Consider the following 123,553-nt stretch of genomic DNA (forward strand, 5'->3'; position numbering starts at 1 on the left):
TCATCTTGCAAATAAAACTCCCTGGGGTAGAAATACTCACTCTGACCTGAGTGGCTGTTAAACTGTGCTTTGCTTCAGAGTGGAGGACAGGAGCTCCTTTCTCTGACAGGTTCACAGTGTGCAGCTGCCTGTGAGCCTGGCTCGTCAGTGCCTGCCTAGGATCCAGGAGGCTGGCAGTGGAGGGGCTGGGACCTGGCTGGGAAAGGAGGGTAGTTGGGGCTGGGCTTGTCCCCAGGTCGGGGTTCAGGGTGGGATCCCGACCACCCCAGCAGACCACAGAGTGGGAAAGACTGGAGGAATCTGGCCTGAGGGCCCCTCTGTGGCTCCTGCCTTCTGGGCCGAGAGCAGTGGATGAGCTGTCAGCCTGCAGCACCTAGGATGAGTCTGTTGAGCAGTGTGGCCGCTCTACGGTGAGATGCACCAGGAGTGTAACAGACAGACAACACTTCCAAGATCAGCATGAAAGAGTGCAAAATAGCTCAATAATTTATGTGTCGATCAGGTGTTGATATGACAGTATTTTTGTTATGTTGGGTTACATAAAATATATTTTTCAAGTTAATTTAACCGATTTATGTTTGCCTCTGTTTATCTTTTTAAGATGAGGCTGATAGAAACTTTCAGTGAGGTGCTTTGGATTCTCTATCTAGACCCACGCCCTTGGAGGAACGGGCTGCCCTGGCCAATCAGTCCAGATTGTGTACTTGGAGCTAGGTTGATTCCAGTGGTGACTTGGACGCTTTGTGCACACAGGACAGGTTTACTGCTCCTTATACAAAACTGAAGGCATCCGCGGGGGCGGCCCAGGAAGAACCCTACAGGATGTGACCTGGGGGTGCCATCCTGGCCCTAACACCCATGACCCACCACAGCCTGGACCCCTGCAGCAGAAAATAAGTGAACACTGGGCTCCCCCACCCCATCCTATAATAGTGAACACTGGGCTGCCACATCCTGTAGTAGAGGATATGGGGGGCACTGGGCTTTCACCCCATTCTCTAAGAGGATATGGGGGGCACTGGGCTTTTACCCCGTTCTCTAAGAGGATATGGGGGCACTGGGCTTTTACCCTGTTCTCTAAGAGGATATGGGGGGCACTAGGCTTTCACCCCATTCTCTAAGAGGATATGGGGGGGCACTGGGCTTTCACCCCGTTCTCTAAGAGGATATGGGGGACACTAGGCTTTCACCCCATTCTCTAAGAGGATATGGGGGGGCACTGGGCTTTTACCCCGTTCTCTAAGAGGATATGGGGGACACTAGGCTTTCACCCCATTCTCTAAGAGGATATGGGGGGGGCACTGGGCTTTTACCCCGTTCTCTACGAGGATATGGGGGACACTAGGCTTTCACCCCATTCTCTAATATGGGGGGGCACTGGGCTTTTACCCCATTCTCTAATAGGATATGGGGGGCACTGGGCTTTCACCCTTCCCTGAAGTGCATATGAGGAGACATTCGCTGGATTCAGTGGACCTTCCTTACCTCCTGCATCCCAGTGGCTCTATTCCTGGAGGGTTTTTTTCAACTTGATAAATAATTCACATTTGCCCATACAACAAAATTACACCGTGGCTGTGTTATGGGATGGCATACCTGGGTCCTGTGGATCTCCTCGTGCTCCGTTGAGCTCCTTTCTGTGGTAACAGCTCCCGGGTCAACGTGCAAGTCAATTCCAATATGTCTGCCTTTCTTCTCCATCCAGCCCCTTGTCCCCATTCCTCATCCATCTTTCCTCCCCATCATTTGCCTCATTTTGCTTCCTCATCCATTTTTCACCTCCCACCACCTTTGCCCACCAGGGAACCTCTGTGGAGGCATCCCAAATCCACTAACAACCGTTTTGTTCTTGTGGAAGAACATACAGGATGCTTTCCTTTCTGTTCCTTTCCCGGGTTCTCAGCTCATGGGTCCCAAGGAGGACCCCTGTGTCCTGTGTATTCGACTCCCATCTCCAGCGTGTTGCAGTGAAGTTTCTGTCACTGTGTGTGAAGGCAGCTGCAGGTTCCCAGTATTCTCCAGGGACCTCATTTTATGTCATGTCCAATCTTTCCCTGTCACATGCTCCCACTGATATGTGTGCCCAGGGAGGAGGGGCACTGGGTCTTGGTGAGTGCTGAAGACCCCACAGACCCTCGCTGTTGGCATGCTCTTCCCCCGGAGACCTACACATCCACCCCGTTTTCTTTCAGGACTTAGCACCTCCCACCTCCAGCCTCCCTTTCTTGCATCCCACTCCTCAGATGCCTTCCTATCCCCCCTTTCTGCTCTTGGCCAAGCCCATTTTCCTGGAGAAAGCTGGTCATGCCCAGCTGCGCAGGCACGAGAACAAATGTGGTGGGTGCCCAGGCCTGCATCCATGGCCGCACCAGGGTAACACGTAGGGCAGCCCCTACCCGTCATTTCGGGCTTCATGGGCCACTGCTGACCACAGCTGGCTGTCCACCTGGGACGTGGCACTGGCTTTCCCCACCAGGGCCTCCTTTTACCTTGTTAACCCCCAGCAGGTCCCTTGGACCATGGCTCACCCTCTCAGAAGATGGTCAACTGGCTTCCCCGCTGAGCGCAGCCACACACTGTGTGTTGGTCATGGGTCACCATGAAGCAGCTCTGTTTGCACCTCCACTGACTGCACTGTCAGCACTGTGGACACAGCAGCGTCCTGCCCTCCGGAGCTTAAGCCCTAGTGGAGAAGCCAGATGCTACCCAGACAACCACAGTATTCACATGCAAACTTACACCATGACAAGTGCTACCCACCCACAGCCTGTTGCAGCAGGTGCCTGGTCACAGAGCCCAGGGGAGGCTTCCCAGGGAAGGCTCTGGCTGAGTTCTGCAGGGAGCCGGAGCTGGATGGGGCAAGAGGGAACAGCCAGTGCCCAGGGGGAGGCTGGTCTCCCAGTTCCTTTTCCTGCAGAACAGGGAGCGTGGTCCTTCATTCATGTCCATCCAGTGCGTCTTTCCCTTGCACTCCACTGAAGGCAGGGCTGGTGGCTTGGACTTCAGGATGGCGAGGAAACATGTGTGGAAGTGGGAGATGGCTTACGGGGCCTCTCTCTGGTTTTTGAGTCTTCAGGCAGTGTTGAAGCCCAAACCACACAGCGTCTGCTAGGCTGAGTGCAGGGTTGTTGTGCACTGCAGTGTCTGACCCTCCCCGTCTGTCACTGGCCAGCTTGATGTGTGGAGCCACAGAGAGGCTGCCCCGAAATAACTCACATTCCAGGGCAGGGTGGAATGTTTGCCTCCCTGTGCGGGTCTGCGTCTTGCTTTGTGCTGGGCTGCAACCCTGTGCATAATGAAATGAATATGAGCAGACTGTGCCCCCGTCTCCCACTGAGCTCCCTGGAGGGGTGATGGGTCTGCAGGATAAGAACAGGTAGATTTTTGCTGGCACTGTCTGGTTTTAACTGTTTTTCCCTGAGAAAAAAACTTCAATTCACGTGCTTCACGATTATGGGGCTAGTGATCAAGGGGTTTGTTCCTACGTGTATCTCAGAAGAGGTGGCAAATTCACCTTAGAAACTTTTATTTTAACATGTTTAATTTTTTTTATCTTACTGCTCTTGCGGTTTTCATGTTTGTTTAAATTGGAAATGCCAGTGGTTTGAGGAAAAACATGTTAAGCCTGGAAGCAGAACTTCAGCAGATGCGGCTCTTTTCCTGTCTGTCTTTAGTGAGGCTTTGAGCTGCCTCGCACAAGCAGGTCAGTGATCCGGTCCTCGCCCAGGTTAACGAGGGTCCTTGTGTGTTGCATGTGAGTTCCCCTCTCCGGTGTTGCTGGAGGGGATTTGCTGAATAGTGTCATTCTTAAGCGTTATATGAATTATTTAGTAATGCACAGTGTTTCTTAGTAACCGTGTGCAACTAATACTGTATGAATTCATGAGTATTTCTGGAACCAGGAGACTTTTTAAGATCATATATTCATTCATTCAACAAATCTTTATTGGGTGTCCGTTGTGTGCTGGGCACCATTCTAGGGGCTAATATTCCAGTGGGAGAGAGAGATGCTAAACATGAAACTATAAACTGGATATCAGCATAAGTGATTCACAGGGTATGTTACTGGGAAGCCTCCATGAGAGGCCGGGTGGTCGGGGAAGCTTCCACGAGAGGCCGGGTGGTCGGGGAAGCCTCCATGAGAGGCCGGGTGGTCGGGGAAGCTCGATGAGAGGCCGGGTGGTCGGGGAAGCCTCCATGAGAGGCCGGGTGGTCGGGGAAGCTCGATGAGAGGCCGGGTGGTCGGGGAAGCCTCCATGAGAGGCCGGGTGGTCGGGGAAGCCTCCATTAGAGGCAGCGAGCAGACACACGCAGGAGGGAGGGGTCGGGCCAGGCAGAGATCGGGGAGTGTGTGTGGGGCAGAGGGAACCGTGGGTGAAGTTCTGTGCCTGAGGTGTGACTGGCATGTGGGGAGGCCTGTGGCTGGCGGAGAGGCATTGGGGCCTGGCCCAGCCTCTCACACTCACACACACCTCCTGCTCTAACTACCGTCCCTGGGTTATGGATGCAGTGACATTCAAGACACTGCAGAGTCCACACCCTGGGGCCCTGGTTCTGTTTGTCCCCAGAGAAAAACAGCCTGGCCCTGAAACACTCCTTTTTCTTCCTCGGCTGATGCTGGCGAGCACACCTGCAGTGTCTGTGAGGGTGCTGCCGTCTGTCACTGAGGGCCAGGCCAGGGCAGGTGCCACATGTGCAATGTGAGGGCTCAACACACAGCCATTTCCAAGGCTGTGCTGACTCCATGAGAGTTTGGAGGTCTCTGAGCTCAGGCATCCTGTGGATGGCCACAGCGTCCTAGGATGGACCAGTGCTGCAAGAGCCGGTCTGCCAGAATGTTTATGCAAACTCAGAAAGACGTTTTTGCTCTTTTTCATGAAATTAAAAATTTTAAAAGATCTAGTCCACACGTATTCAAGAAAAGTATAACTAACAATTCCTCGGTATAGGACAAACAGACTTTCCATTCCTGATGGCTCAAGAAGGGGGCGTTTGATACCCCCACTTCCTTCTCCAGATGCTGCAATGTTTACCCCCTTTGTAGAAAGTCAATCTCTTCCTGTCTTTCTCTGTCTGCCCCTCTCCCCACTTACCTCCCCCTCCTCCTCTCGCCTCCTCTCCCATGATACCCCCTCCCTCCCCCACACTCTCTCCCCCTCCCTGCTCCTCCCCCCTCCCCCCATCCCCTTCTCGCCTCCCCTTTCTGATTGGCTGTGTCCCCTTCACATTGAGCCGCTGTCCCCACCACTCTGTGGATGCTGCTCTGAGGTCACCAGTGATCTATCTGTTGCTAAATCTAATGATCAGTTCTCAGTTCCCATCTTGATGGACCAATAGCATTTAGCCAAGATTTGTCATTTTCCCCCTTTTAAAACACTTTCTTCCTTGGACCTGGGACATGAAACCTTTCTTCCTAACCTCCCTGGCTGCTCCTTTGCAACAGCCTTTGTTGGTTCATCCATATTTTGGACTTTTGCAACCAAAAGTTTTTATCTAGAAATCTGTCATAATAACACATTATTTTTTATAATCAGTTATAATTCACGATTGAGTGGTTATAATACTGCTATTATTTTGTATTGTGGCAGAGTATATGCAATAATTACAATTCTAACCATTTGTTGAGTGTACCTTCTAGTGGCATTTAAATACATTCACAATTTGTATAACTATCGTCACTATCTATACTCAACACTTTCCCTATCCCAGACATCAACTCTGTACCCGGGTGAGAACTCCCCATTTCTCTCTTCCCCAGGCTGTGGTAATGTCTACGTTTTCTCCTTATGAATCTGCCTGTTCCAGTTCCCTTATAGAAGTGGGATCATACAGTATTGGTCCTTTCATGTCTGCATGGACACTTGGTTTGTTTCTGTCTTTTGGCAGTAGTGATTAATGCCATGAACGTTGGTGAACAGATATCTGTTCAAGTCCCTACTTTCAGTTCTTTTGGATCTGCCAACTAGGAGTGGAATGGCTGTAAATAGAATTGCTTTCTTAATTTCCTTTTCATATTGTTCATTGCTGTTGTATAGAAATACAAATACCGATTTTCACATGTTAATCTTGTACCCTGTAACTTTGTTGAATTTTTGTATTAGCTCTAGGAGTTTTTTGTATATTCTTTGGAATTTTCTCTATATAGGAACATGTTACCTGTGAATAGAGAGTTTTACCTCATCCTTTCCAATTTGAAAGTCTTTCATTTATTTTTTGTTGGTTGTCTGTTGCTGTCACTGGAACTTGCAGCAGAGTGTTGAGTGGGCATGGCAGCAGTGGACACCCTTGTCTTCTTCGTGATCTTGGGGAAAATGTTCAGTCTTCCGCCGTTGAGTATGATGTTAGCTGTGGGTTTTTCATAAATACTTTGTATCACTTGAGGAATTTTCTCCCATCCTTGTTTTCCAAGAACTTTTTTCTGAAAGGGTATTGCATTTTCAGAAGCCCTTTCTGCATCAATTGAGATGATCGTGTGGGTTTTCTCCCTTCGTTCTGCTACTGCAGTGCATGACATTGACTGATTTTCTTATATTGAACCACCCCTGTGTTCTTGGGATAAATCCCACTTGGTCATGGTGAATAGTCCTTTTAACATACTATTCCCTGACTTTTTTTTGAGGTTTTTTGCATCTGTAGTCATAAGGGATATTGGCATGTAGTTTTCTTTACTCGCAATGTCTTCATCTGGCCTTGGTATCTGAGAAGGGCTGGCCTCCTACCATACGTTAGGAAGTGTTCCCTCCGTTCCAGTTTTTAAGCAGAGTTTGTGAAAGAGATCTGTCTACTCTTGTGACTTCTAAGCATGGCCACATTTCCTGGCCCAGTCCTGGTTCCTCCTCCCCTCTGTCCACACGCTTAGTTCCACCTGTCTAGACACACCTGTGTGGTAGATGGTTCTAGAACCACATCTCCAACCCAACCGCTACTCCAAGCACCAAACTCATACAGCAGTCAGTCCACTCAGTATGTTCAATAGGCATCTCAATCTTAATATGGCATTTCCCCCCAGACATGCTTCTCCAGTCTGTCCCATCTCAGTCAGTGGAAACACCTTCCACCTGCTGGTCAGGCCCCAAATCCTTGAATTGCTGTGTTGGTGCTGACTCTTGACTGCAGACAGCAGAATCCGCTATAGCTGATTTAAGCAGTGAAAGGTATGTGTGAAGCTATTGCGTAGATCATAGCATCTATGAGAGAGTCAGGGAACCAGAACAGTGAGAAGCAACCACAACCCTGGAGAAATGCCCAGCCACGCTGTAGGACTGTGTTTGGGAAACCCCCCTCCCCATCCCCTGCTGCTCAGCACCAACAGTGCCAGGGACAGGACCTAGAAGAACCAAACACCTCAACACCCATCTGCTGTGTCCAGCCCGATTCCTGTGTTCCTTCCACATCTCATGTGGTGCATCTCCTGGCAAAACCGGGCACATCTGCACACCAGCTGCAAGGGATCCCGGAGCGTGGCGTTATGGCCTCCAGCTTCTGCACACTGGAGGGCACACCGGCGGCGGGGGGCGGTGGCAGGGTCACTAATTCAGTATCTGCCTCTGTGCTCTTTGGGTTCTCTCTCCACAGCCAGCTTTTCAGTAGTCCTCAGGGATGGGGCTGGAGGTTCTAGGAAGCAGAGCAAGTAAGCAGGACAGGGAACAGTGAGCACACAGGTGTAGATGGAGAATCAAGGCGGGGCACAGCCAGGGATTCCAGGGAGGAGTAGACAGAAACTCAAGGGAGGGAGGCCTCGATGGGGATCCCAGGGAGGCTGCCTGCTGCATAGGAGAGAGGCTCCCAGCTGTGTCCCTGACCTTCATCCACTCTGTAACCTGTGACAAAACGGAGCATTATCTGTAAATGAGCACATCTGTGCCGCAGTTTTTGGGATGGTGCCAGGGTAGGGGTGAGAGACAAGTTGAGGGGACAAGTTGAGGTGGGGGTCCCTGTGAGGCCCTCCTGGACGGAGTGGACCTTATGAGACCCTCCCTAGCTGAATTCCCAGCAGGAAGCCGGTGCCCAGAGCACCCTGGACTAACGGGCGGGAGAGGGACTTTGTTTTGGGAGGCTCTTTGTAGATCAAGCCATTAAAATTGCACCTTTGGGGAAAGCGTGTTCCAGAGCACCAGACACCCCGAGGCACCCTGAGTGGGGGGGTGTGACGGAATTTGGGGCCCTCGCTGAAGCCCTTCATTATCCAGGCCAGGCGCGGGGTGGCACGCAGGTCCCACAGCGGCCCCTGGACGGAGGAGAGGGCCTGGGCCGTCCACACCTGCAGAAATCTGGAGCTGGTCTGCCCAGACCAGGGGAAATCGGGGTCCCGTCCGGGTACACTGGCAAAACTCGGGTCAGATCTTCTGCCCTGGAGCATTCAGATTTGTGCCTTTACATTATGGAAACCAGGAGCCCGTCCGGGTGCAGCGCGGCATCCACAAAATGGCAGGTCCCTGAGCTCCGGGCTCCCAGAGAACAAAAGCAGAAGCCACCGCCGCCGGCGCTCGGGGAGGAGCCGCCCAGGTGGGCGCGTCCGGGGCCAGGCGGGAGCTGCGCAGCCGGGTCCAGAGGAGACGCCCCGCCCAGGCCGGACCCTCGGAGCCTCCTCGGGGAGACCCCGGCCCCGCCCCTCTCTCGCCCGGATCGGGCGGGGCCCCGGGAACGCTCGCAGCAAAGGCTGCCTCGGCCCAGTGCACAGCGGAGCCTGGCAGAGTTCGGGGAAAGCGGCGGAGTTCGGGAGACTCGGGGCCAGCATGGGTCTCAGCACAGCAGACGGCGGGGGCGGCCCGGGCGCCCGGGTAAGAGGGGTCCCGGCGTAGGGGCGGGTGGGGGCGCGGGGGCGGGGGCGGGTGGGGGCGCCGGGGCGGGGGCGGGTGGGGGCGCGGGGGCGGGGGCGGGGTGGGGGCGCCGGGGCGGGGGCGGGTGGGGGCGCGGGGGCGGGGGCGGGTGGGGGCGCCGGGGCGGGGGCGGGTGGGGGCGCCGGGGCGGGGGCGGGTGGGGGCGCCGGGGCGGGGGCGGGGTGGGGGCGCCGGGGCGGGGGCGGGTGGGGGCGCCGGGGCGGGGGCGGGGTGGGGGCGCCGGGGCGGGGGCGGGTGGGGGCGCCGGGGCGGGGGCGGGGTGGGGGCGCGGGGGTGGGGGCGGGGTGGGGGCGCCGGGGTGGGGGCGGGTGGGGGCGCCGGGGGAGGGGCGGGGTGGGGGCGCCGGGGGTGGGGGCGCCGGGGTGGGGGCGGGTGGGGGCGCGGGGGTGGGGGCGGGTGGGGGCGCGGGGGTGGGGGCGGGGTGGGGGCGCCGGGGGAGGGGCGGGGTGGGGGCGGGGTGGGGGCGCCGGGGGTGGGGGCGGGTGGGGGCGCGGGGGTGGGGGCGGGTGGGGGCGCGGGGGTGGGGGCGGGCGGGGGTGGGGGCGGGTGGGGGCGCGGGGGTGGGGGCGGGTGGGGGCGCGGGGGTGGGGGCGGGTGGGGGCGCGGGGGTGGGGGCGGGGTGGGGGCGCCGGGGGAGGGGCGGGTGGGGGCGCCGGGGGAGGGGCGGGGTGGGGGCGCCGGGGGAGGGGCGGGGTGGGTGCGGGGTGGGGGCGCCGGGGGAGGGGCGGGGTGAAGGCGCGAGCATCAAGGCGGGAGGGCGTGGGGACTGGGGTGGGTGGGTGGGGACGCGGGTACCCAGACGTGCTGGGGGTCCTGGCGTGGGTCGTGGGACCTGCCGGCGGCTGCTGCGGGAACGGGAGGGAGCTTCTTCAGGCACCCTTTTCCTTGTAACTTCGTGAATACTCGGGAGAAGAAATGACGCTTTCTGGACAGATTTGCCCTCTCGGTGCCTGAAGGGGAGCCAGGAGAGGGGAGTCTGTGAAATCTCATCGCCAAAACTGAGAGTTGCTATGTTACTCTTTAGCTCAAACCGGTGGGACAGAACAGTGATCTGTGGTGGCCCGGAACAAAGAGAATTTTTACCTAAAAATACCAGGATTGACTTTTGTGTTGAAATGCTAGTTGATTTAAGTAAGAAACATTTGCTAGTAAAACAAGACAGTTATTTCAGCTTTGGGGAAAGAGTGATAAAGCTGTTTTCAGGTTTTTCATGTGAGTTGCAAAAAGTATATTGGGTTTGCCTTTCCCTGTTTCGTGTGTAACTAAAGAGTGGTTGAGGTGAGGTAATTACACTGTACTCCTGTTACCCAACAGCACTTTTGCCTAAAAAGTTTAGTTGGTAAGTCTAGGTGTCTAATTAAGAATTGAAACATATAATTAAAGAATTAAGTTAAATGTCATTGAAACGGTGCATAATTGATACTTTTGGCTGAGCCTTAGGCAGCTGGGTGGGTCCTGAATCAAGATTCCTGGGAAGGTAGGTTTCTCAGCTTCCCGAAGAGATTTACTGTAAATCTTCATGTAATGTGGACAAAGGTGAGTTTTAGCTTTCAATTTCCCTGAGCCTGCCTCGAATTCACAAAATTCCAGGCTCTCTGGGTCAGGAGGAACTTCAGAGATCTTGAGGAGGCCACCGTTTCCGAGATTCTGTGATACATTCAGCATTTCCATTCCCTATGGGATCACAACCCACTGGGCAGCAGTGCTTGGTGACCCCCACGGAGAAGTGGGTTCATACTCCTGCTTCTGAGGCGATACCAGGTTTTTATTTCACTGTGCGGCATCCGGTGTGCAAATGCAGGTGTGGCCTGGGCTGGGATCACACAGGCTTGACCCCGCAGGCAGCCGGTAGGCCAGGGTGTCAGGTCCCCTGTGTTAGCCAGAGGCTTCTCATCTTTTATCCTGGTAGAGGGGCGCTGCTGGCTTTTCTAGGGGGTGGGTCTAGTCTGAAATCGCCTTTGTGGGATCTGTGGCACTGGCTAGCTCTCAAGCTGGCCGGTGGTCTCACAGGAATTCTTCATTACTTGTGAAGTATCCCAGAAATGCTGGGCTGAGGAAGTAATTTGCCCCAAGGCTCCCTGACACCTGTGTTCACAGGTTGTATCATCCAACCAAACACAGGAGGCCCCAGATCCCCAGATGTCAGAGATTTTTGTGGGAAATCATTTGAGTCCAGCTCAGACACCACTGCCTCCCTCCTTCCAAACAGAGTGAGTTTGTCCTCTCTTTGCGTTTGAACAAAAGTCAGGCCATCTAGAGCCTCCTAACCCTCACCTCAGACCTCCAAGGTGGGGCTACTCATTCTATAGATAGTGGAAATTGAGGCTTCAACACCTACCCAGTACCTCACTGCCAAGTAGCAGCAAAGCTTGGTTTGAGCCAAACTCAAGGCCCTGGTTCTCCTTCTCCCCTTAAGGGCCCTGAAATTTTGGTGCCTCTCCTGGCTGACATAGCATCAGTGCTTCTGTGCTCTGGGGCAGCAGTTCTGTTCCCCACCTGGGTCCCCCCACACCTGGCAGGGCAGGTGCTCCCTGTGGACAGGCCAGTGCTGTTGGGTCCAGCCAAGACCTCAGGTGCCACGTGTGTGGTGAGGGGCTCCCTTCTTCCACCATGCTGTTGAAGACAGAACCTCAGACTTTGTCTGACCCGAGACCCCAACGTGCTTCTGAGCAGGGGGAGAGTGAAGAGGGGTAGGCTGGGGTGAATGGGTGGCGGGGCTGGAGGGGGTTGAGAGGTGGCAGGTTCCATCCTGAAGGTGTTGGTCCTGGGCCTTGGAATCTGGGCAGGGGGAGAGTGAAGAGGGGTAGGCTGGGGTGAGTGGGTGGCAGGTGGAGGGGGTTGAGAGGTACCAGGTTCCATCCTGAAGGTGTTGGTCCTGGGCCTGGGAATCTGGGCAGGGGGAGAGTGAAGAGGAGTAGGCTGGGATGACTGGGCGGCAGGTGGAGGGGGTTGAGAGGTACCAGGTTCCATCCTGAAGGTGTTGGTCCTGGGCCTGGGAATCTGGGCAGGGGGAGAGTGAAGAGGGGTAGGCTGGGGTGAGTGGGTGGCAGGTGGAGGGGGTTGAGAAGTGGCAGGTTCCATCCTGAAGGTGTTGGTCCTGGGCCTGGGAATCTGGGCAGGGGGAGAGTGAAGAGGAGTAGGCTGGGATGACTGGGTGGCAGGTGGAGGGGGTTGAGAGGTGGCAGGTTCCATCCTGAAGGTGTTGGTCCTGGGCCTGGGAATCTGGGCAGGGGGAGAGTAAAGAGGAGTAGGCTGGGATGACTGGGTGGCAGGTGGAGGGGGTTGAGAGGTGGCAGGTTCCATCCTGAAGGTGTTGGTCCTGGGCCTGGGAATCTGGGCAGGGGGAGAGTGAAGAGGAGTAGGCTGGGATGACTGGGTGGCAGGTGGAGGGGGTTGAGAGGTGGCAGGTTCCATCCTGAAGGTGTTGGTTCTGGGCCTGGGAATCTGGGCAGGGGGAGAGTGAAGAGGAGTAGGCTGGGATGACTGGGTGGCAGGTGGAGGGGGTTGAGAGGTACCAGGTTCCATCCTGAAGGTGTTGGTCCTGGGCCTGGGAATCTGGGCAGGGGGAGAGTGAAGAGGAGTAGGCTGGGATGAGTGGGTGGCGGGGCTGGAGGGGGTTGAGAAGTGGCAGGTTCCATCCTGAAGGTGTTGGTGCTGGGCCTGGGAATCTGGACTCTGGTAAGCAGAAAGCACCCAACATTTCCCTTTACCTTATGGGGGGCTCTCGGGGAGGTGTCTGTGAAGTGGGTAACAGGCTCCAGACCCCGACCTTTTGTCCAAAGAACAGGCCTGGGGTCTTGGAAACCAGCACATCCACCCTCCATGAGCTGTTGTCCTTTAGGTCAGTAGCTCAGCCTGTCTGAGCTTCAGTCTGTTCATTGTTTGCAGGAATCATCTGTGTCCCACCTACCTCTCCGAGTACCCTAGAGTCAAACTTGAAAGGAGATGTACACAAGCTCTTAACAAGGAAACACAGTTGCACTCTTCACTTATGTTACTGTCCTTTAACAGAACGTTCCTAAATTGAAAGCTGCCTATGTCGTCGTGATATCTGGGACACTTTCCTGGGCCGCAGTTCACACCTGGGCCCAGGTTCTCAAAGACAAAGCTTTTGAATTCTTTTAGATTGATCTTACAAAATTTCCCCTGACAGAAAATCACATTGTGCAAAAGAGATACTTTGTGGTGAATTTGAATGTCTTTTACATGTTAAAACTGCTTACGTTTCTGAGGCTGACACAGCCTGGACGTGGGTTCTGCACTGGAGTCGCTACAGTGAGCCAGGTAACAAGAATACGCCTCCCCTGGAGAAGCTGAGCCTGCCCACATCCACCCTGTGCCCCTCAACTCTGGTACGCCTCACCTAGAGAGGGCTTTCCGGGTCACCCTGCCTTCATCGTCAGCCCAAGGCCCCTCCGGCCCTGGGGAGGGTCTGCATACGATGGTCGGAGCCGACTTCACCATGCCCTGTCTCTTGCCAGATCCCGTTTCCCCAGGCAGCACTGCCAGTTGCTTCATTCCCCGGCTTCTGTAGTGCTCAGCAATCTGTCTTTCCTCTCTGGTAAAGCCCAGATTCCCTCCTTTCCCAGCCTTATTCTAAGACAAATTTGCCTTTGGTGGCTACGCAGATGGGCAGAGCCTGCCCTGTGGGACTCTCCTTCTGGGCTTGCCACCTGAACATCATTCCTGAGACTGTCAAGAATAAAAATGATCCTCCCCTCCAGTGTCTAGTGGAGGGAATGACCCACCTCTAGTGTCCAATGGAGGGGACCACCCACCCTTCTAGTGTCTAGTAGAGGGGACCACCCACTCCTCTGGTGTCTACTGGAGGGGGATGACCCACCTCTTTAGTGTCCATTGGAGGAGACCACCCACCTCTTCAGTGTCTGCTCGTGGTGATGACCCCACTCCTCAAGGTCTAGTACAGGAGATATGGTTTGGTGGAAACTTGCCTGAGGTTCTCACTTGCCTTCAGGTAGTGACATACTTCCCTTCCCTGCATTCACTGGGACATCAGGGGATTGGAGTGAGTTTCTGAAGCTCTTGAGCCCTAACTCTTGGTATAATAGACTGAGACAGAGGAGATTTGGTGTGGGTGGTGGTGTTACAGTGGTTTGGGATTCAGGCTGTGTACACACTGGTCCAGGTCAACTTCTGGTTTTCGCAGTGGGAGGGAGGGGAAGGCCCTGGTCCTCACCTTAATCACCTTTAGTCTTGAGTGATAATAGCTTTGCAGTGTGTGGAGCACAGGAACTGCTCAATAAATGTTAGCTATCATTCTATGATTCCGAAATGAGAGAGATGGAGATTTTTCTAGAAGTAAGGAGAAAAGAATGATTTCCAATTTTTTGTCAAATTTCTTAGGGAAAAATATTCAATGAAATTATTTTCAAGTTGTTTATACTCAAAGATATCACCAAGAAATAGGAATTACAACTATAATATATAGTATTTTAGCAAAACAATCATGTAATATTTTAAAGAAGTGTTTTGTAGAAGTGCCCAAATTATTAGGCAGTGAACCCCTCTGAGTTCAAGGGTTCCTGAGTTTTCTTTATGGATTGTTGAGAAAGATTAAAGAAGACCTCATTGGAACAAGCATTTAGTCAGCCTGTAGGACCACATGGGGACAGGAGTGAATATTCATGTGTGTGGAGGCTTTAGCATTCCATGACAGCAACCCAGAGAATCACAGTGACCACTTATGCCTCCAAGACAAAGATACCCTCTCCCCAAAAGACAGCATTGAAAAAGAAAAGCATAGGGAAGGGGGTTGTTTGGGAAAGATTACAGCTAGGGTGGGAGCAATAAATACAAGGAAAGCAGCAGTTCCAACAAATGAGAAAAAAAATTAGCACAATTTCCACAAGGTACTAGGACTAACTTTCTGAAAAGAATTTAGCAAAGTGAAATTTACATAACGTAAAATCAACCATTTTAAGGTAAACAGTTCAGTGGCGGTCAGTACATTCACAATGTTAGGCAACCACTACCTCTTTCTAGCTCCAGACCATTTTCCTCATTCCAAAGTCAAAACTCCTTACCTGTCATTCAGGCTCCAGATCATTTTCATCATTCCAAAGTCAAAACTCCTTACCTGTCATTCAGGCTCCAGATCATTTTCATCATTCCAAAGTAAAAACCCCTTACCTGTCATTCAGGCTCCAGATCATTTTCCTCATTCCAAAGTAAAAACCCCTTACCTGTCATTCAGGCTCCAGATCATTTTCATCATTCCAAAGTCAAAACCCCTTACCTGTCATTCAGGCTCCAGACCATTTTCCTCATTCCAAAGTCAAAACCCCTTACCTGTCATTCAGGCTCCAGATCATTTTCCTCATTCCAAAGTAAAAACCCCTTACCTGTCATTCAGGCTCCAGATCATTTTCCTCATTCCAAAGTAAAAACCCCTTACCTGTCATTCAGGCTCCAGATCATTTTCATCATTCCAAAGTAAAAACCCCTTACCTGTCATTCAGGCTCCAGATCATTTTCCTCATTCCAAAGTCGAAACCCCTTACCTGTCATTCAGGCTCCAGATCATTTTCCTCATTCCAAAGTCGAAACCCCTTACCTGTCATTCAGGCTCCAGATCATTTTCATCATTCCAAAGTCAAAACCCCTTACCTGTCATTCAGGCTCCAGATCATTTTCATCATTCCAAAGTCAAAACCCCTTACCTGTCATTCAGGCTCCAGATCATTTTCATCATTCCAAAGTCAAAACCCCTTACCTGTCATTCAGGCTCCAGATCATTTTCATCATTCCAAAGTCAAAACCCCTTACCTGTCATTCAGGCTGCAGATCATTTTCATCATTCCAAAGTAAAAACCCCTTACCTGTCATTCAGGCTCCAGATCATTTTCATCATTCCAAAGTCAAAACCCCTTACCTGTCAAGCTGTTTGTCCACGTTCCGTCCTCCCCAGCCCCAGGCAACTCATCCGCTTTCTGTCTCTATGGATTTATCTACTCCGGACATTTCTTATCAACAGAATCGCACAGTATGTAGGCTTGTGTGTCTGATTTCTTTCACTTAGCATGACGTTTGTGAACTTCATCTGTTGCAGCATGTGTCAGTATTTCATATCCTTTCACGGCTGTATAACTCCACTGTGTGGATAGACCACAGCTTGTCCATTCATCTGTTGATGGACATTTGGACGTTTTCTTTTGGCTTTTGTGGATAGTGCTGCTGTGAACATGTGTTTACAAGTTCTGTGTGTGTATATATATTTGCATTTCTCTTGCAGATATACCTCAGAGTGGAATTTCAAGATTCTGTGTAACTTTTTGACAAACCACCAGACTCACTCCACAGCAGCTGCACCATTTCCATTCCCACCAGCAAGTGCACAGGTGCAATTTCCCCACATCCCCACCAACACTTGTTCTTTTATATTTTTTACATTATTATTATAGCCATCCTGGTAGGTCTGAACCATTATCTCAGTGTAGTTTTAATTTTCATTGTATCTATCTATCTTTTGACCCATTATCTATTATTATTCAGTTTATCTATATTTTCTTTTGTTGCTCATGCTTTCAGTGACATATTTAAGAATCCATTGCCACATGCAAAGGCATGAAGGTTTACCCCAATGTTTTCTTCTAAGAATTTTATGGTTTCAGGTCTTGTGTTTAGGTTGCTGATCCATTTCTAGTTAACTTTTGTATGTGGTGTGGGGTAGGGGTCTAACTTCATTCTTCTGTATGTGGCTGTTCAGTTGTGTCAGCACTATTCGTTGAATGAATTATTTTTTCCCCATTTTCAACCAGGGTCTTTGAACCCTGGGTTTGTTTCCAGACCTCAATTCTATACCCTCAATGTCAATTCTTCTTTTGTCAGTACCACATTGTTTACTGTAGCTTTTTTTTTTTTTTTTTTTTTGAGTTGGAGTCTCACTCTGTCGCCAGGCTGGAGTGCAGTGGCACGATCTTGGCTCACTGCAACTTCTGCCTCCCAGGTTCGAGTGATTCTCCTGGCTCAGCCTCCCAAGTAGCTGGGACTACAGGCATGTGCCACCATGCCTGGCTAATTGTGTGTGTGTGTCTGTGTCTGTGTGTGTAGTTTCAGTAGAGAAGGGGTTTCACCGTGTTAGCCAGGATGGTCTCGATCTCCTGACCCTCATGATCCACCCGCCTTGGCCTCCCAAAATTCTGGGATTACAGGCATGAGCCACCCCACCCGGCCGATTACTGTAGCTTTGTAATAAGTTTTGAAATCAGGATGTCTGAGTATTCCAACTTGATTCTTCCTTTTTTTTTTTTTTTCAAAAAAAATTTTTTGGGGACCGGGTGTGGTGTCTCATGCTTGTAATCCGAGCACTTTGGGAGGCTGAGGCAGGCAGATCATGAGGTCAGGAGTTTGAGACCAGCCTGGCCAACATAGTGAAACCCCATCTCTACTAAAAATACAAAAAATTAGCTGGGTATGGTGCTGTGCACCTGTAATCCCAGCTACTCGGGAGGCTGAGGCAGGAGAATTGCATGAATCTGGGAGGCAGAGGTTGCAGTGAGCCGAGATCGCTTCGTTGCACTGTAGCCCAGGCGACAGTGCGAGAGTCTGTCTCCAAAAAAAAAAAAAAAAAATTATATACATATATATACGTATATATATAAAATATATATATTATATATATAAAATATATATAATATATATACGTATATATATAATATATATTATGTATATATATAATATATATTATGTATATATTATATATATATTATATATATTATATATATATATAATATACATAATATATATATATTTTGCGATTTTGGGGCCCTTATAATTCTATACGAATTTGAGGATCATCTTTTTCATTTCTGCATGAAAGACCATTGCAGTTTTGATAGGGATTGCACTGAATTTGTAGATCACTTTAGGTAGTGTGGACATCTTACATGTTAAGCCTCCCAATTTATGAACACACGATGTCTTCCATTTACTTGTGTTTTCTTTAATTTCTTCAGCAATATTTTGTAGTTTTCAGCAAGCAAGTCTTTTACCTTTACATTTAAATTTATTCCTAGGTGTTTAATTCTTTTAGATGCTATTGTGAATGGAATCGTTTTCTTAATTTCCTTTTCAAAGTATTCATTGCTGGTGTATAGAAACAACTAATTTTTGTGTGGTGTTCTTGTACCCTGCAACTTGGCAGAATTTATTTATTAGCCATCTGGCTTTTTGTGGATGTTTTATATTGAGGATTATGTCATCTGAACACAGAAATGGTTTTCCTTCTTCCTTTCCAATTTGGATGCCTTTTATTTCTTTTTCTTGTTTGATTACTCAGACTAAAACTTGCAGGGCAATGTTGAATAGAGGTGTAGAAAGCAGGCATCCCTGTTTGGTTCTTGATCTTGGGGAAAACTTTGAGTTTTTCACCATTGGGTATATTAGCTGTGTGTTTTTCATAAATACCTTTTATCATATGGAGGAAGTTTCTTTGTATTCTTGGTTTTCTGGGTCTGTTATCATGAAAGGGTGTTGGAGTTTGTCAGATGCCTGTTCTGTGTCACTTGAGATGATTGTGTGAGCTTTTTCCTTTGTTCTGTTAATGTGGTGTATTACATTGATTGGTTTTCTTACGTTGAAGAACACTTGCATTCCAGGAATAATTACCACTTGTTCACAGTGAATAATCCTTTTAACATGCTGTTAGATTTGGTTTACTAGTGTTTTGTGGAAGATTTAGAACGAATTTTTTGACTCTGCTCTTAAATCTCATTATGTTGTATGAAAATATATCTTAAGAATGTAAATTTTGAAATAAGAAATGACCTCTTTGAGAAACAAGTTTGTGCCAGAGGCCAAAATATAAAATTACTAGAAAGTCTGCAGAAGTTAGTAAAACTAATGCATAAGACTTCAAAATGTAGGTAACTGGAAAAAAGTCTGTAGGGGAAAGACTGTTGTGAGGTTAATCCATATAAAGCCCTGGAAAAAAGTCTATAGGGGAGAGACTGTTGTGAGGTTAATCCATATGAAACCTGGAAAAAAGTCTGTAGGGAGAGACTGTTGTGAGGTTAATCCATATAAAACCCTGGAGAAAGTCTGTAGGAGAGAGACTGTTGTGAGGTTAATCCATATAAAGCCCTGGAGAGAGACTGTTGTGAGGTTAATCCATATAAAGCCCTGGAGAAAGTCTGTAGGGAGAGATTGTTGTGAGGTTAATCCATATAAAGCCCTGGAAAAAGTAGTAGGGAAAGACTGTTGTGAGATTAATCCATATAAAACCCTCTAGTAGTGCCTGACATATACTAGAACTCACATCAGTTTCTGTCATTTTATTATTGTTATGAGTATAATTAAGCTTTTTTTTTAGGATTTGATTATATTTTGTAAATGGAAATACCACTACTAAAACCAGAGTGCTATAAACAGAATGATGTCTTTTGTTTCCAAAGTTGACCTACTAGAGCAATGTGAAAATAATAATAAAAGCAAGATATTTTGGTGGCAAAGTTATCTCAGCGCTGTGGGCGAGTATTCTCAGGGCAAATGGGTTAAAAGTGTGTGGCACCTGCCCCGTCTCTCTTGCCCGTGCTCCCGCCTATAAGACATGGGCTCCCCTTTGCCTTCCTCCATGAGTCAAAGCTCCTTGAGGCCCCTCCAGAAGCAGAGGCTGCCATGCTTCCTGTACAGCCTGCAGAATGCTGAGCCAATTAAACATCTTTTCTTTATAAATTACCTAGTCTCAAGTATCTCTTTATAGCAGTGTGAGAACAGACTAATACAGACAGCACCAACACTAACACTAGCACTAACACTCCACCAATGGCTTGGGCCCCCTTGGAACTCCTAGGGTGCTCACGGATTTGGGGCCCTGCCTCGGCTGACATCTGTGTGACACGTGGCTTTTTTCTGCTGAGGCTGATGCTGGCTGTGTCTAACCCTCGGGTCTTGGAGCAGGTGGTTATGGTGAGCAAATCTGGTAGAGGCTTCTCGCTAGCACATCTAGCTGAGGCTCCAGGTGAAGCATCAGGAAGTTTGCACCCCTCCATTGCAGAGTTACCACTCTGTTCCCTCCCTGGGCCCGATCCTTCCCTGGCCCAGGACAGGAGCCTTGCCCTGGGATGGCTGCAGCGTTGTCTGTCTTCAACCTTGTGAACTTGCAGCCAGTGCATGGGGTGGGGACAGACAACACCTGCTGTGTGTGAAGTCAGATGTCCCCGCCCAGGGCCCATTGCTCCCACCAGGTGCATCCTGTGAAGTTCAGTGCTGTGTGAGTGGGTTTTCCCAGGTGCTTTATTCTCATTTTCCCTTTCCCATCTTGTTCATGGGCTGACACATTTTTCAGAGCTCATTTTTTTTTTTTCTGCTTGGATTCAAACACTGAGCAATTGAGGAGGGAGTATAGCGACCCCCACCCTGGGAGAAGAGGGGATTCAACCCAGCAATGATCAGAGAGTGCACCACACGCAGCGGTTTCCCCAGTTTTCCCTGCATTTGTCTTTACACAGGTGTGTACATTGTCCCACCCTCAACTCTGGATATACTGCCATTTCCTTTGCAGAATTCCTGCCAGATCCTTTTCTATTCCTTCTTAAAAATTGATATGTAATAATTGTACGTATTTTTGGGTACATGCGATATTTTGATACGTATATACAAAGTGCTATGATCAGATCAGGGTAGTCGGGATATTCATCACCTCAAACATTTTTCTTTTGTCTTGGGAACATAATGATTCTCTTCTAGCTATATACAGTTGTCTATACAACAGATTATTAACTGTAATTTGCCTACTGTGTTGTAGACTACTAGAACTTATTCCTTCTATCTGATTGTATTTTTGTACCTCTTAACTACTTTCCTGTCCTCCTTTCCTTTCCCAGCCTCTGGTAACCACTAGTCTACTCTCTACCTCCATGAGATCCATTTTTTAGCTCCCATGTATGAGTGAGAACTTAACGAAGTTTGCGTTTCTGTGCCTGGCTTATTTCACCAAACCACAGCCTAGTCCCAGCACCGATTCCTAAACAACCTCAGCCCAATCCCAGCACTGATTCCTAAACAACCTCAGCCCAGTCCCAGCGCTGATTCACTCACAGATGTGCATGTGCCAGTAACTTAATTGCCAGAAAAAAACTCAACACTCTTAAGACAACAAAATCCAGCTCTTAACATGCAGTGTCCACCATATCCAGCATATAATAAACATTTCTAAAATAGGGATCCTTCAAGGAAGAAAATTATTATAAAGGGGTATAAATGTTCCAATATTAACTAAGTTGACAACCAGTAACCCAATTTAAAGTGGTATTAAAATAATTTTCTTCATCGCAACAGATAATAAAGCTGATTTTTTTTTTACACAATTTTGAAAAGAGGAAGACGGCTGTATTAATCACCGTACAGTATACAAGGTAATTATGATAATCATTTTTCTGGTGAACAAGGCCCCATGGCGGCCCTGCCTGGCCTCAGGCAGAGTCTCTGATAAGTTGTTTGACATCCTTTGAGCTGCATTTCGACCACCATTGCTGCTCAACTCATATTAAAAGGTGAAAGACGCTTTAGGAAAGCACAAGAATCATGCGTGATTTAAATCATATCTGTGGTTTTTCACTAACACCATAAATTACAACCTTCCTGCTGTAAGACTTAAAATCAAATCAGAACAAGGTGCCAGCTCCCTCCATGGTGGAGAAACACTGCACAGTGGGTGAGGGCTGTTCTGGTTCTGTTGTTCCCGTCCTGAAGGTGGAGAAACACTGCACAGTGGGTGAGGGTTGTTCTGGTTCTGGTGTTGCATCTTGAAGGTGGAGAAACACTGCACAGTGGGTGAGGGCTGTTCTGTTTCTCGTGTTCCCATCCTGAAGGTGGAGAAACACTCCACAGTGGGTGAGGGCTGTTCTGGGTTCTGGTGTTCCTGTCCTGAAGGTGGAGGAACACTCCACAGTGGGTGAGGGCTGTTCTGGGTTCTGGTGTTCCTGTCCTGAAGGTGGAGAAACACTCCACAGTGGGTGAGGGCTGTTCTGGGTTCTGGTGTTCCTGTCCTGAAGGTGGAGAAACACTGCACAGTGGATGAGGGCTGTTCTGGTTCTCGTGTTCCCATCCTGAAGGTGGAGAAACACTCCACAGTGGGTGAGGGCTGTTCTGGTTCTCGTGTTCCCATCCTGAAGGTGGAGAAACACTGCACAGTGGATGAGGGCTGTTCTGGTTCTCGTGTTCCCATCCTGAAGGTGGAGAAACACTCCACAGTGGGTGAGGGCTGTTCTGGGTTCTGGTGTTCCTGTCCTGAAGGTGGAGGAACAGTGCACAGTGGGTGAGGGCTGTTTTGGGTTCTCATGCTCCTGTCTTGAAGACTTCTCCATGAGGCTGATTCCCGTCACGGCTGTGGATTCACAGCTGTGGCTGGGGGCCCTGCTCAGAAGCTGCTTTGGAAGGGTGTTAGGTGAAATTTCAAATCCAGTCATGCAAATACACAGCATAGCTCCACTTACCGCTTTTGTACCTACTCCTATTTATATTGTTAAATGGAATCTGAAGGTATTCGAAAGAAACCATATTGATGATTTATGTGGAATCTGCTGTCAGATCTACAATTTAGAAAAATTAGTTTCAACCATCTTGTCAATGGTATCATCCAGAATTAGTTATTTCTCTTTGGAAACAGGCATGGCAGTGGTTTGGGGAGGCCAGGTGTGCTGTTTAAAACAGGATCCTAGACAGAACTGGCAAAGCAGCTGGCCCCAGACAAAAGGGAATTCGCTTTTCGTTTGAAGTTGGTTTGTTCTGGTTTCATTCAGCCGTGCTGCTAGCAGCAAAGCCAGCAGACTCTTGGAGGAAGAAGAATGCATTTTTCCCTTTGAGACGTGAGAAGCGTACATCTAGTTAAGCCGACACATGTTGAGGATTTTTTTTTTCTACCTAATGGTTTTCAAGACGACATAAGCAGGAAAGAATGGTTGTTATCAACTGCTCTCCTGCAGAACTGTAACATACGGCAGCTATAGAAGCTGGGGGGGCCCAAGAGCCGAGCACGTACCTGCCGCCTCTCTGTCCTGCTCTGTCGTGGGACCAGGTATTGATGGAAGCCAGCAATTTCCCTAATTGGACGCAATGGTAGAAAAGTTAGATTTGGTATAATTAAGACTATAGGAAATTTTCTTTTAGATTGGTTTAATCTTTTCTGCCTAGCCATGGTTTGGAATGAACAAACCCTTCTTCCAGCTAAGGTCATATTTAGCATAAAGAACCCAGCTCAGGACTGATTGTGGTTAACATCAGTCTTGCACACTTTTTGTTGAGGGCCTTCACCACTGTAAAAATTCTGAGGACCCTTGTTTTGAGTGTGAAAGAACTGGGCATAGTATATTGTGGTTCTCCTCCTAGTTATTTTCAGTTCCTTGAGGAAAGCACGAGTACTGCTGCTCCAGGAAAGGCGTCTGGGCAGGTTGGGGTCCGTCTCCGGGGGCCTGACAGCTCCCCCATCCAGCCCTTTGTTTTGCAGAAGAAGGTTCCAGTCCTCGGATTAAAATTTTACTGTTTAGATTTCATGATAGAAATTACCTTAGGCCTAAACAGAGTTATATTAAAATACTTGCATATTTATTTATTTCAAGGAATTTTGTTGTTAGTTTGGCAGAAAAATCTGCCAACAATACTTGGTGGCCGATTTAATGAACATGTAGAACTGCACTTTGTAATTGTCCACAGCATGCTCACATTTCAAAACCTGAAACAAATTTAAGTTAGAGGTTTTTGTCAGGACCCCACTCTGCAAGCTCCATGCATCGCTGAATTCACGAGTGGCTCCCCCTGCAGCAGGGTGAGGGCTGAGAGCAGATGTAGGCGTGGACGTAAGAGCCGGAGCCCAGGGTGGCTGCACAGGCAGGGACAGGAGGAGTGTAGCTGCGTTACTGAGTTCTGTGTGCACGTGTGTGCCCACAGGGATACCGAGGTGCCGCGTGCAGCTTCTGTGTGTATGTGCACGTTTGTGTCCACAGGGATATTGAGGTGCCGTGTGCAGCTCCTGGGTGTGTGTGTGTGCTCGTTTGTGTCCACAGGGATACCGAGGTGCCATGTGCAGCTCCTGTGTGTGTGTGTGCACGTTTGTACCCACAGGGATATTGAGGTGCCACGTGCAGCTTCTGTGTGTGTATGTGCACGTGTGTGTGGTGAGAGATGAGGTGCAGGGCACAGTTCTCGTGTATGTACGTGTGTGTGTACGCGCATAGGTGTGTAGGTACTGTATGTGTGCCCACGTGTGGAGACTCATATGCAGGATGCAGTTCTTATCCGATTCTTTTCCCGCCAAGGCCTGCTCAGTGCAGACGTGGGAAGAGGCTGGAATGTGCAGCTTCAGGGGCCGCCCCAGCGGGACTTGCGGATGTAGAAACACCTCTCTCAGGCTTTAGGGTTTGGCATAATGGCTCATTATTAATGCTCAGCCAACTGTAAAGCCGCTCCAGGTCCCGCCCATCTCTGTCTGCTGGAGGAGGGTGCCAGCCCTGCTGAGGCGGCCACACGTACCCATCAGGCACAGCCCCTGGGGCTCACTGGACAGGGCCTACTTGATGTTTGCTGTCAGGGACCCTGGCCCCCAGAGACCCCATGCTTGGCCCCTCTGGGGTCCACTGCTCTCCTCTGCTCTGGGCCCCATCCTGGGCACCCAGGCCCTGGCTCCACCCTGTCCTGCCATTGTAAGTTGCCTGACGTTGCCCCTGAGGCCTCCAACAAGCCTGGACAACCCTGGCCTTCCTAGGAGGAAGGAGGGGCTGCCAGGCCTGAAGGCTCACCTGGGAGAGTCTTGGGTGCTCCCTTACCCATCTGCTCCCACAGCAAGACTTTCTTACCCTCAGGCCCTGCTCAGATGCCCCTTCTTCCGGGAAGCTGGCCTAGACTCCGGACACTGCTGAGGGCTCACCCTGGTATCCCACCTGCCCATCCCCGCCCTGGGTCTGGCCTCACCCTGGACTGTGAGTCCCTGGAGGACAGGGGTTGCCCTGGGCCTGGGCTTGGTAGGCATGTGTCAGTGAGGAGGGGAACTGAGCCAAGGCTTTCTCTGCACTTGCCCTGGTGTGGCCAGGAGCTCTGGCTGGACCTCTGTGGGGCTCATCAGAGAGCAAATAGCATCACCACCTGGCCCAGTAGCTCCCAATCCAGTGATCCGGGCGGGGCTGGGGCACCAGCTTGGGTCCAGGTGTGCCAGGTATGTATACCTGGGCTTCAGGGATATAGGAATTAGAGTGTGGTGGAGTGGAGCAGCACCTTTCTGGCACAGTAGCCACACAGGCTCAGGGAATTAGGAGAGAAGAGACCTCGAAACAGAGACTACCAGCTTGACCCCAGACTCTGGAGCACTCAGCCATCCCCTGCCACCAGGGCCTGCATCTCCAATGGGCTTCCCTTGTGGATTGGGTTGGTTATGGGAATCAGAAAACCATTTCAGGAGAGTAAGACATTTGCTGGGTGAAGCTTTTCACCAGGACCTGGGAATCTTTCTAAATCTATTCAGGTGATAAAGTCAGTGCGTTAGGAACCAGGGACGATGTGGCTTTTGGTGATTGCTGAACTCTTTAAAGAATGTAGAACAGAAACCCAGAGAGGCAAGGCACGCTCCCTTCCTTCCCCCTTGCCATCCTTCCTTCCTAGCACCCTGTTGTACCAACTTTGGGCCAATGGAACTTTTAGCCTTAGAAGCATCTTCAGCGTCTCCAGCGGAGAGGGTCAAGAATCCAAAATACACAGAAGCCTGAGTGGAAAGCAGGGCTGGTGTAGACAGACCGGGTGCAGATGGCTGGGTGTAGACAGACCGACCTGCACACCAGGCCCTGTTTGGGACGAGGCTTCCTAGACAGGTGTTGATTCAATGGTGGTTTCTGACTCTGCACAGATAGGAAACCAGAGATGGGCACGGGTACCTGGGCCAGACGCCAGGAGCCATCACTGGGTCCTGATGGGCCTGAGCAGCTGTGACCAGGTGGCAGCCCAGAGCGAGCCTCCTGGGGGTGTGGGTTTCACACCCGACCTCAGTCACCACACTGCTGTGCTGAGAAAGTGGCCATTGATGGGAACTGGGGCAGAGCAGGGGCAGTGTGGGTGCCCCCGCTGTCCCCAGGGCCCTGCTTGAAGGAGGCACGGGTGTCTGCTGCCCACAGATGTCCTGCTTTTTGTGGGGAGATCAGGAGGTCAGGAGTTTGAGACCAGCCTGGCCAACATGGTGAAACCCCATCTCTACTGAAAATAGCAAAATTAGCCAGGCGCGGTTAGTGGTGGTACACACCTGTAGTCCCAGCTACTCGGAAGGCTGAGAGAGGAGAATCACTTGAACCCGGGAGGCGGAGGTTGCAGTGAGCCTAGGTCACACCACTGCACTCCAGCCTGGGTGACAGAGCAAGACTCTGTCTCCAAAAAAAAAATCCGGCAATTTTTTGCTGAGGCAAAGGCCACAGCAGTGAATTAAAAGTACCTCCCATGCCCCCTCCAGGTGCCACACCCTGGGCTACAGCATTGTGGGTATCACCATGTGTTGGTGCCAGAGGGACACGGTAACCCACAGGTGACACAGAAGCTGGGCTGGGCTGGGCTGTGTCCCCTGTGGGCGTGGAGCTGCCAGCCAGGGAATGCAGATAGGCTGAGAAACAAGCATCTTAACTTTACAATGTTACCCTCGTTTCAATAAAATTTTTAAGTTAATTGGGAAAATAAATCCTTCATTGAAGAGTGAAGCTTTAAAATGGGTTTTTGGACACCGTCTTCCATTCCTGCTCTACCGCCACTGCCCCATTGGCTAAGTGATTGCACAGAGTTCAGGGCAAAGCTCAGCGAAGTGCCAAGGGACTGGCGGGCACCGGAACTGTAGCAGCTGCTCTGCAGCACACATGCACACATCCACACAATCTGCAACACACGTGCACACACCGGTTGCTCTGCAACACACATGCACACACCCACACAATCTGCAACACACGTGCACACACTCACACGTTCTGCAACTCACGTGCACACACCCACACAATCTGCAACACATGTGCACACACCGGTCGCTCTGCAACACACGTGCACACATCCACAGGAGTCAGGAGCAATCGAAAGCTGCTATGAATAAACCTGGTTCATGGCTCACTTGGCTTACTCAGCGCCTCAACCTACCCAACGCTCGGTCTGCAGGCAGCTTCCCTGGGGCAGCTCTGGCCTGGCCCAGGCCCTGAGTGGCCCCAGTGGGAGCCATCCTGAGGAGGGGGTGCAGGTGGGACCCACTGAGTGGAGCATGGGGTCTGCCCCAGTCACCATGGAATCAGGCAGAGGTAGGGCCAGGGCTTGACAGCGCAGTGCACCAGCCGTCTCCTTCCTCATATCTGGCAGTTCAGATGATGGCCCTGGAGAAGGTGGCCCTGGACAGAGCTCTGGGCTGCTGACCACATCTGGACTTGAGGGTGGGGGAGGAATGGGCCCAGATTTGGGAATCAGAGAAGTAGGAGGACGCCTCTCCCGGGGATGGCCCAGTGTCGGCATTTCAGCTCCTGAAGAACACATCTCTCCCGGGCATGGTCCAGTGTCGGCATTTCATCTCCTGCGGAACAGGCCTCTCCCGGGGATGGCCCAGTGTCGGCATTTCAGCCCCTGCGGAACAGGCCTCTCCCGGGGATGGCCCAGTGTCAGCATTTCAGCCCCTGCGGAACAGGCCTCTCCCGGGGATGGCCCAGTGTCGGCATTTCAGCCCCTGCGGAACAGGCCTCTCCCGGGGATGGCCCAGTGTCGGCATTTCAGCCCCTGCGGAACAGGCCTCTCCCGGGGATGGCCCAGTGTCGGCATTTCAGCTCCTGCAGAACAGGCCATTCAAGACGCCTCTCCTAGATCATGTTCCTCTTCTTTCCTGCCCATTTCTCCTGTGTCAATTGAGCCTTTGCCCCAAATCCCAAGGCACAGCCATCCTGGTGCCCGATGTGGGTGATTCTGTCCCTGGCCTGAGGCGGGCCCACTCATTCTCATGGACTGTGTGTTTGCTGTGTGGCTCAGGTGTGATTTGAGTTTTTGGAAATTAGATGGCATAGCATTTCTGCATGAACTCAGACTGTATTTAGATCATTCCTGTCAACAAGTGAGTGGCCCTGTCGGGTGGGTGAGAACAAGCCAGTGTGTGCAGGGAAGGGAGCTGACCCGTGGGGTGGTCAGGCCGGCAGGAGGCTCTACTGTGGGACACAGGACTCAGGAGCCCAGCCCTGACCTTCCCTGAGTCACGTGGTTTCCAGAAGCTGAGCTCTGCTGTAGGTACCTCCAGTCACAGGCCCAGCTGACAAGACAGACCCTTCTCCCACTGCAGGCCAGAGGAGTCTGTGTTTTATTTTCAATTTCCTTAGAAAATTATCTGTGTGATTAGCTATTCAGAGGTGTTTCTGATGTAACTGTTGTGCCATTATAAAAACTGACTTCACAATTTTTAGCTTCTTTGGCTTTCACTGCCTTGCAGTTCTTTTCTACACACATGAGCCTTGTGGTATTTCCTCAGGGATTGTTACTCTAAAAACAGCATTACAAATTTTTAAACAAGAATCATTGCCTCTTCATAAAAGCATGTTGCACCAAAATGCCAAGTGGAAATCAGTGGCCAATGATCCTGTTTTTAGGGTGCCAAATGGGCACAATTCAGCAACCTTGAGGAGGGCACCCTAAGGTTTTCACCATCAGTACTGTTTAAATGAAAACAAAATCATCGACACAATTAAAATGTATTTGCTGTGGATGAGCTTGTTTTCTGAGAACAAAGTGGTGCGTGGGCCAGCTCTGTCCTCCCCACAAGTGGTTGTCCCCTCCTCCCTGTACAAACCCAGGAGAGCCGGGAGGGGTAGCTCCCGCGGGACTCACAGCCCCACACCAAAGACCCTATGCTGTTCAGGTGCAGGGGATGAAACTTACCCAAATCTAGGCTTGGTTGTGCCTCAGTGTGAGTGTGATAGGAATGGCAGCCCACATTTTTAGAGGTGGTATATAGAGCCCCTGCCCCAGGACAGGGCCACAGGTCTGCCTAATGCACCTGCTCCTCTGCTGTGTGACAGCACAAGGAGAACCACCAGGAGCTCGCCCTGCACCATGGATTCGCCTGCACCTTTTGTCTTTCTCAGTTAACTCACATCATGCCAGACACAGGACAAGGGACTTCCGTGTGGATCCTTCAGTGCCAGCCTTGGACTGTGGTGTGCACCTGTCTTGAGTTATGTCCCTAAAGTTTCTGAATTCTCTCTTTCATTTCAGGATCTGGAATCTCTTGATGCCTATATCCAGAGGACGCTCTCTGCCTTGTACCCACCGTTTGAAGCCACGGCAGCCACGGTGCTCTGGCAGCTGTTCAGCGTGGCTGAGAGGTGCCACGGTGGGGACGGGCTGCACTGCCTCACCAGCTTCCTCCTCCCAGCCAAGAGGGCCCTGCAGCACCTGCAGCAGGAAGCCTGTGTGAGTACCTCCCCTGTAGCTCTGAGACTGTGGCCAACCTGGAGGAACCTGCCCTTTCCCTGGGCAGGGCAGGAATTGGGCCCATCAGGGCACTGGCTCAGTTCTTTCCTCTGGCTTCTGGCTCCTCCCACCCTCATCCCAAATGAAGGGTCAAACAAGGTTGCATGTCCTAGCAACAAGGGTTTCTCAGGCTTCCCAGGAGTGTGGAGCCCTCTTTGTCCCCCACCCCCAATAAACTTGCACTGCACTCTTCGAAGGAAGGAGATAAGTCATTCTCCAGAGGAGGCACCTCAGAACTAAGTTACTACAGCAGTCACAATGCAGGCCCACCTGGAAGGGACTGTACTGAGCACTTCAGAGCTAAGTTACTGCAGCAGTAACAGTGAAGGCCCACCTGGAAGGGATAGTAGTGAGAACCTCAGAGCTAAGTCAGTGCAGCAGTCACGATGCAGGCCCACCTGGAAAGGATTGTAGTGAGCACCTCAGAGCTAGCTCACTGGAGAAGTCACTGTGCAGGCCCACCTGGAAAGGATTGTAATGAGCACCTCGGAGCTAGGTCACTGGAGCAGTCACTGTGCAGGCCTACCTGGAAGGGATTGTAGTGAGCACGTCAGAGCTAAGTCACTGCAGCAGTCACTGTGCAGGCCCACCTGGAAGGGATTGTAGTGAGCACCTCAGAGCTAAGTCACTGTGCAGGCCCACCTGGAAGGGATTGTGGTCTCAGTGCCAGACCAGCAAAGTAAGGCAGATACCACACTAATGCCAGACACACGAAGTTTTTGGTTTCTCAGCACATATACAAGTTATGTTTATGCTATAGTCTAAGTGTGCAATAGCTTTAGGTCTAAAAACAGCATACATACCTTAATTTTAAAATATTGATTAAAAATGCTAATGATTATCTGAGCCTTCGGTGAGTCATAATCTCTTTATTGGTGGAAGGTTTTACCTTAATGTTGATGGCTGCTGACTGATCATGGAAGTGGTTGCGGAAGGTTGGGGTGGCTGTGGCAGCTTCTTAAAATGAGACCACAATGAAGTTTTCCACATTGACTCTTCCTTTTATGAACGATTACTCCAACAGGCAATACCGTTTGACAGCATTTTACCCACCATACAACTTCTTTCAGAATTGGAGTCGATCCTCTCACACCCTTCTGTTTATCAACTAAGTTTATGGAATACTCTAAATCCTTTGTTGTCATTTCAACAGTGTTCACAGCATCTTCATCAGGAGCAGATTCCATCTTTTGGTTTTTGGGGTTTTTTTTGAGATGGAGTCTTGCTCTGTCACCCAGGCTGGAGTACAGTGGTGCAATCTCAGCTCACTGCCACCTCCGCCACCCAGGTTCAAGCAATTCCTCTGCCTCAGCCTCCTGAGTAGCTGGGATTACAGGCACCCACCACCACGCCTGGCTGATTTTTGTGTTTTTAGTAGAGGCAGGTTTCACCGTGTTGGCCAGGCTGGTCTTAAACTCCTGACCTCAGGTGATCCACCCGCCCCAGCCTCCCAACAGATTCCATCTTAATAAACCATGTTCTTCGCTCATCCATAAGAAGCAATTCCTCATTCATTCAAGTTTTATCCTGAGATTGCAGCAGTTCAGTTACATCTTCAGGCTCCACTTCTAATCCTAGTTCTCTTGCTATTTTCCCCACGTCTGCAGTTCCTTCCTCCATGGAAGGCTTGAACCCCTCAATGTCATCCATGAGGGTTGGAATCAACCTCTTCTTAACTCCCCTTCATGTTGCTATTTTGACCTCCTCTCATGAATCTTAAATGTTCATAATAGCATCCAGAATGGTGAATCCTTTCCAGAGGTTTACAATGTGCTTTGCCCAGATCCATCAGAGGAATCACTCTCTATGGCAGCTATAGTCTTACAAAATGTATTTCTTAAATAATAAGACTTGAAAGTCAAAATTAGTCTTGAGCCATAGGCTGCAGAATGGATGTTGTGTTACCACAGATGGAAACATTTATCTGCTTGTGCATCTTCATCAGAGCTCTTGGGTGACCACATGTACTGTCGGTGAGCAGTAATATTTTGAAAGGAGTCTTTTTTTGAATAGTGGGTCTCAACAGTGGGCTTAAAATATCGAGTAAACCATGCCATAAACAGACGTGCTGTCATCCAGCCTTTGTTGTTCTATTTATAGAGCAAGGCCAAGTAGACTGAGCATGATTCTTAGGGGCCCTGGGAGGTTCAGAATGGTCCATAAGCATCAGCTTCAACTGAAAGTCCCCAGCTGCACCAGCTCCTAACAAGAGAGTCAGCCTGTCCTTTGAAGCTTTGAAGGCAGGCATTGACTTTGCCTTTCTAGCTAGGAAAGTCCTAGACAGCATCTTCTTTCAATAGAAGGCTGTTTTGTCTACATTGAAAATCTGTAGTTAAGCACAGCCACCTTCATCAATGGTCTTAGCCAGATCTTCTGGATTACTTTCTGCAGCTTCTCCATCAGCACCTGCTGCTTCACCTTGCATTTTTATGTTAAGGAGATGGCTTCTTTCCTTAAACCTCATGAACTCACCTCTGTTAGCTTCAAGCTTTTCTTCTGCAGCTTCCTCACCTCTCTCAGCCTTCATAGAACTGAAGAGAGTTAGGGGCTTCATCTGGGTTAGGCTTTGGCTTAAGGGAATGTTGTATCTAGGGTTTTCTCTTCTATCCAGACCACTAAGACTTTCTCCATGTCAGCAATAAGGCTGTTTCTCTTTCATATCATTTGTGTGTTCCTTAGAGTGGACTTTTAATTTCCTTCAGTAGCTTTTCCTTAGTGTTTACAGCTTAGCCAACTTCTAGGTGCAGGAGGCCTAGCTTTTGGCCTGGCTGGGGCATTCAGCATGCCTTTCTTACAAAGCTTAATCATTTTTAGCTTTTGATTTAACGTGAGAGATGTCCAACTCTTCCTTTGACTTGAACGCTTAGATGCCATTGCAGGGTTGTTACTTAGCCTAATTTCAATATTATTGTGTCTTAGGGAATAGGGAAGTCCAAGGAAAGGGAGAGAGATGGAGGAATGGCCAAGTCAGTGGTGCAAACTTCGGAACACACACAATGTTTATTGATTAAGTTTGCCGTCTTATATTGTCATGGTTCATGGCACACAAAAACAATTACAATAGTAACACCAAAGGACTCTGATTACAGATCATCATAACAGATATGATAATAATGGAGTTTGAAATATTGTGAGAATTACCAAAATGTGACACAGAGACATGGGGTTGCCACAAATCTTCAGTACATGAAAAATACATTATCTGCAGAGCTCAATCAGCTGGAACACAGTAAAACAAGATTGTCTGTACATACAGATAAGTCCCGCTTAATGAATTTATTGTATGTTTAGTCTGTTTCTTGGGATATTTATGCTGTAGGTTGTTCTTGAGGCTGGGGTAAAACTGTAGTGATAGCCAGGTTGTGGGTGTGTTGCAGCAAGCTGCTGGAAGGCACCTGGCTAGGTCCTAAAAAGCACAGCCTTTGTTAACCAGCACCACTTAGCACTCCACTGAAATTGAATTAGGGCGTTGTTTTGAAACTACCACTGGGCCACTTTGGTTTGTTAGACTCATTGAATGTCTTTTGGTTAGAATGACAGGGCTAGGGGAAGGGCCAGGCACAACCTAGATTTGATTCCTTACGTGAGGTGGTCTGTTCAGAAGACGTTTTCCTTTGTGAGGGTGTACCTTTTGCATATTGCAAGGATGTTGACTGATGTGGGGAAGAAACGGAGAGGTGCCTGCTGAGAGGGTGAACGACAGCACAGGGAGCCCCGCTGCTTTTGCTGCATCTGAAAATGCCTGGCTGCTTTCAAAGGCCTGCCTGTTTCACCTTCTTTCTGTGAAGTTTCTTTTTCTTCTCATTTTAATCAAAAACCATCCCTCTCCCAACCTACGAAATTGCTTGTCTTCTGGAAACGTCATGTGAATTATGGTACTTTAATATGGATGCATATTTACTAGTACTTAATAAGCAAAACACAAAACTTAGGGACAGTCTACTTGATTTTATATTAATTTTTGCTTTTGAACGATAAAAATAAAATTTGTTCATCTCTATAACAGGAGAAAAATGCATTTACCTTGACTACTATGAATATATGAATATAAACAGTTGATATAAATTCAATTCTGTTTTTACTCATTTATCCACTATTGTCAAAATATGTGGTTGGGAAATCATTATTAATAATAATAATATTGAGATAAATGGTCATGTGAAGCTAAGACTTCCATGACTACTGTTGCCTGTCTCCCAACCCTCAGCCAATAAATGACATTCACTTATCAAGTTATTTGTCACTTTGTTTCATCACAGTTTGGGACAGAAATGTGTCTGGAGAAGTTTAGAGAAAAGGGCCCGGTGCGAGGGCTCACGCCTGTAATCCCAGCACTTTGGGAGGCCGAGGAGGGTGGATCACCTGAGGTCAGGAATTCGAGACCAGCCTGGCCAATATGGCGAAACCCCATCTCTACTAAAAACACAAAAGTTAGCTGGGCGTGGTGGCAGGTGCCTGTAGTCCCAGCTACTCAGGAGGCTGAGGCAGGAGAATCTCTTGAACCCAGGAGATAGAGGTTGCAGTGAGTTAAGATTGTGCCACTGCACTCCAGCCTGGGCAACAGAGTGAGACTGTCTCAAAAAGAACAAAAAACGTTTAGGGAAAAGTAATCAGAAAAATATAGAAATAGGATATTTCCATAAAAGAGAGATAGACGTGAGCTGGGAATTAGAATAAAAGAAATGAAATCAATCAAATAGAAATCAGAAAAGGAGGAGGGAGTTAGCAGAATAAAGCTGTGGGAAGTAAAAAGCACAATGCCTGTGACACCAGTCCAAAAAATAATAGACCAGCAACATTCAAAGGATTACTGGTGTAGCAATGTTCATAACAAACTAAATATCATAAAAGGCAAAGTGCATTGTTGGGTCTAAAGAAGATCATTCAATAATAATACTAGTAACAACAAGCCAGGAAGGTATAATCTGTGAACCCCTAACAACATAGTCCAAAAATGTGTGAAATATAAATGGACAGAATTGCCAGGAGAAATCCAGAATTACCGTAGGAGATTTCACCTCTCTCAAAAGCAGACGGGGTAAGCAGACCACGCACTGCTTGGGATATACATTAAACACACTGACTCTCTTCCATTAAGGGGCATACGTAGAGTGCTGAGCCCAGCAACTTTAGAATCCATATCCTTCCCAAGTACACATGGATCACTTTCCAAAGTTAACCAAAATCTGATAAAATTCTTGTCCATTTAGAAACATTTATCTCAAGGGTGTATGATCGCTTTGTGTTGTTTTTGCTCTCAAGATTACAATATGCATCTTTAACTCACTACAGCCTAACTTCAATTAATATTTTAAAGTTCATGAGGGTTGGAATCAACCTCTTCTAAACTCCCCTTCATGTTGGTATTTTGACTTCCTCTCATGAATCTTAAATGTTCATAATAGCATCCAGAATGGTGAATCCTTTCCAGAGGCTTACAATGTACTTTGCCCAGATCTAGGGTAATAATATCTCTCAGTAGAATAATTTCATTTACTTCTCCAACACTTTGTGCTTTTGTTGTCATATATTATATATGATTAGAGGATATTGGAGAGCCCACACTCTTCTCCTCCTCCTCCTTTTTTTTTTTTTTTTTTTTTGAGACAGGGTCTCACTCTGTCCCCCAGGCTGGAGTGCAGTGGTGCGATCTCGGCTCACTGCAGCCTTGACCTCCTGGACTCAAGCGATCCTCCCGCCTCAGCTTCCAAACTAGCTGGGACTACAGGCATCTGCCAGCGCACCTGGCTAATTATTTTATTTTTAAAATTTTTTGTAGGGATGGGCTTTCACTATGTTTCTCAGGCTGGTCTCAAACTCCTGGGCTTAAGCAATCTTCCTGCCTCAGCCTCCCAAACCACTGGGATTACAGGTGTGCGCCACCATGCCCAGCCTTCTTAAGTGTACGTGTAGTTTACTAGGATTGACCATTGTCCGTAAAGTGTCAACAAATACCAAAGAATTTATATCTAAAGGCCACAGTTCAATAAAACTAGAAATCAACAACAACAAGAAACCCTTACATTTGGGAAATGTTTTTACCCATTTATGTCTAATGTTCCATTACTGGAACACTAAGCTTGTGGGAGTTATTTATATCCTACTGCTGAATGTCATCGCCAAGGTCTGATTTTTCACACACAAAAAATTTGCAGCCTCCAGCATAAATGGGTTAATGTACTGCTAAATAAAGGATGACAAAACCACCAAGGAAATTGTCAAAATATTTAGAGCCAAAGAACAGATGTGTCCAGTTACAATGTGGAGGAACATGAAGACCTTTACCACCAAAACAATAAGAAACCCCTAAAGAAGCCTACACAATTGCATCTTCCTTCAAAGCCACCCAAGAGATATGGATATGGAAGACACCTAAAAGGACCAAACTGTGGAGAGACAGTGCCGTCCTAAATGAGTAAATAACAGAAGCCACTGTCATGCCTGGGGCCAGTCACTGAGGCTGGAGGAGGATGGAGAGGGGAGCAAGCCCACTAGAGAAGGACCTTCTTTGCTGAGACAAGGAGAAATCAGCAAAATTTAGGAAACCTCTGGGCTGACAGATTAGAATCTGAAGGAGCCTGGAATGCAGGTGAATCTTTTCTACCAAGTAATTCTCTTATAGGGAATTTTGCTGAGTAAGTGGAAATTGAAGGGTGGGACTAGAAAGCAAAAAGAAATCTCAGAATCTCGTAGTCACATGGGCTGGGTGCACTGGCATTATCATGCCTGTAATCCCAGTACTTTGCAAGGCTGAGGGGGAGGATCACTTGAGCCCAGGAGTTCAGTAGCATTCTGCGCAACATAGTGAGAGCACAGCTCTACAAGAATTTTTCTAAAACTTAACCAATCATGGTGGGTGGTGCATGCCTGTGGTCCCAGCTACTTGGGAGGCCAAGGTAAGAGGATTACTTGAGCCTGGGAGATTGAGGCTACAGTGAGCTCTGATAGTACCACTGCACTTGGCCTGGGCAACATAGCAAGACCCTGCCTCAAAAGCTAAATTATAGTCATACAGTTCCAAAGAGTTGTAATCTCCAGCTCTTACAGTCTCATGGTCTCAAAATCTCGTCATCTAACAGTCTTAAAATTTCAGTCCCACGGTTTCAACATCTCTCAGTTCTTATTCCAGGCTCCCCCTGGAGAGAGAGAGAGATGGACTCACCATCAAAGGAGTTGAAACTAGAGATAGGCTGAAATTAATCAACCTTAAAACCAAACTCCACCCAATTAAAATCTGATAAGAAGGTCCTGGTGGCCAGTGAAGTCTGAGGCTGGGCTGAAAGGTGGAGAGAGATCTCATTGCACTCCTGTAACTTTAATTCCAAGGCTTTCAGAGAGGAATTAAAGCCACAACCCTGCCCCAAATTGGCTCTGTTTCCAAATGCATTACACTGATAAGCCCCTCACCTAACTGCCTAACAGAAGAAAGAACATTTCCTCTTGAAAGGAAACATGCCTGCATTAGACAAAATCCCTGAGATAAAATTTAAGAATTGGGTGATTTGCAAAGGTACCAGATTTTGTCATTTTCATAAATAACAGCAAAATTCTCAATAGAAACAGACCACCCAGGTGTTGGAATTATCAGAGACTTCTTAAAAACTATAATAAATATATTAAATAACCTATAAGTAAATATGGCAGATGAAGTAGATGAAGAGGTGGAGAGTTTCAGATTTGGAAAGTATTTTAAAAGAAGAAAATGGGCCAGGTGTGGTGGCTCATGCCTGTAATCCCAGCACTTTGGGAGGCTGACGCAGGCGGATCACGAGGTCAGGAGATCGAGACCATCCTGGCTAACACGGTGAAACCCCATCTCTACTAAAAATACAAAAAAGTTAGCCAGTCGTGGTGGCGGGCACCTGTAGTCCCAGCTACTCAGGAGGCTGAGGCAGGAGAATGGCGTGAACCCAGGAGGCGGAGCTTGCAGTGAGCGGAGATCGCACCACTGCACTCCAGCCTGGGTGACAGAGTGAGACTCCGTCTAAAAAAAAAAAAAGAAAGAAAATGGAAATCTCCAAACTAAAAAATACAAGATCTGTAATTAAAATGCTTAATGAATGGGATTAATGCAGATTGGACACAACAAAGAAAGGATACATGAATTTGAAGACCTGCCAAAGAAAGTCATCCAAATGGAAGTACAGAGAGAAAGGAGAATGAGGAAAAAACAAACAAAATCTCAGTAACTGGTATGATTATCAAGCAGTCGAAGTGTGTGTAATTGCATTCACAGAAGGGGAGGAAAGTGAGAAAAGGGCAGGACAAATAAAGAACTATTGTTGGAATTCTTTTCAATTTGTTTAAAACCAGAGAAACCTGGATCCAGGAAGCTCATCATCAGCTGACAGGAAGGAGGCAAACTGCATGCAGCAGGGAACAGTAAGAATGACCGATGACTTCCTCAGAAGCACTGGGCTTCAGAAGACAATGGAAAAACATCTTTTAAATGTTGAAAGAAAAAAATTCTATATCCAGCAAAAATAAATGTGTACATCCAGCAAAAATATCTTTCAAACATGAAGGCAAAATAATGACATTTTTAGGTTAATAGAAGAGTAGACCAGCAGAGGTGCAATAAAACAAATGCCAAAGGGTGGTCTTTAGGTTGAAGGGAAATGATACTAGATAGGTGAAGGGTACAAGAAAGGCTAAATACGTGAGTAAATATCAATGTCTTTCAAAGATTATTAACTACTTAGATCAGTGTATCATGGGGTTTTTAATCAATGTAAAAGTAAAATATATGACAACAAAAGCACAAAGTGTTGGGGGAAGTAAATGAAATTATATTACTGAAAGGTTATTACATTGTTTTGAATTTTAAAATATTAATTGCAGTTAGGCTGTAGTGAGTTAAAGATGCATACTGTAATCTTGAGATCAAAAATAATACAAAGAGATACAACTAAATATTCAAGAGATAAAATGGAATCCAAAAAATAGAGGATAAAAGGAAGAACAAAAGAACAAAGAATAGAGTGGACAAATAGAAATTATATAACAAGATGATAAAGTTGATTCAACCATATCAATAATTATTTTAAATGTAAACCAAACACACTCCACGTAAAAGGCAGAAATGGACAGACTCAAAAAAAGGCAAGAGCAACTAAATGTTCGTTGTATAAAATGCCCTTTATTTTTATTTATTTATTTATTTATTTATTTTTAGATGGAGTCTTGCACTGTCGCCTGGGCTGGAGTGCGGTGGTGCGATCGTAGCTCCCTGCAACCTCTGCCTCCCAGGTTCAACCAATTCTCCTGCCTCAGCCTCCCAAATGGCTGGGATTACAGGCATCCACCACCACGCCCAGCTAATTTTTTGTATTTTTAGTAGAGATGGGGTTTCACCATGTTGGCCAGGCTGGTCTCAAACTCCTGACCTCGGGTGATCCACCTGCCTCGGCCTCCCAAAGTGCTAAGATTACAGGCCTGAGCCACCGCACCTGGCCAAAATGCCCTTTGAATATAAAGACACACAAAGATGGAACCTAAAAGAATGGGGAAATACCACTAAGCATAAGAAAGTATGTGGTGGATTAATATCAGATAAGTAAGATTTCAAGACAATGAGTATTACCAGAGACAGGGACAATTTGTAGCAACAAAAGCCTCAATTTATCAACACAGTGCCTAATAATAGAGCTTCAAAATACATAAAACCAAACAATTGACAGCAGTAAATGTAGGTTTTTTATGCTCTCCTCTCAGCAATTCATAGAACAATTGGAAAAAAAATCGTTAAGAATATCAAAAACCTGAACAACGTTAATAATAAACTTGACCTATTTGACATTTCTAGAACATTGCACACAACAAATGCAGAATACACATGCTTTTGAAGCTCACATTGAACCACTTTACAAAATAAACTACATACTGTAGATGATTTTTTTCAAAGTATCAATAATTTTCTAAGGACAGAGATCAGAGGTTTTTTTTTTCTGACTACAGTGTTATTAAACCAAAGCTCAATAACATAAAAGAGATAACTAGAAACTCACAAAATACTTGGAAATTATGTATTTCTAAATAATCCATAGGTAGAAAAGATTACAATGTCCATAAGGGATATTGGTCTATATTTTTCTTTTGTCTGCTGTCTTGGTAGTGCTTCTTAGAATGAGTTAGGAAGTATTCCCTCCTCTTTAATTTTTTGGAAAAATTAGAAAAGGGGTGGTATTCTTATTTAAATGTTTGGTAAAATTCACCAACGAAACCATGAGTTCCAGGCTTTTCTTTGTTAAAAGATTTTTAGATTACTGATTCAGTCTACTTAGCAGTCATAGGTATATGCACATTTTAAATTTCTTCCTGATTTAATCTTGGTAGGCTTTGTGTCTCCAGGAATTAATCTAGATTATCCAATTTATTGGTGGTACAGCTAATAATAATTTTTCATAATCCTTTTTATTTCTGTAGAATCAGTAGTAAGTAATATCCCCTCTTTAATCTGACTTTAGTAACATAAATCTTTTTTCAGTCCAGTTAGCTAAAGGTTTGTCAACTTTTTTTATCTTTCCAAGAACCAATTGTTGGTTTCATCCATTTTGTCTCTCGTTTTTCTCTTCTTTCATGTATCTCTGTTCTAATCTTTATTGTTTCCTTTCATCTGCTAGCTTTGGGTTTAGTTTTTTTCTTCTTTTTCTAGTTCCTTAAGTTGTAAAGTTAGGTTGTTGATTTGTGATCTTTACTTTTTGAAAATGTAAGCATTTATAGCTATAAATTTCCCCCTTAACACTGCTTTTGCTGCCTCCCGTAAGTTGTAATATGTTGTGTTTTTGTTTTCATTTCATTTCAAACATCTTCTCATTTTTCTTGTGATTTCCTTTTTGATCCGTTGTTGATTAATTTCCACAATTTTGTGAATTTTTCAGTCTTATTTCTATTATTGACTTCTAACTTCATCCCTTTGTGATCGGCGAAGATAATTTGTGTGATATCTATCTTTTTAAGTTTACCAAGACTTAATTTGTGGCCTAACATATGTTCTGCCCTGGAAGTTGTCTCATGTGTGCACTTGAGAAGCATGTGTATGTCCAGCAAAAATACCTTTCAAACATGAAGGCAGAATAATGACACTGCTGGGTAGAGCGTTCTGCATATGTCTGTTAGATTGAGTTGGTTTATGGTGTTGTTAAAGTCCTCCATTTTTAAAAATACATCTTCTGTCTGGTTCTTCTGTCCATTGACAGAGAAACAGTGAGGTATTGAAGTCTCCAACAATTATTGTAGAGCTGTCTGTGTCTGTCTTCAATTCTGTTAATATTGCTGCATACATTTTGATGGTCTGTCATTAGGTCTGTAAATGTCTATAATTGTTATATCTTCTTGCTGTATTTAACCTTGTATTAATATATAAGGTTCTTCATGGTATCTTGTGACATTTTATTATTTAATGTCTATTTTATCTGATATTAATATAGTCATTCCTGCTGTCTCTTGGTTACTATTTGCGTGGATATATTTTCCCATCTTTTCAGTTTGGAATTGTTTATGTCTTTGAATCTCAGGTGAGTCTTTTGTGGACACCATATAGTTGGATCATGTGGGATTTTTTCAAAAATCCATTTTGCAGGCTGGGTGTGGTGGCTCACACCTGTAATCCCAGCAGTTTGGGAGGCCAAGGTGGGTGGATCACCTGAGGTCAGGAGTTTGAGACCAGCCTGGCCAACATGGTGAAACCCCGTCTCTACTAAAAATACAAAAATTAGCTGGGTGTGGTGGTGTGCGACTGTAATCCCAGCTACTTGGGAGGCTGAGGCACGAGAATCACTTGAACCCAGGAGGCAGAAGTTGCAGTGAGCTGAGATCACACCACTCAACTCCAGCCTGAGCGACAGAGCGAGACTTAAAAAAAAAAAAAATCAGTTTTGCCAGTTTCTGTCTCTTGATGGGGTAACACATTTATGTTTAAAGTAGTTACTGATAAACAGGGGCTCCTGTCATTTGTCCATTTGTTTTCTATGTATGTGCTGTGTAGCTTTTTTGTCCATTTCCTGCATTACTGTCTTCTTCAGTGTTTAGTTGATTTTTTGTAGTAAAAGTCTTAAATTCTTTCCTCGTTTCCTTTTGTGTACATTCTATAGCTATTTTCCTTTTGATTACCATGGGGATTACACTTATTATCCTAAAGTTATAACACTAATTTGAATTTATACAAGCTTAACATTAATAACATAAACAAATTCTGTTCCTTTACAGCTCTGTCTCACCCCTTTTGGTTGCTGATGTCAGAAAATTACATCTTTATACTTTATTAGTATAAAGTATTACTAATTATTACTAGTAGTATGAAGTATTAGTTAAACATAAACTAATAATTCTTATAAATATATTAGTGTCTTAAATCATGTAGAAAACAAAAAGGCAGTTACAAGCCATTGTTACATTAATACTAGCTTTCATAATTTGCATATATTTACCTGTATTGAGATCTTTATTTCTTCATAGTCCTTCAAGTTACTGTTTAATGTCCTTTGAGTTCACCCTGCTGGACTCCCTTGTTTCTGCAGGGTGGGTCTAGTGGTAACAAATCCCCCCAGCTTTTGTTTATCTGGGAATGTCTTAATTTCACCCTCACTTTTGAAGCATAGTTTTGCTAGATATAAGAGTCCTTGTCAACAGGATTTTTTTCTTTTATCATTTTGAATGTTTTGACCCACTGCCTTCTGGACTTGAAAGATTCTGATGCAAAATATGCCGACAATCTTACTAAGGATTCTTGTATGTGATGAGTCACTTCTCTCTTGCTGCTTTCAGGATTCTGTCTTTGTCTTTGTCATTCAAAAGTTGGATTATAATGTGTTTTGGTGTGTGTCTCTTTGAGTTCCTCTTACTTGGAGCTTATCAGGCTTCTTGGATGTTTGTATTCATGTCTTTCCTCAAATTTGGGAAGTTTTCACACATTATTTCTTCAAATATTCTATGCCTTTTTACTCTCCTTCTGGAACTCCCATTTTACATATGCTGGCTGCTTGATGGTATCCCACAGGTCTTTTAGGCTTTGTTCACTTTTCTTTCTTCTGCCTGCTCAAATCTGCCTTTGAACCCCTTTAGTGAATTTTTCATTTCAGTTATTATACTTCTCAGCTCCAGAATTCGTTTGGCTTCTTTTTAGGATTTTTAATATCTTTGTTGATATTTTCACTTTTTCATACATCACTTTATTTTCTTCACGTCTTTCTTTAGTTTTTTGAGCATCTTTAAGACTGTTGTTTTAAAGTCTTTTCCTAGTAGGCCTACTATCAAGTCTTTTCCAGGGACAGTTTCTAATTATTTTTTCCATTGAATGGAACATACTTTCCTGTTTCTTTGAAGGCCTTGTGACATTTTGTTGAAAATTGGACATTCAAATCTAATTATGTGACAACTCTGCAAAGCAGACTTTCCCCCTCCCTTGGGGTTTGCTTTTTATGTTGTTGAAGCGGCACTGTTTTCTGGAGTAAATACCCGGGGTTCATCATCTCACAACAAGAAGATTAAGGACATGGACACACATGAGGAGTTTAGGAGTGGAGGTTTAATAGGCAAAAGAAAGAGAAAGGAGAAGAGCTCTTACTCTCAAGACAGAGAGGGGTGCCCAAAAGAGAAATCTGGCCTGCGGCAGAGAGCACCAGATTTTATAGGCAGGCTTGAGGAGGTGGTATCCCATTTACATGGGGCCCACAGATTGGTTGGACCAGGTGTGACATTTACATAGTGTGTGGGTCGGGGAGGCTGGCCACCCCACCCTAATCTTATGCAAATGTCCTTTCTACTTGGCCAGCGCCATCTTGCCTGCTCCTTACTATACACGTGGCTGGCAAAAGAAGGGAAGATGGAGCTGCCATTCTGAACATGCCTAGTCCCAGGTAGCCTTTTCCTATTGGCACAACTGCCAGCATTCACCTGTATGAGCTTCCAGCTTGCTTGTCTATGTCTGCAGCTCAATTTTAAAGGCTGCTCTTTGTTAGAAAAGAAAATGATTTGGGGGCTGCTTTTCATTAAAAGGAAACGTTACTACAGACTTTCTTTCCTTCACTATCTGCCTAATTTCTTCTTAACTCCCATATCATTGTTTCTGCTTATTGTTAGTTTTATTATTATTATTATTATTATTATTATTATTATTATAGGCTGCCTCTGTGCCAAGGCCCAGCCTGAGGTGTAACCATAAGGTCATTTCAGTTCCTTCTGAGCCTGGTCCTTTCTTTGAGCATACATGGTCATTTTCTAATTTTCCTTGTATACATTTTTTTTAAATGTCCTAGTGTTTAATGTCTGGCTCACAAAAGGGGAAAAGAGAAAAAAATGAAAGGGGTGGCAGAAGGGCACCACCTCTTTAAATCCCCTGGAAGTCACTTCAGTGGCAGTGGTAGGTGGCGGCCGAACAGTGGGAAAAGGTGCAACAATATTGATCTTGCACCTCTTTGTCTGCACCTCTGTGGTCACCAGCCACAGTGATTAGAGCACTGTTAACGAAAAGAGTCAAACTCTGTAAAATGTTTGAAGGGATTTATTCTGAGCCAAACATGAGTGACTCTGGCCCCTGATACAGCCCTCAGGAGGTCCTGAGAACATGTGCCTGAGGTGGTCAGGGTACAGCTTGGTTTTATACATTTTAGGGATATTGAGACATCAATCAAATAAATTTAAGAAATGCATTGGTTTGGTCCAGAAAGGCAGGACAACTAGGGGATTTGGTGAATTTAAACATTTTCTGGCTGACAATTGGTTGAGTTCTTCTAAAGACCTGGAATCAATAGAAAGGAAGTGTTCAGGTAAAGATAAAAGATTGTGGAGACAAAGGTTCTTTTGAATCTTATGGTGGCTGCCCTTAGGGACAATAGATGACAGATGTTTCCTATTCAGACCTTTAAAAGGTACTAGATTTTAGTTACTCTCTTCAGGATTGGGAGGGCCCGGAAGAAAAAGATCTAGCTATGTTAATAGAGCATCTTTACAGATACAAATTTTCCCCCACCAAGGACAGCTTTGCAGGGCCATTTCAAAATATGGCAAAGAAACATATTTTGCGGTAAAATATTTTAACTTTCTTCTTTGTCACTTGATGTTATGCCAGAGTCAGATTGGAAAGTTATGATCTGTAGGGCTAAATAAAAACCACCTGATGAGAATTTATGGTTTGTAGGGCATGAACTCCCCAGACCCCTCAGATAGGCATTTAGGCAAGATTAAAAAAATCAGAGCTTAGTCCTCAGCACTGATCCACTGTATTTGGATGACAGGGGTTTTCTTTTTTGTTTCTTGGGGGTTTTTGGCCACTTTTGTTCTTGCAAGCTGCTCCAGGAACACAGGCACAGCTGCCTGCAGGGCTGGAGGTGGGGCTGCCTGCCGGGCCAAGAGCTGAAATTGACGACAGTCAACCACAATTTGCCCTTCATGCTTTTAGTAGACTCCAGAGTTCCAAAATAGTTATGGCAGACAGATTCTGCCAGTGCAGGTGTTGTCCGGATGGGGAGACAGACTGCTGGTGCCTCCTACTCCACCATCTTCCCGGAATCCTCCTCACAACTGGTATATTTTGGGGAAAAAAAAAAAATCTAGACAAGTTCTACATTCATATTTCTTCCTTAAGGTTTTTAAATTCTTGCTGCACTTTCAAGATACTTTAAGACAAAACTGTATAGGTGTGGTTAATTCAAGAAAGATGGTGGAGCTCTTCGATTCAGCAGATAATGTTTGGGGCCTCCTGTACTCATCAGGGTCCTATCGGAAGACAGAAACCACACAGAAATTTAATCAGGACTGCTTCGTACGGAGAGCTGTTATCTAGCAACAGGATCAACCATAAAGGGTGTAAACCAGAAATGAAATTCTAAGTCCCCCAACCAACTGAACAGACCCCCGGCTCCCTTGGCCAAGGAGATCCTAAAGAAACTGGAAGAATGAGTTCAGGCCGTGACAGGGAGGGGTCAGACAGGCCTTTGGAGTTTAGGCACAACTGACCAGCATTAGTATTAAAATAGAGATCAAAAGACTGATGAAACAGATTCCGTAGCAATAAGATACCAAATCTGAACCTGTGGCGTCACATGACAACAGGCCCTGAGGAAATGAAATTATTTTACTCCAAAATAGATTTCTTTGCCATATTCTGAAGCAGCCTTGCAAAATTGTCTCATTTGGGGGACATTTGCATTCTGTAGAGAATCTCCTTCCCTTTCTAGGTCTTCTCCTGACCCAGGAGAGGGGTTTAACCAAGAGTCTGACACCTTTTAAGGTACAAAAGGAGACATTTGCCATCATTCTCGCTGAAGTCTGCTACTTAGAAGCTTCATCTACAGAACAAGAACCTTGGCTTTATCCCCCTTTATCTTAACTGGAGTGTTTCTTTCTGCTGACTTCAGTTCTTTCGGCAGAGCTTACCTCTTCCAACCAACTGCCAATCAGAAAAATTCTGAGTCCATCACCCCTGCCCTCCAAATTTGAGATGTCCTGCCTTTCTGGGTGAATCCAATATATACCTCACATGTATTGATGTATGTCTTTGCCTGTAACTTCAATCTCCCTAAAATGTATAAAACCAAACTATAACTAGACCAACTCAGGCACACATTCTCAGGATCTCTTGAGGGTGTACCCCAGGTGGTGGTCACTTACATTTTGCTCAGAGTAAGCCTCTTTAAATATTTCATAGAGCTTGGCTTTCTTCATCAACAAGGGTCAATGAGAGCTATGAAGTATTCCCTAGGACTGAGGGAGAGCTCCCAAAGAGGAAATAAGCTTTCCCTAGCCCCCATCAAGATAGTGGTGGGTGAATGTGCATTAATGTATTTAAAGCTAAAATAAAATATTTAGGGTATGTATGACCCTTTTTTTTTTTTTTAATCATTACCTGCCTTAGCAAACTAATTGCCAGTCCTGACCACTCACAGCTGGAGGCATCAAAGGAATGTACAACTTAGAATGTTGCAAAGTAGGCAGTAAAAGCAGTGGGCAAGAGGACAGGCTTCACCCAGAATGTGCTTAAGAGTCACACATGCTCATAGGTCACTCAGGAAAATGTCTGTGTAGGTTTTCCCACCCAAGACCACCTTAAATCCAGATGAGTCAGAGTGAATATGAAGAGAGAGAGAGAGAGAGAAAGGAACATCCTTTCTCATCAGAAAAAGACAGACTTACTTGGCTGAAGCAAAGAGTGACACCACAAAGAGAAGGAAATTGATGGCAGAAACATCTAGAAAATTTACAATTCAAAACCATCAGCAGAAAAAACACACCAAATAAAAGCTATTCTTTACATTGTCTTTGCTGAGGGCTTATAAAAATAAGTGAAACACTAAGAGCCAATAGAAAAATTGGCAGACTTGAAGAGATAATTTACAGAAGAGATGTTACAATTTAGCATTTAAAGAATACATAAGGAAATGGTAATAACTAATATTAAGCCAAAAAAGGAGTGTAAATTGGTTTCATACCACAGTAGAGGGAAGCTCATCCATTAACGCCCCCTCATGCCCTGGGAGGTCACCTGTCCCATTGCCCAGAATGAAGCTGAACTTTTAGGAATATTGACATTCCTGGCGTGATATGTGTTTGTTATGATTGAAACCTGTAAATTGTCTCAGGAATTTCAGGCTCCTGGACAGCTTTGTGAAAGCTCATTATAAAGAAGGACTCTATGCTTATTTTTAGCAGCTGAGCTGCAGCACTTAAACAGTGAAGTCAAGTGCCCTCATTTTAAATAAGAAAACTCTGGTTCTGACACTCTCCTTGACACTGTGTTGAAACAACTTGAGTACACCACTTAGAGAAGACATCAAAATAAGAGAAAGATTTACCCTGTGTGATCTGCAGCTTTCTCAGGACTGGAACTATTCAGAACATGACTACAAGATTTATAGCATCTGGTCTAATTTGGTAGCAATCCCAGGGTAGCCAAAAGATTTACAATCTAAACCTTGGCTAGTTTGGCCAAGGAGAATCACAGAATTGTGAATTGTGTTGAGGCAAAGAAGAATGGTGTTCTTTCTCTATTTGTTTCCTTTTCAAAGCCTTGATGTACATTCCACTTGGAATAGTCTTGTCATAGTTCAGCTGTTTGTGTTATGTACATTATTATGAAATCACAGCTGATGCCCCACCCCTCTGCAAGTTCCCCTTGAAAAAGCTTCCTTTTTTTTTTTTTTTTTTTTACTTTAAATTCTAGGGTACATGTGCACAACGTGCAGGTTTGTTACATAGGTACACATGTGCCATGTTAGTTTGCTGCACCCATCAACTCATCATTTACATTAAGTATTTCTCCTAATGCTATCCCTCCCCCAGCCCTCCAGCCCCCTACAGGCCCTGGTGTATGATGTTCTCTGCCCTGTGTCCAAGTGTTCTCATTGTTCAATTCCCACCTATGACTGAGAACGTGCGGTGTTTGGTTTTCTGTCTTTGTGATAGTTTGCTGAGAATGATGGTTTCCAGCTTCATCCATATCCCTGCAAAGGACATGAACTCATGCTTTTTTTATGGCTGCATAGTATTCCATGGTGTATATGTGCCACATTTTCTTAATCCAGTCTATCATTGACGGACATTTGGGTTGGTTCCAAGTATTTGCTGTTGTGAATAATGCTGCAGTAAACATATGTGTGCATGTGTCTTTATAGCAGGATGATTTATAATCCTTTGGGTATATACCCAGTAATGGGATCGCTGGGTCAAATGGTATTTATAGTTCTAGATCCTTGAGGAATTGCCACACTGTCTTCCACAATGGTTGAACTAATTTACACTCCCACCAACAGTGTAAAAGTGTTCCTATTTCTCCACATCCTCTCCAGCACCTGTTGTTTCCTGACTTTTTAATGATCGCCATTCTAACTGGTGTGAGATGGTATCTCATTGTGGTTTTGATTTGCATGTCTCTGATGACCAGTGATGATGAGCATTGTTTCATGTGTCTGTTGGCTGCATAAATGGAAGAAGCTTCTTCTGATCATCTCAATTGATGCAGAAAAAAGCATTTGACAAAATTAACACTCTTTCATGATAAAAACAAAATACCCTAGGAATAAAAGGAAACTATCTCAACATAATAAAAGCCATATATGTAAAACCCACAACAAATATTGTCCTCAGTGGTGGGAGACTGAAAGCTTTTCCTCTGATATCAGGAACAAGACAAGGATACGCACTTTCACCACTTCTGTTCAACATGGTATTTGAAGTTCTTCCTAGAGGAGTTACGCAAGGAAAAAAAAAAGTGAAAGGCATCCAAACTGGAAATTAAGAAGCAAAATTATCCGTTTGTAGATGACATGATCTTATTTGTGGAAAACCCTAAAGATTTTATAAAAACTTTAGCTATTAGTCCTTTGTTGGATGTATAGATTGCAAAGATTTTCTCCCACTCTGTGGGTCATCCGTTTGCTGATTATTTCTTTTGTTGTGCAGAAGCTTTTTACTTTAATAAAGTCCCATCTATTTATCTTTGTTTTTGTTGCATTTGCTTTTGAGTTCTTGGTCATGAAGTTTTTGCCTAAGCCAATGTCTAGAAGGGTTTTTTCTGATATTATTTTGTAGAATGTTTATGGTTTCTGGTCTTAGGTTTAAGTCTCTTTAATCCATCTTGAGTTGATTTTTGTATAAGGTGAGAGATGAGGATCCAGTTTTATTCTTCTACATGTGGCTAGCCAATTATCCCAGCACCATCTGTTGAATAGGGTGTCCTTTCCCCACTTTATGTTTTTGTTTGCTTTGAGGAAGATCAGTTGGCTGTAAATATTTGGGTTTATTTCTGGGTTCTCTATTCTGTTCCATTGGTTTATACACCTATTTTTATACCAGCACCATGCTGTTTTGGTGACTCTGGGCTTACAGTATAGTTTGAAGTCGGGTGATGTGATGCCTCCAGATTTGTTCTTTTTGCTTAGTCTTGCTTTGGCTGTGTGGGGTCTTTTTTGATTCCATATGAATGTAGGATTGTTTTTTCTACTTCTGTCAGTAATGATGGTGGTATTTTGATGGGAATTGCATTGAATTTGTAAATTGCTTTTGGCAGTTTGGTCATTTCACAGTATTGATTCTACCCATTCGTGAACATGGGATGTGTTTCCATTTGTTTGTGTCATCTATGATTTCTTTCAGCGGTGTTTTCTAGTTTTCCTTGTAGAGGTCTTTCACCTCCTTGGTTAGGTATATTCCTAATTATTTTAATTTTTGCAGCTATTATAAAAGGGATTGAGTTCTTAATTCGATTCACAGCTTTGTCATTGTTAGTGTGTAGTAGAGCTACTGATTTGTGTACATTAATTTTGTATCCTGAAACTTTGCTGAATTCATTTGCCAGTTCATGGAGCTTTTTGGAGGAATCTTTAGAGTTTTCTAGGTATATGACCATATCATCAACCAAAAATGACAGTTTGACTTCCTCTGTACTGATTTGGATGCCCTTTATTTTTTTCTCTTGTCTGACTAATATCCAGAATCTACAAGAAACTCAAACAAATCAGCAAGAAAAAAAAAACAATCCCATCAAAAAGTGGGCTAAGGACATGAATATATAGTTCTCAAAAGAAGATATACAGATGACCAACAAATATATGAAAAATGTTCAACATCACTAATTATCAGGGAAATGCACATCAGAACCACAATGTGATACCACCTTACTCATGCAGGAATGGCCATAATGAAAAAATAAAAAAATAATAGACGTTGGCATGGACGTGGTAAAGAGGGAACACTTTTACAGTTGGTGGGAATGTAAACTAATACAACCACCATGGAAAACAGTGTGGAGATTCCTTAAAGAACTAAAAGTAGATCTACCATTTAATCTGGCAAATCCCACTCTTGGGTATCTACCCAGAGGAAAAGAAGTCATACAAAAAAGACACTTGCACACACATGTTTATAGCAGCACAATTTGCAACTGCAAAAATATGAACCCAGCTCAAATGCCCACCAATCAACGAGTGGATGAAGAAAATGTGATATAGATGTATATATATATATATGATGGAATATATATATATATGATGGAATATATATATATGAGATGGACTATATATGATGGAATATATGTATGATGGAATATATATATATATGATGGAATATATGTATATATGATGGAATATATATATATGATGGAATATATATATATGATGGAATATATATATATGATGGAATATATATATGTATATGATGGAATATATGTATGATGGAATATATATATGATGGAATATATATATGATGGAATATGTGTATGATGGAATATATATACATGACATGGAATATATATATGATGGAATATATATATATGATGGAATATGTGTATGATGAAATATATATATGAGATGGAATATATGTATGATGGAATATATATATGATGGAATATATATATATGATGGAATATATATATATGATGGAATATATGTATGATGGAATATATGTATGATGGAATATATATATGTATGATGGAATATATGTATGATGGAATATATATATATATATATATGATGGAATACTACACAGCCATAAAAAGGAACAAAATAATGGCATTTGCAGCAACCTGGATGGAAGTAGAGACCATTATTTTAAGTGAAATAACCAAGAATGGAAAACCAGACATTGTATGTTCTCAGTCATAAGTGGCAGCTAAGCTATGAGAATGCAAAGGCATAAGAATAATACAATAGACTTTGGGGATTCATGGGAAAGGGTGGGAGGCGGGTGAGCGATAAAAGACTACACATTGGGCGCACTCTCCACTGTGATGGGTGCACCAAAATCTCAGAAATCACCACTAAAGAACTTATTCATGTAACTAAACACCACCTGTTCTCCAAAACACCTATTGAAATAAAAAAAAATGAAGGCCAGGCATGGTGGATCATGCCTGTGATCCCAGCATTTTGGGAGGCTGAGGCAGGTGGATTACTTGAGGTCAGGAGTTCAAGACCAGCCTAGCCAACATGGTGAAACCTCCGCTCTACTAAAAATACAAAAATTAGCCAGGTATGGTGGCGTGTGCCTGTAGTCCGAGCTACTCGGGTGGCTGAGGCACGAGAATCACTCGAACCTGGAAGGCAGAGGTTGCAGTCAGCTGAGATCGTGCCACTGCACTCCAGCCTGGACAACAGAGTGAGACTCTGTCTCAAAAAAAACAAAAAGAAAAGAAAAGTAAAACCTGTTAGAAATAATAATTCTTCAAAGTTGGAGGATACAAAATCAACACACAAAAATCAGTTGTGTTTCTATACACTAACAATGAGCAATCCAAAGATTAAGAAAACAATTTCTGGCTGGGCACGGTGGCTCACGCCTGTCATCCCAGCACTTTGGGAGGCCAAGGCAGGCGGATCACCAGGTCAGGAGATCGAGACCATCCTGGCTAACATGGTGAAACCCCATCTCTACTAAAAATACAAAAACTTAGCTGGGGGCGGGCGCCTGTATTCCCAGCTACTGGGAGGCTGAGGCAGGAGAATGGCATGAACCCAGGAGGTGGAGCTTGCAGTGAGCCGAGATCACACCACTGCACTCCAGCCTGGGCGACAGAGCGAGACTCCATCTCAAAAAAAAAAAAAAAAACAGTTTGATTTATAATAGTATTAAAAAGAATGAAATACCTAGGAATAAATTTAACTAAAAAGGTAAAAGACTTGTTCACTGAAAATACAAAACATTGCTGAAAGAAATTAAAGAAGATGTAAATAATTGTAAACACATCTCATGTTCATGGATTGGAAGACTTAATATTGTAAAATGCGCCAGGTGTGGTGGCTCACGCCTGCAATCCCAGTACTTTGGGAGGCCGAGGTGGCGGATCACGAGGTCAGCAGATCGAGACCATCCTGGCTAACACAGTGAAACCCTGTCTCTACTGAAAATCCAAAAAAATTAGCCTGGCGTGGTGGCAGGTGCCTGTAGGCCCAGCTACTGGGGAGGCTGAGGCAGGAGAATGGCATGAACCCTGGAGGCAGAGCTTGCAGTGAGCCAAGATTATGTAACTGCACTCCAGCCTGGGCAACAAAGCGAGACTCCATCTAAAAAAAATATATATATACATATATATACACGTATATATATATACGTGTATATATATATGTATATATGTATATATGTATATATGTATATATGTGTATATATATGTATATATGTATATATATATGTATATATGTGTATATATATGTGTATATATATGTATATATGTGTATATATATATGTATATATGTATATATATATACATAAATGTCAGTACTACCCAAAAGTGATCTACAGATTCAGTGCAGTCCTATTAAAGTCTCAATGGTGTTTTTTGCAGAAATAGAAAAGCCCATCTTAAAACTCATGTGGAATCTCAGGAGACCCCCAAATAGCCAAAACAATCTTGAAGAAGAGCTAAAAAGTTGGAGGACTCACACTTCCTGATTTTAAAACTTAGTACAAAGCTACAGTAATCAAAGCAGTGTGACACTGGCATAAAAACAGACACATAGACCAGTGGAGTAGAATAGAGAGCCCAGTAATAAACCCTCACGTATATGGCTAAGTGATGTTCTACAGGGGTGCCAAGACTATTTGCTGGGGAAAAGACAGTCTTTTCAATCAATGGTGCTTAGAAAACTGGATATCCACATGCAAAAGAATGAAGTAGGACCCTTACCTAAACCCCATTTACAAAAACTCACTCAAAATGGATCAAAGACCTAAATGTCAGAACTAAAATTATAAAACTCTTAGAATAAAACATAGAGGAAAAGCTTCATGACTTCTGATTTGGCAAAGATTTTTTTAGATATGACACCAAAAGGACAACCATCAAAAGTAAAAAATAGGCTTCATCCAATGTTTAAAAAGGGTACTGTTGCATAAAAAGGGCCTTATTGATACAGTATAAAAGCAGCCCTCAGAATGAGGGAAATATTTGCACATTGTGTATCTGATAAGGGATCAATATCCAGAATGAATGAAGAACTCCAAAGGCTCAACAACAAAAATAACGCAAATCAAAAATGGATAGAAGACTGAACAGGTATTTCTCCAAAGAAAATATACAACTGTCCAATAAGCACATGAAGAGATGCTCAACATCATTAATCAGGAGGGAAACACAAATCAAAACCTCAATTAGATACCACCTCGTACCCATTGTGATAGCTACTATTAAAGGAAAAACACCACTGGGAAACAAGTGCTTGCAATGATGTGGAGAAATTGGGGTCCTCGTGCGTGGTTGGTGATGACATAAAATGGTGCAGCTGCTGTGGAAACAGTTCTTCAAAAGAGTGAACACAGAATCACCCTATGATCCAGCAGTTCCAGTTCTGGGCACCTACCCAAAAGAATCGAAATCAGGGATTTAAATAGATATTTGTACACCTGTGTTGATAGCAGCATTATTCACAGCAGACAAAAGGTGGAAACAACCCCAGTGTTCGTGGATGGATGAACAAAATGTAGTCTATACACATAATGGAATATTATGCAACCCTGTGGTTGGATGAATGGATAAGAAAATGTAGTATGTACACACAATGGAATATTATGCAACCCTCAGAAGGAGTGCAGTTCCAATACGTGCCACATGCAGCATGGATAGACCTTGAGGATACTGTGCCAATGGATAGGAGCCAGTACTGGAAGGACAAATGTTGGATGATTCTACTTGTATGAAGTAGTCAAATTCATCAAGACAGGAAGTGGAATGGTGGGTAATGGGCTCAGGGGCAGGGGAATGGTGAGCTGGTGTTTAATGGGTTCACCATTTCAGTTTGGGAAGATGGAAGGTTCTGGAGATGGATGGTGGTGATGGTTACATAACCGTGTGAATGTACTTAATGCCACTGAAGTGTACCCTGTAAACATGGTTATGCTGGTGAACTTCACATTATATCTGTTTACACACACACACACACACACACACACCCTCTTCCCCACAGTCTCTGACTTCCCTCCTGCTCTGGGCTGTGCCACTGCCTTAACCTGGACCAGTTCCCTTCTACAGCGAAGAAACCCTATGCATATTGGAAATAGGGTTTGGAAATAGGTTTTGTCTCATCAAATATTTGATATGTAGAGACCTGTAGACCCCTGTGGGAGGGCAAAAGGCATGAAAGTCTCCAACACCCTCCCATTTATGTTTTCTGCAAAAAGTCTGGTGGTGCGATTACAAGGACAAGTCACAACGATTTTTTCAACAGTCACTTGTGCATTTTACGTCAAATCACCACTTCACAGGAACATGCCCTGGGCACCAATATGGCTGTGCTGGGCAATAGGATCGGGGACGGACTCTGGGGGCCAGGCTTGAGGAGGCCCTTATGGACCGGCAGTTACCTATCTCTATCTACCTGTGGAGGGGATGGAGGTGGCCCCACCAGGCAATCCAGCCCAGGACACAGCTCCTCAGGCCGCCTCGCAGCGTCTGGGGAGGGTGTCAAGGAGCTGCTGCTTGAATGGCTTGCTCACCAGTGTGAGGAACACGCGCAGACGTTTCTGAAAACTGGGTGGGCCAATGTCTGCATGGGCTGTGGGTCTGGAGTGGAGCAGCTCCAGGGCCCCCTGACATCAGACGATTGAATGACCACTTGGATTTGCCAGTGACCCACAGAAGACCCTGGGACCCCCCACCCCCCACTGGCAGCTAATTTCTTCCCTCTGAAATAGATGAATATTTTCTAGTTTTCTGCATTACATTACTTTTATCTATTCAGATTATTTTCTGAAATGAGGGTGTAACTTTACATTCTTTAAGTCAAATTTGCCGTATCAATGATAGTTCCGTTTTATGCCTCCTGTTCAGTATATCCTCCCCTTGCGTGAAGTTCGAGCTTAAATTCTGATAAAAGTTGAGGAACTTGTTTTCACTTCCCTCAGCCACCTAGGATGCTCATACTCGATTTTACATTCCAGGAGTTCAAGCCCAGTAAGATGAAAATGGTTAGAAAAAGGCTTTTGAGAATAACCTTTCACCATCTGCATATGTGTCTCTTTCAGTGGCAAATGCACTTGTAAGTTTTTAGCGCATTTTTATTGCCATTCTGGAAAGCTGGGGTTGTGACTTCCATCTGAGTCCCTGAGGCCAGCATAGTAAAGCTGAGCTGAGAATGGGCCTGGTGCTTGAGAAAAGGCACCAACACCTAAGGCATGTTTGTTACCAGTGCAAAACATGATTGGTGGGTGAGTTGAACTTGAACTTGGTGTAAGATTCTGCAGAAGCAACTGAAACCCAGGCGGGGCTCTAGGCCCCAAGATGTTTACTGTATTTTAGTTTGTCAGAGCAACATTTGGGGAAAATAAACACTCAACAGTTAAGCGATCTGTGTGCAGTTTCTGATAGCACAGGAAATGCTAATGAAATCACATTGGGTGACAATAGTTAAAGTACACAGTTGTAAATGGAGTGGGATCTCAACTATTTAAAGGGAACAGAAAATACTGAAGTGAAATTCACCAGCATCCTGGCACCTGCACCCCTCGCTGAGGAGGCCGAGGTAGCGCCTGCAGCAGCCGGGAGCCGCGGGGAACACCGGGAGTGCAGAGGAGGGAGCCCCCCATAGGGTGGCCCTGACCAGGGCTGGCAGGGGCAAGTGTGGACGCCCGGCCCCTTGCCCAGGCTGGGACCACTCTGAGGGACAACTCACCCTTTGGAGCGCCTGGTGGGCTGTGGCTGTGGCCCTCGAGCGGCCTCCTCTCCCGTGTCCTGCCCACCTACCCCCAGCCTCCAGGAAGAGCTATACAATTGCTTTTTTAACTGACCTCTGAACCAAAGAGAAGCCCATGTTTTCTAGTTCTAATGACCTGCTTTCTGTTCCAAGGGACAGGACACCCCAGCCCCAGTGGGACCCCTTCCTTGTGGGAGCTCAGTCACTGACCTTCCCCTGAGGGGTGGAGACCCAGGGCATGGAGGGGCCCAGGCCATGGCCGTGCCCACCACTAACCTCCTTCCTCTCTTGTCTCAGGCTAGGTACAGGGGTCTGGTCTTCCTGCACCCAGGCTGGCCGCTGTGCGCCCATGAGAAGGTGGTGGTGCAGCTGGCGTCCCTGCACGGAGTCAGGCTCCAGCCCGGGGACTTCTATCTCCAGGTCACATCGTCGGGGAAGCAGTCAGCTAGACTGGTCTTGAAATGCCTGTCCCGGCTGGGAAGGGGCACAGAGGAAGTCACCGTCCCTGAGGCCATGTATGGCTGTGTCTTCACGGGGGCGTTCCTGGAGTGGGTGAACCGGGAGCGGCGCCACGTCCCCCTGAAAACCTGCTTGCTGACCTCAGGCTTGGCCGTCCACCGAGCCCCGTGGAGCGACGTCACTGACCCTGTCTTTGTCCCCAGCCCTGGAGCCATCCTGCAGAGCTGCTCCAGCTGCACAGGTCCTGAGCGGCTGCCCAGCAGCCCCTCAGAGGCCCCGGTCCCCACCCAAGCCATGGCAGGCCCCCATTTCCAGGGAAGCACCTCTTGCCCCGACACCCTGACCCCACCCTGCCGCCAAGGGCGTACGGGCAGCGACCAGCTCAGGCACCTTCCTTACCCAGGAAGAGCCGAGCTGGGAAGCCCCAGGACCCTGTTTGGAAGCTCAGACAGGGACTTTGAAAAGGTCAGCCCCTCAGAGCAGGGCCCACGGATGCCGCCTGAGAACTGCGGGGGGTCGGGGGACAGGCCGGACCCCATGGACCAGGAGGACGGCCCCAAGGCCCTCACCTTCCACACAGACCTGGGCATCCCGAGCAGCAGGAGGCGGCCGCCGGGGGACCCCACTTGTGTGCAGCCTAGACGCTGGTTCAGGGAGTCGTACATGGAGGCCTTGCGGAACCCCATGCCCCTGGGCAGCTCTGAGGAGGCCCTCAGGGACCCGGCCTGCAGCTCCCTGGCTGAAGCCAGCAGGGACCTGGGGACTGGGGCAGCAGCCAGTGGGACCCAGGAGGAAACCTCCGGCCCCCGGGCAGACCCCCAACAGACCCCAAGTCTAGAGAAGGAGAGGCACACGCCCAGCCGGACAGGTCTAGGAGCTGCAGGGCAGACCCTTCCCAGGAGATCTCGGTCCCGGGAAAGGGCACCCAGAAGCTCCAGAGGGGCCCAGGCTGCAGCCTGCCACACCTCCCACCACTCAGCAGGCTCCAGGCCTGGGGGCCACCTAGGAGGACAAGCTGTGGGGACCCCAAACTGTGTCCCAGTAGAGGGTCCTGGCTGCACCAAAGAAGGTAAATGCTCCCCACCCCCTCCCCTGCAGACCCCCACAACCTCCCCTGCATACCCCACAACCTCCCAACCTCTCCTGCACACACCCCCACCCCCTTCCCTGCACACCCCACCCACTTCCCTACACACCCCCATCCCCTCCCCTGCACACCCCACCCCCTCCCTACACACCCCACCCCCTCCCTACACACCCCACCCCCTCCCTACACACCCCACCCCCTCCCTACACACCCCACCCCCTCCCTACACACCCCACCCTCTCCCTACACACCCCCACCCCCTCCCCCACACACCCCACCCCCTCCCCCGCACACCCCACCCCTCCCCCGCACACCCCCACCCCCTCCCCGCACACCCCCACCCCCTCCCCGCACACCCCCACCCCCTCCCCGCACACCCCCACCCCCTCCCCCGCACACCCCCACCCCCTCCCCGCACACCCCCACCCCCTCCCCCGCACACCCCACCCCTCCCCCGCACACCCCCACCCCCTCCCCGCACACCCCCACCCCCTCCCCCGCACACCCCACCCCCTCCCTCGCACACCCCACCCCCTCCCTCGCACACCCCCACCCCCTCCCTCGCACACCCCCACCCCCTCCCTCGCACACCCCCACCCCCTCCCTCGCACACCCCCACCCCCTCCCTCGCACACCCCCACCCCTCCCCCGCACACCCCACCCCTCCCCCGCACACCCCACAACCTCCCCCGCACACCCCCACCCCGTCCCCCGCACACCCCACCCCCTCCCCGCACACCCCACAACCTCCCCCTGCACACCCCACCCCTCCCTACACACCCCCACCCCCTCCCTACACACCCCCACCCCCTCCCCCGCACACCCCACCCCCTCCCCCGCACACCCCACAACCTCCCCCGCACACCCCACCCCTCCCCCGCACACCCCACAACCTCCCCCGCACACCCCACAACCTCCCCCGCACACCCCCACCCCGTCCCCCGCACACCCCCACCCCCTCCCCGCACACCCCCACCCCCTCCCCCGCACACCCCACCCCTCCCCCGCACACCCCACCCCCTCCCCGCACACCCCACCCCCTCCCCCTGCACGCCCCACCCCCTCCCCCTGCACGCCCCACCCCCTCCCTGCACGCCCCACAACCTCCCCCTGCACTGGCCCCTCCCACCCTGTCACAGTTTTGTTTGGTCACTTGATCCACAAGAAGCCTGTCTCCATGTTCATATTGGCGCTCACGTTCTGGAGACCATAAGTCCAACATCAAGCTGTGGGCAGAGTGTGTCCCCCTCTGAGGACCAGGGGCACCCACCCCGCCTCTTCCAGCTTCTGGGGCTCCAGGTGTCCTGGGCTGTGGCTGCAGCCCTCTGACCGTCCTCCGTGGCCTCCTCCCCAGTGCTTCTCTGAATCTCCCTCTCCTTGCTCTTGGGCACCCATCGCTGGATTCGGGGCCCCTCTAAACCCAGGACGGCCTCACATGCAGATCCGTAGACTCAGTTTCCAACTGGAGGCCACATTCACAGTTTCCAAGGGCTAGGAGAGAAAATGTGATGATTTAAAAGACTAAGTTTGCAGGACATAAAGTAAGAAAATAATGACAACATATTTCTTAAATATTTCAATTTTTTTTTTTTTTTGAGTAAAGAAATATCCTGTGAGTAACACAACCAATGATTTTGGAAAGAAGGAAAAAATGTGAACATACTGATGTAGGCTCCAGCAAGTGGGGCCACCCAACCTCGGGAAAGTAACGGGCTGAGCCCTCCTCTCCATGGCCCCCCCCGCGGTGCCTGGAGACAGAAGTGTGGCCCAGCCCATTCCAGCCGCCTCACGAGAGGCTTTTGCCTTCGAAGTTAGGCTGCTGTGCCTGGAACTTCTGACAGGTCCCAGAGAGTGCCGCACACACACGGGACCTACTGCAGAAAGAGCTTTGTCACAGAAGTACTCACTTGGGGGCAGCACTTCCTGAGAGTATTGTGTCACCTCACTGCAATTCAGCTAAAGTGAAAAGAAGTCCTAACACCTCCCCGTGGTTTCCAGCCCCTCACCTTTCCTTTGTATTGATTTTCTTCTCTGTTGTACTGGGCAGAAAAGACACACACAATCGTGCAGCACCCCTCGCAGTCACACACACACCATAACAACCACACACAGTCACATGCCTCACATGATCACATGCTCAAGTTCCACATACCACACATGCACACGGAATCACACAACACACACAGTCACATGCCTCACGATACACACATACACAGTCACACACACCACAGTCACATGCTTCACATGATCACACATTCCAGAGTTACACATATCACACACACAGTCATATGCCTCACATGATCACACTCTCCAGATTGACGCACACAGTCACACACCTCACACAATCACACTCCAGAGTTCCACATACCACACACAATCACAAACAGTAACACACCAGTCACACACAATCACACAAACACAGTAACGCACCAGTCACATGCCTCACACAATCACACATGCCAGAGTTACACATACCACAGACGCAATCACACAAACAATAACACCAGTCACATGCCTCACACAATCACACATGCCAGAGTTACACATACCACAGACGCAATCACACAAACAATAACACCAGTCACATGCCTCACACAATCACACATGCCAGAGTTACACGTACCACAGACGCACCACATGCAGTCACGCACGCTGCACTTTGAGCAGATGAGCAGGGATGAGATGACCTGTTCTTCCTGAGGCGTCTGCAGGTAGTGAGCGTGTCTGTGAGCTGGAGACTCCGTCTCTGTGATGATGCCGCGTGTCCGTGATGACACCGTGTGCCCGTGATGACGCCACGTGCCCTGTGCAGTGGGACATGCTTTCACTTCACATGTGAACTGGGACAAGTCCTCATGGAACCCCTTAACTTTCATGCATGTTTTTGTCCCATGGTTCATAGCAAGCTGAGCATAGCAACTGCTTTCAATGCGCAGGAGAACCTTCGTCTTTGACACAGCCTCTTTCCTTTGTCCAGACGTTCTTGCGTCCTCAGCCTGCATCAGCACAGACGGCGGCAGCCTCCATTGTCACAACCCCAGCAGGCCTTCCGGTGTGCCTGCCCAGCAGCCACACCCTGAGCAAGAAGGGTGGCCACCCGGCACAGGAGACTTCCCCAGCCAGGTGCCCAAGCAGGTGCTGGACGTCAGCCAGGAGCTGCTGCAGTCCGGGATCGTCACCCTCCCAGGTGAGAGCACATGCCAGGCTCTCCTGTCAGGGCGGATCTCCCATCTAAGCCAACAGCACAGACCCAGCTCACCACCTTGTAGGAGTGAAGCCCTTGGCAGCTGCCCTGTCTCTGTCTCCGCAGGGACCCGAGACCGTCATGGCAGAGCAGTGGTGCAGATCCGCACCAGGAGCCCGCTCTGGACCAGGGAACACTCGTCCTGTGCTGAGCTGACCCGCCTGCTGCTGTACTTCCATAGCATCCCCAGGTGGGATGGGGGGCCAGGCCCCACCCTGCGGACCCATGGGACCCCAGCTGCATGTGTGTGGCAAAGTGGGGAGCACGGGGAGGTGCCAGCTTCCATGGCCAGACTCTGCCTCTCCTAACCTCATCTTTCAGAGCAGTCAGCACCCATGTGCTTCCAGCCTTGATTTCTACACACCATTTCTTGTCTTCTGTACACATCCTTCCCAGTGACACGCACAATTAAACACACCTGGCTACGGGGCAGACAGGGCACGCTCACTCTTTGGACCAGGATTCAGCCATCCGTGTGATGTGCGGCTTCTGCCGGCTTTGAGTCAGGATTCTCTTGTCCCTGGCTCACAAGAGTGCTATAAGATCAGTGTCCAGACACACAACTTAATTAGAATGTCAGTTACTCCTGGAGTTAGAGCTGAAGAAGTTTCTCAAAGAACACACACACACACAATTTTTTTTTTTTTTTTGAGACAGGGTCTTGCTCTGTCGCCCAGGCTAGAGCATAGTGGTGCAATCACAGCTCACTGTAGCCTCAACCTCCTGGGCTAAAGCGATCCTCCTCCCGCCTCAGCCTCGCCAGGCTGTATATTTTTTGAGACTAGTCAAGTGTAGTAGTGAGAAGGGGGGAAAGAATAGAATAAGGTGTTTGATCTGTAATGTGTGTGAACAATCAAATGAGATAACTACCTTCAGACTAGCCGAACACTAAAATTTTGCAAAATGAATATATCAACTCACCCAACCTACCATTCTCTATTAAATTTTGAACTGAAGTTTCCAATCACAATCACAGAGACCAAGCTTTTAAATTGGAGTTTTCAAAACCATGTGATGGTATTTTTAGTTTTAGAAGATGTTCTAACAGTCTTAGCTTGGCTCTGGATAAGTAAGGACCCTCCTGACTGATCTCAAGCTTCCATCTTGGGAACAGGCCGTCCACATCCCATCAGAATCACCTTCTGTGCTTATGTTAAAGCCCAGACAAATAAATGAGGGCAAGAAGGCCCTGAAGTCCTTGCTCCCTTGATGGAGCAGGGCCCATTTCGTCCATCCAGGAGCATGGGTGGGTGTTTAGGGGAAAGTAGCCCCAGCCCCACATGTCCAGAGACACTGTCTGACGTCAGTAGCAGGTTCCACGAGAGGAACAACGTCAGTGCCTCCAGCCAATGGGCCTGCACCTTCGGGAAGTGGAAGGTTGATGTGTGTAGAGAACCCCTAACTTCTAGAGCTGAAAGGAAACCAGTAACAACTAGCCTCAGAGGTGGAGAAACTCGTTCTTGTAAGAGATTTAACCTTCAGTGGTTAAGATCGGCTGTCTTTCCCTCCCCAGGAAGGAGGTCCGGGACCTGGGGCTGGTCGTCCTGGTGGATGCACGCAGGAGTCCAGCTGCCCCTGCCGTCTCCCACGCCCTTGCGGGATTGCAGGTACGGCAGGGTTGTCATGTTCCTCGGGTGTGCAGAGCATCGTAGGGCCATGTGCCGCTGGGGCTGCCCACATCATGGTTCTGGAGTAGCCAGTCCAGAGGCTTAGTGTGAAGATTCGAGACGGGAGCCCCTGTGCAGAGCCCCCTCCTTCTTGGGGTCTTCCCAGTGAGTCCAGCTCTTGCTCTCTGGGGCCAGGCACAGATACTGGGGAAGGTGGGCTTGGCCTATCCACTGGGGACTTGGGGAAGCTTCATGCTCGGGGCAACTGCAAACCTAAAATGCAAAGCCAGCCAGGCCCGGGTGGTGGGCACCTGTCCCAGGAGGGCAGTATAGCCCCATCCCTGCCCAGTGCAGCTGCCCCCACTATGCCCCTCCGTCAGGATGAAGGGCATGGCATCGCCCTTCAGACAAAGGACAGAGGCAGGAAGGGGCAGCCATAGCTCACTGCAAGGACGAACCAGGGTGGGGACGAACCTGGCAGCCCCAGACAAGGTCAGTGCCGTTGCCACAGGACCCTGCAGCCTCAAACTCCCAGGCTCAAGCCATGCTCCTGCCTCAGCCTCCGGAGTAGCTAGGACTACAGGCACATGCCACCATGCCCGGCTCATTTTTTGTATGTTTACTAGAGATGGGGTTTCGCCACATTGCCTAGGCTGGTCTTGAATTCCTGGACTCAAGCGCACCCACCTCAGCCTCCCAGAGTGCTGGGATCACAGGCATGAGCCACTGTGCATGGCCTAGGGGCCCTGCACTGAACCATAAGCAACATCCAGAGGAGATGGGAAGCGCTGGGGATGGGAAGATGCCGCTGCCTGAGCAGAGGCAGATGGGAACTCAGAGACGGGGAGAGACCAGGGACAGGAACAGGGAGGGGACGAGGACAGACCCAGGGTGCCCTCTCCCGTGCCCCACCTGCACTCCACGAAGCTAAACCCATTTCACCCTTGCTGTCCCTGCTGAAGATGGAGGCAGAGGCTCCTGTACTCACTGAGGAAACTCAAGTTTAGGGACACCAGGTGGCAGGTTGTGCCAGAAAAGACGTCAGTCAGGGACAGCACTGGCAGAGCTCACCCCACTGTGGAGTCCTCCTTCCACTCCCCCTCCATGGTCCTCACTCCTCTCCCTAATTGCAGTCCTCCCTCCTCTCTCCCAACCTGTGGTCCTCCCTCCTCTCCCCCATTCTGCAGCCCTCCCTCCTCTTCCTTCCCATGGTACTCCTTTTTCTCCCCCTCCACTGTCCTCCCTGCTTTCCACCCACACAGTCATTCCTCTTCTCCCACCCTGCCCCCTCCCTCCTCTCCCGCATGGTCCTCCATCCTCTCCCGCATGGTCCTCCCTCCTCTCCCCCTCCATGATCCTCCCTCCTCTCCACCCCCACAGTGGTTCCTCCTCTCTAACACACTGTAGCCTTCCCTCCTCCCCCCCATGGTCCTCCATCCTCTTCTCCATGGTCCTCCCTCCTCTCCCCCTCCATGGTCCTCCCTCCTCTCCCCCTCCATGGTCCTCCCTCCTCTCTAACACACTGTAGCCTTCCCTCCTCCCCCCTATGGTCCTCCCTCCTCTCCCCCTCCATGGTCCTCCCTCCTCTCCCCCTCCATGGTCCTCCCTCCTCCCCCTCCATGGTCCTCCCTCCTCCCCCCCATGGTCCTCCCTCCTCTCCCCCTCCATAGTCCTCCCTCCTCTCCACCCCCACGGTGGTTCCTCCTCTCTAACACACTGTAGCCTTCCCTCCTCTCCCCACCATGGTCCTCCCTCCTCTTCCCTAACCCTGCAGCCATCCCTCCTCTTCACCCTGCAATCTTCTCTCCTCCCTCCACACAATCCTCCCTCCTGTCCCCACTGTGGTCCTCCCTCCTCTTTCCCCTGCAGTCCTCCCTCCTCTCCTCCCCCATAGTCCTCCCTCCTCTCCCCCAACCCTGCAGTTCTCCTTCCTCTTCCCTAACTGTGGAGTCCTCCCTCATCTCCCCCCTCCTCTCCTCCCCCACAGTCCTCCCTTTTCTCTCCTAACCCTAACCCTCCCTTCCTCTCCCCCCACCCCACAGTCCTCCCTCCTCTCTCTCCACCCTGCTGCCGCAACTTCTGTCCCCCACACTTTCCCCCTTGCATCGAGCCTGCCTCCCCTCGCCTTAGAGTGAACCTGCCTCTTGTCCCCCTCCTCACTGTCAGTCCCGCCTGTGGTTTCTTCTTACTTTCGCAGTATGTGGCTCTTAGAAAATCTCAGTGTCCTACCTGAGACTTGGAGGAGACAGGCTCAGTCATGACCCCCCTTACAGAGTGGGATCCACTCAGATTGGGCCCTGCAGTGGCATCCTCCAGAACTGCCTGGCAGGGTGGCTGTGTCAGCAGAAATCGGCTGGCCTGGGAGCAAGTGACAGACCTTGGGCTGGACAAGGGGCTGAGGCGACTCCCTGAGGTCAGGAAGGAGTCACCGGGAGGAGAGAGCACAGGCTGAGGTCCAGACAAGAAATGCCATGAGTTGGGTTGCACCAGCTAGGCTAGACAGGAGTCCCCAGTGCACAGACACTGTCAGGAAAGCCTCAGGGAGGCCCGGAGCCAGAGGAGGCACTGATCAGAGAGGTTCTGAGAGATTCTCAAGGCCTCTAAGAAAGGAACATGAGGCCCTGCACCACAGCATGAGCATGAGCTGTCCCTGGTTGGGCACCTGGGTAGTGGTCTGTGCTTCACCTAGACAGAGAAATGACAGTCAAGGAACAGATGCTAGGGTAGGAAACAAAGCTGACCCAGGGGTTACCTGGGCACAAGAGGAATCTGGAAGAGCCCACACCTGCTGAGCAAACCTAAGGTAGTGACATCAGGGTCGAAAAAAGAATACATATGCTTATTGTTAGCGTTCACCAAAAAAGGTTCACAGTGCATTGCTCTAAAGCTCAGTTAGCTTCTCTAACACAAGGTAGACACAGTGTGAAGTGCCAAACTCAGTTTCCATAAAACTTTTTACAAGCATGTAAGTTCCTTATTGACTTTTTCAAAAGAAATTCACGTAGGAAATACATCCTAACTCATTCTATGATGCCAGCATTACCCTGATACTAAAGCCAGCCAAAGACACTAAAAGTAAAGAAAACTGCAGCGCAATATCCCTTATGAAGGTTGATGCAAAAATCATCAACGAAATACTAGCAAATCAAATTCAGTAGCAGGTTGAAAGGATTATACACCCTGACCAAGTACAGTTTGTTCCTGGAATGCAAGGATGGTTCAACACATGAAAACTGATCAGTGTAAACAGAATGAAGGGGGAAAAACACATGATCATCTCAATTGATGCCAAAAAAAAGGCATTTGACAAAATTCAACATCTTTCATGATGAAAGCACTCAATATACTAGAAATAGAAGGAAACTACCTCAACATAATAAAAGTTATATGAAAAATCTACAGCAAATATCATACTCAATGGCAAAAAAACTGAAATCTTCTCATCTAAAATCAGGAACAAGGCAATAATGCCCACTTCTATTCAACATATTACTGGAAGTTCTAGCTAAAGCAATTGGAAAAAGGCGGGGTGGGGGGGGAAGAGGCATCCAAACTGGAAAGGAAGAAGTAAAATTATCTCTATTCCCAGATGATGTGATCTTGTATGCAGAAAACCCTAACAGTTCCACAAAAAACAAAAAACAAACAAAAAAAAAACCAGAACCAATAAGTTAATTCAGCAAAGTAGCAGGATACAAAGTCAACACACAAAAATCAGTCACACTTCTATATGCTAACAGTGAGCAATCTGAAAAGGAAATTAAGAAAACAGTTCATTTACAATAGCATCAAAAAGAATAAAGTACTTAGGAATTAGCCAAAGAAGTGAAAGACTTTTTCATTGAAAACTACAAGACAGCTGAAATAAATTAAAGAAGACATAAATAGAAAGATATCTCATGTTCAAGGATTGTAAGACTTAATATTGTATTGAAATAGCAATACTACACAAAGTGATGTATAGATTCAGTGCAATCCCTATCAAAATTAAACTGATGTTTCTTGCTGAAATAGGAAAACCTATCCTGAAATTCATAGGGAATCTCAAAGGACTCCAAATAGCCAAAACAATTGTAAAAAATAAAAACAAAGCTGGAGGACTCACAGTTCCTGATTTCAAAACTTAACAAAGCAACAGTAATAAAAAAAGTATGGCAGTGGCATAAAAACAGACATATAGAACAGTGGAATAGAATAGAAAGCCATGAAACTAACAATCATATACATAAATGATTTTTGAAAAGGGTACCAAGACCATTCAATGGAGAAGGGACAGTCTTTTTTAACAAATGGTACTTAAAAAACTAGATATCCACATGCAAAAGAATGAAGTTAGATTCTTACCTAAACACCATATAAAAAATTAACTCAAATGGATCAAAGACCTAATTGTAAGACCTAAAACTATAAAACATTTAGAAGACAACATAGGGCAAAAGCTTTCTAACATTGAATTTGGCAATGATTTATTAGACATAACATCAGAGGCACCAGCAACAAAAGAAAAAATAGACAAATCAGACTTTTCAAAAATTAAAAAATGTGCATCAAAAGACACTACCAGCCAGATGTGGTAGCTCATTCCTATAATCTCAGCACTTTGGGAGGCTGAGGCAGGAGGATCGCTTGAGCCCAGGAGTTCAGGACCAGCCTGGGCAATATAGTAAGACTCTGTCTCTATGGAAAAAAAAAATTAGCTGAGCATGGTGGTGCATGTTTGTAGTCCCAGCTACTTAAGGGTCTGAGGTGGGAGGATCGCTTGAGCCCAGGAGGCCAAGGCTGCAGTGAGCCATGATCATGCCACTGCACTCTAGTATGGATGACAGAGAGAGATCCGTCTCAAAAAAAGTAAATAAGAAGACGCTATCAACAGAGTAAAAAGGCAGCCCACAGAATGGGGGGAAATTTTGGCAAATTATGTATCTGATAGGAGATTAATATCCAGAATATATAGAGAACTCCTAAAATTCAACAACAACAAAAACCAAACTGCCCAATTCAAAAATGAACAAAAGACTTGAATGGACGTTTCTCCAAAGAAGATATATACGTGACTAATGAGCACATGAAAAGATGCTCAATGTCATTAATGATTAGAGAAATTCAAATCAAAACCTCAATTAAATACCACTTCCCCATCCATTAGGGTGGCTATTGTGAAAAAAACAACAACAAGTGTTGGCAAAGATACGGAGAAACTGGAACCCTTGTGCACGGTTGGTGGGAACAGTAAATAGTGACTCGTTGTGGAAAACATTTTGGCAGTTCCTCAAAAAAGTAAACATAGGATTACCATATGATCCAGCAACACTGTGTCTGGGTATATACCCAAGAAATTGAAAGTAGAGTTTCAGAGAGAGATTTATACAGCTGTGTTCATAGCAGCATTATCCATAACAGCTAAAACACAGAAGCAACCTTAGTGCCCATCAACAGATGAATGGATAAGCAAAATGTGGCCTATCTTTACGATGGAATATTATCCAGCCCTAAAAAGGAAGGAAATTCTGACATATGCCATGGCATGTATGAATCTTGAGAACATCCTAAGTGAAATAAGCCAATCACAAAAACACAAACATTCCACTTCTATGAGTACTCAGAGTAGCCCAGATCCCAGAGACAGAAAGTAGAATTATGGTTGCCTGGCCTCAGGAGCAGGGGGTAATGGAGAGTTTTTCTTTTATGGGTGCAGGGTTTTGCTTTTACAAAATGAAAAGAGTTATGGAGACGAATGGTGGTGGTGGTTGCACTACATTATGAATGTACCTAAGACTGCTGAACTGTACACTGAAAAATGATGATAGTGTTTCACCACAATGAAACAATTGAAGATATACACACATCTGATAAAGGACTTGTATATAGAATATATACGGTCTCAAAACTCGGTAATAAGAAAACAACCCAATAAAATATGGGAAATGATTTGAGTACTCTTCACTGAAGATGATAAACAGATGGCAAATAAGCACATGAAAATATGCCCAACGTCATTAATCACTGGGGAAATGCAGCTGAAAACCAAAATGAAACACACAAAAACAGTAACAAAGCTTGACATAACAAATGCTTGGTATTGCTGATGGAAATGCAAAATGGTACAGCCACTCTGGAAAACACTTACTTATCACCTGAGCCAGAAATCCCACTCCTAGATATTTATCCAAGAGAAATGAAAACTTGTGTTCACACAATATTTATAGTGACTTTACCCATGATTGCCAAAAACTGGAAACAACCCAGTTATCCTTCAGCTGGTGAATGGATGAACAGATTGTGGTGAGGCATACCATGGAATACTGCTCAGCAAAACAGAGGAACAGACCCTTGATCTCCACAACAGGGACGAGTTCCTAATGCACAATGCTAAGTGAGAGAGGCCACTCCTGCCTGAGTCTGTTTATGTCTAGAAAAGGCAAGTCGGTGGAGACGAAAGCAGGTCAGTGGTTGCCAGGGGCTGGGCATAGGGGAGGGCTTGGCTACGAAGAGGCACAAGAGAATTTTGGGGTTGCTTAGCAGGTCTTTGTCTTGATGGTGGTGATGGTTACATGACTATGCTTTTGTCAAAACTTACAGAACTATTCACTAAAAAGGGTGAATTTTATTGTATGTAAATTATACCTCGATAAACCTGATTACATTAAAAATTCATAAGGGCAAATAATTTACATTTCAGGGCAAAGTCAACTATGTTTGATGCACTGTCGGCACTCTGGGAAACTATGACAGAAGTAGTACCACTCAAAATTGGGCAATTCTATTAATGAAGTTAAAAATTAGAAAGCTAATCAGTAATATTTATTTCTTATTTATTTCAGAACAACACATCTCCTATAATTCATAGTATCTTGCTGTTGGTAGATAAAGAATCTGCATTTAGGCCTGACAAGGATGCAATAATTCAGGTAATGGTTTAGACTGTGGGATCCTGAGTGATGGATAAAATTAAACATTAAGGCACCTAGATGAGATGAAACACATGAAGGAATTTAGATACGTTCTAATTGCATCCATGTGGGAGCCTGGAAACCTGCTTCCTACCCCGTAAGTTCTCACAGGAGCCCTGCAGAGTATGCCACGAAAAACTTAAAAATGTGACCTTTCTTCTCCACCTCATATGTTTTCTTTCCTTCTCTTTCTTTGTATCTTCGTCTTTCATCTGAAAACATCTTCATTTGGCCTCATTCTGAAAGGATATTTTTGTTACATCTAGAATTCTGGTTTGAGAGGAGTTCTGCTTTTCCCCTCAGCACTTTAAAGATACTGCTCGGTTGCCTTCTGGCCTCCATAATTTTAGAAGAAAAGTTCATCATAATTCAGATCATTGTTCATCTCTATGAAGTGTGTTAATTTTCCTTTGGCTGTTTCCAAGGTACTTCCTTTCTTTTGAGCAAATTGACTGCAATGCGAGCGGGCTTGGTTTTCTTCATTATCCAGTTTAGGCTTGAACTCTTAAATTTGTGAATTCATGTCTATCACCACATTTAGGACCTTTTTAGCCATTCTTTCTTTTTTTTTTTTTCCTTTCCTGAGACAGCATCTAGCTCTGTCACCCAGGCTGGAGTGTGGTTGTGCAATCAGAGCTTACTGTAATCTCAAACTCCTGGGCTCAAGAGATTCTCCCACCTCAGCCTCCTGAATAACTGGGACTGAAGGTGTGCACCCCCACACCAAGCTACTTTTTTTTTTTTAACAGACAGGGTCTTGCTATGTTGCCTAGGCTGGAATCGAAGTCCCGGCCTTAAGCAGTCCTCCCACCTCGGCCTCCCAAAGCTCTGGGATTGTAGGCATGAGCCCCTGTACCTGGCCTAGTTCTTAAAAATTTTTTTCCTGCTTTATTCTCTCTTCTCTCTTTCTAGCACTTCAATTGCGTGTGCCAATATTGTCCCGCAGATCTCTAAGAATCTGTCTTGTTTAACTTTTTTCCCCTCTAGTCTTCATATCAGGTTGTTCCCATTGATCCTGTCCTTAGGGTCACTGGCTCCTTACTCTCTCATCTCTTCAGCTGTTAAACTCACTAATGTGGCTTGGCTCTGTGTCCCCACACAAATCTCCTCTCAAATTTTAATCCCCACGTGTGGAGGGAGAGACCTGGTGGGAGGTGACTGGATCATGGAGGCAGATGCTGTTCTTCTGATAGTGAGTGAGTTCTCATGAGAGCTGATGGTTTTAAAGTGTGGCCCTTCCTTATTCTCTCTCTTGCCTGTACCATGTAAGACGTGTCTTGCTTCTCCTTTGCCTTCTGCCATGATTGTAAGTTTCCTAAGGCCTCCCCAGCCATGCAAAACTGTGAGTTGGTTAAACCTCTTTCCTTTATAAATTACCCAGCGTCAGGTAGTATCTTTACAGCAGTGTGAAAACAGACTAATACATTCACCCAGTGAATTTTTTAGTTCAAATATTGTATTTTTCAGCTGTAAGATTTCCAATGGATTTTAAAATATATTTTCTACATCTCTCCTGAGTTTTCCTCTCCCTTCATAAATTGCAAGCATTTTTCCTTTACCTCATTGAGCACAGTTTTAATGGCTGCTTTGAAGTCCTTGTCTAATAATCCCAACATCTGGGTCATCTCTGGGTCGACCTCTGCTGAGTGTCTTTCCCTGGAGAATAGGTCCCATTTTCTGATTCTTGATGTGTCACATAATTCTGGACATTGTGACTATTCTGTTGGGGAGACTGGATTCTGGTATAGACTCACAGTGTTGTTCTAGTGTGCACGTAACATGGTTAGACTCCAACCGGAAGCTCTGTGTCACCCACAGTGGGTTCAGTTAGATTCTGAGTCTTCCCCATGCATGCACGGTTCAGGGTTGGCCAGAGACTTGGGCAGAGTTTACAACATACCGCGGGGCTTCTTCCACAGCTGCCCCCTTCTGGGAATCTACTTTCACTTTCCAGTGGTGTGGTCACCCCACCCCATCCTCTGTTTCTTCTTTCTTCAGGCCAGAAAGATGCCCATTTTCTTATTGTTTTTATATTTTATTTGTGTTTTTATTTTTTGAGACAAGATCGAGCTGTATTGCTGAGACTGGAGTGCAGTGGTGTGATCACAGCTGCTTGCAGCCTTGACCTCCCCAGGCTTAGGTGATCCTCCCACTTCAGCCTCCTGAGTAGCTGGGTCTACAGGTGTGTGCTAGCACGCTCTGCTAATTTTTGTATTTTGTTTTTTACAGATGGGGGTTTTGTTCTATTGCACAGGCTGGTCTTGAACTCTTGAGCTCAAGTGATCCACCTGCCTTGGCCTCCCAAAGTGCTGGGATCACAGGTGTGAGCCACCATGCCAGCCAGGCCTCTCTCGTTTCCTTTTTTTTTTGAGACAGAGTCTCGTTCTGTGTCGCCAGGCTGGAGTGCAGTGGCATGATCTCGGCTCACAGCAACCTCCGCCTCCTGAGTTCAAGCAATTCTCCTGCCTCAGCCTCCTGAGTAGCTGGGACCGCAGGTGCACACCACCATGCCCAGCTAATTTTTGCATTTTTAGTAGAGACGGGGTTTTACCATGTTGGCCAGGATATTCTCAATCTCCTGACCTCATTATCTGCCCGCCTCGTCCTCCCAAAGTGCTTGTATTACAGGCATGAGCCACCGTGCCCAGCCCCTTTCCTTTCTTTTTCTCCTCTTTTTCTTTTTTTTTTACAAAGTCACCTGCTGTCAAAAGGATGCCTGTTTTCTGTTGGAGCTCAGCCACTCCCACACGCGGGCAGCGCGGCCCTGAGGACGGAGCCACCGTGGGAACTCGCCCCTGCTGGCCCCGCATGCATCAGGTGCCCCAACAGTGAGCCTGACTTGGCTCAGCTGCCAGGGCTTTCGGGAAATTCTCCTTCTATTTTGTCCAGAGTTTGTGGGTTTTATCTGAGAAGGGCCACCTCTGCCACACCAGAAGGAGAACAGCCTTGGCTCATTCTTTCCCTTTTCCTTCCTCCTCTTTCTCCCTTTTTTTTTTTTTTTTTTTTTTTGGTTTTTCTTCACTGAGGCCTTTCCTTCATTTCTCTCTTTGCTCCCTTCTTTCCCGTCTTCTCACTTTCATTACTGCCCCCAGACCCGTGCTGTTATCAGTGCCTCCAGCAACGCAGGGGCGATACTCCTTGAGCCAGACTTTCCATCCTCCAAACCCAGGAATGAGCCATTTACAGTGCTTGCCCCCAAGAGATGCATCTGGAGCCATGACCAACGAGTGCCTCTTCTTGGCAGTGTGAGGTCGTGAGCTCCCTGAAGGCCCTGCACAAATTTGTTGACAGCTGCCAGCTGACCGCAGACCTCGACGGCTCCTTTCCCTACAGCCATGGTGACTGGATCTGCTTCCGTCAGGTAGGTTCAACGTGCAGCTGCTGCACATGCCACAGTCTCTGGAGACTTTCTCTCATGTGGATATTTTTACTCGAATTTGAAAAGGGCATCACCATCCCTGATCTCATGCTCATTACAGTCGCCGTTCAGGTCTTCGTGTCTACACATCCATGCCATGGTGCATCCGAGAATGCCGAGCCCGGGTGGGAAGGGCACTGCTGCCCCGGAAGTGTCTGTAGATCTCAGGGATCTTCACATATGGAAGCTTCCCAACCCAAGATCGGTTTAAATGCAGGAACTGGAACTCACAGCTGCTTACTTTAGCATTTAACAGACTGTGTCCTTATAATCTCCTCCCTCTCAACTCACAACAGAGGCTGGAACACTTTGCTGCAAACTGCGAAGAAGCCATCATTTTCCTACAGAATTCATTCTGCTCCCTGAACACCCACAGAACCCCAAGAACAGCCCAGGTGAGTCCTCAGACGTGCAGGTAAGTTCATTTCGTGTGACAGGTAGGTGGGGGCATAAAGCTTTAGCCAAACTTGAAAATAAATACTTGGTTCACCATCATCTGTAGCAGAGATTTTCAAATCCTTTTTCATTTGTAGATCCCTCTTAATTCAGAAAAGGCCATTTCCTCCCCTTTGTCACCAAAAACATCCCACCCTACCCAGAAGGAAAACCGTGCCCCACAGCATTTGATGATATGCAACAGGCATGAGCAGCAACTGCTGCTCTGAATGAGTCATTCCAACAAGACACAGAGGCTTTTGACAGCCCAGCCGTCAGGTCCAGGGACCCAGGGTCTGTGAGTGAGATCTGCATGTCTGTCCCTGGTCTAAATGGCAGGTTCACCTCCTACAGCTGAGCTTTGAGCCCCCTTCTTCTCCTTCCCAGGGATCTTATCCTGGGGCCCACCCTCCCTGGGACAATCCGGACTGTCAGCTGGAGGAGTGGGTATGGTCATGCCACCAGGCCTGCAGCTTGATTTACAGAAATAGGACATTCCTGCCACTGTTGCACTTGGGAGGACCTTGCCCCTTGGAGGAGGGGGTTAAAGGCCTGTTCCTCCCCACCCCGTGCAGGAAGTCACCGAGTTAATTGACCAGCACGAGACGATGATGAAGCTTGTCCTGGAAGACCCACTGCTCGTGTCTCTCAGGCTGGAGGGGGGCACTGTCCTGGCGCGGCTGAGGAGAGAAGAGCTTGGCACAGAAGATAGCCGGTGAGTGCTCATGGGGACCACGCTGGGCCCTGGCCCATTGAGGGAGCTGCTCGGGGGAGTTTGCAGCCAGGAGACGTAGCACTCTGCTCCAAGGAGAGCCCTCTCTGCTTGGTCCAGACCTCCGTTCTGACAGCCATGCTTTGCCTGGGTCAGAGCTTTTCCACATTTACAGGCTCCAAAGATCAAGGAGCCGGCTTCTGGGGATGCTCGGCAGGAGGTGGTCAGAGTGCATCAGAATGAGCTCATTCTTGACCAGTGCTGCCTGGGGAGCTGTGCCCACCCCCAGCAGTCCCTGTCCGTCTCAGCTGCACACAGCCAGTCCCACCTAGGCTGCTCCGCATGGGTCCCCTCCAGGCACCTGCACCCCAGGCCGGCCAGGATGCTGGCAGAACGCGTGCAGCACATCTGTGTCACACCTCGGCTGTGGGCCTCCTCCTGGGGCTCCCGTTGCCTTGTGGCATGAGGGAATGGAAAGAGCAGGGTTTTTATATGGGGTTGTCACCAAGAGCAGATTCCTCAAGGGGCTGCCTGGAAGCCTGAGGACTGCCTTCTCTTCCTCAGGGACACCCTGGAGGCCTCCACAGGCCTGTACGACCGAGTGGATGAGGAGGTGCACAGGCTGGTCCTCGCCTTGAACAATCATCTCCAGCAGCTAGAGCGCCTCCGGGAGCTGGCATCGCTCCTGGAAGGGAATGACCAGGTCAGAGCTGCAGGAGGAGGGCGGCCCGGTCAGCATCCCCTCCAGGCCAGGCTGGCCAAAGCGACCCTCTCACCTTCACACTGTGTCTTTAGGGCCTTGACCTGATTTCCATTTGGAATGAAATTATGTCAGGATAGGGCATGCCTGGCTGCTTGCATAAAAAGAAATAAATTTTATTTTTTACATGAGAGATACTGGATCAGTGGAGAAAAAAATTTGTTTAATCCAGAGGAGGCCAGGGAGAAGAATAATTTCACACTGTGCCTTCTGATGCTACTGGTGTGAGTAGCTGGGTGTATCTTCGGACGCTTTCTCCACGTGCATGTACACACAGTGACCGAGAAGCTGAGGCGAAACCGACACAGGTAGAGAGAGTCTGGGCCAAGGCTGAGGACGGCAGCCTGGGAAACACCTCCAGGTGACCTCAAGAAGTGGCCCTGGAGGCCAGGGAGAGGCTTGAGGTTTTAAAGAAAAGAGGACAAATCAGGAGGGGGTGATGACAGAAGTGGCTTTTCATGAATTCTCTGGGTCACGGAAATGGCATTGGTGGGGGTTGGCCACATGCTGCTGGACTACAGGGTGTGAGTTGTGTCCAGTGTGTGGCGTGGCTGGGGTTATTGATGGCCCTTGGTGGACACACTGCAGAATCTGGGGTCCATATAGCAGTGGCTCTGAAACGATTGCGTAGCTTGTGGGGCACCAGCGAAATGATTGCTTAGCTCAGGGGCGCCGATGACGCTGCTGCCTCACTTCGATGCCCCTCTGGGCCTGACAGTTTAAGGGGTGCACACTCAGATAAAAAGTTTCTTTTCTCACATATAAACTCTTCAAAACTTGCACATTTTTATATAAATCCTTATTATTTTATCAACAACTATTGCTGCGATGAATGTGCAGGTGAAAGAGCCAGCAGCATGGAGAGGCAGCAGTGGGGTGGAGGCGTCCCCAGCCCTCCCGTCTGCTGACAAAGCTCCCCCGGCCTTCAGGTCCATGCGCGTGCCCTCACAGGGGCCTCCAGACAAAGACGTGCAGCAGGGACGCGCGGCACTGTGCACACTCCCGGCCTCCCCACGACTGACCCCAGCTCCCAGATGTTGGCCAGGGGTCCAACTGGTCCAATCCCTGGGGCAGGACCAGGAACCCCACACCAGGCAAGTGGAGTCCAGGCTGAGCTGCAGCCACCGGCCAGTCCAGGCTGTCTCCAGTCTGTGCCGTCTGTCCTGGGGGTCTCTCTATCTCCCCTCCTCCCTGTGCTCTGTCCTGGCTCCATCTCCCCTCCTCCCTCTGCCCATCCTGGGGGTCTCCTCCATCTCCCCTCCTCCCTCTGCCTGTCCTGGGAGTCTCCCCTATCTCCCCTCCTCCCTCTGCCCATCCTGGGGGTCTCCTCCATCTCCTCTCTTCCCTCTGCCTGTCCTGGGAGTCTCCCCTATCTCTCCTCCTCCCTCTGCCCATCCCAGGGGGTCTCCCCTGTCTCCCGTCCTCCCTCTGCCCGTCCTGGGGGTCTCCTCCATCTCCTCTCCTCCCTCTGCCCGTCCTGGGAGTCTCCCCTATCTCCCCATCCTCCCTCTGCCCGTCCTGGGGGTCTCCTCCATCTCCTCTCCTCCCTCTGCCCGTCCTGGGGGTCTCCTCCATCTCCCCTCCTCCCTCTGCCCGTCCTGGGGGTCTCCTCCATCTCCTCTCCTCCCTCTGCCTGTCCTGGGAGTCTCCCCTATCTCCCCTCCTCCCTCTGCCCATCCTGGAGGTCTCCTCCATCTCCCCTCCTCCCTCTGCCTGTCCTGGGAGTCTCCCCTATCTCCCCTCCTCCCTCTGCCCGTTCTGGGGGTCTCCTCCATCTCCTCTCCTCCCTCTGCCCGTCCTGGGGGTCTCCCCTATCTCCCCTCCTCCCTCTGCCCGTTCTGGGGGTCTCCTCCATCTCCCCTCCTCCCTCTGCCTGTCCTGGGAGTCTCCCCTATCTCCCCTCCTCCCTCTGCCCGTTCTGGGGGTCTCCTCCATCTCCCCTCCTCCCTCTGCCCGTCCTGGGGGTCTCCTCCATCTCCTCTCTTCCCTCTGCCTGTCCTGGGAGTCTCCCCTATCTCCCCTTCTCCCTCTGCCCGTCCTGGGGGTCTCCTCCATCTCCCCTCCTCCCTCTGCCTGTCCTGGGGGGTCTCCCCTTCATCTTCACCTCCTCATTTCTACTCCATCCTGGGGTGTCTCCCCCATCTCCCCTCCTCCCTCTGCCCATCCTGGGGGTCTCCCGTATCTCCCCTCCTCCCTCTGCCCATCCTGGGGGTCTCCTCCATCTCCTCTCCTCCCTCTGCCTGTCCTGGGAGTCTCCCCTATCTCCCCTCCTCCCTCTGCCCGTTCTGGGGGTCTCCTCCATCTCTCCTCCCACTGCCCATCTTGGGGCTCTCCCCTATCTCCCCTCCTCCCTCTGCCCATCCCAGGGGGTCTCCCCTGTGTCTCCGTCCTCCCTCTGCCTGTCCTGGGGGGTCTCCCCTTCATCTTCGCCTCCTCATTTCTACTCCATCCTGGAGGGTCTCCCCCATCTCCCCTCCTCCCACTGCCCGTTCTGGGGGTCTCCCCCATGTTCCCCTCCTCCCTCTGCCCATCCTGAAGGGTCTCCCCCATCTCCCCCTCCTCCTGTCCTGGGGGGGTCTCCTTTATCTTCCCCTCCTCGTTCTGCTCCTTCCTGGGGGGTCTCCCCCGTCTCCTCTCCTCCCTCTGCTCTTCCTGGGGTCTCCTCCGTCTCCCTCCCCACTCTGCCCCGTCCTGTGTGATCTCCTATTTCCTGTATCCAAGTCTTCCTCTTTTTTCATTTACTTTGGCGTTTTATGCAGAATAATTTCCAGGACTTCACAGAGAAAGGGATCTTGGGATGAGCATTTTTGAGGCTGTGGTATCTAAAAGCATCCCTACTCCACCTTCACGGCCGGCAGTCACTTTAGTTTCCCTTCGCCAGCTGGAAGGCCCTGCGCCTGTGCTTAGCTTCCGTCCCACTCCCGGCCTTCCGCCTGTGCCCTGCTTCTCGTTGGAAGCTGCAGACTTCCCTGTCGTCCTCAGCGCTCTGGAATCTAAGGGTCGCCCAGGTGCGCTGAGGGCAGGTGTGCCCGAGGGTCGCCCAGGTGCGCTGAGGGCAGGTGTGCCCGAGGGTCGCCCAGGTGCGCTGAGGGCAGGTGTGCCCGAGGGTCGCCCAGGTGCGCTGAGGGCAGGTGTGCCCGAGGGTCGCCCAGGTGCGCTGAGGGCAGGTGTGCTCTTTGTGTCTGCACTGCGCCCCTGTGTTCTGGGAATTCTGTGACACATCCTTTGTGGCGCTCGCGTCCCACAGCTGCGCACTTCCATCTGGTTCTGGAGTTTTCTGTCCTGTTGTCTCGATTTTCCCCACCCCTGGCTGTGTGCTGTCCTTGTAAGGTAGATTTTTCTCAGCTTTACCCTCTAACTCTATTATTGAGTTTTTTGTTTCTGCTCTTGCTTTTTAACTCCATGGGCTTGTTTCTGAACGGTCCCCTCTCCATACTAATCATGATGAGTCTGCACAGCCTGTGGCTTCTGCGGGTTTGTTCTGGCGCCAGAGGCTTTCCTGGCGACTCCTGGTTAGGAAGCCTGTGGCCCACGCATCTTTAGCATTTTCTCCCTGGCGGTCCGATTCTTTTCCTCTAATCCCGGCCTGAAGGGAGGGCCTGACCGTAGCTCAGTGTTCACCTGCCGCACTGCCTGGATCACCCCTACCAGGGAACAGACCCCGGGCCCTGTGGAGCAGGGTGCCCAGCTCCTTCCCTCCCACACTCCCTCACCCTGTCCTGTGGAGTCTCGGGACTTGGCCTCTGCTCTCCTCAGGCCCTGCCACTCCCGCCTCCTTCCCAGCCTCCGGGTTTGTGCCCTGGCTGCTCTCTGCCCACCGTGCTGAGTGTTACGCCTTGGAAGATGCTTGCAGGGCTTTAGTGGTGTCTCAAGAGGACACGTCTCACTCTGCAGTCTTCACCCAGAAACTCCAAGTTGTGACTGGACAGGCGATCCTGCTATGTATAGGTGCACGTCTGTCTCTATATATTTAACCTAAGAAGTGCCTGCACACTATGGGAAAATTAGAAACAAATAGGTTTTTACACACGGGCTGCGGCGTGTGGCGGCCTCGGCACCCTGTGTGTGAGCGTGCGCTGCAAGCTCGGTCCCAGAGCCGTGTTCACACGGCTCCCACACTGATGGCCCTGGGCTCCTCCCCTCTCTGCTGTTAGAAGCTCCCATGTTGAACATCTCTGTGTCTCTGCTTCTTTCACAGCCTGTGGGTGTTGACTCTGGATACATTCCTAGGCTCGGATGGCTGGAGTCAGGCCGTTCGTTTTTGGAGGTTTCCACACATGGGCTGTGGCACTCCAGCCGCACCTGCCTCCCGCCGGCCACCCCATGGGGAAATGGAGCCCCTAAACAGTGTGCCCTCAGATTTTCTATGCGACAGCGGGACATTCTCTTCACACATTTATTATTATTTTTATTTCTGTAGTGAATTACTTGTTCATGCTTTAGACAGTTTTTCTAGGGTTGATCATCACTTCTGTCTATGTTATATGGATCCTTCATGTTCCGCTTGTTTTCCTAGTTTGTCATTTGTCCTCTAGCTTTGCTTATCTTTTAAATAGCCCTTTCACCTTAAGTTATAGAATTATTAGTGTATTTCATCATAGAACCTTTATGACTTGAATTTTTGTATTTAAATCTTGAGACCAATGACAGCCGATCTTTCCGCAAAGTTGGTGGCCAGGCTCCGGCTCTGCGCCACCCCCACTCAGCTATGCCAAAGCCGCACCTGCCCCTTGCCTGGCAGTTCCCAGACTCCGCCTGTGCTCCTAAGAATCAAGATGCTGTGATTTTCTTCTTGACTCTGGCTGTGTTTACAGGCAGCGTATGTGCTGGTCTGTCTCTCCTCTGCTGCATGTCTGGGGTCATTGGGTACCTTCTGATGGTCATGGATCCAGCCAGCTGTTCTCTTCTTCACAACAGGCCTCTCATCTCTGGGCATCTGACCCCTAGTTGCCCCTGGTGTTGCTGTTTAATGACAACATGAAGGGCTTACCTCTGACATTTCCACTGAATCCGGCAGTAAACGCCTCCAAAATAAGAACCTTGGTCTTGTCACCAGGGCGCATAGCCACAGGCGCTCTGTCCAGCAGGGCTCAGCCAGGGTCTCCCCCATCTTTCCCAGGCAGCCTCAAGGGGCCAAGCAGCCACTGGCCCGAAGAATATTTCTGGAATATGCTTACCATATTAACCAGTTTCAAAATGCAAAGTCCTGGATCTATTGTTCAATGATTTTAATGTCCTTTTCCAAACAATGAAAATAGTTTGGAGCTTGAGCCTCAGAGGCCTGTGACCACCTCTCATCAGTCATGTTCATTCACGGGTGGTTACGCAGCCAGGCCATCAGCCCTGCGCAGCGTGTACTCAGGACATGACCAAGACGCATCCCTCCCTCGGTCCTGCTAAATCCTAGAGTGTGACTTCTTTGCATGTTTAAATATAAAATGTTCTTCCCCTGTGTAGATCAAATCATAGTTTGGAAAAGAACTAGAGAAATTCCTCGGTCCTTTGGTGCCTGCTCTCGAGAACGAGAGGCAGCGGCAGGCAGCACTGTGGGCCGTCCGAGCCTTGGTGTCAGTGGCTACATGCAGACCCAGCCCACACCTGGAGATACGAACGTGGAATCACTGGGCTTGTACTGATGCTTTGTTCCTTGGGTACAGCAATCCTACCAGAAAGGACTACAGCTGGCGAAGGAGAACCCGCAACGTACAGAGGAAATGGTCCAGGATTTCAGAAGGGGCCTGAGCGCCGTGGTCAGCCAGGCTGAGTGCGGGGAGGGAGAGCTGGCCAGGTGGACCCACTCGTCCGAGTTGTGCGAGACGGTAAGAGACCCAGTGGGTGTGCGTCCCAGGGATCCCAGCTCCTTAGGCCGTGGACATCTAGCAAGTGCCTCCCCACACAAGCTGGAGTGGGCCAGGCTGTGGGACAGAGGCCGGGCACCTGTGATGGAGCCCCCTGGCCACTGCTCCCACAGCTCTCTGGAGAAGGCTCTGAGCTGACCTGTGAAGCATTCGATATTGTACCAAACAGACCAGCCAAACGAACACACACTTCTCTCTGTGTTTACTGGCTCAGTTAGAAAATTCCACTGATTGCCCAAAACCCCAAACAAGTGCTGCAGCAGACTGCTCGCCTGCGAGCTCCCCCCGGCCCCGGACTGCACGCCTGCGAGCTCCCCCACGACGGGGACTGCCTGCCATTAGGAGCCCAGGCCAGAGGCCTTGGAGCTCACCAGTCAGGACAGCATTCGAGGGGTCATGGGGTGGCCAGAGCAGGGTAGAGCCGTCTGCCCCGTCATACCTTTCTCAGCTCACAGGATGTGGCATAACTGATCTACACAATGTCTTCACATGGTCCTAGGACTTCCCCCATGGTGTCCTCTGGCGTGGCAAACAGACCCCGTGGGGTCAGACACAGCCCACCTGCCCTTCGGTTGAACCCGACCACAGCCCCCACTGGGTGGCGGGGCTGCCTCCTGCTCTGCTCTCTGGTCCCCTGGTCCCTGACTAGGGGACCCTAGTCCCTGCTGACCTGGGGAACAGCAGGGCCTGAGCTGGCTCCAGGGCAGCCCCTCCTCCACTGCACTGAGCAGAGCCCTCCTTGTCCCACAGGTGAGCAGCTGGATGGGGCCCCTGGACCCGGAGGCTTCTGCCTCCTCACTCCTGGCTGAGTGTTTGAGGAGCTGTCACCAGGAGGCTACCTCGGTGGCTGCAGAGGCCTTCCCCGGGGCAGGTGTGGCAGTGCTGAAGCCTCATGCCCTGGGGAGACTGTGGGCATCACAGCAAGACCTGTGGCTGCAGTACCCCCAGACCCGGCTCCGTCTGGAAGAGGCCCTTTCTAAGGCCGCCCCAGACCCCAGCTTACTGCCCCTTGCCCAGAGCCCCCCAAAGCATGAGCGTGCCCAGGCCATGAGGAGGCCCCATAAGCCACCCTCAGTCCCCAGCACAGACAGTGAGGGTGGCGCCTGGGAACCTGCCCAACCACTGTCCGGCCTCCCTGGACGAGCACTTCTGTGTGGACAGGACGGGGAGCCCCTGGGCCCAGGGCTGTGTGCTCCGTGGGACCCACTGTCCCCCCTCGGGGGCCTTCCAGGGGCAGGGGCCACCACGGCCCACCTGGAGGACAGCTCTGCCTGCTCCTCTGAGCCCATCCAGACCCTGGCCAGCCGCCCCAGGAAACATCCCCAGAAGAAAATGATAAAGAAAACGCAAAGTTTCGAGATACCTCAGCCCGACAGTGGCCCCAGGGACTCCTGCCAGCCAGACCATACCGGTGTCTTCAGCAAGGGCCTGGAGGTAACCAGCACTGTAGCCACAGAGAAGAAGCTCCTGCTGCGGCAGCGTGCCAGGAGCCCCCCGGTCACTCGGAGCCGGAGTCTGTCCTCCCCCTCGGGTCTCCACCCTGCTGAGGAGGATGGGAGGCAGCAGGTGAGCAGGTGAGGTGGACGTCCCCCTCCTCTCGTCCTAGCAGTCCTTGGGGATCTAGAAACCCAAAGCCATTTCGGCATTAAACTCTCTTCTGCAAAGTAGAAAGTAAATCCACAGACATCCCTCTTGGTCCACCTGCCCGGTCCAAGAAGAAACACAATTTTAAACTAGATATGAGTTACCTGCCCCCATGTTTGGAAGGGACCACTGAAAACTGCCTGGATGGTGTGTGGTAACCTGCACACACTCACTCTGATGGTTAAGTAACTGTGCGACCAACTCTAGTTATTCTCAGCCCACTTACAGAAAATTACAAGCAGCAAATCAACCCCCAATACCAAGAAGAGTTACCTTAAAAATAACTTTTAAAAAGTCTCTAAGTGTTAGGGGTAAGAAGGTGCACCCATGTGTCATTGCCCCACTGAAGAGGACCCCTTCTCACTTGTCGAGCCTGCAAAGGACACGTCCACTCATTGGTAAGGGTGGGTGCACTCGGCCCCTGCCTAGGCCGGATGCCGTCTGAACCTCCATCTTCCACCCATGTGGTACTGGTCGTGAGGTCTAGAGGTGGAGAATTTCGTGAGATGCTTTGCTCATTTGGTTGGCTTCTGTGTCTTGGGCCAGCAATCCCCAACCTTTCTGCCACCAGGGACAGGATTCATGGAAGACAATTTTTCCACAGACCACAGGGCTTGGGGGGATGGTTTTGGGATGAAACTGCTCCACTTCAGCTCACCAGGCATTAGTTAGATTCTCATAAGGAGCATGAAACCTAGATCCCTCGCATGTGCAGTAGTGTTTGTGCTTCTCCAAGACTCTAATGCTGCCACTGATCTGACAGGAGGCGGAGCTCACACAGTAATGCTGTGACGGGGGCGGAGCTCACACAGTAATGCTCTGACGGGGGCGGAGCTCACACAGTAATGCTCTGATGGGGGCGGAGCTCACAGTAATGATGTGACAGGAGGCGGAGCTCACATAGTAATGCTCTGACGGGGGCGGAGCTCACACAGTAATGATGTGACAGGAGGCGGAGCTCACATAGAAATGCTCTGACGGGGGCGGAGCTCACAGTAATGCTCTGACGGGCGGAGCTCACTAATGTGACGGGGCGGAGCTCACACTAATGCTGTGACAGGAGGTGGAGTTCACACAGTAATGCTCTGACGGGGACGGAGCTCACACAGTAATGCTCTGACAGGAGGCGGAGCTCACACAGTAATGCTCTGGCAGGAGGCGGAGCTCACACAGTAATGCTCGGACAGGAGGCGGAGCTCACACAGTAATGCTCTGACGGGGCGGAGCTCACACAGTAATGCTCTGATGGGGCGGAGCTCACACAGTAATGCTCTGACGGGGCGGAGCTCACACTGTAATGCTCTGGCAGGGGGCGGAGCTCACACGGTACTGCTCTGGCAGGGGGCGGAGCTCACACGGTAATGCTCTGACAGGAGGCGGAGCTCACACGGTAATGCTCTGACAGGAGGCGGAGCTCACAGGGTAATGCTCTGACAGGAGGCGGAGCTCACAGAGTAATGCTCTGACAGGAGGCGGAGCTCACAGAGTAATGCTCTGACAGGAGGCGGAGCTCACAGAGTAATGCTCTGACAGGAGGCGGAGCTCACAGAGTAATGCTCTGACAGGAGGTGGAGCTCACAGAGTAATGCTCTGACAGGAGGCGGAGCTCACAGAGTAATGCTCTGACAGGAGGCGGAGCTCACACAGTAATGCTCTGGCAGGGGGCGGAGCTCACACAGTAATGCTCTGGCAGGGGGCGGAGCTCACAGAGTAGTGCTCTGACAGGGGGCGGAGCTCACAGAGTAGTGCTCTGACGGGGCGGAGCTCACAGAGTAGTGCTCTGGCAGGAGGCGGAGCTCACACAGTAGTGCTCTGGCAGGAGGCGGAGCTCACACAGTAGTGCTCTGGCAGGAGGCGGAGCTCACACAGTAGTGCTCTGGCAGGAGGCGGAGCTCACAGTAGTGCTCTGGCAGGGGGCGGAGCTCACACAGTAATGCTCTGACAGGGGGCGGAGCTCACACAGTAATGCTCTGACGGGGCGGAGCTCACACTGTAATGCTCTGGCAGGGGGCGGAGCTCACACAGTAATGCTCTGACGGGGCGGAGCTCACACAGTAATGCTCTGGCAGGAGGCGGAGCTCACACAGTAATGCTCTGGCAGGGGGCGGAGCTCACACAGTAATGCTCTGACAGGGGGCGGAGCTCACACTGTAATGCTCTGACAGGGGGCGGAGCTCACACAGTAATGCTCTCACAGGAGGCGGAGCTCACACAGTAATGCTCTCACAGGAGGCGGAGCTCACACAGTAATGCTCTGACAGGAGGCAGAGCTCACACAGTAATGCTCTGACAGGAGGCGGAGCTCACACAGTAATGCTCTGACGGGGCGGAGCTCACAGTAATGCTCTGACGGGCGGAGCTCACTAATGTGACAGGGGGCGGAGCTCACACTAATGCTGTGACAGGAGGTGGAGTTCACACAGTAATGCTCTGACGGGGGCGGAGCTCACACAGTAATGCTCTGACAGGAGGCGGAGCTCACACAGTAATGCTCTGGCAGGAGGCGGAGCTCACACAGTAATGCTCGGACAGGAGGCGGAGCTCACACAGTAATGCTCTGACGGGGCGGAGCTCACACAGTAATGCTCTGACGGGGCGGAGCTCACACAGTAATGCTCTGACAGGGGGCGGAGCTCACACTGTAATGCTCTGGCAGGGGGCGGAGCTCACACGGTACTGCTCTGGCAGGGGGCGGAGCTCACACGGTAATGCTCTGACAGGAGGCGGAGCTCACACGGTAATGCTCTGACAGGAGGCGGAGCTCACAGAGTAATGCTCTGACAGGAGGCGGAGCTCACAGAGTAATGCTCTGACAGGAGGCGGAGCTCACAGAGTAATGCTCTGACAGGAGGCGGAGCTCACAGAGTAATGCTCTGACAGGAGGCGGAGCTCACACTGTAATGCTCTGACAGGAGGCGGAGCTCACAGTAATGCTCTGACAGGGGGCGGAGCTCACAGAGTAATGCTCTGACAGGAGGCGGAGCTCACAGTAATGCTCTGACAGGAGGCGGAGCTCACAGAGTAATGCTCTGACAGGAGGCGGAGCTCACAGAGTAATGCTCTGACAGGAGGCGGAGCTCACAGAGTAATGCTCTGACAGGAGGCGGAGCTCACACAGTGCTCTGACAGGGGGCGGAGCTCACAGAGTAGTGCTCTGACAGGGGGCGGAGCTCACAGAGTAGTGCTCTGGCAGGAGGCGGAGCTCACAGAGTAGTGCTCTGGCAGGAGGCGGAGCTCACACAGTAGTGCTCTGGCAGGAGGCGGAGCTCACACAGTAGTGCTCTGGCAGGAGGCGGAGCTCACACAGTAGTGCTCTGGCAGGAGGCGGAGCTCACAGTAATGCTCTGGCAGGGGGCGGAGCTCACACAGTAATGCTCTGACAGGGGGCGGAGCTCACACAGTAATGCTCTGATGGGGCGGAGCTCACACTGTAATGCTCTGGCAGGGGGCGGAGCTCACACAGTAATGCTCTGACGGGGCGGAGCTCACACAGTAATGCTCTGGCAGGAGGCGGAGCTCACACAGTAATGCTCTGGCAGGGGGCGGAGCTCACACAGTAATGCTCTGACAGGGGGCGGAGCTCACACTGTAATGCTCTGACAGGGGGCGGAGCTCACACAGTAATGCTCTCACAGGAGGCGGAGCTCACACAGTAATGCTCTCACAGGAGGCGGAGCTCACACAGTAATGCTCTGACAGGAGGCGGAGCTCACACAGTAATGCTCTGACGGGGCGGAGCTCACACAGTAATGCTCTGGCAGGGGGCGGAGCTCACAGAGTAGTGCTCTGACAGGAGGCGGAGCTCACAGAGTAGTGCTCTGACAGGAGGCGGAGCTCACAGAGTAGTGCTCTGACAGGAGGCGGAGCTCACAGAGTAGTGCTCTGACAGGAGGCGGAGCTCACAGAGTAGTGCTCTGACAGGAGGCGGAGCTCACAGAGTAGTGCTCTGACAGGAGGCGGAGCTCACAGAGTAATGCTCTGACAGGAGGCGGAGCTCACAGTAATGCTCTGACAGGGGGCGGAGCTCACAGAGTAATGCTCTGACGGGGCGGAGCTCACAGAGTAATGCTCTGACGGGGCGGAGCTCACAGAGTAATGCTCTGACAGGAGGCGGAGCTCACAGAGTAATGCTCTGACAGGAGGCGGAGCTCACAGAGTAATGCTCTGACAGGAGGCGGAGCTCACACAGTAATGCTCTGACAGGAGGCGGAGCTCACAGAGTAGTGCTCTGACAGGGGGCGGAGCTCACAGAGTAGTGCTCTGACGGGGCGGAGCTCACAGAGTAGTGCTCTGACAGGGGGCGGAGCTCACAGAGTAGTGCTCTGACAGGGGGCGGAGCTCACAGAGTAGTGCTCTGACAGGAGGCGGAGCTCACAGAGTAATGCTCTGACAGGAGGCGGAGCTCACACAGTAATGCTCTGGCAGGGGGCGGAGCTCACACAGTAATGCTCTGACAGGAGGCGGAGCTCACACAGTAATGCTCTGACGGGGCGGAGCTCACACAGTAATGCTCTGACAGGAGGCGGAGCTCACACAGTAATGCTCTGACAGGAGGCGGAGCTCACACAGTAATGCTCTGACGGGGCGGAGCTCACACTGTAATGCTCTGGCAGGGGGCGGAGCTCACACAGTAATGCTCTGACGGGGCGGAGCTCACACAGTAATGCTCTGACGGGGCGGAGCTCACACAGTAATGCTCTGACGGGGCGGAGCTCACACAGTAATGCTCTGACAGGGGGCGGAGCTCACACAGTAATGCTCTGACAGGGGGCGGAGCTCACACAGTAATGCTCTGACGGGGCGGAGCTCACACAGTAATGCTCTGACAGGGGGCGGAGCTCACACAGTAATGCTCTGACAGGAGGCGGAGCTCACACAGTAATGCTCTGACGAGGCGGAGCTCACACAGTAATGCTCTGACAGGAGGCGGAGCTCACACAGTAATGCTCTGACGGGGCGGAGTTCACACTGTAATGCTCTGGCAGGGGGTAGAGCTCACACAGTAATGCTCTGACAGGAGGCGGAGCTCACAGAGTAGTGCTCTGACAGGAGGCGGAGCTCACAGAGTAGTGCTCTGACAGGAGGCGCAGCTCACACAGTAATGCTCTGACAGGAGGCGGAGCTCACAGTAATGCTCTGACAGGAGGCGGAGCTCACACAGTAATGCTCTGACAGGAGGCGGAGCTCACACAGTAATGCTCTGACAGGAGGCGGAGCTCACACAGTAATGATCTGACAGGAGGCGGAGCTCACACAGTAATGCTCTGACGGGGCGGAGCTCACACAGTAATGCTCTGACGGGGTGGAGCTCACACAGTAATGCTCTGGCAGGAGGCGGAGCTCACACAGTAATGCTCTGGCAGGGGGCGGAGCTCACACAGTAATGCTCTGGCAGGGGGCGGAGCTCACAGTAATGCTCTGACAGGGGGCGGAGCTCACACTGTAATGCTCTGACAGGGGGCGGAGCTCACACTGTAATGCTCTGACAGGGGGCGGAGCTCACACAGTAATGCTCTGACAGGAGGCGGAGCTCACACAGTAATGCTCTGACAGGAGGCGGAGCTCACACTGTAATGCTCTGACGGGGCGGAGTTCACACTGTAATGCTCTGACGGGGTGGAGTTCACACTGTAATGCTCTGACAGGAGGCGGAGCTCACACAGTAATGCTCTGACAGGAGGCGGAGCTCACACAGTAATGCTCTGACAGGAGGCGGAGCTCACACAGTAATGCTCTGACGGGGCGGAGCTCACAGAGTAATGCTCTGACAGGAGGCGGAGCTCACAGAGTAATGCTCTGACAGGAGGCGGAGCTCACAGAGTAGTGCTCTGACAGGAGGCGGAGCTCACAGAGTAGTGCTCTGGCAGGAGGCGGAGCTCACAGAGTAATGATCTGACAGGAGGCGGAGCTCACACAGTAATGCTCTGACAGGAGGCGGAGCTCACACAGTAATGCTCTGACAGGAGGCGGAGCTCACACAGTAATGCTCTGACAGGAGGCGGAGCTCACACAGTAATGTTCTGACAGGAGGCGGAGCTCACAGAGTAATGATCTGACAGGAGGCGGAGCTCACACAGTAATGCTCTGACAGGAGGCGGAGCTCACACAGTAATGCTCTGACAGGAGGCGGAGCTCACACAGTAATGCTCTGACAGGAGGCGGAGCTCACACAGTAATGCTCTGACAGGAGGCGGAGCTCACACAGTAATGCTCTGGCAGGGGGCGGAGCTCACACAGTAATGCTCTGACAGGAGGCGGAGCTCACACAGTAATGCTCTGACAGGAGGCGGAGCTCACACAGTAATGCTCTGACAGGAGGCGGAGCTCACACAGTAATGCTCTGACAGGAGGCGGAGCTCACACAGTAATGCTCTGGCAGGGGGCGGAGCTCACAGAGTAATGCTCTGACAGGAGGCGGAGCTCACACTGTAATGCTGTGATAGGAGGCGGAGCTCGCACAGTAATGCTCTGACAGGAGGCGGAGCTCACACAGTAATGCTCTGACAGGAGGCGGAGCTCACACAGTAATGCTCTGACAGGAGGCGGAGCTCACACAGTAATGCTCTGGCAGGGGGCGGAGCTCACAGAGTAATGCTCTGACAGGAGGCGGAGCTCACACTGTAATGCTGTGATAGGAGGCGGAGCTCGCACAGTAATGCTCTGACAGGAGGCGGAGCTCACACTGTAATGCTCTGGCAGGAGGCGGAGCTCACACTGTAATGCTGTGACAGGAGGCGGAGCTCGCACAGTAATGCTGTGACAGGAGGCGGAGTGCACACTGTAATGCTGTGACAGGAGGCGGAGCTCACACTGTAATGGTGTGACAGGAGGCGGAGCTCACAGTAATGCTCTGGCAGGAGGCGGAGCTCAGGTGGTAATGCTCCCTCGCCTGCCGTTCACCTCCTGCTGGGCGGCCTGGTTCCTAATAGGCCACAGATCGGTACCAGTCAGTGGCCCCGGGGGTTGGAGGCCTCTGCCTTAAGCTCCATAGAAGGGGTTTCCTTCCCACACCCTGATCATAGGTTTAATCTGAACGGAGAAGGCCCCAGAACACTCTTCTGAAACACACCTTTAGGTTGCCAAACCTCAGTGTTTACCTTGTTAAAGGCAAAGCTGCAGGTAGAACATTAAGTTCTGGTTTTTACCATTGGTGTGAGTGATCCAGGGTGTGTCTGCCAGCTGAGTCCTTCCAAATCTGTAAGAGGAATGCCAAGCGCTGTCCCTGAGTCTCAGCAAGTGGCTGCACTGACGTTTCTGTCTCCACTGAGCCCATGTTTCAGGTTTGGGGGACAGCAGAACACAGGAGGGGGGGACCCCCGCCGACCTCCGTGTGATTTCCAGCCATTGCTTCCTAGTGAGTACATTGTCCATTTTGATCAAGACCAAATCAAGACCGTCCTCATTCTGATTTTGTTTCTGGATATTTACTGAGGAGGCCTTTGTGTGGGTCGTGACATCGGGCCTCGGCCTTCCCGCCAGTGCTGTGAGGGCTAGCTCCTGACCAGCCAGGAGATGCTGTGTTCGCAGAAACAGTGAGAATCTGTCAAATCTGTTATGCAGGAGTGAAGGGGACACGTTCTGCAGCTCTGCTGTGAATGGGATGTGCGTTCAGCAGCATTTCTGCCCACAGCTGTGCTTCCCATCATTAGCTGCTTTTTAGTTTTTCCAACTTGAAAAACAAGTAAATACAAACAATGGTAGAAAAAAGATCTGCCAACTCCCATTGGTATCATTAGGGTCAAGTTATTTAAGGAGGTTGGGGGTAAGATGCCATCAAGTAGAGGAGAAAAGCAACGTACCTCACTGTTCATTAGGGCAGGGCCCCCGGGTCACCATGGCCCTGGGAAATCTCCTTTGAAAGTGCAATGGATGGGGCTGTCTGAGGTGCAGAGCTGTGGGACATGCCCAGACCCCACCCCAGCAGAACGCAGATAACCTTCTCCCGGGGAGTCCCGCGGCCCAGGCCAGGCTTTGGTGGTTCATGCCGCCGGAGTGTGGGCCCTGCCCTCCAGGCTCACATGCTGGCCCCCTGCTCAGTTGCTGAGAGTGACCAGGTGGCCCCACTCCAGCTAGCTCATGAAACCGAGCCACCAGCCTAAGCGTCCTGCATTTGTTTATGGTGAATGTAAAAGTGCTTTTGGATGCTTAGCATGTTTTTTAATGGTAATAAAAAAATAAAATAATACCACCTGATTTGGGAAGCCCAGTTTGGGCCTCTATGATCACAGCACCGCACCGCACTTTTGCACAGGAGGTACCATCCGGCCAAGCTGACCACACTGGCCAGTCCACCTCTCCACTCTCTCAGGGCAACACGAGTGGATCCTCCGGGTCCTGCCCTGCCCTGGGGTTACAGAGGTAGTGAGACTCCGGGCAGCCACAGAGGAGCCCACATCTCCTGCAGATGTGTGTGTTGTCAGGAAGGGCTCTTCAAAGACTCAGAAGTGCATCAGAGGCTCACCCCTCACGGGAACAGTGCTCCTACAAATCCTGCTCGGCAGCCCCTCCTCAGGACCCTCATTCAAGGCAGGGAGACCCCAGCCGAGGGTGGGGCTGAGGGTTCCGTGGAGGGCCATCCCTGGGGCCTAGCCTGCTGTTGTCCACCTCTGGGCCGTCCTGCACCCCCAGCCTTGCTCTCTGGCCGCTGCAGCCCCCGAGTCCCCCTGAAGCTGCTGCTTAAGGTGCTGAGCCCCTTGGGTCAGGAGTAACTACCGTGGAAACTGACTCTTGAGAAAACCTCCTGGTCGGTCAGCAGTGGGCATGGATCCGAAAGCCGTTTTCTCACGAAATTTCCACCACAGCCTTCCTTAGCAGAAGCGTCGCTGCTGGAAGTGTGTGAGTCATCTTACCACTAGAATGAAACCAGCTGGGAACGAGAAACCTTATGTTCAGAGTTTCAGTTAGGAAGCCTGGGAATCTGTCTGTCTTGGTTTCCAAAGGGATCTTTCCTCTGAAAAGGCCATGATCAATAATATGGAAATGTTTCACCTGACAAGTTTCTTTTTGAAATATAGTCCTTATTTTTTCAAGTTACTGTGTATCAAGAGAGCAGCTCCAGGTAACAGGGAGAGAATGAGTGGAGGTGCAGGTGAGTCGCTTCCTGCTGAGGATGTGCAGTCGACTGGAAGATTCTTCTTTTTTTTTTTTTTTTTTTTTTGAGATGGAGTTTCACTCTGTCACCAGGGTGGAGTGCAGTGGCGTGATCTCGCCTCACTGCAGCATCTGTCTCCCAGGTTCAAGTGATTCTCCTGCCTCAGCTTCCCAAGTGGCTGGGACTACAGATGCCTGCCACCACCCCCAGCTAATCTTTGTATTTTGAGTAGAGATGAGGTTTCACCATGTTGGCCAGGCTGGTCTCGATCTCTTGACCTCGTGATCTACCCGTCTCAGCCTCCCAAAGTCCTGGGATTACAGGCATGAGCCCCCACGCCTGGCCGGAAGCTTTTTTATCGTGCATCCCACATGTGCCCATGTGCCTCCAGTCCACGTGTGACCCTGCTCATCCCTCCGGGTTTTCATGTGTTTCTGTCTCAGGCATGAATTGCTTTTAATGACGTGTCCGTGGGGGGCCGTGTGCCCCCCGGGATCTCTGTGTCTTCCAGCAGCCGACTGAGGCACATCATGGCTGAGATGATCGCCACAGAGAGGGAGTACGTTCGGTGCTTAGGATACGTCATCGACAACTATTTCCCAGAAATGAAAAGAATGGACTTGCCCCAGGGCCTTCGAGGGAAGCACCACGTTATTTTCGGCAACTTGGAGAAGCTCCACGACTTCCACCAGCAGCACTTCCTCCGGGAGCTGGAGCGCTGCCGGCACTGCCCCTTGGCCGTGGGCCGCAGTTTCCTAAGACACGTAAGTGCAGGCCATGGCGTGGGTGCCGGCAACGTGGTGGGTGAAGCCGGTGTCAGAGAGGTGGGGCCTACAGGGCCCACGTGTCAGGCGGTTGGAATAGCTTCAGTCCAGGTCTAGGAGCTGGTCCTGACAGGATGTTAAGACCAGCCGAAAAACAGACGCCCCACACGGATAACCTGTGGGTCTCCAGTGCCCGGTGCTTTGTGCGTGGTGTGACTGTGTCCCTGCTGCCCCTGGAGGCGGAGGCTCACGGACACCATCACACCCGTTCTGCCAGCAGCCCTGCTCTTTTACCACTTCCAGCTGATAGGCCAGAAGCAGTTCCCAGAATCACCTTCTGGGGAGGGGCCAGGCCTCACCTCTTCGCATGCCCCCTGCCCCTGGGTGCCCCATTACCTGCCAGAGGGACCAGTCTGTCCCGTTCTGAGAATTCCCTGTGAGGCTTTCAGCTGGAAGCACGTTGAATGTACAGACTCAGTGGTCTCTTCTCGTAAGTTGCTTCTCAGTGATGAATGTGGAATCTCTGTGTATGAGAGTCTTTAATAAGTTTTTAATTTACTCTGGAAAGACACTGACAGGCTTTCAACAGGCATTCACTGAGTGCTATGGGCAGATGGGATGTGTGTCCCAGACCACTGAGCACAAATTATCATAACGAAAACAGCCGTGGACAAAAGAAGCGCATGTTACATCTTTTCAGTGTTTTATTTCCTTTTTTTTTTTCTTTGAGACGAAGTCTCGCTCTGTTGCCCAGACTGGAGTGCAGTGGCACAATCACAGCTCATGGCAGCCTCTGCCTCCCAAGTTCAAGTGATTCTCCTGCCTCAGCCTCTTGAGTCGCTGGGACTACAGGCGCTGCCACCATGCCTGGCTAATTTTTGTATTTTTAGTAGAGATGGGGTTTCACCATGCTGGCCAGGCTGGTCTCGAATTCCCGACCTCCTGATCCACCTGCCTCAGCTTCCCAAAGTGCTGGGATTACAGGCGTGAGCCACTGTGCCTGGCCTCAGCGTTTTCTTAAAAGGTGCTTTTAGACATAAAGTGCAGATTCATATTGACCGTGATTGTGGCAATTTTAAATGTCTTGACAGCTTTAGCTCTTGGCCATGGACCAGATCGTTCCAGTGCCCCCCACACCCTCCCAGGCCTACTGCCAGCTGCATCTTCTTCCCCCCTCAACCCCCTGGAGTCTGTGTTTTAAAGACAAATTACAAAATTCTCAGCATTGAGGCTGCAGCTGGTAAACTGGTCACCCCTGGAGCCCCTGTGTTGGGGACACTCTGATAGTCTTTAATGAAGGGCCAAGTCTCCCTTTCACCTGATCATGGTACAAGCTGCACCTGGAGGGTCTTGGGACGTGAGCAGTTCCAAGTCTGACCCGGGCTGCAGGAGCCTGCCGTCTCTGGGCCTGTCACTCCCACAGCCAAGCAGTCACCTCCGCTTTTCCAGGAAGAGCAATTTGGGATGTACGTGATCTACAGCAAAAACAAGCCGCAGTCGGATGCCCTGCTCAGCAGCCACGGCAACGCCTTCTTCAAGGTCATCCCCCTCGGCCCGCCCCCCACAGCCTGCCCGGCCCTCAGCCAGGCCGGAGCTGACCCTCTCACCCGGCCCTTGCAGGACAAGCAGCGGGAGCTGGGTGACAAGATGGACCTGGCCTCCTACCTGCTGCGGCCCGTGCAGCGTGTGGCCAAGTACGCGCTGCTACTCCAGGACCTGCTCAAGGAGGCCAGCTGCAGCCTGGCCCAGGGGCAGGAGCTGGGCGAGCTCCGAGCCGCTGAGGTCATGGTCTGCTTCCAGCTGCGTCACGGCAATGACCTGCTGGCCATGGACGCCATCCGCGGCTGTGACGTAAGTGCCCCAGACGCTGGCAGCTCAGGCAAGCTGGGGGAATTTGAGGCTGCTGGTGAGAAAGTCTTGGCCCCAGCAGCACAGTTTTCTTGGTGATGTGCTGGCAGATTTCCCCCGGAGAAGTCCCTCAAAGCACAGCCTTCTGAAGGCTGCAGTGGGGGCCACCGGGAGGAGGGTCTTACGGTCTGGGCAATGTCAGGGAGCAGCCAGGCTCGAGGCCCCCGGAGCCCTGGGGTTTGACAATGGCTGGTAGATGTTGGCTGCAGTTCCACAGTACATGCAAAGCAGGCTGGCTCTGAATGACTGGAAGTCTGCTTACCTGGGCTGTATTTAAAACAGGTGGACGTGGGCGCTGCACCCCAGCCCTCTGTGAGAAGGCACTGGAGCCAAGGCGTGGGGCTGGCCTTGGCTCGTTCATACGGGCCCACGGCAGCTCACCCATACGCTGCTGCCTGCGACTGGCCGCATGGGTCTTACCAGGCCCCTCTGCGGGGGTTGTACAGCTCAGTGAAGTGAGGGCTGCCCTGGCTGCCCCAAACCCCACACGCCCAAAAGGCCACGGGTGAGCTGAGAAATGGCCGGTGCGTGGGGGCGCTGGCTCCACTCTGGCCTGGGATGGGCCACACCCCAATGGCAGAGCAGGGCCGTGGAGGGTGGGACCCCACATGAGCTGGAGAAGGCAGGCCCATCTCGGGCCCCCAACACCGATGGAATCGGGGCTGCTTCTAGGAAGTGGTACAGTCAGTCTTCCTGGTCACTTGTGTGGAGGCGCCTCGGGCTGTCCCAGCATCCTCAGCCAAGGAGCCCCAGGGGCGTCGGTGGGATGGGGGTCACGGGACAGGCTCTGCCAACCATTCCCATTATGCGGGTAAATTCCACTAGGGGAGGGACAGCCTGGTGGGCACGGCGGCTCCATCTCTGGGGGCTGCTGTCTCCCCTGACCCAGCTTGAAGGGATTTCTGTGGGGATGAGGAAGGAGCAGTCGGATTCCCAGGGGCTATTTGGTGAGGGGGCTTTAGCACCACCTCAGCAGGGGGTTCAATCAAAATGGATGCAAGGGCTTTGAAGTAGAAAGTTCCGTAAATCACAGCAAGGTTTTCCCTGAGATCTCTGCATGTATGACCCGGGAACGGGAGCCGGGGTGGGGGTGTGGGACGATCGCCCCCTGAGCAGGGCTCCTCCCCTGTGTGTGGGCCCAGAGGGTGAAACGGGAGGGCTGGGGGGAACTGGGTGAGTGCCTGAGCTTTTAGATGTGATGCTGCAGTTTCTATCCTGATGCTCTTTAAAACCTTTAACAGCTAACATTAAGGCGGATTTGCCAGATTTTATGGCAGTTTGGCTGCTGTTCCGTCTTGTCACAAAGCTAACACACTTAGACGGGGACAGTGACTTGTGCCACCACAGATGCCGGATTTTCTTGGATGAAATCCACCTGTGTGTTCCTCTGCAGGTGAATTTGAAGGAACAGGGGCAGCTGAGATGCCGGGATGAGTTTATCGTTTGCTGCGGGAGGAAGAAGTATCTGAGGCATGTGTTCCTCTTTGAAGACCTCATCCTGTTTAGCAAGACCCAGAAGGTGGAGGGCAGCCACGACGTCTACCTGTACAAGCAGTCCTTCAAGGTAGCGCCCGCCCGGTCCGATCGGGTGCAGGCCGAGCCAGGCCCTCCAAGGGGGTCTCGGACCCTTGTCTCACCTGAGGCGAGCAGAGGAACTGGGAGGGAGTGAAGCTGGGAGGAGCCGCACCGCGATGTTTGTTTTCTGCGGTTCTTGGGTAAATTCTTGAAAACATTAGCCTTCCAAAAGCTGCAAGGAGAAGTGTGTCTTCTCCAGTCCCATGTCCAGTCCAGGGGCTGAGAAACAAGTGCGTACTCAGTCAGTAACTGCATTTTGTATCCTGTATGAGGTAAACACAGAGACAGACCTTCCCGTGGCTCTCAGAGGTGCACAGGGAGGGCTTTGCTGATGCGCCACAGTGGGCAGGTTCCCACTTGTGACTCAGCTGTGCTGAGGGAGGGGAGGTCCCTCCCTTCTTGACAGAAGCCATGAGGGTGCATGGGCTCACACACAAGCAGCCTCACAGACTTGTGCATAGCCTTGCACACTCATGGACGGCTGTCCTTCACATTCAAGCACTCTCCCTTGCACACTCATAAGCAGCCTCACACACCCATGAGCAGCGTTGCACACAGGGACAGTCCTGTACACTCTCCTTTGCACGCTCACAAGCAGTCACTCACGAGCAGCCTCGCACACACAGACAGCGATCCTGCACACAAGCACTCTCCGTGGCACGGTCACAAGCAGCCTCACACACTCGCGAGCAGTGTGGTCTCGCTCACCCTGACCCATCCCACACATTTGTCATTTGGTGTCTGGGTGAAGTGACCTCCATCACTGAGGAATTTGGGTAGCCAGTTACTCAGAGATCTGTGTTCCTGATGATGCTGCAACGGGTGTTTGCTGACTGCAGACGGCCGAGATCGGGATGACAGAGAACGTCGGGGACAGTGGCTTGAGGTTTGAGATTTGGTTTCGCAGGCGGCAGAAATCTCAGGACACCTACATTCTCCAAGCAAGCTCGGCAGAGGTCAAGAGTGCATGGACCGATGTCATAGGGAGGATCCTGTGGCGGCAGGCACTAAAGAGCAGAGGTGGGAAAATGGGGGCCGCAGGGCCTGCCAGGCTCAGGGGCACAGCTAGGGCGGGGGTCAGGGCTGGGGCTGGGGTGAGAGCCAGGGGCTGAGGCCAGGGGGCCGGGGGCCAGGGGCCAGGGCTGGGGCTGGGGCTGGGGCTGGGGCTGTGGTTGGGGACTGAGTCCAGGGGCTGGGGGGTGGGGGCTGGAGACTGAATCCAGGGGCTGGGGGGCCAGTGGGGCTGGGGTGGGGGCTGGAGACTGAGTCCAGGGGCCAGAGGCCAAGGCTAGGAGTGGGGCTGGGGTGGAGGCGTGGGTTGGGAGCTGGGCTATCACCCTTAATGCTGAGATTCAGGCGGTTGATTAAATATTGAGTTCACTTGAGCACAAAGTCTGAGGATGGCCAACTGGGAGAACACAGACTTCAAAGGGATGTGGTCATTGCCCCGAAGTGGGGAGGTTTAAAGGCCATTTGTATAGGCATGGTCTGGGGAAACTTAACAGGATCACATCATTTCCTATACAGGGTTGGTGCACAGTTATAGCAGTCTGGTTGGCTACAGTCAGCGTTTCTTTTTTGGTAAGGGTGAGGGTGTATTTTGCATTCCACGTTAGGGACAGAATAGCCAAGAGTCTTCTGTCTCAGGGCTCTCTGGTCTGAGCCAGGAACAGGGAGGCAAGGAGACAAGGAAATCTCTAACAAAAGGTCAGAAATGAAGGGGCTGAGCTCCGTGACTCGATCTCCAAAGTCAGCCTCTCTAAGGGCCTAATCACTCTGAGGAGCCTCCAGTAGCCGGACTGTCCATTTTCTTCCTCATGGGCACCCAAGAGGCCCACCCTGTCTGGGGCACCTGGGGGCCCTTGGTCAGCACTTGACAAGAAAGTTCTTGGATTGGACCCGACAGCACTCACACACGTGTCTCTCATGTCCACAAGCAACATAAGGCACTGTGGCAACCCAAGAGAGTCCCCCGAAGCTCTGGCTCCAGATTTAACCCTCTGGTTGACTTCCTGCCCCTGCCCTGCTGGTCTGGCCCCCGTGGCCCTGGGAGGCTGAGCTCATGGTCAGCCCTCAGTCTTCCTGCAGGTGAGAGGGCCCTCCCCAGGGCACTCATTCCCCACCCTAGGATCCCTCCCCCAGGCCTCCTCCCTCAATGTCCACCCTCGTTGGCTCCCCTCACTGACTTCTTCACTGAGGGTGCCTCTCTGTGCTTATTCCTCCAGCCTGGCGGCTGCAAACACCACCTTCACAGCAACCACCCCCCACCCCAGACCTTCTCCCACAGAGCTCCAACTCCAGGGCCTGCCCCAGCACCTCACTGATAGCCAAAGCCACTGTAAACCCAGCTGTCCCTCTCTACCCTACAAGCCCAACCCGGCAGCTCTGGCCTCTCAGACCTAAAACCCAGGCACCCAAGCTACAGACACGACCAGGGCTCCTGCACGGCTGCACCCCACCTGAGCCCTGACCCCCTCCAGGTGAAGCCACCACCTCCCCACCGGCCCCCGAAACACTCCGGAGCCAGCTCTGTCAGGCACAGGGGGCCCCATGGCGTCGCCGCAGGCTCCCCCTCTGGCCCCCAGCCTCCTGGCTACTCCACACCCCCGTGGGCTTCACCCCTGTGCAGCCCCCAACAGCAGTTACTTGGCCAGAGGCCTCACCTCCGAGATGCCACCATCCTGAAGAGCCTTCCTGGCCTTTTTCCTTCCTTTGTAACCCACTGGTCCTGATTCCTGTTTGGGGTCTGCCTGACTGTAGTGCATAAAGCCTCCCTGGGGTTGATCTGTCCATTTCAACCTCTCCTGTGTTCCAAGCACCTGGAGCCTGCAGGAAATAGGCCCTGCCAGCCTTGAATAATCAGATTCAGAAAATAGAACTAAGTTGATTCAAGCGCAAAGCATGAGAATGGCCACCCCAGAATGCAGACTCCAAAGGGACGGGGTCCATGCTCCCAAGTGGGGAAGCTGAGGCTTCACTTACAGAGACAGAAGTGGTTGCAGCCAACTTGACAGCAACTTGATTAGTACAGGTTGCTGCATTCCAAGGAAAATTGCTTTAACATTCTGAGAGGAGGCAGAGGCTTGTTCTGAGAGATTCTTATCTCTGGTGCTTCCTGGTCATCCCTGACCATTTACCGGAAAAAGCAGAAGGAGCAGCTGATGCTCAGAGACTCAGGGCATTGCTGGGTTCCTCTCAGGGTTCAGAATAACTTACAGTTCCCACAGCATTTAGTTCAAATTATTTAGTTTCACAGCCTTCCTCAAACAGGGTCAGGTGGGCAGCTGAGCACAGGGTATGCACACAGGACTCTGCCTCGGCCTGGGGCTGTGGGGCCTGAGCCACAGAGCTGTCCACCCTCTGCAGGTACAGCTGGGTCACCTGGCCTGGGGGTGTGGGGCCTGAGCCACAGAGCTGTCCACCCTCTGCAGGTACAGCTGGGTCACCTGGGCCTGGGGCTGTGGGGCCTGAGCCACAGAGCTGTCCGACCTCTGCGGGTACAGCTGGGTCACCTGGGCCTGGGGCTGTGGGGCCTGAGCCACAGAGCTGTCCGACCTCTGCGGGTACAGCTGGGTCACCTGGGCCTGGGGCTGTGGGGCCTGAGCCACAGAGCTGTCCGACCTCTGCGGGTACAGCTGGGTCATCTGGAAAGTGGAGCCTAATGCTTTTCAGGTGTGTCTAGGACCTGGCACCCCCTCCCCATTGCCTCATTGGTCACTTGAGGCCTCTCTTGACTTCTCCAGTTTTGCCAGGGATTTACCAAATTAGTCTTCTCAGAAAACAGAATTTTGGTTTAATTATCTACACACTTATTTTCTATTTAATTAATTTCTACTCTTTGTTATTTTCTTGTGTCTACCTTTTTCAGTGTTTCATTTGCTTTTCCTTTCTACCTAACTTCTTGAGGTGGATGCTTAGATCATTGATTTGAGCCTTTGTTTTGTTCTAGTTTTTGTGCCGTATTTAGGACTACAGACTTTCCCCTAAGCCTGGCTTTAGCTGCATCCCAGAAGTTTATGTATGTCATGTGTCTATTCACAGTCAGTTCAGTTTATTTTCTAACTTCCACTTTAATTTCTTCTCGGACTCATCATGGGTTATTTAGAAATGCATCACCTAATTTCCAAGATTTTCTAGTTAACTTTGTGATACCAGTTTTGAGTTTAAGACCACTTTGGTCAAATAATATACACTAGAGTTCATTGCCTGTGGAAGGTATCCGAGTGACCGGCAGCGAATCTGTACAGGTCTGCAGCAACCTCGATTCTTATCTCCTTGGAAGAAAGAATTTGACTGAGGGACGTAAGGCAGAAAAAGAGACCCAGGCAAGTTTCAGAGCAGGAGTGGAAGTTTATTTGAAAAGGCTTTTAGAGCGGGAAAGAAACGAAAGCACACTTGGAAGAGAACCAAGCAGGCACCGAGATCAAGTGCACCATTTATCCTTGATCCTAAGACTTTCTGGGCCGGCGGCCCCTTTCCCAAGATTCTCCCCTTTGTCTGGGCTGCCCGCATGCACAGTGCACACCTTTCCCTTGGGATGTGAGGATGCGCCGTGTGCTCAGGAAATTGTACACATCCCCATCTGAGGCTTTCTTCCCTTTTCTGGTGGGGGGACGTGAGGATGCGCCGTGTGCTCAGGAAATTGTACGCATCCCCATCTGAGGCTTTCTTCCTTTTTCTGTTGGGGGATGTGAGGATGCGCTGTGTGCTCAGGAAATTGTACGCATCCCCATCTGAGGCTTTCTTCCCTTTTCTGGTGGGGGATGTGAGGATGCGCTGTGTGCTCAGGAAATTGTACGCATCCCCATCTGAGGCTTTCTTCCCTTTTCTGGTGGGACGTGAGGATGCGCTGTGTGCTCAGGAAATTGTACGCATCCCCATCTGAGGCTTTCTTCCCTTTTCTGGTGGGACGTGAGGATGTGCTGTGTGCTTAGAAAATTGTACGCATCCCCATCTGAGGCTTTCTTCCCTTTTCTGGTGGGGGGACGTGAGGATGCGCCGTGTGCTTGGGAAATTGTACACATCCCCATCTGAGGCTTTCTTCCCTTTTCTGGTGGGGGACGTGAGGATGCGCCGTGTGCTTGGGAAATTGTACACATCCCCATCTGAGGCTTTCTTCCCTTTTCTGGTGGGGGGACGTGAGGATACGCCGTGTGCTCAGGAAATTGTACGCATCCCCATCTGAGGCTTTCTTCCCTTTTCTGGTGGGGTGCCTCCAAAAGGTCACATTCTACCAGTTTGTCTCTTAATGCACAAAGTTGCTTCTCCTGGCACCTGCCTTCAATTAACACTTTAGTGCAGCAGGTGTGGACCATCAGGAAACGCCCTCTCCCTGGCACTGGCTCCCAAGGTACCACTTTTAGAGAGGCAGTGCGAATAGGCCAAGCCATCACCCAACATTCCCAGTGGGTGAGGGAGCCTCTCCTGCCCTGCTCATGCCTGTCTAACTACCTGTAACAGCTTCGATTATTTGAAATGTTGTATATCCTAGCATTTTGGTAAATTTTCCATGTGCACGTGAAGAGAAAGTGTGCTTTGTAGTTGTTATTGCAGAGTTCTGATCATGTTTTGAAAATTGTGTTGTTCAGATTTTTTATATCCTTATTGGCTTTTTGGCTGCTTATCACTTACTAGGAAAATTATGTGAAAATCTCCCATGATGATGTAAATTTGAATTTGTCTATTTTTCTTTTTGTTTTGTCAATTTTTGCTTCCTATGTTTTGAAGCTAAATTATTAGGTGCATAGTAATATAGAATTGCTATATCTTCCTAGAAACAGAGCCTCTTTTATCATAATGAAATGCATCTCTTTATTTTTAGTAATGCCTTTTGCCTTAGATCTACAGTTGTCCCTCTATGTCCATGGGGATGCGGTCCAGGACTCCCCCACAGATACCCAAATCTGCAGTTGTTCAAGTCGCTGATATAAAATGGAACAGTACTTGCATAGAACCTACACACATGCTCCTGTATACTTTAAATCATCTGTAGATTACTTACAATCCATAATACAATGAAAATGCTTATAAATAGCTGTTATATTGGTTTTTTATTTGTATTTTTAACTTTTATTGTTAATTGCTTTTTGTTCAAATATTTTTGACCCTTGGTGGAACCTGTGGATATGGAACCCACAGATACAGAAGGCCAACTGTGCTTCCTATTAATATCGCTATTCCAGTTTCCTTTTGCAAAGTTAGTGTTTACACAACACATACTTTTCCATCTTCTTACTTGGAACTTTTGGTGTTCTTATGTTTGAGATATGTCTCTTGTAAAAGGCATATGTTTGATTTCACTTTTATCTTTTTATCTAGTTTGACTATCCTTGTCTTTAAATTGGAGTAGCGTGTTTACATTTAATGTAATTTGGGTATAAATCGAGCATCTTACTCTTTGTTTTCTACCTGTTTGGTGAGAACAGGGGCGTGAGAGAGGAGGGGAAGGCCATGGAGGGTGATTGATAGGCAGGTCCTTGCACACCCCTCTGGAAGACAGGCACACTGAGGCACTGTCCCACATGCTGAGGGGCCCCCACATACTGAGAGACCTGGGTGTTTTTCTGCCAACTCCTGTCCCTCATTGTTGAGGCTCCTCCTGGTGTGTGAACCACCTGATGCTTCTGTCCCATCCACAGGAAGGTGGGGAACACCCCCCAGGCAGAGAGACCTGGACAGCTACCGCCGTGAATGAGAGCTCTCTGGCTGCCCCCCGGCCAGCTATGCTCTGACGGCCAAGCATGGCAGTCCTTGCCTGTGTCCCAGCGTGGGGTTAGTTCTGGAACATTTGATCACTTCTCCTGCTCCACTCTCTGCACTCCACCTGGAACTCCCGATTACACGTATGACCTTTTTACATGTTCCTATGTTTCTCGTGTGATTTCTGTGTTTCAATCACGTCTTCCCTGCTTCTGTCTGTGTGTTTTCCACTCATCTTAAAGTTCATTGATCTGCTTTGCTATTAAACCCACTTATTTCATTATTGGTTTATTTTTGATATGTAGGTTTGTATTTTATTCCTTTTATTTGATGGATTTTGGTTTCCTTTTGAGACTCTCTGTTCTGTGATCTGCTTCCTGCCACATTAATCCTGGTTACCTCCACGGCCTGTCTGAGACGTCCAAACCTTTATCTCGTGGATGTTTAATTATCTGGGGTTTTCCTCGGCCTTTCCTCATTTTGTCCTTTCTCCTGGTGTGCCTGATAATTTTTTTATTAAGTAGTAGATATGATGTAGGAAATGTGTAAGGATCATCTGAGGCCAGGCTGGTGTCTTCACCTCCAGAGGATTTATTTTTGTGGGAAGAGCAGGGGTGGGTCATCTGAACGCACTCCGGGGAGGGGCTGCATGAAGTCTGCCTCAGACCTTTCGGCAGCTGATCCAGCTTCCGTTTGTCCCACTCCTGGCAAAGTCCATGCTCCCTTTTCAGGTCCCCACTGAAGTCTGGGAGTTTCCCAGGCCCTTCCTCCCGGTGGTCCTTGAATTCCAGATTTTATCTCCCCATCCTGTGCGTTTTCAGAAGCTCTCAGCCTCCAAGCTCCAAGATGAGCTCTCTGCTCATCGGCCACCAGCAGTGCCCTGAGGGGTAGAAAGGTGTCAAGTGTCCAGTGGCCTGTGAGCTCCACATCTGCCCAGGACATTGGCCCTTTGAGGCTAGATTGCCTTGTCACCTCCAAAAAACCTTCAAAAAGTGTGTCCGGCTTTTCTGGTTGTTGTCGGCCACGGGCTTGGATGTAAGGTACATGAGCAAACCCACTGCAGCCAGAGGAGGAAGCTGTCCCACGTCCACGCACACAGCTCTAACCCTAAAATAGCGCTTCGGAGTTAGGGGAAGAGCAACGTCCTGTTCGCTGCCCAGCTCCAAGCCCTGTGTCCCGGGCAGCCACACTCGGCCCCTTCCCTGCAAGCAGGGACACTCGCTCTTGATTAACCAGCTTTGCACGTTACCTATTGGTGAAGACGATCAATAACTCTGTGACTGTAGCACACACACACCGCACTTCTTCCTGTTCTCCCAAGACCTGTGGAAAACAATTCTTACTATAATATTTTTCAGCATAGGCATTAGGACTACATACATGCAATTATGTTTTCTATCCTCATACATTTTCCTTACAATTAAAATCATCTTTTTTCTTTGCTTAATTTGACCAAGAATAAGTTCATTCCCAAACTCTCACCTGATGCTTAGCTCTCCTCTCAATATTCAAACTCCTAGAAACCTGTTGCTTTTGTCTTTTCCATGGACACGGCTCCCAGGCCTCTGACCCCTGCTCTAATTGGGACCTGCTGTGTGGCCCTCCCCTGCTTACCAGCTGACAGGGACCCTTCCTCACCCCCAGGATGGACACGCCGTTTCCAAGGCCTCATGGCTTCCTTTTTCTTGGTTACTGCCTTGGGCTCCCTGGGAAAGATCTCTTTGGTGCCGAAAACCGGAACGGGAAGCCTCAGTACCATGGGGCAGGGTGGGTACACCCTGTACATCCTCCTAGTTTGGGCTGAGGGTATTAGGGGTACCGGGTGTCTTTGGGGTGGCATTAGCCCCCGAGTTGCTTTGGAAACTGTCATACTTTCTTCTGTCTTAGAGCTCAGAATCCAAGAAATGGCATCCATGGGGATAGGCAACCAGCCATTCATGGACATCAAGCCCAGAGACCGGGCCCGTGACTGTGCAGTGATAAGCGACCGGGCTCCCAAATGTGCAGTGATGAGCAACCGGGTCCCCGACAGCATCGTCAAGGGCACAGGTACGGTGGCCTCGGCCCCGCCCTCACTCGCCCTGCAGAGGGCACTGGGCCTGTCGTCAAGGGCACGGGTACAGTGGCCTCAGCCCCGCCCTCACTCGTCCTGCAGAGGGCACTGGGCCAGTGGCCAACATGGTGGGTTGGATGGGCATGACGGCAGTGGCAAAGCCTGGTCGGCCTTTTGGACGGCTCTGATCCCATTCCTAAACCTGGGCTGCACTTCTGGAGCGGAGGCCAGCCCGACCTGCTTTCTGTCCCTTTTCAGAGTCACAAATGAGAGGGTCCACAGCGGTGTCCTCCTCTGATCATGCCACCCCCTTCAAGCGACCACACTCCACCATCTCGGACAGCAGCACCTCCTCTTCTAGCAGCCAGTCCTCCTCCATCCTGGTGTCACTGGGCCTGCTTGTGTCCTCCAGCCCAGCCCACCCGGGCCTGTGGAGCCCTGCCCACAGCCCCTGGTCATCTGACATCAGAGCCTGCGTCGAGGAAGATGAGCCAGAGCCAGAACTGGAGACGGGCACCCAGGCTGCGGTGCATGAGGGGGCTCCTGCTGTGCTGCTGAGCCGCACACGCCAGGCCTGATGACTCTGGGGGTGGCAGTGCCCATCGCGTAGCTGGAATGATACATAGGGAGCAGCACGCCAGGCCTGATGACTCTGGGGGTGGCGGTGCCCATCGCGTGGCTGGAACGATCCAGAGGGAGTAGCACAGCAGGTGTCCAGGTATTTCTCTGGATTTTAGACACTCCCTAACATTTTCAAACAAATTTAAAATTTTGTCTGATTTAAAAAACAAACCTTCCACTTCCACCCAAGAGAACAGCATAGGAAACAGACCTAAAACAAGACAAAAAAAGACTAAACATGAAACAAAAGATGTCAAGACACAAGACATTTGGCAACAAAGGACTGTGATCCCTGAGAGACAGGAAAACGGGAGGTGAGCCCGGTGATGGCCTCAGACCTCCCTCCACCTTGAGAGTTTGCCGGCCTCAGTGCAGGGAGGGGCCCAGGAAGAGCCCAGCAGCCTCCGTGAGTTGAAGAGACCAAGTCAGCAGGAGTTTGCAGGTCAGAGTGCCAGAGAGAGATGCTTGCATGGGGAAGGACTCACCAGATCAGCCCCTCCAGCACCCAGTGGGGTGCTACCCATTCACACACTCAAACAGGGAGGCTACCAAGGCTGGGAGCAACCTTTGAAAAGACCAAAGATGAATTCCTGGTACTCATGTGGGCTGGGGACAGGACCCACTCCCACCAGCCAGACTGGGAAAACTCCCAATAGATCAATTCCTGATACTCATGGGGGCTGGGGACAGGACCCGCTCCCACCAGCCAGACTAGGAAAACTCTCAATAGATCAATTCCTGATACTCATGTGAGCTGGGGACAGGACCCACTCCCACCAACCGGACTAGGAAAACTCTCAATAGATCAATTCCTGATACTTGTGGGCTGGGGACAGGACCCACTCCCACCAGCCAGACTAGGGAAACTCAGTAGATCAATTCCTGATACTCTTGTGGGCTGGGGACAGGACTCACTCCCACCAGCCAGACTAGGAAAACTCCTAATAGATCAATTCCTGGTATTCATGTGGGCTGGGGACAGGACCCACTCCCACCAGCCAGACTAGGGAAACTCTCAATAGATCAATTCCTGATACTTGTGGGCTGGGGACAGGACCCACTCCCAGCAGCCAGACTAGGAAAACTCTCAATAGATCAATTCCTGATACTTGTAGGCTGGGGACAGGACCCACTCCCACCAGCCAGACTAGGAAAACTCTCAATAGATCAATTCCTGGTATTCATGTGGGCTGGGGACAGGACCCACTCCCACCAGCCAGACTAGGGAAACTCTCAATAGATCAATTCCTGATACTTGTGGGCTGGGGACAGGACCCACTCCCACCAGCCAGACTAGGAAAACTCTCAATAGATCAATTCCTGATACTTGTGGGCTGGGGACAGGACCCACTCCCACCAGCCAGACTAGGAAAACTCCCAATCTGTGAGCATTAGGTGAAGTTCTCAGAAAATCTTGCCTCAGGAGTGGGGATAATTAGCCCTAGACTGAGCCCTGCTCCTGACTCACCTACAAAATCATAAAAGCAAGACCTAAAATGATGAAACCATTCCCAGATAATTCACTCCATCCCAGAACAAAGCTCCAGATGATCTAGGGGTTACCAAAGTGTCTGCACCCTGCAAGGTAAACTCACAGTGCCTGACCTCGGGAGTGCCAGGCATGCAGAGGAGCAGCCAAGGGCAAACACGCCAAGGAGAGTCACCTGGAAAAGCCAACCACCCAGAGCTGGCGTCTGTGTTAGAATCACAGAACTCAAACTGTGGCTGAAACCGTGGCCCAGGCGTCCAGAAAGTTAAAGTTAAGAACCTGTAATCCCAGCACTTTGGGAGGCTGAGGCAGGCGGATCATGAGGTCAGGAGATTGAGACCATCCTGGCTAACATGGTGAAACCCTGTCTACTAAAAATACAAAAAATTGGCCGGGCATGGTGGTGGCCGCCTGTAGTCCCAGCTACTCGGGAGGCTGAGGCAGGAGAATGGCGTGAACCCAGGAGGTGGAGCTTGCAGTGAGCCGAGATCACGCCACTGCACTCCAGCCTGGGCAACAGAGCAAGACTGTCTCAAAAAAAAAGTTAAGAAATGACTTAATGGAAGAGGTTCAGAAGACCCAGACCAACCTTACAGGGATGAGAAACTACAATATTGACAGTGAAAACTATCCTGAATGGGGTAACAGATTGGATTTCACAGAAGAGACCATGAGGCACCTTGAAGACGCATCAGTGGAAACTATTTGCATTAGTTGGGCCTCCAGAGAGACAGAACCAATAGGAGATAGCTAGATATATATACAGACAGATAGATAGATAGACTGACAGACAGCTGAGAGGGGCCTTAGGGGCACTGGCTGACACAATTTTGGCAGGTCAAGAGCCCCACAACAGGCCATCCACAAGCTGGAGACCCAAGGAAGCTGCTAGTGTGGCCCAGTCCAAGTCCTAAAGCATCAGAGCCAGGGAAGCCAGTGGTGTAATTCTCAGAGGCCAAAGGCCTGAGAACCTGGGGGCCACTGGTATAAGTCTGGAGTCCATAGACCCAGTGAATTCCAAACACGAGAGATGAGTGCACGTCATAATCAAATTGCATATAACCAGTGATAAACAGAAAATCCTAAAACCAGTCAGAGGACAAGGGCATGTTCTGTTGGGAGGCACAAAGCTGATGAGAATAGCTGACTCAGGAGCAGCATGGGTGAGAGGCAGTCGAATGTACTAAGGAGAAAACTGCCAAATTCACATTCTGTACCTGACAAAATCTTTCCGAAACAATGGTGACATAAAGACATTTTCATACACACAGAAACTAACGGTTTTGTCACCTGCAGACCTGCACTACAAGAAATGTTAAATGATGTGCTTCAGGGAAAAGAAAAATGAAGAGCATGTACACCATTCAAGATTTTCCTCTTGTTATTTAAATCCCTTTAGCCCATCTCCCATTTGCCCCAAGAAATGAGTGCTGGCAGTGAGCTGCACTTTTTTTTTTCTAAACGCGAAATGGGTTAAAAGATGAATGGCTTGGCCGGGTGCGGTGGCTCACGTCTCTAATCCCAGCACTTTGGGAGGCTGAGGCCAGAGGATCACTTGAGCCCAGGAATTGGGGGTCATCCTGGGAAACATGGCAAGACCGCATCTCTATTAAAAATAAATAAAAGTTAATTGACTGTTTAAACAAAAGTATTAACGTATCTGTGGTTTGTACTATACGCATAGGTGAACTGTGTGACCACAGCAGCATGATGTCTGGGAGACATTGGATGTGATACGTGAAGTGAAGTGTATCACTTGAAGGTAGATTGTGGTAAGCTAAAGATGTACTTATAAACTCTTGAAACACCCACTAACAAAGAATTACAGCTAATAGACCAACAGAAGAGATAAAATGGAACTTTTAAAAGTCCAGTCCAAAAATACGTAGAGAAAGAGGAAAAGGGAAGAATGGACTTGGGGGCGACACAGAAAACAATTGGAGAGAGACTGAAGCAGCCGCCGGCCATCGCAGCAAACGCGAGCGGGACGCAGGACGCCGGCGAGCCACAGACAGCCCTGCTCTCTGGATTGGTGACCACATGAGTAACTTCACAGGTCTGTTCTATGTCCAGAGTTGTCAAACTGCATGCTTTAAAGATGTGCAGTGGATCGTATGTCGCTTAAATCCCAACAAAGCAGTATTTTTTTAAAGTACAATCATGCGCACAGCACTTCTCCTGGGAGGCAGGGGCTGTGCCCACAGAAGTCGTTACCTCTGCGTCCTGAGTATGGACAGCCACCATCACACAGCCCCAGAGGCCGCCCAGGCTCTAGCCACACTCTGGCACTGCCTGGGACAGGTGCCCTCAGGAACCCAAATGCCACTGCCCCCGTGAAAGCCACTTCAAGAGTGTTGCCTCAAATCAGAAGGCATCTACGCCTGTGGAAGAGGAGGCTGCTGGGGGCCCAGGTATGCAGGGGGCTGGGCCAGGCGCAGGGGCACAGCTTATGCCCGTGGCCAACCCACTGGGGAGCAAGGCTGGGGATATGCCCAGGCCAGCAGGGCCAGCAGGAGTGACTGTGCCATCCTGAACATGTCCTTGGGCCTCCCAGGACCTTGGTGCCTCCCATCTGGGCTGGCATAAGCCTCCAGTCAAAAGATGGGTCTCTCTCTCCTGATGGCATGGAGCCTGGATGTGGGAATGGAGCCACACCAGCCCCAGGGGAGCCCCGTGACCCATCGGGCTGTGGGATGCATCCCCACGGCCGGGACCCCTCAGCCTGTGGCTTGGTCTGGGCAGATGCAAAGGCCACCCTGCAGGGCTGAGGTGTCTGTGGGGAAGGAGGTGCCCAGCCCTGGGAGGCCATCTTGCTCCTGCTTTTTATTTAACCCATGGGGCTCTTTGGCCTCATTTTCTGTTTTTTGAGTTTCTCGTGCACGTCCAAACTGTCCTGGAGCCAGCCCTGGTGTGAAACGGAGGCTTCCTGCTGGCAAAAGAGGCCCGCTGAGTTATGTCCACACCAGCTGGACCTCAGCACCTCTCTCTCTGGCCTTCTGTCCACACTGGGATTTGGCTCTGATTTCCAGAAGGCAGGGTTAGGAAACACCTGCTTCCAGGCAGAGTCATGCTTCTGTCTGAATCAGGCTTCATGGGCTTCACCAACAGACACGAAGGTTTCATTTAGATGGAGAACACGTGTTCTCATTTCTCCAGGGTTCCGGGCCCATGAGCTGAAGCAGGTGCTGAGAAGTGGGAGAGGCAGCCACTGTGTCCCTCAGGGTCACTCGCCCCACCACGTGAGGCCACTTCCGCCCAGCACTGGGGGTGCTGGGAGCTGAGGGGCCCACAGGGGACGTGGGAGACAGCCCCGATGCATCCCCATCCGCAGTGACGCCAGCCCAGAGTCATCGCCAAGCACGTGGAGGGACAGCCCTGGAGCCCTGGCCTGGCTCAGCTTCTCCCAGAGTCACTTCCTGATGCCTCCCCAGCCCTGCCCAGGAAGGGCTTGCGGCCACAGCCCCACAGTGGCCCCCTCGCCTCGACCACCAGTGCCTCCTTCCAAGCTGCCTGAGCAATCCTGGGTGGTGAGCTCCACGGCTCCCACCCACGCCTCAGCACTGGGACCCCCCAGGGAGGGTGTGGATCCTCCCTGCCCGCCGTCCACGCCTCAGCACTGGGACCCCCCAGGGACGGTGTGGGGATTCCTGCCCCCTGTGCACGCCTCAGCACTGGGAGCTGGGAAGGTGTGTGATTTCCTCCCCCACCTCAGTACTGGGACCCCCAGGAAGAGTGTGGGCCCCACCATCCTGAGTGCTCAGGGCTGGTGGTCAGCGAGGTGGTTTCTAAACCAAGCCCTGGGAGGAGCCATCCTGGGACTGTGCTGTGGACAAGGTTGGGGCTCCCACAGTGAGCTCTAGCCCTCCCCAGGACCCTCCCACGGCCCCAGGGTGCCGGCCTTCAGATTGACCCCATTCATGGATGAGTCTACAAGGCTCCCCAGTGCCCAGCAAGTGTTTTTACATTCAGAGGTGAGGAAGGGGTGCCAGCATCTGCCCCAGACACAACCAGGCAGGTACAGATGTCATCCCCTTGAGGACAGCAGGGAGGCGACTCAGGAGAGGCTGATCAGACAGGAGCCGCGTCCCCATCACCTTCCAGAGAGACCTCCTCTTTTGCCAGGTGTCGTGAGGGCTGTGGCTTAGCTGGGCCTGCGTCCATCCCCGGTTCTGGGGAGACGCCTGGGCCACTCCTGGGTGGCAGCAGCAGTGGAGGTTTGGGTTTTGAGGGAGCCCTAAGAACCTGAGAGACTTAGATGGAGCATGGCATGCCCTGGAGAGTCCACGTCCCCAGACCCCTCGTGCCAACACCATTCCAGCCAGCAGTTTCTTCCCTGTGGTCAGAACAAAACCCCCAAGCCTCAGGCCTCAGGCTGGTTTTCCTAACAGGCAAAATGCTCCTTACATAAGGAAAGACCTTTCCTTGGCTGACCCTAAAGTAGCCAAGGGGAGCTCACATCGCCTGGCCTGCCGCCACCACCAGGCTGCCTGACCAGCTCACCGCTCGCCTGACCCCACCCCCATCAAGCGTCTGCTGGGCAGCCTCACTCCCCGGCCCACCTGTAGCTCCCGAAGGTCTCAAGCCTCAACACCCTGGTAACCAAGTGCACCCAGAAGGCTGGCAGGGTCACGTGGCGGCAGGGGGCCCTTGGCCCCAGGACCCAGGAGGCCCACCTGCCAGGTCAGAGGGCAGCAGGAGGCCACCCCACCTCCCCAGGTTCCCTCGAGCATTCCTCTGTCAGGAGCAGCTCCCCCAGGATTCAGGCATCCCTGGCACCCCCTGCCCCCGCCCTGCTCTCAGGAGCCCCCTGCCAGGTGCTCTGACCACAGGAAACAGGAGCCCTCAGGGCCACTGCCAGAGGACAGATTCTGCTGTCAACCAGAGGTCCTGGGGCCCCCATAAGGAGAAAGCTCTAGCCTCCCGTTCAGACAAGGCTCCGTCCTGGGGACGCCCCTCTCCCAAGGTCACCCACGTGGGGGCTTTGTTACTCATGCTTCCCAGACTGCATGCTGTGTCAGAGTTTTCACACCTGCCTGATGTCCTGGGGGGGGGCTCACAGAGGACCGACCCTGCAGGGAGATGCTGACCCACCCTGAGACCCAGGAGAAGAAAACGGCCAGGGTCCAGGCTGCTCCCACCATCCCTGGGGGATCAGCACCTTGGCTGAGCCTGAATTGACCACCTGGGGCATAGGTCCAAGATTTAATTACAAAACGATGGGTGGATGTGGGTTCTGTGTGCCTGTGACATAGAGAATGTTTTCCACACCGCGTGTGAAATGACGAGAGCTTTTGTGTCACACGTGTAGCTGCTACGAGACAGATGCTCTTGTTCCGGATCAGAGCAGCAGACAGAACTGGCACTTTTAGGGTCCAAACCCTGTTGCCCACGGAACGCCCATGACACCAGCTGGGTGGTGCTGCCGCCTCGTCCACGCCCCGTCTGGCTGGGACCTGGAGCTCCCCTCAAGCTGCAGATCTGCCCTGCACCACAAGGTGGCCTTGCAGAGGAGCCTCCCAAGCTTTGGAACCAGAGGCAGGCTCAGCGATGCTCTCCATCTGGCCTGGCCCCACCGTGTGTATCAGGTGTCAGAGGCCTTGCTGGGTGCCAGGCCGCGTCTGTGCTGTCACAGCTTTGAGGGGCCTGCGGGTCCTAGGGAGAGGCCCGTGCAACGTGAGTAACAGCAGTTTTTCTTCTGACAGCTGGGATGAAGGTGGGTCCTCCAGGGAGTGCCCTGGTCCTCGAGAGCCAGACTTGAGCACGGGCCTGGAAATGAAGGTCTCAGGCAGGGGCTGCGCACACCAATGGTCAGCACTGCCGCTCGGGGCCTGCAGTCGCCCATAATGGGCCCTGCCCCCTAGGCCTGGCCTCTTTTGCTTCCCTCCTGGATGGTTCCTCTACCCCTGGTCCAGCAGGGACTCAGCAGTGCCTGCCAGCTGCAGACCCCATGCTCCTGCAGCCTGGAACTCTCCTGCCCTCCAAAGGTCACGGGGTGACCCAGGGTGGGAACACCAGACCCCCTCACCCCCTGTCCACCACCCATGGCCGGGGTCACAGTGTCTCAGAGCCGGGGCGAGCCATCCTAGAACCAGTGTACCCCACAACCTTAAAGACCAGTGAAGGCCAGTGGGCGGGGTGGTCCAGGCATGTCCCCCACGCAGGTCCGGCCATCTCTGCACAGAACTGGAATCTTGGTTCATTTCGGTTTTAGCAGGTCCCGCATAGTTAGCAGGACAGCACTTGAGTTAGGTCTGAGAAAGAATGCCCGTTTGTCATGGCATTTCCTGTAAGGAGCCTAGAGCCGTGGCCCCAGGTTGGGTCGGCGGCACCAGAGCTGGGCCTGAGTCTGACCCAACCTGTGTTGGGTGGTCCTGCTGGAATGGGAACCCCAAGAGGACCACCCCTCTCCAAAAGAAGGGAAAACAGTAAGAGAGAGGGAGGCTGCAGGGGCTCAGACCTTGGCCGACCTTCCCAGCCATGGCCTCCACCCTCTAAGACCCAGGGGCCCCACAGTGACACCAGGGTGTTGGGCCACACAGAGCCCGAGTAGGTAAAGGAAGGTTCTGGAAACCACTTTTCAGAACCCAAAAGGTGTCTGGGAAATGGTGTTACCTGCCACTGTTGTAAAGTGTTTACTTTGTATCAATACTGAATTGTTAAATTTTAATCATAAAAATCAATGGAACATGTTTTTCTACTGTGTCCTTCCAGATTCTCTTATCTGGTCCTGGAAAGGGCCCTGTGTCTGGGGAAACCTCTTGTGCACCTCATGAGGGGAGCCCGGGGGCCCACATCAGCTGGCCGAGGGCAGCCACCGCTGAAGGATGGGGTCGGGGCCCACCCACCTCTTCACGCACACGTCCGCCTGCTGGACAGTGCCTGGGGCCCCACCCCAGAGCACAGTCCCTTCCTCATGGGTCGCCTCCCGGGGAGAGGCATTGCTCAGGCTCAGGGAACAAATTGGGGAGGGTCAGACAGGGAGGCTGATGGGGCACTCATGACCAGCACCCTCCAGGCTTGCTCAGCAGCCTTCCCCCTCCCACTGCTGTTTCTCTTTCTGTCTCCCCCTGTCTGTCTGTCTTTCTCAGTCTCTGTCTCTGCCTACCAGTCTCTCTCTCTCTTAGTCTCTGTCTCTCCCTCTCTGTCTCTCTCTGTCTCTTTTTGTTTCCCTTTCTCTCTCCCTCTCAGTCTCTGTCTCTCTCCCTCTCAGTTTCTGTCCCTCTGTCTCAGTCTCAGTCTCCCTCAGCCTCTGTCCCTCATGGCCGTGATCCTCCGTGGTGCCCTGTAGCGATGTGTGCAATGATGTGTGCAGCGATGTGCACTGACCCTGCCCTGAGTGTCACGGGGAGAGGTGAGTGCAGCACCCAACAGCGGCCCAACACGGTCAGTGCTGGGAGTGAACCATGGAAAGTACGGAAGCCACCCCCGCCGGGTCCTTGCGGAGAAGGAAAGGCACAGGGAAGGGGCAAAGCAGCAGCTTCATTCCTGGCCACTCGTCTCACCCCAGATGCAAGGCAAAGTGTGGGAGCGGCCCCAGAGGCCACTGTGGAAAGGGAACTGGTTACCGAGTGAGGCGCAGGGGCCTGGCCTGTTCTCTGCCCCGCTGACTGGTTGGGGGGCCCAGGGCTGGGCAGTAGCCCCGCTTGGATGGTAAACAGGACCTGCCCGCTGGTCTCACTGGCCGCCAGCACGAACGCCTGCCAAGACTGGCTTTTTGCAGCATGGAGCACAAGCTTCTCTGCCCAGCCCTGCCATGGGCACAGGCTGCCCTTCTGTGTCGGCTGGGTGCCTGAGCCAAGCAACTCCCAGCGGCTGGGTGCCCCAAGGCTGGGCAGATGCAGGCGTCCCAGGACCAAAATAGCAGTCAGATGATCACAAGGCCCCGTGGCAGGGCCCCCAGGGCAGGCTGCTCACAGCTGCTGCAGCTAAAGATAGGCGTGAAGGGCACACGCCTTGGGGAAAGTCGTGGGGAGCGGTCCTGTCTCGGGCCACGGGCACAATGAGGTCACTCCGCTTCATTTCTGCAGAAGCCCTGGTGTCCCACCCCCAGGTGGCCCGGCAGAGCCTGGACAGCGTGGCCCACAACCTCTACCCATGCCTGTTCAAAGCCAGCTACCTGCTGGAGCAGGCGGAGGTGACGCGCGCGGTGCTGGGGCGCTGGCCCCTGGAGGAGTTCCGGCTGGGAGCGCTGCTGGGTCCTAGTGCCGACCACCCCCAGGACCTGCGCGACAGAACCTGCAGGGCCTGCCTGGAGGCGCTGGTGCGCGGCCTCGCGGACCACGTGCTGCAGGACCGGAGCCGCCGGCGGCTGCGGGTGGCTGACCTCACGGGCATCCGAGATGTGCAGGTGCAGCGGTGCCCATGCGGGAGGGCGCTGGGCAGGTGGGGCCGCACCCAGCTGCTGGCCAGGACCTGCTGTGAGCTGCAGGCAGAGCCCCTCGCAGCCGGGCGCCCCGTCGAGGTCCTCGCCGACCTCTTCGTCACTGACGGCAACTTCGAGGCGGTGGTGCAGGCTCTGAGGCCAGCGGGCCCGGCCCCGCTGCGGGTGCACTGCCCCTCGTTCCGGGCGGACAGCCTGAGCCCCAGCCAGCTCCTGCACGTGCTGCGTCTGGCTGGCCCGGGTGCCCTGCGCAAGCTGGAGGTGGTGCACAACGTGCGGCTGCATGCGGGCCACGTACAGCAGCTGCTGGCCCAGGTGGGCTTCCCCCGGCTGGCCTCGCTCACCCTGCCCACCAAGGCCTTTGATGCACCCCCCACCTGTGCCTCCACTCCCGACGGCGAGGACCCCCTCCTCGCCTCCATCGCCCGGGAGCTCAGCAAGATGACGCAGCTCACCGAGCTCAGTGTGGCCTTCTCCACGCTGACCGGGAAGATCCCGACGCTGCTTGGGTGAGTCTCAGGGACGGGACTGAGGGCGGGCTGGTGGCTGCAGAGGCAAGGAGAGATAGTCCAGGGGCCTGCTACACGGCCTCCAGCTTCTCACTCCGGGTGTGGCCAGAGCAACAGGACAGAGGCCCCGCCAAGGGGCAAGGGCACTGAAAGTCAGAGCCGCCAGGAAAGAACAGGGGTGCCGTGTGTGACTTAGGGATGTGGAGAGAACGCCAGTTAAAAAAAGAGAATACGGAAATTACCAAACAGACGAAACAGAAGTCCCTACATGGTGTGGGGAGTTGTCTATTGTTGATGAATGAGTCACCCCAACACTTGGGGGCTTCAAACAGCAAACACGATTTCAGCTCAGAAATCTGAGCCTGTCGATGCCTTTGGCTCAGGGCGGCTGTTGGCCAAGGGTGCCACCTCATGCGAAGGCCTGACAGGGCGGGATCCTCCCAGTCTCCCTCGAGGGAGGCCTGGGCTCCATGCTGCATGGACCTCCCCACGGTGGGACAGGAGGCTCATGCAGGATCCTCAGCAGATCTGCGTGAAGCGGGCAGAGAGGGCAGCAGCCAAGAAGGGGCCAGGCCAAGGCAGCCTCAGGCAGTGGTGAGGGGGATGCCCGGCCGTGGGTCCAAGGGGGGTGCCCAGCAGTGGGTCCTGGAGGGGGAGTGCCTAGCGGTGGGTCCAAGGGGGGTGCCCAGTGGTGGGTCCTGGGGAACGGGGTGCCTGGCAATGGGTGCTGGGAGGGAGCCTGGTGGTGGGTCCTAAAGGAGGGGCAGCTGGCGGTGGGTATTGGGGGGGTCGCCGGGTGATGGGTCCTGCTGGGGCAACCTAGCGGTGGGTCTGGGGGGCACCCAGTTTTGGGTCCTGGGGGTGGGACCTGGCAGTGGGTCTAGGGGGAAGGGGTGCCTGGTAGGTACTGGGGAAGCACCTAGAGGTGGGTCCTCAGTTGCTGGGGGGTGCCTGGCGGTGGGTTCTGGGGGCTGGGGGCACCTGGCAGTGGGTCCTGGTGGGGTGCTTGGCAGTGGGTTTTGGGGGGAAGTGCCTGGCGGTGGTGGGGGTGCCTGGTGGTGGGTCCTGAAGTGGGGGCACCTGGTGGTGAGTCCTGGGGTGGGGGTGGCTGGCTGTGGGTCCTGGGGTGGCACCAGGTGGCAGATCCTGGTGGGGGATGCCTGGCGGTGGGTCTTGAGGGATGGGGGTGCCCTGCGGTGGGTCTTGAGGGATAGGGGTGCCCTGCGGTGGGACCTCGGGCAGGGGGCGTGCCTGGCGGTGGTTTCTCAGGTGGGACAGGGGCACCTGGCAGTGGGTCCCAGTCCTGGGTGGGGAGGGACATGTCCTGGGCAAGACATACAGGTGGGTGCAGGTGCAGGTGGGTGGAGAGTGAGGCAGCCTCCTAAGGAGAGGGTGGGGATGGGGCAGACCCCAGCTGTGTCCCCCGGCTCAGCAAGGACAGTGAGGCCATGTCCCGATGCAGTTCTGCTCTGGAGATCTCCCTTAGAGAGCTCGGGACCAGAGCAAGTCTCACTCCAACTGCCCCTGTATTAGAGCTAGGCTGCCCTACACCAACCAAGTCAGAATATGGGATGTGGGGCAAGCTGGGGGGTCTTTAGGGTTCCCAGGTGAGTCAAAGGCTGTACTGGAAGCCTCCATGGCCCTTCCCAGCTGTGAAACTGTGTGGGATTCATCTTTGTCAGAGTGGAGTGGCGCTGTTCTGCGGTCTCACTACCCCCCCGTCTGCTTTCTGACATTCTCATGGCCACATGCATCACTTTTCTCAGACAACACAAAAGCAGCTGTTGACAAAACAAACTTACCATTTAGGTGCTGAGGACAAAAGCCAGACCTCTGGGTCCAGCTGACTTCACCACGTGGCGGCCGGCAGTCACGGCCAACACGAAGCGAACGCACGTGGTTGTGCTCTCGTAAAATGTTATTTATGGACACCAAGTTTGAATATCATGTAACTTTTCATGTTTCACAAACTATTATATAAATATAACAACCACTCCTAGCTCATAGGCTGTATGAAATTAGGCGGTGGTTGGACGTGACTGTGTGTTGACCCCATGATGGACAAATGGGTTGTTCCCATTCGCCTGAGCCCTCAGCAACTTCCTGGGACCCTCCTCTCACCTGTGCTCTTTCCCCCGTGTCCTGCAGCCCCCTACAGACCCCGCTGCGAGTGCTGGACCTGGCCAACTGTGCCCTGAACCACACGGACATGGCCTTCTTGGCAGACTGTACCCACGCTGCCCACCTGGAGGTGCTGGACCTCAGTGGACACAACCTGGTCAGCCTGTACCCCTCAACCTTCTTCAGGCTGCTCGGCCAGGCTTCCCGGACGCTGAGGATCCTGACACTGGAGGAGTGTGGCATCGTAGACAGCCACGTTGGCATGCTGATCCTGGGCCTGAGCCCCTGCCACCGGCTGCGCCAGCTCAAGTTCCTTGGGAACCCGCTGTCGGCCCGCGCCCTCCGGCGCCTCTTCACCGCACTCTGTGAGCTCCCCGAGCTGCGCTGCATTGAGTTCCCGGTGCCCAAGGACTGCTACCCCGAGGGTGCCTCCTATCCCCAGGACGATCTGGCCATGTCCAAGTTCGACCAGCAGAAATATGATGAGATCGCCGAGGAGCTGCGTGCCGTGCTGCTGCGGGCCGACCGAGAGGACATCCAGGTCTCCACACCTCTCTTTGGAAGTTTCGACCCGGATATTCAAGAAACAAGCAATGAGCTTGGCGCTTTCTTGCTGCAAGCTTTCAAAACTGCTCTAGAAAACTTCTCCAGAGCACTCAAACAAATAGAGTAGTTCCTCCACTCACACCAGTGACAGGTCTTGCATTTCAGCCTGCAGGTGCCCCAGGCTTCAGTCCTGGATCTGAGGCTTGGGCCTGGCATTCATCCCCACCACCACCACCACCAAAAGCAGTTCTTAGTGGAAATTGTAGGCGAGCCTGTTAAGCGCTGTAGAAGAGGAAGCCTTCCAGGAGAGGTGCCATGTGGTGCCCTTTAGTGGCAGCACGGCAAGGTTCTGGAGGCGAGGGAAGCCACCAAGAGACAGTGACTGAGGGTCAGCAGGGGCAGACGCCACATGGCAAGGAGGAGAGAAGCCCGGGAGGTGTGAGGAGCGGCTGACCTGGCCTCGGCGCATCCAGGCACTGGGCACAAGATGAAGCTTCAGGGGGCAGATGTGACTGGGCTCCACAGCAGGGAGGAGGAGGGGAAGAGAGAATGCATCACAGAAACTGCACAAAATAAGCAGCCCATGAAAAACAACTGAGAAAAAGAGTCGAAAAATGAACAGCAAACCGGACCCTGCTTCCCCCAGCAGGAGGCTCCCACACGCTGCTGGTCACATCCCGCTGTCTGCACCACAGAAACTGCACAAAATAAGCAGCCCATGAAAAACAACTGAGAAAAAAGTCGAAAAATGAACAGCAAACCGGACCCTGCTTCCTCCAGCAGGAGGCTCCCACACGCTGCTGGTCACATCCCGCTGTCTGCACCTGCCACTTACGGGATGAGGTGGGCCTGCAGGGAACGCGCGGCTTTTGGTTGCTGTTAGTGGCGGCTTTTCTTCTCACTTTGTGTAGCCCCCAGAACCGTAAGGGGCATCCAAGTGGGTGAGCACAGGCGTCCGCTGAAGAGCCACCTGGACCAGGGCGGTCAGCGCTGTGGGGAGGCCTTCGCCCGACCGCTCCACTGTTTCTCACCAACATTCACTGTGTCCCGCGGGGCTCGAGGCTCAGACTGACGGGAGCTATTCTAGGTGTTTAATTGAAGGCCTAGCACTTGACCAGCCCCTGGAGAAGCTGACAACCACCTAAGACACATTTGGACTTGGTGTCCACCAAGAATGACTTTGTGCAAAGAAATGGCTGAGCACTAGAAAAACTAAATGCAAATAAAATGCATCTTTCAGTGCAGTTCAGACAGGTGAGTGCTTGGTGTGGTTAAGTCGTTCTCAGACCCAAAACCAGGGATCTGAGTCACTGTGTGTCCATGGGTCCGCTCAAGTCACACCCCATGACAGCGCCCACCACGGGTGTGTCCCCACCCCAGGGGCCCCATGTCATCCCCTCCTCAGGTGTCACCCCCTCCCTGAGTGTGTCCCCACTCCAGGGGCCCCCATGTCACCCCCTCCCCGAGTGTGTCCCCACCCCAGGGGCCCCCGTGTCACCCCTTCCCCAGGTGTGCCCCCACCCCTGCTGCCCCCCGTCAACCCCTCCCAGAGTATGTCCCTACCCCAATGGCCCCTGTGTCACCCCCTCCCTGAGTGTGTCCCCACCCTAGGGGCCCCCATGTCACCCCACTCCAGGTGTGTCCCCACCCCCACTGTGAAGGGGTGGCCTGCCCCTCCACACCTGTGGGTATTTCTAGTTGGGTGGGACAGGAGACTGAGAAAAGAAATAAGACACAGAGACAAAGTATAGAGAAACAATAGTGGGCCCAAGGGACCAGCACTCAGCATACCAAGGACCTGCACTGGCACCGGCCTCTGAGTTCCCTCAGTTTTTATTGATTATTATTTTCATTATTTCAGCAAAAAGGAATATAGTAGGAGAGCAGGGTGATAATAAGGAGAAGGTCAGCAAAAAACATGTGAGCAAAAGAATCTATATCATGATTAAGTTCAAGGGAAGGTACTATGCCTGGACATGCACGTAAGCCAGATTTATGTGTCTCTCCACCCAAACGTCTCAGCAGAGTAAAGAATAACAAGGCAGCATTACTGCAAACATGTCTCACCTCCCGCCACAGGGCAGCTTTTCTCCTGTCTCAGAGTTGAACAAATGTACAATTGGGTTTTACACCGAGACATTCAGTTCCCAGGGGCAAGCAGGAGACAGTGGCCTTCCTCTATCTCAACTGCAAGAGGCTTTCGTCTTTTACTAATCCACCTCAGCACAGACCCTTTACGGGTGTCGGGCTGGGGGACAGTTAGGTCTTTCTCATCCCACAAGGCCATATTTCAGACTATCCCATGGGGAGAAACTGTGGACAATACCCGGCTTTCAAGGGCAGAGGTCCCTGCGGCTTTTCGCAGTGCATTGTGCCCCTGGTTTATTGAGACTAGAGAATAGCGATGACTTTTACCAAGTATACTGTTTATAAACATTTTGTTAACAAGGCACGTCCTGCACAGCCCTAGATCCCTTAAACTTTGATTTCATACAACACGTTTTTGTGAGCTCCAGGTTGGGTCAAAGTGGCTGGGGCAAAGCTACACATTAACAACATCTCAGCAAAGCAATTATTTAAAGTACAGGTCTTTTTCAAAATGGAGTCTCTTATGTCTTCCCTTTCTACATAGACACAGTGACAGTCTGATCTCTCTTTCTTTTCCCTACACCGCTGCCCCGTGTCACCCCCTCCCGGAGTGTGTCCCCACCCCAGTGGCCCCTGTGTCACCCCCTCCCCGAGTGTGTCCCCACCCCAGGGGCCCCCATGTCATCCCACTCCAGGTGTGCCCCCACCCCTGCTGCCCCGTGTCACCCCCTCCTGGAGTGTGTCCCCACCCCAATGGCCCCCGTGTCACCCCACCCCAGCTGCCCCCAGGTCACCCCCACCCAGGTTTGTCTCCATCCCCTTTCTCCTTCTGCCCCTGGTGTGTCCAGGCCCTTCTCTGCCCAGGGCAGGGGTTTGCCTAGGGGTTGGGTACCCAGCATGAGTGCCGTACAGGAGCCTGCCTCCCGGGGGCGTCTCAGGAATGGACGGCCTCCTGCCAAGTGGGCAGATATGGTGACTTCCACCTCCCCACATTCGTCTCTGCCTGCTCTGCAACCACCTAAGTGCTCTCTGCACACTGCAGGCAGTGCCTTACTGGAGCCTCGTCCAGGGACATGAGCGTGATATTGCGGCCAGCTTTTGGAAGCAGGCGGGGAAGGTGCTGGGCCAACATTTTTAATGATTTACTTCTAACTCTAAAGCACAGAGTGGCTGCCACTGCTTTGTGTCTGATTTTTATTGTAAGACTCAGCCGCTGGGCGGCATGGTGACCAACCTTACGGCCCGTGGCAGTGGAGAAGGGCCCAGGGTGCTGGGTGTCCTGAGGCCTGGGATTGGGTGGGGCACACAGGAGCTCACTGGTGTCAGTGGGCGGTGCTGAGGGCACAAGTTCCCAACATCTCCGGCTCCACAGATGCCCAGGGGCTTCCCAAGGAACAGCCCATTCTGATAAGGCCAGCAGAGGCTGGGGAGCAGCACGGGCGGGATCAAGGCCTCCCTCGCCCGTCCTGTGCAGGTCTCGCACTTGCTCCCACTGAACTGATCGGCCCCATCCTGCACGGCCGTTCAGCATTCGCTGGGTCTTTGTCCTCGCCCAGTCTTGTGACTCCAGTCCTGGGTCACATGGCGTCTGTGGCCACACATCCGGCGTCTGCCGGGCCCAGGAGCACACCTGCTGGGTTTTTACGGAGAGCACTTCTGTACCGCAGAAAACACGGCCTCCCACACAAGGCAAGCTAGTGGGAATCAGGCAAAACCATTCAGCAGATGAGAGTGCTGATCCAACCCAGCAAACATCCATGGCGGCTGTAGCTGGGGCTGCTCCTGGCGGAGCCTCAGGGTTCACCTGCTCGGGTCCACCCCGGCTTTCCAGGGCCAGTGGGTGAAGTGAGCATGGTCCCAATGGGGGCCGCCATCTGGAGCCACCGTCTCTGCCTCCCTTGGGTCTTCCACAGCAGCACGGGCTGGTGCAGCTCCTTCAGAACACGGCACTGCTTCCTGTCCACCATCCTGGCAAGGAGTGGGGGCCATTTTAGGGGCTCCAACTCAAGTCCCTCCTGGCTCAATGACTTGTTCCACAGGTGAGGAAATGATACCCTCACAGGCCAAGGAGATATACGCAGGCCCAGTGGCCCCGTGTGGTGGACGTGGCCCCTCTGTGTGGTGGATGTGGCCCCACTGTGTGGTGGACGTGACCCCTCTGTGTGGTGGACGTGGCCCCTCTGTGTGGTGGACGTGGCCAAGGGCCCTGGAACATCAGGGTTGCTCTCGTCCACCAGCGCTCTCCTGCTCTTCCTCTTCTGAGTTGAGCAAGGCTCCATCATCTGCTGCATGCTGGAGTCACACTATCCATCAGCCCCACACAGCCCCGTGGGTGGGGGCACCGTGCCTGTCCCCCCCCCCATCTCGATGCCTGCAGTCACCCCCCGCCCCACCTCTGCCAGCCCAGAGCCCCTCAGCCCAGATCCCGTTCTCTGGCACCACCAGCCCTGACCGTGGGGAGCAGCCACCTCGGAGCTATGGCACAGTGCTGTCAAGAGCAGGACCCCAGCACCCCCACCTCCCGAGGAGGCGCCAGCATCCCACTCCCTGCCTGTCAGTCACCAACCAGCTTCGAGAAGCTCTCCCAGCAGGGATGGGCTCGGTCTCAGTGTCCCTGCTGGAATATTAAACAGAGCCACCTGAGTGCCCCAATGTGGCATTTTCTGCCCATCTGCCTTTCTTTGTTACTCCTCCGTCCTCACCCCACTCTCGGCACCCAGGCCAGGCCCTGCACCTGCTCCTGGAGCAGGACTTGACTCCTCCACCTGGACCAGGCAGGTCATGAAAGTCGGGGCACTGCCTGAGGTCTCTGCCAGATTCCCAGGTGAGGGAGATCTGCTTTCCCCATGGGGTTGGGGTGGCCGTGCTGGCACAAACAGCTCCAGTGAATCTGGAGCTCACCCAGCAGACATCCATGCGGCGGCAGCAGCTCTCAAGGTGCGCTTGTCCTGTGAGCCACAGAGCTACATTCAGGCTCGTCTGGTCCCGCTACCCGACAGCAAGACCCTCGGCCTGCCAGGGGGTCCGCAGCAGATGAGAGGCCTGCGAAGCTGCCACAGAAGCCCTCCGGCTTCCACCACATGCCTGCTGTCCATGGTTGGCTTACTGAAGCCCTTCGTTTTCTCTTTTCAAGATTTCCCATGAAGCTAGCAAAGGCCACAGGCTCGGCAACCCTGATCTTCACTGTTCCCACTCCTTTAGAGACCACGGTATGGTGGAGCCCAGCGCTTCCCTAACTCGGCCGCCCGCTGGAGCAGGCCAGGCAGGGGGCAGGCTCAGGAGCTGTGGGAACCACCCTGTCCCACCGCGTGGCCAGAGAAGCTGGTTTGGGGATTGGCGCGGCTATGCAGAGATATGACACAGAGTGACAAGTACTCCGAGGCCCCTGAGAGTCCCTTATTTGTCTTTCTGGTTCTTCTCTGACATCTAACCTGTGTTCTCCATTCTTGACCTGAAGTTTCATGAGACAGCCTTAAATCCCTCTTTAAGTTTCTAGGCTAGCACGAATCCATCTCTGCTGCTTGCAAACAGAATCCTAAATTAATAGAGAAATACAGCAACTGTTTTGTCAAACCCACCATAAAGAGAGGAGCCTTTTCAGCCTCAACCTATAAAAC

The 123,553-nt window shown here is 50.8% G+C and overlaps 2 protein-coding genes across 3 annotated transcripts; both read left to right on the top strand.

Moving 5' to 3' along the window:
- Positions 1-3,609: 3,609 nt before the first annotated feature.
- On the top strand, positions 3,610-107,926 carry PLEKHG4B (pleckstrin homology and RhoGEF domain containing G4B). 2 transcript variants are annotated; one of them, XM_063664609.1, is made up of 21 exons: positions 3,610-3,703; positions 29,049-29,246; positions 56,216-57,446; positions 60,442-60,651; positions 60,775-60,898; positions 62,222-62,315; positions 69,137-69,223; positions 72,510-72,626; positions 72,980-73,078; positions 73,694-73,833; positions 74,395-74,533; positions 75,520-75,684; positions 80,248-80,409; positions 81,199-82,022; positions 91,695-91,947; positions 93,397-93,486; positions 93,568-93,798; positions 95,249-95,419; positions 96,270-96,450; positions 104,017-104,178; positions 104,441-107,926. In XM_063664609.1, exons 3-21 carry the CDS (start codon positions 56,432-56,434, stop codon positions 104,758-104,760), a joined length of 4,584 nt encoding a protein of 1,527 aa, XP_063520679.1. In that variant the 5' UTR covers positions 3,610-3,703; positions 29,049-29,246; positions 56,216-56,431; the 3' UTR covers positions 104,761-107,926. The 2 variants fall into 2 exon arrangements, with proteins under 2 accessions (XP_063520679.1, XP_054345135.1); XM_054489160.2 differs by lacking the exons at positions 3,610-3,703; positions 75,520-75,684 and adding an exon at positions 8,640-8,780.
- A 1,314-nt stretch (positions 107,927-109,240) lies between these two features.
- LRRC14B (leucine rich repeat containing 14B) lies at positions 109,241-119,097 on the top strand. The gene is made up of 2 exons (XM_054487755.2): positions 109,241-115,181; positions 117,330-119,097. The coding sequence occupies exons 1-2, from the start codon at positions 114,292-114,294 to the stop codon at positions 117,973-117,975; spliced, it is 1,536 nt and encodes a 511-aa protein (XP_054343730.1). The 5' UTR covers positions 109,241-114,291; the 3' UTR covers positions 117,976-119,097.
- Positions 119,098-123,553: the final 4,456 nt, after the last annotated feature.

This window comes from Pongo pygmaeus, chromosome 4 (genome assembly GCF_028885625.2).
Source record: "Pongo pygmaeus isolate AG05252 chromosome 4, NHGRI_mPonPyg2-v2.0_pri, whole genome shotgun sequence".
NCBI classification, from domain to species: Eukaryota; Metazoa; Chordata; class Mammalia; order Primates; family Hominidae; genus Pongo; species Pongo pygmaeus.

Excerpts from the sequence above, each read along its gene's own strand:
- PLEKHG4B (XM_054489160.2), top strand. The coding sequence starts at position 8,736 with ATGGGTCTCAGCACAGCAGACGGCGGGGGCGGCCCGGGCGCCCGG. Across the intron at positions 60,652-60,774 it reads CGGGATCGTCACCCTCCCAG|GGACCCGAGACCGTCATGGC; the intron begins GTGAGAGCACAT and ends CTGTCTCCGCAG. Across the intron at positions 93,799-95,248 it reads ACGCCATCCGCGGCTGTGAC|GTGAATTTGAAGGAACAGGG; the intron begins GTAAGTGCCCCA and ends GTTCCTCTGCAG.
- LRRC14B (XM_054487755.2), top strand. The coding sequence starts at position 114,292 with ATGAGGTCACTCCGCTTCATTTCTGCAGAAGCCCTGGTGTCCCACCCC. Across the intron at positions 115,182-117,329 it reads AAGATCCCGACGCTGCTTGG|CCCCCTACAGACCCCGCTGC; the intron begins GTGAGTCTCAGG and ends CGTGTCCTGCAG.